This window comes from Cuculus canorus, chromosome 3 (assembly GCF_017976375.1).
Source record: "Cuculus canorus isolate bCucCan1 chromosome 3, bCucCan1.pri, whole genome shotgun sequence".
NCBI lineage: Eukaryota > Metazoa > Chordata > Aves > Cuculiformes > Cuculidae > Cuculus > Cuculus canorus.
In genome coordinates, this window is record NC_071403.1 from 45617949 (window position 1) to 45762127 (window position 144179).

A 144179-nucleotide genomic window follows, 5' to 3' on the forward strand; every position below is an offset into this window, starting at 1 on the left:
GCCACTGTGCTGCTGAAGACCATAACTCATTGGTTATTTTAGCCTTAGGTGATCTAGGGCAAAGACCAGATCTGATCCTGGGAGTGAATTCAGGGCAGGACTGAGGCTTTCCCTGCTTCCCAATTTTGGTCTTAGACTCTGGCTTTGGGCTGTGGTGGATGTCATTTCTCTGGCCAGCTCTGGCCTCTTGAGTACTTTAGGACGAAAATGTCACCTCTAATGAGAAGTTAAATGAAACCTTTGCTATTTCTCTGATCTTTGGAAATAGGAGGAAAATGAAAACAGAGACAAGAGTCAATCAGCCAGTGATTACATTAAAGAAAATGGTTCTCTGTGGAAAGCATGAAAGAGAAAATGGACTGGGTGCTGGGACTGAAGAAAGGAAAACAAGACTAGTGGGATTTTGAGGTATTTTTCTTTATTTTGATCCTTTCATAGTGTATTTTAAATTCATAAATAACAGAATAAAACAGACCTCAACAAAACTCAGCTAAATGATCTTAAGCCCTCAAGCCTCAATCAAAAAATAAACACTGTAATACTTTTAAAAGGAATTAGTAATGCACAGTTATAGTATTCTATGTTTAAAAATAAAACTGTTGAATAAATGAACAATACCTTGGCTGAAAAGTGTTTCAGCTGAAGAGTGAAATCCCTGCAGAGAGTGATCTGTGAGATTCTGCAGGAAATCTGCATTACAATACACCATTTCCATTTCCAGGGAGGGACTCACAGAAGGACACATGGAGGAGAAAAAAGAAATGAAAAAGCCCCAGTCCTTTATGCCTAGGTTGTAGGGGGCCTTGGCCCATCATTCTCATGCTAAACAGTTACTTTTTCTACAGGTACCCAACTGAAATGGGAATATTTTTCGAAGGAAAAGTGAATGTGAAAAAGGCTAACAAAACTGGTTCTTCAGTTAAAGAATACTGTCTCTGTAGCTCGCCTACATACAGCAGACATAGGTTTACCTCCCTGCCTTGCTGCAAATGAAGTAAGGAATGTGTATGAATATGGTAAGCATTGGGCTACTGTGCTGCTCTTTGTCTTCTGCTCTTCTGTTCCAGCTGCTCCACCTCTTGTTACTAATTAAATAACTTTTCAGTGGAGCAAAAGTTTCTCACTAGATCATTAGCCCACTAGTCAACCAACTCATGCGAGATGTGGGAGGCCAGGGTCCTAAGGCTGGTCCAGTGACAATCTGGCGTTGTTGCTCTCCAATCCAGGAACCTGCAATCAGCCTGACCTAGTCTCAAGTCTTCTGGCCGTAATTTAGCAGCTGGGGCGATGGCCATCCAGGGACTTGGATACGTAAAGTATTATGTTCTGGCTGACTGCCCTTATCTGAAGGATAGTATGCAATGGGCCAGCCTTGCCTGTGTGTGGAAAAACTTACACAGGGCTGGTTTCCTTTTGCTGTAGAGTGGGAAAATTTGTGAAATCCCAGTTAAATTTGTGGGATAGGAAAAAGGGAAAGCCAGCAAGTGGAATAAAAAGAAATAAAATTCCTGGCTTCTAGTGCCCAGCTTATTAAGCAAGCCATGGCAGAACGTGACTGGGTCACTGGCATTAGAGTGGTCATGTGGTTATATCAGTGAAGAGTAAAGCTAAACATGTAGTGCTATCTGCACCATGCACAGCATGTGTAGAAAATGTTTTGGCCAGTGGAAGGAAAGGACCCATCAGCTGTATAAATCTCTTTGTGGCATTCTCTACTATAAGTAATAAAATGGGCTGCTCCCCTATTGTAATAGATGAAGACAGTCCAAGTAGATGCTATGTTTCTGCTTCCTTAGCATATCATTACATAGAGAGTGTCTTGTGTTTGGGCATATATTTAAGAAAACCACAAAGCAATCAGCGTCTGGTTATTTCTAATCAGAGGTTTGTAGCAATTCCAAATCGACACAAAAAAAGCACTGCAGGTCAGTAACAAGCATTTCCTGTGTTTTCTCTCAGAGTGACATCTTTTGCTTATAACTCAAAGTGGCCCTGCATAACACCAAAATGTGATCTAATTAGGGATATAAAAATTTGGAATTTATGCATTCACACAAATATCTGCCTTCATACATGGATTTATTCATCTATACCCTTGTAGCTCGTGGCAAGTTCTTCTGTATGTATGCATGCCTATGATTTGTGTATTTATGTTTGTGTGACTGTACGTATGAAGGCAAACATTTCTAATGTATCTGTATGTGAGCAAGCAGATTTAAAAGCATACCTTATGTGGTATAAAATATACTGCTACATAAATCACAGAAAGAATTCCATCTCTAAATTAAAGTACACTCCAGAAAGAGCAATTATTGCCTTTAAAATGTTTCTGTTAAATTCATGAGATACCATACAATTTTATTCATGCTATCATCTATGGTTGCTTGGAAGTGTAAAAAAAATCTTACCACTAGCAGAGAAATGTGCAAAACACTATCAAAGGAGTGGCAAAGGTCACTTCTGTTGCCTGCCTTTTATGAGTTTCATTTTTGTCTTTTTTTTTTTTTTAATATTGCAGTTTGTTTGTGTATGTTGCTAAACTTTAATGGAAGGAAATATGAGAGGGTAAAATAAATATAAAGAAACAGACTGCTGTTCAACAGTGCTGAGCTGGTATTTCCATGAATGATGTTAGACTCATGTTTAGAATAAGAATTTGGAAAATCCACAAACAGAAGGTTGTAGCAGTGGTTTTCTCCTTTTCTCTCTCTCTCTCTTTTACACTAGATACATTTTAAAATTAACACCTATTTCTGTGTAGTTAGATAATGCATTATCATTAAGCACAGCAGTACTGATATTGTGAGGCACAGAATGGAGAGGCCATGAAAGAGCTGGACTGTACATTTTCTTTGGTGCCGTAGATGGCCTATTGCTCTGTGCATGGGAGTTTGTTTATGCAAGTTCAAATTCCAAACTTACTGGCTTAACCCCTGTAATAATAGTAACTGATTAGGATTTGACACAGCAAATAACAACACTCCCATATGCAGGTGCCTAACATCAGGGCATGGAAGTCCCAGTAGAGATTTCTAAGAAAAAGGTATCATTTTCCAGAGGTAGCAGCAAGCATTTGCAGTTCTTGTTGAATTCAGGCGTACCAGCATGTCCTTCATATCGCTGAGGAGAAGCCCTTAAATCTAGTTAATCAATTGAAATATTATCTTGATCTCAGTAAAGTGCCTTAAATTCAGATGAGATTTTCTTGCTCAGTACCAGGCTCAGCAAAGTGTATAAATAAATGCTTAGGTAAAAGGCAAGACTGAAGATAATCAGATACTTAAGTGCTTTGCTGTATAAGGGCACATCTTAAGTATTTCCTTGAGTCAGTCCCTAATTGTCTGTTATGCCTGCCTTGAAATGAGATTTACAGATGTTTTGGCAATATTGAAAGTCTGTGTAGTTTTATAACCATTTCTGTAGCCATTTCTTTACTTTTTGCTGTATGTTTGCTTTCTAACTCCCTATTACAGTACTCTTTCAAGAAGAAAACTACGCATGATGTATGATCCCAGACCCAAAAGCGACAGTTTATTCTTTGAGATAAGAAAAAACATTATAAGTAAAATGTGATGGATAAGTTGACCTCTGTAAAAAAAGTGTTCCTGTTTCTACACAAAATACTATTCAGTAGGTGATGGTCCTTTTTTGGTCCCCACATGAGCATGCAGAATTGCAAGACTACCAAGTGAAAAATGGTGGAGAAACAGTGACAATACAGTTAGTGGCTGCAACTCCTGTGCAGATGCATAAAAGATATGAAGGAAAGCTGGTGCAAAAACTGGGCAAGTCTTCCCCATCTGTAGACATGTCACTGCTGATGAGAGTACTGTCAGAGGTCACTGTAAAAGAGGGAATTGGTAGCTGAAACAAAGATGTCCACGTGTCTGGGCAGTCTCTGTGTGCCAGCCAGCTGTACTGCCGGGACTATAGCAAAGGCAGATAAACAAGGTGTCGTGTGCAAATATTTCCAATGAGAAACTAGAAATTCCTGAAATCTCCTTATGTTGAACAGCCTTAGGAAAGTTCCAGCATAGTTTTTTCAGATCAAAAAGTTTAAACTTCCAGAGTTTTCAGATGTTTAGACTAACTGGACTGACTTTAGGATCTCTAGGCTCATGTTAAAACAAGAATAAAATACTGAAAACTCCAATCTAGCAATGTAAATCACATGTCTATTAGCAATAGCATATTTCAAAACATTTTCATATTTATTCAGCCTCTAGAAAAGGTTAGAACTGGGTAAAGAACATTTTCCCAGCCCTATGAAACTGTTTATGGTTGCAACTGTTTTTCCCGTTGGAATGAACCCAACATGCTTTTAAAGTTTTTCACAGAGAGAAAGCACACCACTGACTGTTTAAGAGCCTGATGATAGTGAGTTAAAACAGGGATGTTTCACATCTCAGAGTATGACTATTTCTGCTGGAATTCATGTATTTGAATTCTGGACAATCCATGCATGAACCTGTGGAACTAATGTTTTCTGTCACCAGAGCTTTTATAATTAGAAAGTCAGTGAGACAACTATATCTCAATGAAAATCACAGTTTGCAAATAATGCTTCAAAATGAGTTGAATCCCTGTAGCAGAGACTCCCATGTATTTCTTAAACTGTTCTGAGTCTACCCAGACTTCTGGCTTTACTGCCCACCTCTCTGGTCAGTAAATAGTGACGCATTTTGTCACTGACCTAAAATAATGGTACGAGAGAAGCCATGTTTGGTTTCACCTGGTCCTGGACTGAGTTTGGCTCTGGTTTCTGGCATGAACTGAGCCCCAAATTCCTTAAATTAGGATTAGACTCAGACACTCATCTTCTCCCTTACCCACAGACACTAGCTTAGGCCAGCCAACTCCTCTTCCTACCGATATATCTATAAGCATGCTTCTAAAAAATTTAATAATTTCTCTCTTTGCCCCCAAGTGAAATAGTTTTGTTAGTCTACATTTCTCAGGCCTTTTTGAAAGGGACTTTCCTTTGTGACTTGTGCAAGCAACTACATGCATAATTTGTGTTTGATAAACAGTAAAAATAATGCTAAAATTAAAACATTCTTTTTGTCAACATATGTATCTGGAATGCTGAAAGCTGTTCTGCTGGTAGGGAGAGATCTTGCACACATTTATTTATCCGGTTAAACTTTGTGGCTCATCTTTAAAGCCAGCAACTTCTCAACCCCAAGCAGCAGAGCACAAGTAAAGGCAGATGGTTGAATGAAGCAGAAAGACTGGCTATAAAAAGCTCAGCCTTCCAATAATGCTGCTGCCTCCCAACTTTTTATACAAATCTCTTCGTTTTGCCTTCCAGAGATTCACAATTAAAATTCTATTCTGCCTGTCTAATCAAGACAGCAAATCTATTGAATTGCATAATGCTGGGGATAATCAAGGAAGGATGTGACATGAATCCATTTTTCTTTACAGGTAGAAAATGAGATACTTTCTCTCCTCCCTGAAAACACATGGGTGACTGAGGATTTGTATTTGGTCAATCTTCTCCTTCTTGTTCCTTTCTTCCCGTGGCACTGGCCATGCACTGTTGTGTAGATCTGCTCTCTAGGCATAAGTGGCATCAGGACAAACAAATAATGATGTTTCACTGGTGACAGTGTCTTGCACGTGTGGGAAGCACTGCATGTAGCTCTGGATGCAAGTGGATATAATGGGTGGTGTTAACCTCCTCACTGCCCACCCCTTTACCAAAGGTTATTTTTCTGGTAGCCAGGAGGACTGAATACAATGTGTATCTGCTCTCTAGCTGCCATAGCTAAGCCCTGTTTATGTACTCTGTACTCTGAAATCCCCTCTGCATCTCCTCTAATTCATGTTTATGTCCTTCAGGGTGGGGCTGGGCTCGCCTGTTGAGAAGACAACAGAGGTCTTCAGGATCTGATCCTGCAGTATGTGGGTTCTTGTAAAGCACATCCAACTGTGGGGCCAAATTCGACCCTGGAGCAAGGGGCACATTCAGCTGTTTGAAGAGGAGCTGTGGGGGTTTACACCATGATTGGAATTAGCACATAGCTTCCTGTTCAGCAGTAAATCCCTGTGGCAGCAAGATGAACAGGCAGGCTACTTTTTGCGTAAGGTCAGAGAGAATCAACTCAACTGAGCTGAATTGTTTTGTAACCCAATCATGCTTAATTCGGTTACAGGAAAAACAAGGCCAGTGGAGTTTCAACCTTGTTCCTGTGCAACATCAGGGATCTGATTTGTGCCGATCTCATAATCGGGTGCAGACAACAAGGAAAACAAGTCCTTGCAGTGGTTTCTTTACTGAGCCTAACCAACCACATCTGATAAGCCATATAATTTGCTGCAGCAATTTGTGCCAAAAATAAAAGGCACAGTCCTACAGTGCAGCACGTTTCTGAGAAAAACAGATCTCCACCCCTTCCCTTTGTAGCATCTTTTTTTCTCTTGCTTTTGCTTTCTCAGTGAGACTGAGCCAATGTCTTCCATCCCAGCTGACTGGATCTGTGCTGCTGTTGGGGTACGTACACACACACATACACACACATGCGCGCACATGCGCTCCCCTCTTCCCTACAGCTCCAGAGGATGAGCTAAGATGATGGCACTGGCAGGGTTAGAAAATGATGACAGTAACTGGATGACTTACACAGCAAAGACTCTTTCTTGGCTGAGTGGCCCTGACTGGAGGGGAGGAAGCTGAAGATCTAAATAATCAAATAATAAGTTGCACAACTTTTTCTAAAAAACATGGGGTTTCTTCTTGTTGTCGATCTGGCAGAGTTATTCTAAACCTATAAGAAGTGTGTCTCTTTTCAGTTCAGTGACCAGAAAAGGAACTAGTACTTCATGTGTATTTTACATATCAGGCCCCCAATGGAGAAAAAATTCCTATGCTTTTTAGGGTTGTTGTTTTTGGTTTTTTTATGTACTGCTGCTTACAGAGAGCAAGGGGAAGAAAAAAAAGCAAACAACACAAAGTTCTGAAGAATGCAGGCAGTCAGCTATGCTGTGAAAGAACTCGGAGGTTAAATGTGAATCGCTGCAGTATGTTTTCTAGTCTGGATTTTGCCAAGGTTACCTTAAAAACCTTAATGTTTTTTGCAGTGTTTACAGCAAAAACTGCAGATGTGCTTCTTGGTTATTAAAGGGAAAGCGTATGAGAGGCAGGTGGGCTAAGAGTAAAGGAGAATGAAAGGTCAATGATTTTAATTCTACCTCACTGAATTCCAAAGTTTGAAGGAATATATTTGCTTGAAAGGTCATGCTATGGAAGGTACGCACCCTGAAAGCAGCACGTTCGGAGTTTTACAGTGAAATAAACAAAAAGGTAACTTGCCAGGATGTTTGTGTGCCAAAGGTGACAAAAAAACTGCCTTTCTTTTCAAAGTCTCTCACCCTCTGCAAACTCACTGTGATCAGGGCTGGAGTTTAAAGGCAACAGACTGGCTTTTGCTTTAACTCCTTAGATAAAAGTCCAGTTCAGAAGCCAACGAGATTTCATGTCTTACTGAAAGCCACTGAAGGAGGGAGCAGCAGTAGGCTTCATATCAGAGGAGCACTCAAAAACTTTCAGTGCTTGTGCTTGAGTTCATACTGTGTTCCCTTGAATAAAAAAACTGTAGGAAAATAAGTGTTGGGCATGAAGTTCTGCAACCCTGCTTCAATTTATACAGGATTATGAAAATCCTGTTGATAATTTCGAGGCCAAATGTATTAATCTTTAGTCCTTTGCTTGCACAGCACCTAGCACAATGGGTCCCTAATTTATGACTGGTGCCTCCGAGCACTGCTACAATATCACAGTGAGTACTGGTAATGTTAGTTGTTCTTCAGTTCACGTTGCCTGGAAGGAAACGAGACCTATCATGTTATCAAGAAAGTCTTCCTTCGACACCCATCCCTCCTCACTGCCCACCCCTCACCCACCTCCTCTCTGCTGGCCCATTCATTTTTGCTTTGTGTATTAATGCATTTTAACTATAAAGCACTACTAAAGGGAAGGAAAGTTCTTGTAGGGGAGGACAACAGGCACACAGCAGAATAACTGACTTACACAAGGTCACGCAGGAAACTTGATGCTGTGCCAAGAACAGAGAGTAAGTTCCTTGAGATCTAGTCAAGCACTTTGTCCGTTTACCCATCCTCCCGCCTGCTTGCTTGAGCCAAATAAACAATGGCAGCCACGCACATATGCACACACGTATGTACATATAAGCACACACATTGCAAACTCAGATGTTTGGAAGCAGCAGGCAAAGCGTGCTTATGCACCTTCAGGCTGCGCTGCTGTATCTATACAGATGCAGAAGCATTTTGATGCATGGTGCCTAACCAAAGTTAAGAGTTTAAAACTGCATTCCACCGAGCATATAAAAAACTCAATCTTGAAAAGGATTTTCATCTGACAACATTTTGGTTCATCCCAGAAATAAAGCACACTGGATTTGAGAGTTCCTTCCCGCAAGTGCATGGGCACAAGGGCTTTCAAAGGAATTGCCATTAGACTATTTTAACATGAAAAACAGCCAATTCAGCCCTCATCTCAGTGTCAGAAATCTTGACTCGAGCCTGGAAAGTGGCATAAGCATTGTTAGCCTGAACCGTTAGAGTCTGGCAGACAGAAGCAATGGTAAACAGGATTGTATAATGGTGTCAGTAGCTTTAGGAGTAGCCGGTGCTACCCAGCCTGCATTTAGTCCTACAATGAGTTTGACTCTGTGATTAGGCTCTACTCCCATATCCCTGCAAACAGTTGAAATTTTGTCTCTGCCTTAAATGAGAGCAGGGTCAGGCCTTAAAGAAAAGGGCTCTTATTTTTTGCAAAGCTATACTCAATGAGCATGTTTTGGAAATATATCAGCATGACCTTTCAGCAATGTGCCAAAAAATGGAAAAAAAAGGAAAGACTTTGGAACTGCCAACCAGGAAACATTGTTTTGTTTGTTTAAAAAAGAAAACCAGAAACCCATCCAAGAATTTTTGTGTAAGTTAGAGGCTAAGTCACTCTCCTTTATAATCACTCTTCTTTTTCTGGATACTGTATTTTCAGTGAGGGTAGATAAAATCTGGCAACATGCTCATTGGCTCTGTGTTTGGATTCGGTCCCCTTGACACTCGTTTACCTCCATAAACTTTCATCTCCTAAACCCTAAGCAAGTTCACCCAGGAAAGAAAAAAGAAAGAGGGAAGGGGGATGGGGATAAGGCTGGCAAACTGCACAATAAAAATCCAAATTGCAGCTTCTGCCATTTCTCAATGAAGAAAATATTAGCAATGGCCAAGAAGTGCAATAAAATGCCATAAATCACCCAGCTTTTATTTCCTATATGGGAACACTACATACAGATGAAGTTCTGGCAATTTCTAGATACACATAGGGTTTGCAAGCGTGATTATTTCATCAGGTTCTGTTGCTCTGAGTGCTTTCATAACACTTGCAGAAAGTAAATTGAATAGAGACCGAAAGGTGAAAAGCTGTGTATACTACTTCACGCTCTCCCTGCTCCCTTCCCCCCTCGCCCGCGGTTTTGCAGTGTCAGCCCTCCATGCATCATCAGCTCCCTACAAGCTATGGAATCCCCCTCCCGAGAAGTAAGAGGCCTTGTGCAAAGCCATAAGACTTGTCTATCCCAAATGCACTCCTGATGCATTTCTTATTCTCCTGCTTCCCCCCGTTCGCATTCCATCTCATTTCTCATTTTCCATGGGAAAGAGATACTAGCAGGTAACAAGGGGCCTTTTAAATTTACCCTAATTCCCGTTTGCTAATGTGGCCCTGAAACATATTGCATTTTAGAGAGGTTCTCAACACAATTTGCTTTTAATGGCAACATAACTCTTTTATCAAAGTTTTATGTTAAAGTGGGGAAAAAAAAGTTCAAAGTAAATTATAAATTATTTTATTGCTAATTGCTAATGCAAAGTGGAATAGATGCCATTTTGTTAAACACAAGTCAGTCTGACAAACCCAGTCTTCCAATTTTATTTAGAGTTTGGTAATTTTTCTTCTGCAACTGCTCAAAGGGATACTGTAATTTGATTTAGACCCCAATTATTATTAGACCCCCAAGCCTATTATAATTTCATAGGGAGTTATAGATACCTTATTTTATTTTAAATGTACCTGACCTCACAAAGTAATAAAAAAATCCCCAACAGCCAATGTTTATATAGGACGTATTAAAACACTCCCCAACATTTTATGCCCCCTCTAGCTTTACAGCTGCAATCGATTAACAAGCACCAAGCCAAATTCTGCCTCAGTGACACATATGTAGTGTCCCTAACTTTAATGAGAGCTCCGTGCCTACATCTAAGTGCAGAATTTGACCCATTTTTTCCCAGGATGGTGAGAGGCTCACATGCATTTTTTTTCTCCTATTTTGCTTTGCTGACGGATGAGTGCAGTGCACCAGCACAAACAATCGCGGTATAGATCCTAAACATAAATGCAATGTTAATTTCAAGGTCTATTAGCAATACCATGAAAAAAAAAAAATATTTGACAGTACAAAATCTGCAGGGGAAAAGGAAACATTATTCTCAAGCTTCAGGGAGGTTATTATTACAAACAATGGAGAATCAATAAATTGTATTTAACACTATTAAAGGTAGTTGACAGTGTTCCTTTGAGTGAGCACACCGAGGTCCCGAACACTGTGTGACTGCAGCCTGCGCACCCGGCGCTTGCAAACGCGCCATCGGGTCACGTTGAGAACAATCCGCACAGCATTCGTGGAAGAGCTGCTGGCAAGCGCTCTGTGCCAAACACACACACACACACACACACACACATTAATAAATGAAACACAGCCTTTTATTCCACCCCCCCGCAGCCCCCCCGAGCTTGTTATGCTTAATTTCTGAGTTGGTGAAGTAGGCTGGTACACACTCTTCGATTTTTTTTCCCTTTCATTTGAAAGCGAGTGGAAAGACAAAAGCAAACAGGGTTTTGGCTACGAAAGGATGACCTTCCTTGTAAAGAATTTAAGTCTTTTAACTTCAGAGGGGAATGAGGCAGGAATGCTGTTTGTATCAAAAAACTAATGTGGGGAAGGGAGAGGGGGAGGGAAGCAGCATCTTCTTCCTATCACTTTGGTGCTTTCAGAGATCCCGGTTTCCCAGAACTACCTCTGTAGCAGGATAATATAATTATTAGCAGCTGTTAAAACAAACAACAAACAAAACCAAAACACACACACACACACCAGGGCTGGCATGTCTGCACATGACTGAATGCTCTGACCGTTAGGCTGAAAACTTAAAAAGAGGCCCCCTTTCCTCACACCGCCACTGGGATTCAGGCCTGCTAGAGACAGTGTGGTGTGGCAGGACGAAAACAGCAGCCAGAGGCATCTATTTTCGTCCATTCATGTTATGAATGCTGAACACTCCTCCATTTGATGAGCAGAGCATTGATTCTTCTGCTTCTCAAACACACTTTCCCATAAACAAAGGGCAGAAGAGTGACTTATTTCAGATTTAGAGAAACACGGGGGGGGGGGGGGGAACGACAAATGAAAAAAACAGAAGGAACAAATGCAAAAACTTCCATGCTGTGGTGAGAGAGGGAGAAAGAGGTTAAACAATTGCCTACTCCCGTGGCTTTAAAAACCTGACAAGTGGTACAGTTTCTGATACGTGTCTTTTGTTGTCATATGGCTCCATTCCTGGGATTGCATGGGATGTAGATCTTTCTCTCTTTCCCTTAGTTTTTAATGGGAGCCTTCAGGGCCTTATATTCTGGCTAAAAGTTTATAAACATGATCCTGGGAATCTGTAAAATCTGTAAGCAAATAAAAAGAATCCCGGGTGAATTGTTTATTAAAATCACATGATTTTTAAGTAGCTCTCATGATTCCTTGGGCCAGTTTCATGATTCCGGATGCCAAAGGCTGGCAGTATAATTTCTACCTGCTCCCTGGGACTACTTTTTTCTGATTAGCTGGCTCTAGGCAGCTCCTTGCTCTTCAAATTCCTGTTCAGAAACCTCCCTTCATTTATTAACAAGGCAGACGAGCACAGGTAGATGTCAGCCCCATGAATATGAATACCTGCTTGACTGATCCGAGTGGCAGGCACCAAAGCAGGGATTTACAGCAATTTGAAACGTGACTGCCTCCAGCAGCTCACACCCTCCCTTCCCTGCTTAGAGGTTTCCATGCCTGGAACAGCAATCCGGTGTATTAGTGCAGAGCTACCTTTATCAGTCCTCTAAGCTGTGGACTGTGAATTTCAGTGGCTGAGGCATATGTTTGCATTTTGTTGCCGGTGCTCTATGGGCAGGCAACATCTGCCACAGGGGCAGGGTGGGCAGGAGGGTTTTAAACCAAATGCAGTGGCTCTCACTCCCTCGCAGACTGCAGCTAAAATCAAATGCAAAACGGCACATATCGCATGCCTGTCTCCTTTGTCTGGAAGGGAGAGATTTCACTCTTTAAAGGGGCAGTACCCAAAAGGAGCAAGATTTCTGACGCTACTAAGCATGCTAGTATCTTTCCAGGCTGGATAGTAATTGGCAAATGTTGAAGTATTAAACGATATTTAACGGTGATTAGAAATGTGACTAAACCTTGATGGTTGGTGGTAAATCCAGGCTAATCCCTTTAATATACTGGGCCAAATCTGCTCTATTTCTGAAACTTTGCAGTTTGGACCCTTCTCCACTGATAATGATGGTCAGTCTTGTCATTATGGACCTCTTCCTTTGTCCTTTCCCTGCCTGCTAGGCAAAGAAGCTATGCTGCATACATTTTCTTCTTGACCCTCCTTGTCCTTTTCTCAAGTACCTCTTATGTTGGTTAGATAAAAGGCAGCAGTGTTCTAAAACGCTGCCTCTGTAGTTTTGCTATGTAAAATGGCATTCATTCTGAAGAGTGGTAAGAAAATAATGATCTCATTAGAAGAGAGTTTAGCTGTGTAGTGGTTCCTCTCTGTAGTGGAGATTAAATAGCAGCTAACTACAAACAATAGTCATTTAAACAAAGAGCTGGCATCAAAGTTATTATCTCTTTTTCTGCCCTTCAAGAACATCATCAGAAATTGATCTTTTCACTATTGCACATTTTCATCAAATGTCCTGAATTTTAGGCTTGAAACACTAATTGTGATGTGATGTGTATATGTCTATATGTGTGTTCCTAAACTGGTTCCTTGGGTTGGTGTTTTTAACTAATTATTGGTGACATTTCACTTTTCTTCATAATGAACTTCCTCAATTGTTTCTTTTTTCCTCCTTAGAAAGAAAGAAAACAACTCCTGACTCAAAATGAGAGGTGAAGTGGCAGAAATAATTAAAGGAAATAATAGTGTAAACAGCTTTCTCTGTTCTACGCCTGAGGAATGCTAGGGGTTCATGGCCACTGCACATTTGGGAAATGGAATAAAAGTGATGGTTTAGAGTTGCAAATGCTGCCCAGGCTGTACTAAGGATAAGAGAAGAAGGATGGGAGTGGTGAACCTGGGATCTCCAGTTTCACACCCCATCTAGAAGAACATTAAAGCGGGTTTGCAAGACAAGCAGCAAGGAAATCTTGAAAAGCAAAGCCACTCTTCTCCTACCTAACCCGACTCGACCCACCTCCTTGGGTGACAGTACATCTTTTGTTTCCTTTCTGAAACGAGAACTTGCTTTCCTTGGCAGATGTCTGTTCACAGCAGATCTTCCTTTTTTTTTTACCTTCGTCTAGCTTATGAGCTGTGGATGGGGAGAGGTATGGAAAGCAAAACATGCAGGAAGATGTTGATTAAAACTGGAGGTCTCTTTCTTGTTGTTGCTTATGCCATTGTAATTGCTGCCATGCAACACCAAAGAGGGGCCTGTGTTTCAGGGATGGCATCAATCAAGGGCGTGGGGTATAATGATGATTGTCATGCTGATGCACGCATGCAGCAAATCCTGAGTTGTCTGATTGGTGGTTGACTCAAGATAGGGTATATATTCTACGTCATTCAGGAAGGAACAGCTTGTGAGAACCTTGCACTCACTGTAGTCCGTGAAAATGCTTCATGATTCTAAACATCTTTGTTCAATGTGCAGACTCATATTGATGAGAAACCAAAATACAGATCTATCACAGTTTTTAATTGGCAGATGTATTTATGCAGTCACATATGTTCATTATGACCTCAAAATACCAGTTAAATCCCTAGTAAATTTGAAAGATAAGTGTCAGACTTCTTGTTAGAGATTTCCTCTGAAAAATGAAAACTGAAGCAATAGTTTGGTTAAAGCCTCAGCCTAGTTTGGGTTGGTCTGATCCGAATTGATTTCTTGCTGACACAATCCACTTTGCCATGGAAAACATTGTAACAATATTCGCTTTTTTTTTCCCCTTAAAAGTACATTTTTCTTGAAAGGGATGTTTTTATCTTTTAGATGAAAAACATTTTAACTTACTCAGCTATGGACATAAAAGTGCCTTAGTAATATCAGGGCTAAATTCCTGACCCCTGATCTAGAGAAGTTACTGACTGCATAATGTTGAAGAATATCAAAGAGGGAACAAAGTGTAATAAAAGATAATAACAGTGACTTCTACTACCCATAGGCAGCCAAGAAATAAGTTATCTAAGGACATTGTAACACTCACAGAAGCAGCCATAAAGAAAGCAGGAGAAAAGAGAAAACAACTGACGATTGAATGCTGAAATCCAAGATGCTATTTGAGGCAAGCAAGATCCCTGGAAAATGGAGAGACTGCAGGAGTGAAGCCAATAGAAAAGAGTGCAAGCTATGATAAGGAAAAAGAAGATGGAAATTCTGAAGAATAGCAATTACTTGATAATTTGAGTTTATTTAAGTATGTGAGATACTGGAAGCCTGTCCATCCAATGGATTTCAGGGGTGTAAAGAAAGCAATTAAGGGGAACAGGGTTCTTACAGAGAGTTTTGACAACTTCTTTCATTGCCAGCAGGGCAGATGATACAGAGGTATTCAGAGAATTCGAGGAAGAGTCAAATTATTTTCACGTTGGTCCTGTGCAATAGTGCAAAAAAGCATTGCCTTGTGCAGCAATATCAGGCCCTCTGTGCAAGTTATCTGGAGTTGTGACTGGAAGCATCTCTGCCAGGTCTAGTAACAACCTGCAAGGTAGGGACTCATGTGGATGGACTGAGTCCATGGGAGCTGCCTCTATTATTTCTGAAGATTTTTTTTCATGCTGTCAGGAGCCTCTGGGAGTTCAGCTCTGCTGCTTGTCCTGCCTCTCTGGGGAGTAAGGCAGTCAGGACAACACCAGCTAACAAAAGGTGCAAAACAGCAGGAGGTCTTCCACCCTGGTTTGTTCATCGTGGGCCTAGGTTTTACTTAGCAAAATTCACTCACAATAGAAGTTTAATGCTGTCTCCGATAGAGTGTATGGCTACTGTACCTTGACTTTCAATTACATTAAATCCTATTATAATCACTTTCTTTATAACAAATCCTCTTTAACACCTGAAAAGCTCAGTTCCCATGGGTGCAGTGCTGTGTTCTTGAAATCAAAAACAGAGGAATTCTAATGGAAATGCATTAACTGGGAGAATACTTTGAAATTGTGCCTGGCATGAAAGGCCTTCAACACAGAGCTTACATTCAAATAGCAGCAGAGGGAAAAAATTTCCAAAGCCGAGCACTTGTACACCAGCTGCCTTAAGACAGAGTGTCTGAATCACTGTGTTATCACAGTAAAACATCTTGTATGGAAAATCATCACTATCCAAAGACAGGTCAAGTACAGGTTATCTAAGTACTATTATTATAGAACTGAATGTTTTCCATCCAAACAGGAGCAAGAATTTGAAGAGATTTACAGTGGTGGCCAAAAAGCTCAGTGGTATAGTGAATAAACCATGAAGCTTCTTTGCAATTTTTTTTTTTGTTGTTTTCTTTCCGTGGCTGGCAAGAAGGTACTAAAAGTAGTATGCCATATTTTGTTACAATTCTTTTCATGCTTCTGCTCTTCCTGGAAAAATAAGAGATTTTGTGCATGATTCACTTGATGTTTGCTATTTCTTATATAAAAAGTTACCTTGTTGATGTCTATTGAAATGAGAAATAATGACTCTATTGCACTTTGTTGACAGGGAGAGAGGGAGAACATTTCTTATACAGATGCTAATCTGGTACCTCCATCCAAACAACCAGGACTTTCTCAATGAACTTAGTTTAAATAAGAAATGCTCACTCAGGAGTCGTAGGAGATAGCAAGTAAAATGAATGACATAAATCATGTCTTTATTGTACCATCCTCATCTTCTGTTTCCCACGTGGAGTTTGCTGTGGGAACCTGAAAGCCTGAGCTACATCTGTTTGGTTAGGAGTTAGTTGTAGAGTCCTCTCACACACTGGTCAAACACTAGAGAGTAGATAGCACCTTTGTGTACAGTTCTTATCTGTAGAAAAGTACTCAATCTTATCCTACCTGAGTACTGGTTCATCTCAGTGCTTTCAGTACAAGATGTAAGTGGAAAAGACATTGCAGAGACACTGTAGCAAATGTTGCATAAATCTTCCTTGTGAAATAATTAAACACATCCACTGCAACTTACACAACCCTTCTGGTACATATGTATAAGGATACCTTCTTGAAACACCACAAAATTTGGTGGCGTTTCAAGAAGTACCTCTCTTCTGATTTCTAGCAGCGATGCTAGTAAACACTTTGCTGATCTGGGATAACTTCCCACAAGGTCCTTCTAGACCACATCAACCACAAAAAATGAAATAATGACTATGGTTTTCCAATGTAGGCAACTGCCTTGTGGTCTACAGCTCTGGGTACAAGTAACACGTCTATGACTTTTCTGGAGCTACTCCATCTTGTTCAAACAAGGACAAGAAAAGACGACCCTGGGAACTAGTGACCTGTCAGCCTCACACTGTGCCTGAGAAGATCATGGAACAGATCCTTCTATAAGCTATGCTAAAACACATGGAGGATGGGGAGGTGATTAGAGACAGCCAGCATGTTTTCACCAAGGGCAGGTCCTGCCTGACCAACCTAGTGGCTTCCTATAATAGAGTAAACACATCAGTGGACACAAGAAAAGCTGTCCAGATGTAACCTATCTGGACTTCTGTAAAGCCTTTCACACTGTCTCCCACAACATTCCTCTCTCTAAATTGGAGAGATATGGATTTTATGGGTGGACCGTTCAGTGGATAAGGAATTGGTTGGATGGTCACATTCAGAAAGTAGTGGTCAACGGTTCGATATCCAGAAGGAGATCCATGACGAGTGGTGTCTCTCAGGGATCTGTATTGGGACCAGTGCTGTTTAATATCTTCATCAATGATACAGACAGTGAGATCGAGTGCACACTCAGCACGTTTGCAGATGACACCAAGCTGAATGGTGCAGTTGCCACACTGGAAGGACAAGACGTCATCCAGATGGACTTAGACAAGCTGGAGAAGTGGGCCTCTGTGAATCTCATGAGGTTCAGCAAGGCCAAGTGCAAGGTCCTACATCTGGGCTGGGGTAATCCACAGTTTCAATACAGGCTGGGGGACAGAGTGATTGAGACCAGCCCTGCGGAGAAGGACTCGGGGGTGCTGATTGATGAGAAGATCTACATGAGCTGGCAATGTGCCCTTGCAGCTCGGAAGGCCAACTGTATTCTGGGCTGCATCAAAAGAAGGATGGCCAGCAGGTCGAGGGAGATAATTCCGCCCCTCTGCTCTGCTCTTGTGAGACCCTGCCTGGAGTATTGTGTCCTTTTCTGGAATCGCCAACATAAGAAGGATATGAAACTGTTGGAATGGGTCCAGAGGAGGGCTATGAAGATGATCAGAGGGTCGAAGAACCTCTGCTGTGAGGACAGACTGAGAGAGTTGGGGTTGTTCAGCCTGGAGAAGAGAAGGCTCCAAGAACACCTTATAGCAACCTTCCAGTTTCTGAAGGGGGCCTGCAGGAAAGCTGAGGAGGGACTTTTTACAAGGGCATGTAGTGATAGGATGAGAGGGAATGGCTTTAAATTGAAGAGGAGAAGATTTAGATTGGACATTTGGAAGATATTCTTCATAATGGGGGTGCTGAGACACTGGCACAAGTTGCCCAGGGAAGCTGTGGATGCCCCCTCCCTGGAAGTGTTCAAGGCCAGGTTGGATGGGGCCTTAAGCAGCCTGATCTAGTGGGACGTGTCCCTGCCCATTTCAGGGAGGTTGGAACTAGATGATTTTTAAGGTCCCTTCCAATCCAAACCATGCTATGATTCTATGATTCCACATTCTCTTCAAGTTCCAACCCTTTTGAGATGCTGAGTTGCAGTGTGTTTTCACTTGGACAGATCATATGGTATTAAGCAGAGTGAATGGCTCATTGAACCCTCAGGGCATGATTATACCCAATTTCTTGGTGACTTATGCAGCTCTCCACCACCATGCTAGCTTTCCTTGTTAGTTTTCACCCTCTTTAGTCATCTTATGCTCCTACCATCTTCTCAGCTATAAATGAGTCTTGCAGAAACTCCAAGAATTTTCAGCTAGACCTGATTTATCTGCCCATAGGGCTGCACATGTAGCACTGCTGGCATAAAGAAGTTGTGGGAACGTGGGCCCAGAGGAAGCGTCATAAGGCCTGTTTTGGTCACAGCGTGGCTCTAGATCAGCTTATGATGAATGTGAACCCGAACCCTAAGGGGCTGAGGTCTGTCGTTAAGTATGTGCACACACTTCTCCTTAATTTTCAAAATAGAGAGACAGGAGTATATGCTGGCATATTCTGCAGATATTGTTAGAAATAGGGCAAACCATGATGGCTTTGTTGAATGGTAAATGTGTACTGCACCATAATGCAATACTCTCTTCCAAAGGAAGAAAACCTTATTTTCTTCTGTATAGAAATCTTTTTATAGATTATTGTATGAAAAATTCTCAAGAAGTAGAATGTTTCTTTTTGCAAAGTGGAACTAAAAAAAAATCGTCTCAATTTTGTGGAAAGGTTATGTAACTGTACTCTTTCTTTAAATAGTACTTTTTATTCAAACTGCTTGCTTTCTCATTGGCAGGAAAAAAAAAAAAAGGAAAAAAAAATGCATATTTTCCTAGCACAAAAGGTAATTTCCAAAGGGCTGTAATTAGTTCATGAAAACTCTGCCTTTTGTCATATCTCCTCAGCTGAAATGGAAAAAAAGGATGGACCCTTTTCATTATTAAAACAAAAACACAGCATATGAAGTAAGGAAGCCTAAAGGAATCACATGACAAGTTGTCTTAAGTTTACAGAAAATGATAGTGCAGCAGTACAGTGGATTCATGACTTCTCACTTTGATTGTCAACTTTTGGAAAACCTGGAACTGGCAACTATCATCTATTTCTTTGCTCATCTCTCCTGAGAGAGAGAGCATGGAGACTTATAGGAAAGAGGTATAGTTCAGGTGCTAATGGGGAGATAACAAGAAAGTTATAAAAGCCCTGATCCTGCAAGGTGACTCTGGCAAAGTCACATATACTTTTGCTGAGGATTGGCTGAGTTCACCACTGTTTTTTGTTCCTAAACAGGAGGAAGGGGTACTAACATAAGGGAAAAGAAAGGCAGAAATTTGGGTGAAAGGAAAGAGATGAGTAAGGAAGAAAAAAGAAAAGAGATAAATTGAAGGTAGTGAAGAATGATGCCTGCTGAGAAAGAATAGTCTGGCAGAAAAAAATAATTGTGATAATTTAATTTTGGATGATGGTTTTGAACACTGTATGAAAAGATCCTGATTTGTAGCAATAACCTCAAGTCTTTTATCCAGCTTGGGAAACGTGCATTGAGGGCATGGACTACTTTGCAAATAAACTTAATTCAGAACCTCATATAATAAATTTATCTCAAACAAAGAAAATAAAGAAATCATGGGAATAGGAGAGAGTAACTAAAATCTTTTCACACTCTTGTGCTTGTCTTTCTTGTATGTTCTTATAGTGAAACACTGCAAATAAGCAATTTATTTATAGTAATAGCAAATGATGCAACCATTTCTGCTGCATCCCTTAAATTATGATCATGGATGAAGGAGGAAGAAATAGCCTCTGAACAAAAGTTCCTCTTCACATAAAGATATAGATAATCCTAAAAAATAATACTGTAAATAAATATGGGGGCTATAAATAGAACTTAATTTTAAAAGGCTTACTTAAATAAGCCCAAGCCACAAAATAGAAGTTTATTGAAACAGAGTTTTAAATAGAAGTTTGTTTGAGTAGGCACAAACCACTACTTTCAAATCCAGATTTAGAACCCCCCAAATTTTAGGAGTGTTTGGAGCTATGATTTTGTTTCATCCTACTATAATACTAGAGGTTACTTGTCATTCAGGTTAGGCTTCGTATTTCATATGAGTCCAAAATCTGGAGTTTGATTATGTGCTTTGGTTAAAAGCTGTAACTAGTGAATGCACAAGAACCTCTTTATTTTTTTGCCAGTTGCATTTTAATTAAATATGACAATTTTCTGTAGTAGTTCTGTTGTTGTTCTATACTTAAAAACCATTTTTAACCTGAGGTTTTCCAATAACTGTAAAGACATTGACCATTAAAGTAATGAAATTAGTGAAGGTAGGAAAACTATAAAAACATTACAAGGTGTTACTAAACATGCATCTAAGGAGATTGAGAATATTGTATGGTTTATTACTTCAGAAGCAACGTGGGATATTGTAACTAAAATCTGTTTCATAATCCATGTACACAGGAGGGTAGACTCATGGTTGCAAATGGTGTAACTCAGCATAAATTTAATGGCACTATGCCAGTTTATAACAGGAGGCTCTCTGCATCTCAGAGAGGATGACTTTGGCTTCTGAAAAAAATTATCAACACAGTGACAGTCTCTCCCACTGCAGCTGGCACTGAAGAGCTCAGTGGTAAAAAGCTGATGCCGCCTTTCACGCGATCTGGCTCTGAGAGCAAGCAATGGCTATACTTTGCCTAAATGGTGGTCTCGGAATAGTGAGGACATATGCTTTGTTATTCTCTGAAGTACGAAAGGCAAGAAAGGTGCTACTAAAGAAGCATATTGCCAAAGCTGGAGCAGCCTCAATGTTGGTCTGTCCATTTTCTCTGCTGGGAAGATGGGCGTGGGTAAAATGGAAGAAATATTGATATAAAGAGAGCACAGCAAACACAGCACTTAAAGATGAGACTATATGTGGTTAGAGCTTTCTGGTAGAATGCTCGCTAAATCTGGTGAATCATTATGCTTTGGGGAAGCAGAACTTGTCATGTGAAATGCAGGATCATGTTCATTGAGAACAGTGTCTTTCCTGCTGCACCACAGGCTGCTACTGTGTCAGGTAAAAAGATGGCTATTAAGAAACAATGCTAGCTTGCTCTTTCGGCTCAATTTCTGTTTTGCAACAGCGAAGTATGCTTCAACATCCTTGAGGAAACCTGACCCTGGTGAAGCCTGTGAATTTTTTTTGTTATGAACTGAATTGGAGCAGAGATTTTACTCTTAGGTCACATCTGCTCTGAAAAAATGCTGTAAAAGACAGCCTAGGTCCTCTGAGTGTGGAAGCACCTAAAATTACATTACTGAGATTGTGCAGTTCTGCCCATTGAATACTTTGCTTACACCTTTCTAGGTGGCCTGACTACGCGTGAGAGCTGGAAATTCAAGTGGAGGGGAAAGACAGTATTAGCAGGTATTTGTTGATTATCAAAAAAATAAACTAAGGGAAATACAGAGGAATTTCTTATTTTTTCCTGAAACTACATGTCTCTCCTTGCCGGACTTCTCGTAGACTCCTTGTTGTTTTACTTGTGATTCAGTATTTAGCCTATCTGCTTCAAATCAAGGAGAATAAAAATGTCTTTTACTCACCATTTCATTAATTTCTCTTTTAGACCTGCTCAAAAGCCTGACTCTTCAGACTGTAGCATGCTCAGAGTATCTGTAGTATAAATACTAGCTAATACACTAGAAATAATTCAGTATCTCTATGGAAGCAGAATTAAACACTTGATTTTGATTGCCTGTATAGTGAGACTATTAGGAAAAAAAGGAGGGGAAAAAAGGATTGCAGAACTGTGATACAGTGTTTTTATTTACTTTTTTTTGTGTTGTTTCAACAGGCTGTGAGAGTCCTAAAGGTAACTCAGCTCAATTAATCCAAGGCAGCAGAATCTTTTCAAATAGCACACAGCCTTCGTGTTTCAGGAACATATCTTATGATACTGGCAAAGGTTGATGAGTCATATATATTCCTTGTGTGTTCAACATGAGGATCAAGCTAAAATTAACCCCACTCTGAGGCAGAAGGTAGCCAACTTGACACTGTGATCCATTATGCTAAAGAGAAATGTTTCTGTCTAAACCCAGAGGTAAACTGCACAGACAAGAAGTCATTGAAATGAATTATGTGGCCAATCTTTTTAGGCCTAGGTCAGAAGCAGAGATATCTCTCCATTTCTGTTCCTCTAACTCCTAAGTACATTTAGCCTTTACACTATTAGACTTTCCTGGGCCTTTTTTAAAAAATGTCACCTGCTCTACAAATTCTAGTATTTTGTATTTTTAGATGCTGGGGTCAGGATGAGTGCAAAAATAATGACATTTCTGCCCTTACAAGTAATTCCTTCATTTTATTGCTTGTGGGAATGAGCCATAATATGGAGTGAAGGAAAACTGCTTAACCAATTTAACCTCACACAGTCTGAGAAAGAAATTACAAAGAAAATGAGGCTCTTCCTAAACTGATAACCCTCCTTGTACATACCACCTTCATATAAAAACCCCTTCCTGGTGTGCTTTTGAAGCTACTTGCATAGTGGACTATAGAGGAGTGTATTGTTAGGTATTATGTTAATCTAACCTTTCTGGAAAGCAGCTTCACCAGACAACCAGACGGTATGATACTTTTATTTCACCAACAGGATTTTTTTAAAAATTTCATTTAGTACCTACTATTTTTTTTTTCCTTCAGAGCAAGGTCAAATGCTTGTTCTAGTCCTCTCTTTCTGTCTTTGAATTAAGATCCTTCTCTGCCCCTCTGCCCCCCTTAATGTGGAAGGCTATGCCACTACTCCTGAACAAGGAGGGGAAGCAGTTTTATGTGGAATCAATTATTACTGGCAGATCTCAACATGCAATTTGTGAATGGGAAGATGTGGTTTAAAATTTTTATCTTCTAAGAGGTGCTGCTGAGTTGACAGTAATTTCCATTTTAAGTGTGGGGATATTTTCTGAAATTAGCATAAACTTTGAAAACATAAATAAAAAAACCTTAAAAACACATTTTGCATTTTTAACTAGAAGGTGTATTATATTTCAGACCTGGCTGTAAGTGCAGATAATAGCTTCTCAGTGTCATTGCCGTATTTCAATGTTTGGTTCAGTGAAGTACTGCCTCTTACATACTTTAAGGAAAAATATTCATTTTCCCTTCTGTTAAGTGGGAAGAATAATTTTACATGTTCAGAGATAGAAAACAAAGATACTGAATACAACATACACATGCTCCTGCTCTTTAATTTCTAAGTAATTTTGGTCTTTGGTTCTTTGTTGTCTCAAAATGGTGTTTTCTGTTCCTGCCATTCACCAGCTGAGGTTGCTTCCCAATATGAAGACCAAGACTATCAAAGAGAAAAGATGCTTTCAGAGAGGTATTCTCAGAAACAGTGTGTTAAACTGAATCTTCTGGGAATGCATTTTTAAAAATGGATCCGATTTACCATAAGGCTGCCTTGCAGTGGTTAACCTGGTGTAGTTTTCCACAGCGGAATACATCCAAGTGTGGTGGTAGAGTAAGGAAAAGCATGTGTTTTTTATTAAGAACTTTTAGCCCTTTACCATTTCTGTAAGGAAACACCACCACAGATGATAACTTAGCAAAGGAAAGATCATATTTTAAGTGAATTCCTGTGCAATCAGTGATGATTTTTCATGCCTTTTCAACACTTTTATTAGTATTTTAAAGAGCAATAAAGAATACATAGCTATTAAAACTATGAAACCCTCCACAAACCCTTCAACGCAAAAAAAGAAAAAAACTCCAATCTAAAGCACTCATTATCATTTCAACATTTGTCAAAAATATGATTTAAAAATAGAAAGGAAGGAGGAATTACATGTAGATCTGTATTTAGTGTAATCAGGCTTTTGAATGAAGTTTTGAGGCCCATGTTTTCATAATTGTGTGTGTGCAACTGATTGGAATTTTATGGCAGGCGAGCTTTCCTTGAGAGAGGGAGATAGATTACTGAGTCAATATTTGAGGGCTCTTTTGTTTTGCTTTGTTTTAATGTTATTTAAAAGTTTGGGTGGCAGCCATGATAGGTGCTTTATAGCTCACAGATTAGAAAAAAAAAAAGGAATAATTAGGCATAGTCAACAGTCAATTGGTTGCATATGGTCAGTAGTGGGGAGTAGCAGTTTAAAATATTTGTCTCATACTTTACATCCATGGAAATACCGTATGAAGTCATACTACTGGTCAGGATAATTTACTTGAGAAGAGACTTCTGGATTAAGTTAGTGTGTTTCTCAGGATTTTGGATCTCCTTTGAATGCTACCTGTGAGGCATTTAGTGAAATAAAAGGGCAGCAAAAGGAGGGTGTCATGCTTTCTGCTGCATAAACAACAAAGCAGAAAGCTTTCCTTAATGCTTAAATATTTTAAAGTATGCTTCTCCTGTGCTCTAAGAAATCCCTAATGTCTCAACAGCTTTGTGTTAGTCTCAAAATCTATTGCAAAAAGAAAGAAAAGAGCGCATCTATGTACAGGGCTACCTACTTCTATCCATATATAGGTAAGGTTATTCCAGCAGGATGCAGCTGACCCTTAGACCACTACTGCCTACATTCAATATTTTAGGAATTCTGGGAAACACATTAAGAAGTTAAACTTCTGGAAACAATACTCCTCTGTCAGATCTTGTAAAGCAATACAAACCAGAGAGATTCCATAAACTCTGCAAGTTTCATACAGCCATGTTTCTCGAAAAAGGCAACTCCCCTGTTGCCCTTGGCTCAGTAAAATTTTTGACTTCTCTTTTGCCATGCACTTGGAATAAAATTAATCCCCCAGCTTAATGAGATATTGTCAATTAAAATGGCTGAGAGACCAGATTTTATTTTTCATTCCTTCTAAATGCTTTAAAGAACCAAATATTAATTAAAGTATGCATGCATATCCATGCCCACACATACACACATGCACACGACCAAATGTATTTGTAAGTGGAGCAGCATTTGATCTCCTAAATTGTCAAATAAAGAAATTTTCTTTTAATATAAAATGTAACCACCTATTATTTGAAAAACTTGTCTTGAAACGTTTGGTTTAATTTTTCAGTATTTCCAAGCCTCTGTGTTAGCAAAAGTGGAGTTGTGTGTTCCGTCTGAAGAAAACATGAAAAAAGACATCTAACCTGAACGTCATAAATCTAAGGTACTTCAATTCAATGGCTGTTTTAAGAAAAGGTGCCTTAATACTGTATTATTTCTCTGTCCTGTCATACACACCAATTTTGTGCTAGATTGAACACTGGAGAATTTGTTTAAAAAAAAGGTGTATAGTGCAGGCAAAGTATTTGTAATCTTCTCACTCTTCCAGTCATCTCCCACATGCAGCTCCAAGAGTTGAAGAGGGGAAAGCAAGCTTCTCTGCTACAAGGGAAAAAGCTTTCCTGATGCCAAAATTCCAGTTCCACCTCCCTCCAAAACAAAGCTGACCACAAAGAGGTCATGTCATATCTGCTCTACTCAGCAGGTGTGTGGCAAAGAAGACCACATAGGTCTTCAGAAGATGTAACAGTCACAGAGTTTTTTACTTTTTTTTTTTTTAATTCATGTCAGCATTTTAATGCTGAGTTGTTATTATCTCCAAAAGTCTGGTTTAATGGTAATAGTTACTGTCACAGCCTAATTCTCAAGTGATTTGTCTCCTGTCTCATTGAGGTTCAAATGATGTCCACGTGTATATTCTGAGTTCTTCATTCATGTGAGCCCTTTACCATGAGATGCAGTGCAACCAGTAAGAAATAGATCCACATGAAACATTCTGGTATTTGGGGGAAAAAAACTCAGTCAGCCACATCAGGCATATAAGCTGTTGTGAATATCACCAGGTGTCACAACCATTGCTCATGGCCATTCACATGACTCTTTCTAAGTGGCCTCCAAAACTAAGGGTGTCTTGGCACGTTGTTTTTAGGACACCACAGTTTCATGGTTATGATATCTCCAAGCATTCAACCTTAGGACTATTTTCAATTTTTCGTTATTAGACGGTGCCTGAGGTGATTTTTTTTAAAAGGAACATTTTTGAAATTTTTTTTCAGTTTTATGAGGAATGGAAGAATGAAGAATCTAGTCTCATTGTTAAAAAAAATGAGTTAACACAGCTCCTGTAAAAATGTCTGATTCCAAGATGTGAAATTTAGCATGGATGTCTTGTGCTTAGTTTCAGGGTGAAAAATAGATTGAGTGATAATAAACAAGAGAAAAGTTATTCTTGTGCATGTCTGGTAGACAAGTAGCCTTGAGGAACAGTGTTTGTGATATCATCCCATGATGAGGAAGAATGGTTTTCTGCCACTGGCCTCATGAATGACTCTGAGAAAATAATATTTCTCTAGTGTCACATTTTTTTTTTTTAAGATCTCTCAGATCCTTCAATTAAGGATCCAGAAGAGAGCTAGATAGTGTTATTATTAACCTAGGCTAACTTGTGAATAAAACAGAAATGATGAGTCTACAATCTCTTTTAAAATAAATTCTCCAGTGTTCAGTCTGGCACAAAATTATTATGTAAGACAGGACAGAGAAAAAATATGTTTTACTTGTTTTTATTCCAAAGGAAATTCAGGTTTAGTGGTGTCATCATCTGGCCTCTTGATGACTTTGCAGTCAGCTGACTTCTCACATTAGGATAAAATTCACTGCTCTTACAGCCCTATCCTGCCATGGAGTTGCATGCAATGGTGCCATTGACTTCAATGGGAATTCCATATATGAAACAATGACTGGAAATGCCTGTGGTATTGCACATAGTGACACTATAGCCCATGAAAGCAGTACAGAACAATAGCCAAAGGTCTCACTAGGCAATAAAATTATGTCTTGTTTCCTTACTTTTTTTTTTTTTCTCTTGGGAAGCTTCCATGGCACAAGGTGCAAATTTTGGGGCTCCTGATTTCTGACAGTGCTTTTTGATGACTTAACCATTCTACTGATGAAGTATCCAGTGAAGAAGCTTTTAATACATAAATGGACACAATTGACATTTGGTCTCATAAAATTTCTTCTTCTAGAAAAGGAAATCCAACAGTTTTCTTTTACTAAAATTAAACAATGAGCCCTATCAACAGGAATGATACTGGGCTTGATTCAAAACACACACTGAAGTCTGCATTGACTCCAGTGCACTTTGGGTCAGGCCAATTTGGAATTAAAGAACAAGCATGAGCTTTGTTACAAAACTGTACTTGTCCTCATTTTCTTGGTATCGCACACTCGCTGTTCATGTAGTGCACATTTTTTTACCCATTTAATCTTTTTCAGGTGTTACACAATTAGAATGAAAAAACTACCTCAAAACTCCAGATATACATGTGTAGCATAAGCGTGTGACTATGGTTGTCTATGTGTAAGTGCATGCGTACAGAATTTATGAAAAAAAAAAAGCCTTTCCAAAATACTGATAGGTGGAATATTATCCTGGAGAACAAAGAACAGCAATTTTAATCCTTCTTTAAAGCTTTCTTTGCTATATAAAGCTATTTTTTCTTGCTCTGAATAGGGGATTTTTCCCTCCCAAATTACCTTGATGGGGATTTCCCTTTCAGAGATCTTGTTTGGTAAAGAAGAGTCCTTCTTCATCTGCCCTCATTTTTTCGCACACATACTCTTAAACTCAAGCCCTTATTTGAGGAAGCAGGGTTTGCTTAGTCATTTAAGCTACCCACCACAAACAGCATTCATGAGAGTAATATATTGCTCACAAATGTGTCAGCAAAGTGCTCATTTACACATACCAGAATTTGTTCATTAACAAGCCCACTTATTTAGGAGAGGTTTTCAAAATATTTGCCCCCTTTACAATGACTATGGTACTCTGAGATGACAGTTTCTTCCACGTAAGTTGAGGACAAATTACCCCACCCAGATAAACCAATAGCAAATATGACTCAAACAGCCAAAAAAGGTTTTCCTCTCTACAGGGCAAAAGCATCCATATTTGAAGTTTGCTTTGCATCCTATCAGATAATGTTAGACCTTATCATCTAACACAGTACTTACAGTACCCATAAATCACTCAATCTGACATAAATGCAAAGAATATTCATTCTTTCCTTTGAGCAGAATGCAATCATGCCTTAATACTGCCTTAAAACCAGTGAGGAGTCATATCCAATAACTCTCCCAATTATCTCTCAGCACAATGTTTTCCACCTGCAAGAAATGATTACGTGTCAGTAACAATGATAAAGTACTTAAAGAGATGTTGATGCCTCATGGAAAAATTTGAAAGACATATTGTTTGGAGAGATTTCTGCTTATAGACTGCATCATATATGTCTGAGGTATTTCTTTTCCCTATTTTTTATTACTAAGGACATATGCATGAAGAGATATTGTGTCTCAGGGAGATAATCATTATATAGCTAAAGTAAAAATTGTCAATCATGTGTGCTTTCTTCTTGTTTTGGCAGAAGCTTCAGAAATTACCTTGAGGGAAGTTCTGTAACTGCTCTGTGTCCTGCTCCAACATAAAGTGGAGACCATACTTGCAGGAGGCTGAGTATTGATTTGTGGTAAGTTGTTTCATACCGTTGCATGGAATATGCCATGAAACAGATTAGAGTATATTCTTGCTATTTATATCAGAAGTCATATTTCTCTTCCTGTTGATCCTAAATACAGAAATGAATATCAGTCAATTAATGTGTTAGGGGCTGTAATAAAAGATGTATTGAAAAAATTGCAATCTAATTAGTAAAAATCAAGAAAAAAAGGGACAGACAGTGATATCAAGAGGTGACAACCTTTTATCAATGTTTTCATAAGTTTTGGTATCAAAATACAGGAAAAGGGTCTGAATTTTATGTCTTGGTTGTTTTGTCTATATGGGCAAATGGAACAGAGCTGTCCTAATGCCACTTGGGCTCTAATATGCCAGAGCTCTTAGATCAGTGTATTAGTTGGAGCCTGGTGCTATACAAATGTGTATGGCTCGCTTCAAGACAAAGAGCTGTTGGAGAAGATTTGGTCTGTCTGTGCCCTGTGAGAACAACTCCAAGTCTCACAGCATAAAATGTTTGCTAGATCACATTCCATCTTACTGCTGGCAGTGGTGAATGTGCTTGTGTGGCAGAATTCAGCTCTGATTTGCAGATCTCACCAACATTTGGTCAAAATTTGCCTTCCTTGCAGCATCATTTTGAGTGTGTTTTAATGAGCTGTTTGACATGCATAACAAGGAAAGCTCCAGAAATATGCTGCTTAGTTCCCTCCCTCCTTTCCTCACTCTCTTTTTTCCCTCTCTCTTCTGCAAATCTTTGAAAAGATTCTCATCTTGTTATTGAATGGATTTCCAAACCATAGACTCCAGATTTCAGGGTTATCTTCACCTGTTTCTATCCTTAAAGCATCATAAGCCTCTTTATACCACATATCAGATATTTTCACCAAGACCAAATGCTGGTATCGACAGACAAAATTTTCAGAAGTCAAACTCTTACAGACTTGATGCTTTCACAAATGTTTTAACCACCCAGAGTTCCTAGTTACTAAAGCAGGATTAGCAGTGACTGCTATTTCTGTACAGAAAATCACCTCAGTGCAGAGGTCTGTGTTTGAGCTTGGAGGACTTGCCATAGCCATGTGGGAGAATTATGGTCCTTTGCAGGGTCTCTTCAGCTTGTTACCGTGAGACTGGTAGTCTGACAATTGAACCAAAAAGGTTTTCATAATCACTTGAACTTTTAATTACATCTCTGCATTGAATTAGCCCATCATTTTTTAGTTTATCTATCCCTTGTTCTAATTGTCTGTGCTCCTTGATCTGTCATCATACAAAATGTATTGTTAAATGGTTTTATAACTTCCTGCATGTGCAGCAAGTAGCATCTAGCATATGTTAAGGGACACGTGTCAATCATAATTGATTTACTCTTAAATTCATTGCTTTTTTGGGTTTAAATCAGATTCTTAATGCTACTTGAAATCTTCTTTTGTGGTTACATGTTAATGCTTTTTTTGCTAAACCTTCCAGAACAATGTCCTTTCCTGGCAGCTGATGCATCAAAACCACAAGTGCCAGAGGGGAAAAAAACCTGCCATTAAAATGCGTGAAGATATGAATGACAGACTGTTCACTTAGCTTGTACATTCAGAAATATCTACTTTGTCCTTCCCAGAGTGAAATGACTGCTTTGACATAATTGTGGTCTCTTGTATGGTGTTAATCTATAGTGTTGGAGTCATTATGATTCTGGTTCAGATATGCATATTTTAAAAAAGAATTCCTTGAAAAAGTCATTTTATATACTCAACCACTAACATTTTTATGTTAATATGTTGGGTTTAATTTCTAAAAAAAAAAAAAAAAGAAATATTGCTCTACAGGGAACTATTTGATTTAGTAAATCTGCTGGCTACAAAATTCCTTTTTAAAGAAGTAAACTTCTTTTTAATTCAACTCTAGCAGCTATTTATTTTCTGGAGTATGTTAGCATTCATGAAATGTATTTGATTTACAATTCTAGAACATCTGTTTACTCAAAAAAGGCATTAGTGTAAGCAATAAAAATGCCTTCAAAATTCTCTTCTAGTATTTTGACCTCGGTTTGCAGCAATTATCTAGTTTCAATTTGTGCTTCATGTCCACTATCTGCTTAAATTCTCAGAAGACATTAATTGTTCTTTTCATTATTGGTGGTGTTTATACCTGTTCATTAGGAGTTACAGGGAGTCACAATTAAACTAATGTTGTTCATTCATCCTTTTAAAGCAACTAAGAGCAGCAATCTGGTTTCATCCACAGCCAAGATGTTTCCTACCTATTAACCCATATTTCATTATCAATCTCTTTTCACAGTACTATGTGTTTATGCTCAGAGGTTAGTTAGCACTACAATTAAACATAAATATCTAACATAAACTTTCAAGTAATTTAAAAATATTAGGAGGAATTTCTGAAGAAATTGATTCTCAGTCTCTTCTAATGACCATCTCTCTCATATTATAGTGCCTAATATATTTTCTCCTCTTAGAAAATATTGGAAATATGTAGTTCACTACAAATGTTATCACCAAGAAAACCAGAAATCTACACACTTTAACAGAAGAAGCACAAATCAACACTTCATATTTGCTGAGGGTATCCTGGTAATGATAAAGTTCTATAAAGGTTTTGAGCTGAGTAGACTCTTAGGGTTGCTCCAACTTCAATGAGCATTGAAATTGTAAGTATCTTTCCAACGTATGTTGAAATAATGCCAGAGGAAGGAGGTTACACATCAAGCTGGGAAAGAATTGAAAAGTTTATCTTCAGGACATCAAAACACTTGGCCTAAGTATTTTCCATAGAAATTATGTGATAAAGTTTACATTTCTCCAAAATTATTATTGAAGGATAGCAGACAAACTATTAAACCTTAACAATGGCAAAACTGTGAGGGAAGTACAGTCTAGTTTTATATTATCTTGGTCAGACTGAAAGATGCTTAGTCATATGTTTGAATCTGCCTCAGAGATGGGGTGAAAAAGTTGCCAATATAAGTTGCCAATATACCCCAATATAATGGGGTGTTAAAGTTGCCAGTATATGTATTGATCTATGCCATAGGAGTTGCAGGTCCAAGTCAGATGCCCTAGGCAGTGCAACGTTTAAATAAAAACAAGGACAATGGGCTTATCCGGAAAGATGAGGTGAAAGAAGACATGAAAGGAATGATACTTTATTGCTGTGAATTATAGTTTCAACATATCTGCAAATTAACTCCTTAAAGTCTTTTTGTTGGATGAAGAAATCTAGGCCAAACTGTTATGCGAGAAGACTTTCTGAGTGTTTATGAAGACTCCTTCCAAACTTAAGGCCAACCTTGGGTGAAGCGTTCAAAGCAAAGGGTGGCAAAGATGAGCCTTGAGAAGTGGAAAGAAATCCCTTGTATTTGCAGCAGCAGAGAAGCAACTGCTTAAAGGATATAAAAAAATAAGATAGTAATTGGCTGAATCAGTTGATTATGAGGATGGTCCATGTGTACAGACAAGAGATGATATGTATAGATAAGAGATATTAGAAATGCTACACAGGACGTATGGAACACAGTATCAGGATATCTATAGAAAGATGCATTACATGAATCTTACTTATAGTGCACTAGAATAAAAAACTATGATATTTGGGATTAGAAAGAAGACTATATATTGAAGTTGATATAAAGCTAATAAGGAACATATTAAAAGATAGAAAAAGGAGGCTGCTCTGGCTTGAGTCAAGCAGACTGCTGTGCTGGGCGGCTTTGCTCTCTGCTTTTACCCTCAGGAGTGATACACTGTTCTGTTCTTGCATATGAGATAGGAGCCTGGCTACACTTCAGGTCAGTCTTTCCTTTCAGGTCAGTTCTTAGCTTCCTTTTTGATAAACATTTTGCTAGCAACCGGCCAAGTTGGATCTGAGGATGTGCATATGTAAGGTTAATACCTGTTTTGATATTTCTACTGTAGCAAAAAGTAAAAAAAAACCACCAAACTTCACCAGTCTGACTGGTAATAATTTTAACTCTAAAATACCTTTATATTGTGGCTTTAGGCAAAATGCTGAAATTTAGATTCTTCAATGTTTAGATTCTTCTAATATTAATATATTAGAATCACAAAACCACCATAGAACAATGAATAGGTTTCACTGCCTTAGAAATAAACTGACTGACAGGATATAATCCAAATACAAATTTGACTCTGTGTGCTATAATTGCTACTGTATACTTATGCCATTAATGGATTAAGAACACTATGCACTGTATTTCCCATGCTACATATGCAATCATATAACTTAAGTGTGAGATTGTCATGTGTCCTCTGAAATCAAAGAAGGAATTGTGAACTAATCATATATTTTACCCTGAACTGAAGCTGCACCCTTCAATATGTTGGGAAAACTGTGTTATGACTTAGAACTGACTCCGATTCTTATTTTTTTGAAATAAAGCAAGAACACTAATCCCTCTTGAAAGCTGGCAATCAACTGTGTTGTAGAAAAAATGTCTGAAAGACTAAGATGTTTCTGTCTGCTCAGAATTTGTACCTATACTTCCTTTATGCTACTACACCAAAACTAGGATTTATGATATGTTGAAATGAAAACAAATTCCTGGTGTGTGAAAGTGCAGCTGTGACCTGGGATCTCAGACTAAATCCAGTCCTTTGCAAGTCTTAACTTCCAAATGTGGAACATAGTTTAGATTTAGACTCCGTAGAAATTTCTGGAAATTCAGATCTTAAAGCGTAGTTCCACCTGTTCTATTTACTAGTTGTGTAGGCTTTGTCAATCTTCTGGAGACCATTGGTTATTATAGGGGACACAATATAGGGCCATTGGTTCATTGAAATACAAGTGCTATGTCCTTGAAGGATATAGATATGTTTTTTTGCCTTGATTGTTCTTTTACCTGCAACATTTATAGTTCAGAAGAAGTGGATTTTTTTTAGATAATAAAATTATTCAGTCAGCGCATTTGTATGAGCAGCATGTTTTCCAATCAATTAATTAGCAGTTAATCAGATGTAAGGAAAGATATCAAGGAAAGAGAAATGATCAAAGGGAGGAAGGAGGCCAGTATGGCCAAATGGAGCCAGTATGGAAGAATTTCAAGCTGCAAACTATCATCACTACGACTGTGAGTCCCTGGTTGTTTTATTTGTTCATTGACCACTTCCTTTATCAAATTATCCAATGGCTTCATCAGATTGAAGAGTTATTGAAGAATTATGGCTGTCACGCCTGCCTTAGGTCTAGCTTACATCCGTGAGCTCTTCCTGGTCTATGAAGACTGAGTTAAATTACCTTTTTAATTGTATTTCAATGAGAACTTTTTTTTTCAAGTCAGTGCTCAACAGTGATTGATGGAAGGATGCAGGGAAACATTGGCTTTTCTCAGGATATACTGTAGATGACCTTATGTCCTATGTCCTTGTTTCATTTGAAAAGAATAATTACTAATCAATAGTGAAGGGTTAGGTGACACAGTAGGTTAATTTACTAGCCTTTTGCCTCTGGAGAGCTGGATTCTGGCTCAGGTCACATGCAAAATGGGTTTGGTGGTTTCAGCCTTGTCCCTCATGGATGTCTGGCCATATCACAGAAAACAAGCTTGAATTTGATGTATGTTAGATGGCTGGCAGTTTCTGCTTAGGGAAATCTCAGGGTTTGAACTGTGGTGATCCAAGCGTGGGTAGGATGGGAACACACTGATATCTGCAAGAGGAGATGCAACACAGCGTTGCAGTTTACCTGACCAAAGGGGACCAGATGCTCAAGCAATGTTAGGAGCATGACTCCCACTGGAGTCAGATGCTTACATATCTTTAAAGACTTTGTGCATCTTTTTTCCCCGCATATCTGTTGAAGGGACTGCCTTTCAGGGCTTGCCTTTATAAGATCATGCTTTCAGTTACCTTCTTGTCAAAATTAACCATCCATACAGCTGCTTTCGGTGTCTGCTTCACAGACGTTTATCATGAGTGTCTTATGAGAAAAAATATCTTATCTGTCTATAAATTGGGAAAATAATATAGTTTCAGCCATTTTGTATAAAATCTTACATCTCTTGCTCAACAGGCCCAGACCCTCTGTGCTTTGGATAAGACTTGATACTTTGCAGCAGGCTACCCTGTGGCTGAGGTCACTTATAATACGATTATTAGTATCAAAACTGGTTTAACCTTGATAGCCTGCTGAAACCTTATTTTGTGTTTAAGGTGTAACTTTGATCCCAGTCGTTAGCATAATTTGGATTTTAATATTCATGCTTAGTCTCTCTGACCTCATCACTGAGGGTGCGGAAGAGGAGCTGAGAGTAAGATTCTGTGTTCTTGAATGTCCTTGAAGTGCTTCCCTTCTCTTAGTGGTCAGTCCCATTTATGGCAAAAGGTAGAAATAGAGGAGCGAATGAGGTTGGGAACTGCAGGCAGAGAAGAGGCCTCTTGCTCAGCATTCGCAGTTGATTATGGAGTTCAGTGGAAATATAATTTGAGCATATAAAGTACTGTAAAATACATGATTTATTGATGTTTCGTGTTGGGGGCAGAAAACTAATGGAAAATCTTGACAAATTTGGCCTTGCTCTCTCCTTTCCTTTGCTATAAGATAGACTCTTAATACTTGGTCTGCCCTTCAGGACACTGTAAAGATCAGTGCCTGAGAAGCACTTATACATGACAATGTGAGTAACCTAATAAGAAGTTGGAAGGGATGAATAATTTTATAATCACTGCAGGTTTTGATAGGCATTGAATAAGTTCAAATAACCAATAAGGAAGATGAAATGAAACTTTGGATAATCATCCACTTAGAGTGTGCCGGAGGAAGTCCCATGGGGGAAAGTATGTGAACATGTGAGTAAAGACAATCATAATACATATACAGAAGAGGAGAATAAAAGTTGCATAGGCAGTCTTAAATCTGGCATTTCCTAATCCCTGAAAGAATAAACGTGGAGCCTTAATAATATCCTTTTATGTAGCTTTTTTGTGTGTAATAATGTAGGTGTGATGTATAGTAATTCTGACATGGCTGGTAATGTGCCGTTGCGCTTGTGTATCTAGGCTGCATTGCCAATTGTCATCTGAATTTTCCTGTTGCCTCCTCACAGAAACAGGCTGACTGTAGCACATCATGATGCTACCCTTGCCTATGTCTGCCCCGATGGGCACTGCTAGTGGGAGCTGCTTGAGTAGGCACAATGAACTACTGGAAACAATACACTGAATTAGTCTTTCCACAGGAATAAGGAGGCAACATGGGAAATAATTTCTTAAAGAGCTAAGTGCCTCAGGCTTCGTGAAGATGTTTCAAAGGAATTTCCACACTGACACCATTTTTATTTGACCACAAGGTTCATTTTTCAAGCTATTGATGTTTTTAAAAATAATTTTCTAGCACATATTTCTAATTTGTAATATATATATATTAGGCTTGCCATGTCATGCATTTTAATTGTGAGTTCTAACTGACTGGTTTAATGATACTTTGCAAAGTAAACTCAACGTGTAGGTCATAAGTTCAGAATGAATGAATCCCTGGATGTTTACCAAACACCAAAATTAAATTACATTCTTAATTGTTTTGCAAATACTTTGGCCTAACTAATTAAATAGGAATGACTTTCTGTGCTGCTATAGCGCAAGGAATATTAAAGTCTTTAGGACTCATTTTAAAGCAGCAAACTATACTGCTTTCATTGTAGACTACGCGGTCAACTAACACTTCAAAAAAAGCAACCTCTGTACCCTTCCAAAACACAAAACCCAAATAACTAATAACATGTTACAAATTAAGTACTAAGAAATATGTCTTGAGGACAATTATTAGACTTAGCATGTTCAGTGCTACTAAATTTCCACCTACCTGCCTTGAATTTCTTAGAGAGTGTTCTAGAGTGTCCTAATAAATTTGACTAGGAAGAATATGTATGAATAAAGTTTTTCTCTTTGTCTTTTTCTGTGATTCATTACAAAATCAGAGGGACATGAGCCTTGGTATACACAACTGGAAAGCTAATTTAAAAAGCAAGTTTTGCTGTTTGCACTGAAAAAGTTGAAGTTTTATTATATCTTGATCTCTTTCAGATGTGAACTTCAGCTTCACATACAGGTTCCCTGTCTTCAAGAAGAGTGTTTCTCTCAATGTTAACGGTTTCTTTGCTTGGGGATAATAAAGGCAGGGCTATAAACAGACATAGCCACGTAGGATGGGCTGAACCATTCCGTGAAGGTCTGTGAAACCTTGGATTTGACTGTTTTCAGCAGGGAGTGAGAGCAGGAAAAGCTGTATGTTCTCTGTGGTCTGTAATGATGAACAACTGGACTGCTTCTTCTGAACTGCATTTGCTTTTAGGTAGATGATGAGTCTTTCACGTTGCTGTGTCATGTTACAAAGGTTTACAATAAGCCAAGAAATCATGACAGTTTGAGTTCTACAGCCAGCTGTAGATAGAAGGAAAGTTTTAAACAGAGTAAGTTTTGGATCTCTTAACTTTATGTATATCTTTATACTTGCCATAAACCCACGTGTATCCAATGTATTTTTCTCACAAAAGATTGATGTAGAGATGTGAAGAATTATAGGGGTCCTTCTTTCTCTTCAAAAGAGCCATTTGCCCCTCCAGGAGATTATGTTCATCCATTTGCTGTTTTCATCCAAGTCCCTGTAGTCAAGGTTATTAGTGAGTAATAAGACTTGTCAGCCATGCAATGCACTGGCAAATTCAACCTTTTTCTGAAATTGGGAGAGAAAACTGTAAGTAAGATTTTTCACATATACTCTGCTACTAGGATAAACACAGCCTCGATAATATCCTTGAGCCCTGCCTGGGTCATTTTCAGACTGGTTCTGCAGAGCAAATTAAAAATGCAGAAGATGAATTGAAGGGAAAAAAATCTTGTGTTTTGTATTGCTCTCAAAGATAGCAATTATTAAAATATTAGTCTTGAACAACCATTGAACTATGCTGGGGAAAATATTGTGACCCATTTCACCTCTCTGCTAGATTCCAGGAGAAGCAGTTGTGTGTAAAGTAGCTGATGATATCAACCGTTAAAGTAGAAAATGATTTTTCTGCAGCTGTTTGAATCAGAGAAAAAATAGGTCTGCTAGATCTCAGAAGTTTAAAGGGACTCCACACTACTTAGTTAGCTGATATTCTGGTGTGTGGCAGAGATGTTGAGCCAGGAAGCTGGACCAATGTGTAGTGTTTCCTAGTTCATTTCTGTCATGGAATCATAGAATTATAGAATAGTTAGGGCTGGAAGGGACCTTAAAGATCATCTAGTTCCAACCCCTCTGCCATGGGTAGGGACATCCCACTGGATCAGGCTGCCCAAGGCCCCATCCAACCTGGCCTTGAACACCTCCAAGGATGGGGCAGCCACAGTTTTCCTGGGCAACCTGTGCCAGTGCTAAATTGGGATGGGCTGATGAAAATTTAAACTAAAAAAAAAAAATTTTGAAATTGTGTGTAAAATAATGAATTTTGCTGTTGTGAAATCTCTTAAAGATCAGTGAAACTAATCTCTCAGAAGAGGGACATTGCAAAGAAAACAACAAAAAAATATATACATATATATGTATATACATACAGAGCCCTTTTCAGAGAACTGCTGCCTCTCAATTGATTTTACTTAGAGAATGAGGAAGGATTTATTTGTGTGGTAGATTTCTGCTAATCATAGGGAACGTATTTTCAGGTTTGCATTGGTGATTTTGAATATTCTCTTCCTGTTTCTACTAGCAGCTCTCAAACAAAGAGATTTCTGAAGTGATAGCTGAATAAATCTCACATTCAGTCTTGCTGAGAATCTTCATTATGAACAAAAGTTTGTAGTTTATTGTTGTCTGTTGAGAAGGAGCCTCATTGCTCAATGTGTTGTTCGTTGTGTTTCTTTCTTTTATCGCAGATTTTACTTTTATTGTGCAACTATAAGTGAAAGCAAATTACTAGATGGGCTGCTGAGGGGTTACATTTTATTTATGTGAAGCAACACTTTCAGTTCTTTGTATTATAGTTGTATTTAGTGGCAAAGCCTCACCTTGTTTTTCACTCACTACAGTACAGCATGAACTTTTCAGTACAAAGGTCCTTTGTAGAGAGGCCAGGATCAAACATCTTAAAAAGTATCTGTTGCTTTAAGTAAATGCACTTTTATAAGAAAAATACATCTGATTTACGTCACATATATTTTTGAACAGATTTTGCCAGCATTTTCAGGCTGTGCTCACTCTGTTTCTGTGCAGAATTAAACTTGATGTGAGCCTGAAGAGAGTTCATATTTAAAAGTTTATAACAGAGAGATCTAACGTTCTTAATAAAGGCTAAAAGTATGACAGAATACCTCAAAGAGATACAAGAGGACAAATGATTTCAAAATCCAGTCATATTAAATGCAAGAAAGAGTGAAATGAAGTTCTGATTTGGGTCTGTCTGCTTGTAATGTGCAACACCACAGCAGACTGATAACACTGAGGACTGGAATCACATTTGCAAATTACAACCTTTTTCCCCTAGGTACTGTTTATCTCTAAATTTCCCTTTATTGACAAGGTAAACATTACAGTACTTAGAAGTGAGCAATATGCAGTACTTAGAAATAAAGCTTCGATTTCATTGAATTACTTTAGAGTGCCAATGCTCATAACAGAAGAAACTCAGAGGAATAATATTTTTAGTGATTCTTTTCTTCCAAGGGCAGGATATTCCATGGGGCATACAAAGACAGGAATTACTATGCACAGCTTTTTGAGAAGGGTAGTGATTTAAAATACTAAAATGGCTAACCATTTTTAATAGTGTATTCTAATTGCAATAGCCTCTTTCTCTGTAGCAGGCTCTACTAAGAGATAATTGACCTCTGTGTCTGTTAAGCACTCTCACATTTGGCTTGGGAAGCATAATTCACATCACAGCCAATTACCTTGTGATATAACCTACAAAAAAACCCTCAACTATTGGCCTTTTCTTTCCCTTTCTGTCTTCCTTACTTCTTTCCTTCTTGGCTATAATATTTGAGCTGTCATATTTGTCAGATGGCCTCTTTGTTCTCTTTCATCAATCCTTTACTGTAGAAATCCAAACAGCAGAAAATAACTGAATCAAAACCACTCCACTGTTTCAGTGCATGAAGCTAAACAATGATTTACAGTGACATAGAAAATAACTCTCTGTTAAATATTGTTTTTAGTTAGTCTTGTGTATAAAGCCTTTCAAACTAGATGCTGAACTGTATATGATAAGCACGTCTGATAAAAAGGATTCTGTGTTGCTTACTGCTATAGAATTGTCTGTTATTGTGTCAGGTGCTTTTTTTATCATGATTTAAGCAAAGCCGTTCAATTACTCATGGTTCCTTAATTGGTTCTTTCAGATTTGCTATACTGCCCGTCATGTTGGCACCTGGGCAGCTTACATAAATTAAAACAGTATATTAAGAAAATATGACTCCTTTGGGAATTACAGTCTCAATAAGTAGGCTTCTGCCTCTTTTATTAAAAATGGCCTAGAGGTCAAGTGAAAATCAGGGTGATTAATAGATCTAGTAGAGTCTTGCAGGCTGCCAGAGCCTCTTTCCCTACTGAAAACCCTGAACTGTTGGACCAGAGTGACCATAAGCCAAGGAATGCCAGCAAGTCCCATCCTTGATCTGACTAGTAAATGGGTCTCGGTCTTACTCCAATAACTCATAGGCAAAACATTCAGCTATCTTCACAGGCAGAAAAGTTGTATGTTCATGGCCATTACAAGACATATTTACAACACACTAGTTGGACACCTGCTGATAATATCTTATCTAGGCTGACTTTAGTTGGTCCTGTCCTCACCGTTGTGCTTGTCTCAAACTGGGAAAGAACAGAAATACCTAAACTAGGTAATTCTGAGCATTGAATTTTCTGGATGTTGAAAGACGTATGACTCATGACTTTATTAAATAAACACGGGTTGCCAAAACCATTTTGATGCAGACAATCTGACTTGCAAAGATGTACCTGGCACTGAAGAACTAGTACTGCATACCAGGGACCACACAGCAATGCCATTCAAAACCTCTAAATGTGAAATACCTGTCTTATTTCTGGAAAATAGTATCTTTCTATGAGCCAGATTTTTCTGTGACTTAACACCTCCTTGAAACTAGGAGCTTAATGAATAACTTGGAGAAGATGATAGGTTTGTGAAGCAGTCTCTTATACTCTGCTGTGTTGGGTTGAAAGCATATGATAGAGTGTGATTTTGTAGAGCAGAATTTCAGTGTTCATGCTTCTGAAATTCTTTCCAGGAATGCACTGATAATATTCTGTGACTGAATACACTTGCTAAGTCTTTAATTTGCTTAATATCTGTGGCAAGATAGTTAATAGAGGCTCAAATTTAAAAGGTGGTGTAATATATATTGTACATACTGTATTTATATTGTACTAATCTCATGCTTCAGGGCTTCCAATGATTACTTTTGGGGGCTAGAAAGAATATTTCCTTCTTTGATCCATAATATGAGTTCTTTTTTTCACCTTTCTCTGGGCAATGGAGTTATCTAGGCAGAGATATATATGCAGTATTTTGAGTGGCATTAAATTCACACATGTGATTGGTATATATTGCTCACATACTCAGGATTAAAGCAGCGATCACATTTAGGATCAGGAAATTATTTTCCTATGGCTGAGATTGGCCACCTAATTGGTATTTTTCAACCTTTCCCTGAACATCACTTGCATCTTGTAGAAATTTGACTTGAAAAATCCCTTACTGACAGATATTGGCAAGATCTCTCTCCTTGTGGTACATTACATTTATGTGTCTTACCTTTTTATGAAAGGACTCAAGTCTCTTGCAGGGTGTTTGCAGGAAAGTTTTCCTAGCTGGCTTATACGTACTTTGTCTAAGCTATAGATATTCTGTGGGGCCCTCTAGATGACAGACAAAAAGACATTTGTAATACAATGGCCCATGACTGCAGTTCTGGACACATTGGTGTCCATAGCCCCTTCAGTTCCTCTTTTCTTGTGTTTCGAACAATCACATCAGTGATGGACTAGAACCGAACTTGATATCTGTCACCAGATTCCCAGCCCCAATCTTTCCTTTAGTTTTGTAGAGAGAAAATCAGGCAAAGAATGGGAAGATGAGGGTAATGGGGATGGAAATCCAGTGGCTGGCTGCCTGTGTGCAGCAGTGTTTGGAACAAACCCTGAGTGAGGTCTGTTGTATGGAAAGCAAATTGGCGGGCGAGATATGGAAGGTTTTGTTTGTTTCCAGTTCTATTTCACATTTCAAAAATTGGTCATAGTTGCTTCTAGGTTACACAGAGTGCTTGCAGTCCCAAGCCTGATGCCTCATCTGTTTTTTCCTTTCTTCACCTAAAGCTAATAGTAGTGTAAGTGTGGGAAATTGTAGATATGTTTCTGATTTAAATAGAGAGTACAATGTGAACCTATTAGATTAATAGTTATAATGAAACCTGCATGCATTTTTCTTGGCAGTCATTTCAATCACTTCATTGTAAGCAATCCAGCTTTCCTGTGTTTCCTCAGTGAAGCATATTTCCAGAGTATTCAGTCTTTCCAAGTGCATTGTCAAGTGCTGATAAATTTTTATGAGCTTCAGCTAGTGGGTGACAGCCACCATGGATATCAGAAATTATAGGAGAGCACTTAATGTGTGCTGCTCCTCCTTTGGAGTACATCTGCTTCAAATGTCAAATCATGACTGATATAATCTTCACTTTTTTTGCTCTGCTGTTAGAGTAGTAACTAAAACTCTCCTCAGAAAACCCAAACGAAGTTTGATTAAAATAGTAGATAATTCATCAAGTTCATGCGAATATTATGAGTTCCAGAAAAGCTGGGGTGGTCTGGGGTGCTAGAATGTTGCATCTTTTCTTACCCATTCCTTGCTAAGGACATAAGGCAGTTAAACTAATTAGAAGGAGATTTTAGCTGTCCTAAACCATTCATAAGGGACTGTCTCTTGTGCTGAGCTGGGACATGTTACAAAGATTACACCAGTCACAGTAGCACTGGCCTATGCATTGAGGCCAAAATTAATTTTGCTTCCCTTTAGACAATGGAGATTCTTAATCTGGAAAAAGAGAGTCTGTGTTATATGTAGTCAAGGAAAAACGGGTCTTTCACTCCTAGGATATCAACATTTACGTTTATATGCTTTTAAGAGAGGAGAAAAAAAAAATCTACATATTTCTAAGCTAATATAAGCTTTGAAAACAAGGACATGAGAAAAGCAGAACTCAATGACAACCACTGTTTTAGTTATTCTGTAAAGTACTTAGTTATAAACTGGTAAGCAACCCAAAAGAACCTAGTAACTTATAGTGTTTTTAATCCAGAGAACTCAGTCTTTTGTCAAAATGGTGAAATTAAAGCATAAAAATGATAAAATGACTTCCTAAATATCATACAGTAGAGAGACAAATGTCCTGGCTTCCAATGTAGTGGATCATCTAATAGAGTGTATGTTAGAAGTCCCCAAAATACATTAGTAACTTTTGGAACAGTACCTAGAGATAACCGGAGCACTAATGAGCTAACACAGATGACAGGAAAAGGAGGAGAGGAGCAGGAATGCCTAGATTCCCTAGGATGGATCTTGCACAGCAGCTGCTGTGGAGCTCAGTCAATGGCCATCCTTGCACTCACCAAACAAAAGAAGGAAACTCTTTCAACAAAGTCTAAAAAACAGCTACTGAGCTAGAGAGAAAGAAAAGACTTTAGTGAAGATGTAGAATAGCAGTGATAAAGCAGGGATGGTGAACTGGACTGTATAACAAAGAACTGGGATAGGGGAAACTGATGGTTACCTAATAGTGGCAGAAGTGGTTTCTGCATATGGCTTATTTCTACGGTATAATTCACAGTACAATTAAAATATCCACCAACACACTTAAGTATTTGGACTTCCATGAAGTTAATTCTATGCCAACTAAAGGTTTTGTCATGTCACTTGATATAGTTGTTGCATATCTGAGCACTGTTCACTTATTTTTTTGACATATTTAATTAGAATATAATGAGCATGTATAGAAAATAAAACATCATTATATGTAACATAGATGTACCAGATTTTATTTTTACATTCCTCTGAGTTATAACACTTATACTACAGTACCATCTGCATTCCTTGGAAGAGCTAAGGCATTTTACAGATATACAAGAAATGACAGGTAACCTATGATAAACAGCTTAGTGCTTAGCACAATGAGCAAGCTGATGAAAGAAAGAAGGTAGACTACATGAGCAAACAGGCTGAGTGAGTTAGTGAGGGAAGTAACAAAAAATAGAAAATTAAATTTGCATGGACATGTAAGTCATCTAGGAACATAACTCAGAAGTAGATTTTGAAAGAGCATCGTGCATCGTAGCTTCCCAGCAGACCTTAGTTTATTGAACACCACACTATTTTCAAAATGAGATTTTGGCTGTTATACAGATCCTCACTTTGTCATCTGTGGGGCAAACCAAAGGAGGTACAAAAGGTTCTGGGGAAACAGAGGAAGACATGAGGAAGAACAAGTTCAGCTTTGTATCCATACATTGCTTACACCAGTGTGTAGCAAAATCCACTGCCTGCTAAGACAGCAGGTTGTTTTATTATACCTTCAGTGACTCAAAATATTTTAATAAAGCATTAATAAAGTTAAATATTAAGTTGCTGAAGTAACATAGGCTACTGGTTTGAATTAATCAAAATGGACAATCTCATGTTCTTACTAGGGTGCTTATGTCTTCTGAACTTTCATTTACATTGCAAAGAAAAGTCCGGGACATGGTTTGCCTGAAAAAAGACTCATAATGCTTCTTCATAACATTGATAGTAGAGCCCACAATAGTGTGGAAACAATTAATGGGATGCATAACACTACAGTGAAGGCACTAAGAGATGCAAGATCTTTGTATCTTGTGATTTTATAAGAAAGAGAAGCATTTCTCTGGGAGTACCACAGTGCAAGAAGCTACATTGAATATTTTCTTTTTCAGGAGGCAACACTAAATACCTTTTTCTCGTTTTAAGAGGACCTCCACTTGGCTTTGATTATGTGAATTCATTATTGTCCATGTACTGAAAGACATTTATTGATGATATAAGCTTGATGCATGACACGTGCTATCAAGCAACATCAATGAATCACCATGAGATAACAAGAAATAAAGACCATGAACATAGAAAAGCCACCAATCAAATGAACATATCTATGCCATCAAGAATTAATCTTTCTTGCCTAACTATGTTTGTACCAGTATCTAGACATCCCTGAGGGGATTACTGAGTCTACCTTAAAATTTTTCTTCAAAATATTTAAAAGCAAGGAATTACTTGGCTGGGTTTGTATACACTCAAATAGAATAACCATTTCTAGAAGTGTAGGCATTTACTGCTGATGGAGAACCTTGAGGACTGATGTATTTTTTGGCATTTTTCTCATTGTGACAAATTGTCCTTTATTCAATGATTTATTATTCCAGGTGATGAACCCTTGTCAAAATTTTCAAGCTCAAATAACTAAAACTAGATACACACAGAAAAGGTTCCTAAATTGTTTGCATATAGTTCGTATTCCTGACAACAAATGAGGTAAATTAAGGAGTATTTCACATAAAGCAGCTTTGAAAAGAACTTTATTAGTTCGTTTAGATGACGGAATGTGGTTCTTAAAGTCTAAAAATAATACCTGTAGATTTCACTTGAAGAAGCAAAGTTCATAAATGATAAATACTGGGAAGACAAGTGAATATTTAAAGGTTTGAATAGGCTGGAGAGCAATACGGCTAGGAAAAAAATGTAAGTGGTAAATGATTTATCATTTTCTAGGTAGCACATTTTTTTATGGTTCATTTCCTCCCCAACGTGGAATCTATATAAAGAATCTTCAAGGAAGTTGTACGGGAGTGTGGGGTTTCATTAACATATTACAATTGCCCTGTGGCTACTCCTTGCTGTTAATCACCACATCACAACTTCTAAAAATAAGAAAACACAGAAGGGTAACTGTTATGAACAGATTATTTTTTTCCTTTCTTCACACGAAAACTAGGAGTTTGAGAAAACAACCCAGACTGTTCATCATAAGTAGGCTTTAATTTGTATCTACACTGTGTTCTTCTCACTTCATTAGCCTCAGAATTTGTGACTGAACAGCACTGTTTGGGCAGCCTATTGCTTAGTTGGAGATGTCAGAAGCAATTATTTTCACAGATTTAAGATATTATCAAACAAACACTCTTTTTAGTTTTCCCAGTGGACAGCACAAGTGAGGCCATTTGTTAAGCATTTCATCTTATCTTATCAATTGCCCCTGGAGTTTGCATCTCACCACAGATTATATCTCACTTTGCATGTGAACAACAAGTGAAGGAGAACCTTGACTAAATGAAGTTGCCTTTGCTTGGCCTGTGGGTGGCTTCCTTGAATCTTGGCTGCTTGCCTGAGGCAGGGAAGGCAAGGAGACAGGAGAAGGGATTCCCAATGTTGAACAGCATTCAAAACCTTCAGAGTTCGCACATAGCTCCTTACATGGGAAAGCCTTCAGACTTGTACTTGAGGAATCTTATAGCCAGTTTTTCATGTGAGGAACAGCAATCAGATTTGTTTCATACGTAGATGATGGAGAATACTGTTTTCAGGTGTTTAGGTAATAGATTTGGGAGAAAGCTGACAAAGAAGAACTGGTCTCAACCATGTTTTCAACAGAAGTGTTATTAAGATTTTGATTCAGATGCAAAGATTACTAAAAGGATTACTAAAAATCTAGGAAAACTTTACTCATGCTGTCTTATTCAATGTCACTTATTCATCCCATTCCTCTTTCTAGAAAGGCTGCTTGGACTATTTCAGTTAGACTGGTGGCACTGATACTAGTCCACCAACATCTTCTTTTCTGTCTTTAATCCTCCACATTCATTTCAAAAGGAATACCTAATAATTTATTAGAGCTAACAAGATAGTCATGTGTGAACTAGTAGATCAAAGTCAATGTTTTCCTTATAAACCACAATGTTGTTTTGTAAGATGATTTTCAGTAATAATTCTTAACAGTGCTTCATACTATTATTATAGGAAGAATCTTTTTTTGCCATGAAATAATTTTGTGCTACAGGAATGGTACACACATTAATATCTTTGAACAACAGGATGGACAATGTAGCTTATTAAGATTTCTTCCTGCTAATGTGTTCAAAATTTCTATTTCTAGAAATAAGAACATTGCTTTTCTTATTTACCTGTAGGTCTGGAAAATTCTCATTCATTAAAATCTTAAAGAATCTGGTTAGCACCCTATTTTTAGTATATATATTTTCCTCCAATTAGAGTACTAATTGTATGTTTTTGTCTGACAGTAATATCACACATTTAGATATATTCATAAGGGCTCTTGTTCACACATTGTCCATGAACAGATATTTTTTAATATATTTTTCTTTGCTAAAGTGCTTTATGTGAATGAATTATGTGAATTCACATCTTAGACTGAAAGGAAAGATTTGCTACTTTGATATTCTTTGAATAGTATTTATTAAGAGTTGATATCTGAGCCTCTGATTTTTCTTGTTCTTGCTATTTTATTTTATGGCTGAGGGCCTAATCTTCATATTCCTGATTCAAACTGTAATAAGTTTTGTTTAAGTACGGCTAACAAATGGGTGATTAATTATTAACTAACAATCCCATTGCCTGAAAGCCTGGTACTTGGCACTGCAAGTAGTGTTTTTTTATAATTTTATTCTTATCTGATTAATCTGACCCAATGTCATCATACTTAAGAAAGCACTGAAAGACCCGAAGATAAAAGTGAGCCTGTACTTGGACGAAAACATACTTATACTGAAGCCGTTTGTTTAAAAAACATTTAAACTTATGAGTTTAATCATAATAAACTGGTGTCCTTCAGAAAGTCATTGAAGTTCTCCATGGTTACACAAACAATGTAGATTCTATTTCTGCAATCGGATATATTACTGCTTAAAGGAACATTGACTTTAAGCAGTTTTCACAGAGTGTCAGAGGTCTTTTCACATACTTGCCAGTGGTTCTATCATCCTTCTCCTCCAAATGAGAATAGTGATATAATGTTAAAAAATGCATGTGATTTCACCACTTGATAGTGCACCCAGAATTTCTTCTATCCCTCCTCAAAACTTCTTTGTCCACCTCACTTGAAAAGTGAAAACATTGATCTCATCACCTCAAATCTTGCTACCTCTTTCCTACAGAAATCCCTTCTTTCTCTGTGGATTTGAATATACTTTTTTTTCCCAGACTACCCCTAATTTAGAACTGATGCAGGTGAAGCATGGGTAGACAGCCTCTATCCAGACAAAAGGTGAAGATGCCTCCTGTCCCAGCAACATATACAGCCCAACAGATGATCAGTTATCCCTTTCCCCTAGACATATTATGAACTAACTTCAGGCAATTGCTCTGTTTGTTTGAGTTAGCAAAAGTACTAGGAGTAAGAGTTAACATGGAAAAGGAAGAAAAGAAACGGCTGGGTATTGCTGCAGGGAGTGGGTGAGGCTGCCACTCAAGATGGGATAGCAGGGTAGAGACTCACAGTCTCTGCATAGTGCAGAGTGGCCCATGGCCAGAGGGAAAATGCTACTGCTTAGCTAGGTACTATCCACATAACCCCTTTCTGTAAAGGTCCCTTACAAAGACCCACATTACTTCAGTTTGCCTGGTCCGTATTAGATTTGAGGGATTTCTTTGTTGATTTTTAGCTTATTGTGTTATGTTTAGTTTGTTGTTTCCCTTGAAGCGACTCTAACTATAAATGGGTAGAAGGAAAGGTTATACTCAGCACTATATTTAAAAAGAAAAAATATTAGCAAAACAGAGAGCGAAGATTTCCACGTGTGTTCAAATGTATTTGGTAGCCAAAAGCACAAACAGGATTCCTGACCTAAGTTGTCACACTAAATCCAGCGTTTGCTTTTTCTGATGATTTCCTGTCATACCTAACAGAAACCAGAAGGAACCATGGGTAGTTCACTGAGGATTCTCTAAATGTGGAAATTATTCATCATCAACCACCCTAAAGAATTAAAGTCATTCTTTTCTATTCCTCCTATTAAATTTGTGTATGCTGCAGAGCTAACCAACTTTGAGTGCAAAGAATAATAATAATAAATAATTCCATTTCCTTCAGCAAAACAACTTAATTTAATTTGACCAGCTACAGGAGAAAAAAAAAAAAATCAAACCCCCCAAAGAAATAATCCCTTCAAGCAAAACATCACTCTTTTGCCAAACTGCATTTCCTGAAGTGTCACAGACTGAAAGCCAAAGTCAACACTGCTTTCTCAGCCATATAATGGCCAAGCAGGGAATCCAGGTTGCAATCAGGTCATCCAGAGTAAGGAACAGCTTCTCATCTCACCAGACCACATTGCTGCACAGCAAACATATTTAAATGTCAAATGCAGTATTTAAATGGCAAACCAGATAAGACATTCCTCTTGTTATAATTACATTTTCACTTCTTCTGAGTTACATGATATTAGAGTAATTGTATAATTGGTTTCATTTCTTCTGTGCTCTCAATTGAAAGAACCCAACCCTCAGCAATCTTCACCCTCTTCTAAAACCTCCCAAAAGCTCAGGTTTAGAAGTCCCCTTGAAGGCAAAAGCTATTTCAAACCACTCACCTTACAACTTTATCTTCTCTCACTTTCAAGTGGTTCATGCCCTTATTTGATATAACACACTTTCCTCCGTTATGACAAGTTTATATTACTTACATTGCCTTTTTCTGAGTGCTATGAATACAGCATGCAACACTTATGAAATATTTGAAATGTTTAGATCACTAAACCTTTTAAAATGCTTCCTGATTAGGAGGTAACATACTTCAGACTAACTTTCTGATTTTACAGCTGTTCCATTTCCTTCAGTATCTTTCAGCTGCATTTTTTGACAAGTTATAATATAACGACTACCCATATGTAGCATGACTTGAAGCCGTGGCTAATCAAGTTGTGTGTAACAAAACACGAAGGTTTTTTTGTGTTTCCTGTAAGAGTATTCGCTTTGAATGCTATACCTTTAATATTTGTCCTGTAGATTTAGCCATGGTTCTGTGATGATTATTTCAGACATTTAGTTAGCCATTTGAGAGACAGGCTGTCACCAACAGGAATATTTTTAAGGACACTTCTAAAGCAAATAACCATCAGGACTTCTTAGGTGCTTTGATGTCCTTTGTTTTTCAAACATTTGCACTGACATATTTTCCTATATAATTATCACAATCACAAACAAGATCTGATCAAAGCATCCTACTGCTTACGAAGGTTGAAACTTTTAACTTTTTGTTTTTGGTTTTAGAGACTTCATGCTTATGGGTTTAAAAGCACTGGGGGATGCCCTATTTGGCAGGTGTATATAGTTTGATTGTCTCTGATACGATCATCTTTTTGTGTTTTCTGTGCAGAACAGGCACTGGGTTTACCTTCCAAGTTAATGTTATTATGCTGTGCATAAATACCGAAAAACCAAAGCACTACTATCATTTTTAATCATAGTATTATGTTAAATCAGTGAGAAGGAAAGCTGTATTACAGCTGAAGACAATGATAATTCCTTCTGCATTATTCCACACTAAAAGTAAATCTCATAATTGATTGACATCAATCTACTGGCATGTAGATGTAAGAAAACACAATGTATAGAAGTGGTGTGCAGCCCTGTGGCCAGATAGCCCGTGTACTTTCTTCCTTTACTGTGGAAGGCTGCACACTGCAGTTCGTGACACACTTCCCAAGCTTGCATAGAGTCAACACTGCACACATGCAGTGCTCCTTCCAGAATATTGCTCCTGGTCAGTCCCAGAAACGAGAGTAGTGGAAGCCTAGGGTAGTTGTCAGAATACTTCATGCCTGCTTTTGGTACTCCTCTCTTTGCTAGATGTTTCTTGTTCTTGCTCCAAGCTATGGGGTGGATGGTTGCTTTCCTGAGGCACTGGCTCTGGGTCCATGTCTTTCTCAGAGGCATGCTTCCTTCCCAGGCCCACCTCACAGTCCTGAGGCTAGATGGGGGTTCCTAACATGGTGAAAGAACTGCAGGGTCCCCCCTCAGCACTGGAGGAGGCTGCAGCTGCCGGAGTAATTCCCTTGGCTATTGTGATGTGCAGCAGCCTGGATGCGGGTATGAAGGAGGATGGACTGATGAACTACCTTGATAGGCTTCAGGTGCCTCACAGGCCATGAGTGGGACATGTCTTCACAAGAATTCAGGAAGTAATGTCTTCCTGTCAGCTTGCTCATAGCTCTCACTCATCAGCTGGTTAACTGCATTATCTGCTTCCAGAACTATCACAATCTGTGAAACCAGCCCTGCAACTACATGGATGTGAACACAGACCCTTTGCTTAGGCTGTGCTCCAGTGGTTCTAACAGGATGATGCTCTCATCAAGTGGAATATCCATGTCAAACAATTTGTGTAATTGGCATTGCTACCACTCTTCCTGTTATCACAACTCTTTCACTACTTTCTCCACTCTTCGTGTAGTTGCCCTTTGTTGATATTCATCTAAGCTTCCCAGCTTTCTTTGCTTCCAACCTTGCTTTTAATGTCTTTGACAATCAACACAGAAGGAGGAAAAAACCTGTCATTTATTTTTGTGCCCATGTATATTATTACCCTCCCATCCTATTAAGTGCATTCTTGGTATGAAATCTAATTTAGCTGCTGCAGCTGTACTAATTCATATTGCTTAAAATAAATATATTAAGAGGTAGGGAAAATGGTTGGGTATTGGAGGAAAGTGCTTGCACCCATCCTTGTTGCTTGCACTTGCAGTGCTCTTTAAGAGATCTGGGCTGCTGTAATATCTTTCTGCAGTATAAGATGACCTAAGAGACTATTTTAGTCTCTAATTTCTGCAATTAAATGAACATCTCTGCTAACACTGAGGTGGAACTTCCAAGTTCCCATTGCATTTTCTGAAAAGAATAGAAGATAACCTGAGCGTCTTAAGCAATGTCACAGCATCAGGACTGGAGACAAGCCAGCACTAGGGTTTGCGTGGCAGCTGCCACTACCCAAGCAAGTTAACTTAACACTCTAGTGGGCTGTTATGTAAGAGAATAAGTTTAAGAGAACAACTTTAATGGACTATTGAGACCATGCAAATTTCATAGAACTATTGAGATGCTCTAAGTAAAGCATATATCCAAAAGTTTAGAAGGTTTCATGTTGAATCTTAGTGGCATGATTATGGCTTACAGCAACATTGCTATGGACCTGATATTTGGGATATAGCACCTTTATTAATTATGTATTTGCACAGTTAAAACCAAAGTTCTTTGGTATCATCAAAAAACCAATAATTAAGAGGCAACATATTTTGATTTTTTTCCTACAAAATTGTTGCATGATACTGAACTTATTAAGTGCATTCTTCAGAACAACACTTGAAGAGTAAAGAGACTTTAGGTGAACAGGATATAGAGTCCTTTCAATACCTGTTGAACAAAAAGCTTCATGAACAAATATACCATAGATGTAAATTTCATATGCTTTTTTTTATTGGAGTTCCACCATGTATACTCTGATTGGCTTTCTGCTATCTATTCCTACTTCTTTCCACTTGTAAGCTTTGCTCTTACTCCTGTGCAAATTGCTACCATTTCTAGGTCTAATGATAATAAAAAAGATCTGGGACATGAGTGAACTGCTGTTTCCTATGGCTTTCAGTGATCTGCCTGATGACACGGGATCAGTGCAAGAAAACCGCCAAATAACATTGCAATTGTGTGGGTCTCTCTGTTTCTGTCTTGAACATAGAGCATAGGATGTAAACCAGTTTTTTCTCTATTTTTATCTTTATGTACCCCTTGAATTGTGCTGGGAATTTGGCTCCACGGCGTGTTTTCTTGCTTTGGGGATGTAGCATCCTGCATATTGCAACAGCTAAAATAAGTTATTGTTTTTCAATGCTGGGGGAAGAAAGCAGGTATAAAAATGTGGGGGAAAGAGTAGCGATATTTGAAGCTTAGGGTGTCAAAGTAGAGAAAGACACTTCACAGTGCCCTGTTGTATGTGGGGCAGTGTAATCCATCGACTGCTTTGATAAACTTTACCAATTTTTGGAGACTGCCATGTGATGATCTCATCAGCTGAATCAATTTAGGCATTCCAAACAAATGTCCTCTAAAACGCCCCTATGATGCATTTGAAGAAATTATTGTTATGCTTGTGTCTAGACATCAATGCATTTTTCTTCATTTGTATTATGCTGTGACACTACTGCAGCTTCTGGAGTTGAATTTCAGTAGGACTTGCTGTTGGTTTATTTTTAATTTGATCTTAATGAGCTCTGTGTTCCTATCCCCTTTTTGTCATTTTATTTACTTAAGTATCAGCACAGTTTCTCAATAAGAGGCTTGGAAAGAGAAAGCTCACATTGTCTGGCTTCAGTAACCATCAGCTGTATTATCACATGCACATCTATCAAGATTAGCTACTTTTCCAGTACATAAAATCCATTTATGTAACAACAAAATCAAATAAACACCACTGTGTTTTCTTAAAATCTCTAGTGTCCATGCCTGTCTTTGGCCACATAAAAATGATTTCTGGGAATATAATAGCATAAAAGTTTAGCTGTTATGGTAAAGTCTCAGGTGAACTGAATAAAAAAAATAGACCTGTCAATATCCTACCTGAAAAGGGAAAATCAATGAGGTTGCACTTCATTTGAACAATGTGAATTTTGGTAAATGCTTTGTTATTTCAATATCATTTTACATCTGATGCATAGATTCTTGGCTGGCTCTCTTACCAATAAAAACACATTAGCCTCCTCTGATTGTCCTGGAGCAGTCTCTTGTTGGGGTCACAGGCACCACTCGTTTGCAGGTTCCTCCAAAGGGCACTGTCTGTCCAAGAGACTCCCAATTGGCAAGTCAGTGATACATCAGAGTCCAAATCCATGAATTTAGCAAAAAATATGGCGAAATTCAGAATGAAGGGCAAACTCGGCTGCAGGGAATCTGGGAGCTGTGTCAGAGCTGTGGCTGGCCACGCAGTTCACCTGCTGGTAATGGACATGGCGTTGAGCCTTCACCTTGGGGAGAACTGCGGGGCTGAGTTGAGGTGAGTACAGAGGGGTCAGGGCCACAGCTGAGACTGCACGCATCTCTGCAGAGGAGGTAACATAACGGGGACTTCTTTCCAACAATAAGTTTTGTCTGGAGTGTCCTGCATGCATATTCCTTCTCTGAGACCTTGTACTGAGTAGGGTAACTGCAGGGTGAGGTGCTACAGATGCAGCTGAGGGGGGCAATGTGTTTCTTCCTTGGGCCCTTAAAACCTGGCAGATACTGATAGAAGGGCTGCAAGTCTAAGATCTCACTAGTTACCACTATAAGGGGCAACCTCCTTTTCTCCACCCCAATTTATCTTCCTTTGGCTCTCCATTAAACTCTCCTGTGCACAGGATCCTGCCTGTTTTTGCTTCCAGTGAGATGGGTTATCAGGTTCATCTATGGCAGTGGGAATTTTTCTGTTCCTCTCAAGTTTTCAGAGAGGGGAAGACCTAGGGAAGGTTGCAGCACCTCCCCCAGAAGTAAGAGAAGAGTGTTGCTGCTTCTTATGTTTTGTTTGCTTTCTGCATATTCATACTGTACATGAGAAAAGTTCCTAGTAAAGTATGAAGATAGACATTTCAGAGAGGAAATTTAGTGCTAAGACAGGTTAAAGAATACTGTGCAGGATTTATTTTAGGTTGGTTTCTGGTTAACTGTTCATCACTGTTGTGTCTGGATCGAGGCATTGGCAGTTTTCTGTAGTTAGCTGTTTGGATAGCATCATCCAAAGGTAAAAGAAAGGAGGGAAAAAGGACTGAAGAATTCATTTTTTAAACTCCTTTGCTCTGGCTGATTACATTCCTTTATTGGACATAGATCCTTTCCAAAATCAGCAAGGGTTTCTGAGTGTATTTCGTGTTAGTGATAACTGAAATGGCTAAAGTTTTTAACTATTTCTTAAGATTTATGGCTATCTGTATCTTAAGGAAAAAGAAGTGTGAATACATGGAATTTTTTGTGCTGGTCTTTTCATGTCATGGTCCATAAATAAATAACATCAAATTCTTTAGTCCTCATTTCCCAACCCACCAGTATCCTTAATTTTCTTTTCCCAATGGAAGTAAATGACATTCCCTCCTTTTTGGGGTGGTATTTCTACATGGGAACGAGTATATGTGAGAGTGTGTGAGGAGGGGAATGGCAGTCACCAAAACTGGAAAATGCTTCTGAAGCCCATAGAGCAGACATGGGTTATGTCAACATCATGCCATGGGTCACGGTTTCAGGCATTTCCCAGAAAGCAGTCTGACATTATTCTATTCAGGTCAGCCCCAGTGCTAGGGAAGGCATGAGAGAGGATTTTTTATTATTTTCAGGGCAAGGTCTCTACACGTTCCCTAACATGTACTTCATTTTCTGAATCTCTTCCTTGAGAAAACAAATTAACAAATATACATGCCTGTGAAAGGTGATCTATGGGGCGCATCTTAATTCAGAAGGTGTATTTAGAGAAAGGTATTTTCTTCTTCACTGAGCATTCACCGAGTGCAAGCAAGGCATGAATGTCTTGTGAGAACTGCTTTCATGATTCTTCTGTTAATAACGTTGATTTGAAGAGGACAAAGGAGATAGGGTGTTTCAAGTTGGAGCTGAAGAATGCTATGCTGTCTTTTGTGAATGTAAATTTCTTCAATGTACTGTGTTCAGCTCTACTTAGGATTGTAAATCCTTCATTTTCATGAGCACTAAATTCACCTACAAATTTTAAAACAGTCCCTTTCATTTTTTTTCTGAGTGTTGTGTCACAGAGGAAATTTGAACACTTGACAAACGCTTGGGATAAATGCCTCCTTTGGAGCAGTGGATTTAGGTGAAATGCCTAAGGAATGTTAATCCTTTTAGTTCTAGTGATGTTTACAACCAGCTGTTTTAAAGTGGTGTACGTAAAAAATTCAGATATCACTAAATGTGTTGTACCTGTGGAGAATGCAGAATGATTTGTCAATTTTTTACCTAGCATCCTCTTAAGCTCTCATCATTGCTTGATTTTGCCAGGCTTGCAATATTTCACAAATGCAGTAAGTCTCTTCAGAAAGCCTTGCAAACCACTGATCACAGGTAGTGTAATCTGACACGGTCCTTGTAGGGTTTTGTTTACTCTGCACATCCACTAGTAAATCCTCAGCAAGCTCTTGTTTACAGTTTGAGGAAAGCTGGTTTGTGAAGATAGCAGGACCACACAATCTATGGTACTGCTGTCTGTTTTAACTGCAGTCTGGAGCAATCCATGTCAAATCTCCGTGAAAGACGGTGGACTGCAAAATGCAGCAGTAATATGATGATACTTGGACTTTTAAGAAGTCAAGGATTTAAAGAAGCGACCTAAGTCCATCAAACCTTGATCTGATGGGTCTGAAAACAGACACAGAGAAGCTTCAGGCACTTTGACTTGTAAAGGTACATTGTTTAGAGTAGGTGAGGATTTTATGTTTGGCAGGTGGAAAGCTTTTTTGTTTGTAGAAAGCAATGTCTTCTGTGTTTCATTGTTTGTGGCTTCCCTTTGTATTGCTGCCTGGAAGGAGATACATGCTCCACACAAAATGTGGATGAGTAATCTCTTTCTTCATTTAGGGACCTGCACTGACATGGGAAGCCTAATGGCTGGAGTAAGGCCATTACTTCAAGTAATTTCTCCAATTTCACTAGTGTATTACAACAATGCCAGAATTTCTTAGAATCCTTTGGCTCTAGAAAGAAAAAAAATAAAAATCAAGCTCAAATCCAAGCCTTTATAACTTTCTGGCTTTATCCATGCTGAAAAATCCCTTCTTGGGGTGTCTGATACTTTTGATCTTAGCACTGTTGCAAAATGGAAAATTCAGGATCACCAGTAAAAACTGTTAGAACTTGAACTTCAGTTTGTCTGAATTTTGTGTAAAAAGCTTCGGTAGGGTTGTGTTCAATCCCAAACACTTTCATCCTACTTTGCTGAAGTTATAATCCATGTATGAACTTAATGTGTGATGCTGCCTAGTTTAGGTGGTCTCCTGAAGAAGCCACATAAATTGGGCTGGTATTGAAATATTGATGACACTGTAATTCTTCCTGTCTGTTTATATGGATTATTTCCCACTGTGTCTTAGATTGTCTATCTTGATTTAATTTTTAAGTTAAACCACTAGGCAGAGGCTTGTAATACGTAGATACACGTTTTTTCTTGAAGGTATATATTTTTTTAACTAAAAATGAAATCCAGTGAGAAGCATTTATCACACCTAGACTTTTGCAGTGTAGACACCCCAACTGTCTTGAAATCTATGGAGAGAAACAGATATTCCCAGAAGACAATTCACTTGGTGTGTGTGCATGCTTCCCTTGGGAGGTGATTCATACATTAAAAGTTCCTATTTTTTTTCAATGGATTGTAGAAGACTGTATATAACTAATTTAAACCAGTACTTTGTACTTCTAAGTCGTACATGTCTGAAGTCCTATCAGTCCTATCTTGCTTAAAGATCCTCTGTGTGCCTGGAAAACAGTAAAGGGCTGGAATGAAGATTGGAATTGAGGGGTTTGTTAGTTCCAGTATTATTTTGCTGAATTTCATTAAATTTTTCCGTGTGTGTATTAAGGATGATATAATAATATTTAAGCAAGAGCATTTTGTGTCAGGTCATCTGCAGGTACAAAGGATGTAGCTCTTAGTAATAGAAATTTTCTTTCACAAAATTGTAGAAGAAACCTAAATGCAATTGTACATAACATGTCTACTGAAATCACATATATAAAAAAAAGCGAGAAGAGGTTAAAAACTCACATACATGCAGGTGTATCCAAGACTAAACCATAAGAGCAGTAGTTTGAAAACTGAAAAGTCTATAGTGGAAGCAAAAATTTCTTCAGCGCTGATATGTTTGTAGTTATTTTTGTAATTATGTTGTTAAAAGGAAGCTTGATTCAGGTCTGAGGTCCTCCTTCAGATATTTCTGAAATAATGAACATTTTTTTTGCAGAAGTTCAGTCCACCATTTCCTGTGCATTCCAAATCTGCAAAATTTCAGATGTCACTGAGAGATGAAGTAACTTTATAAATTGCAGTCTGGTACTTTATATTTCCAGACTGACTTTACTGGCATAACTGAAAAAATCACACAAATTCCCCTTGCTTACTTATAAAACATTAGCGAGAGACGATGACTGATATTTTGCCAGTATAATTGCAACTATTCACTTAGTATTTAATATATCAATAAGAATTATCAGGCAGGATACCCTCATGTTCATTGGGAACCTTTCTTCTAAGCTATTCTTCAAAAGGATAAATGTGTGCAGTCTGCCTTTCAACTACTCCAAAATCACATTTATTATGTGTCAAGGAGGAGAGGTTTGGCACTTAATTTGCAAAAACCATTTTGTCTAGATTATGTCATGTTTATTGCAACAGTATTATAACAATCTTATTTAGTTTTGCAGGGCAGATTCACAGCATAATTTGATGGTGGTATTTCTGGCAGCGCTTGTGTTCAGTGTTTCTCCTCTTCTTTTCCTGGTGTTTCTCACACCCCGGAAAGTTGATCTGTGGGGCACGCCTTTGTTTATGAGGGAAATGGGATGGCTTCTTCACTGCATACTCTATAATTACCAAAGTATGCATAGAACGTGACTGTGCGTTGGGCTTAGTGGCATGTTAGCAATGTGAATTGATGTGTGAGATTGGACAGTATGAATCGAACTGATTGCATAATTGGAACAGGAGTGAATTTTTCACATTACCTGTGTTTGGCATTTGTAAATTTGCACTGGCTATTTTGGATGGATAATTTTCAAGCTATGTAATATATATAGACTGTCAGATTTAACTACTCACTTTTCAGGGCTTGCAGATTAATCATGATGTTTAGTTGTTGTTTTTTAATTGGATGACTGAAGGCTTTTAAGAAACGAATATTTTTTTTCCTGGATAATGAACTTTGAGTATGATGTTTTTAAGATTTGGGTACTTTAAAAATGAATTTTTTTTTCAATATTCTTGCATAATGCATATTATAAGTACAAATCCAGTGTATAGAATTCAAGCTGTGTGCAAGATAAAACATTTTGTGGATCTTTTCCCATCATTCAGCTTTTAATTAATATACCTACATCTTGATAACAATTGTGCATGTCAAAAATCCGTTGGAGTTAAAGATGATCTACCATGCAAGAAATAGGTTTGTGAAGCTCTTCTTTTAGTGTTACAGAGTATGTGGAAAATGCATACTAAGCCCTTAAATACTGAAGTGTGGTAACCATCTTAATATGGCCCTAGAAAACATGTCAGATAGAACAAGTAATTAGTAAGTAGCATGAACAAAGAGAAATCACTCCTAGTTAAGTAGACTATTGTAAATAATGGATTTTATTCAAACAAGCAAGGATCTGAATTACTATATAGTAAATATCAATTATTCATTTAGTTTAATATTTTATTGCATCCCTCATAAACATTTACATTAGAACAGCAGTGAGTGTACCCCAGAGATTCAGACTAAGCAAACAAGCTCCCCTCCTGCTTGCTAGGCTTACAGGCTGACTGTCCATCACCATGAAAGCTCGGGATGAAATGAGTTGAAAATTGTATCACTCGCTGAAACTCCCAGCATGCAGGGAGCCAAAGGAGCATCTGAAACTAGAATGCCCTGCTTAGAGCAAGCTGCCCCGTATAACAGTGTCGTTTAGGCGGCATGTTTCTCTAGAGGTGAAACATCAGAAACCGAGTCACATAATCATCTGTATATGATAGGTTTGAAGGATCAGACTAAAAGACTACTTACTTACAACAGTTTTGCTGTAAGAGAAAAATGCCCGACTGACAGTGTAGGACACTGACATGTTCTCTTTTTGGGCAAAAGGATCTAGAGTTAGATGAAGACCTTGCACAGGGGTTCTGTGTATAGGTAAAATGTCCCTGGAAATCTGACAGGAAGGAAAGCTCCACCAACTTTCACACTTACTTTCCTACCATTGCCTAAGCTCTAGTTTGAGGGGATTGATTCTGAGGATATGCAGTTAGTTCGCTTTTTGTGGTTTTATGTTGTCAGAATTTTCATTACTATGTCTACACTGCAGGTTGCATCTCAGACTAGAAATACCCAAGAAACCGTAGTATAACCTCACTTAGAACTGGAAGGCACATGGCTATGACAGGACGGACTTCCACACACCTGATTTCCTGATTTATTCTGCTTCTTATTTAAAGACAGTTAGAGTATTTCTAAGCAGTAATTTGATCAGCTGGCTAATTTGATCAGATATACTGCCAAGTAGGGTATTAAGTCACGGCTATTGTCATAGCCATGCTGTGCAATGCTTAGATATATGCTGTAAGAAATGGACTTAGGCAATATGTTTGTATCTCACGGGTCATTAAACAGGAATCACATATCAACAAGGTTCCATCAGTATCAAATAGTACTAAAATGCTCAATTTTACTTAAACTCTTTATTCTTTAATTTGGAGCACGTTTTTGGGGATGTAATTTCTTGTGTTAATACTGCTTCATTCAGCATTTTTTTAAGTTTTCAGACCTCTAATTTCTGATTTGTTACAAGTGGTACAGTGCAAAATAAAAAGAAATGGAATCAGAGGAGCAGCTGTTTTAAGTGAAATCCTGGACCAAATATCCTGAGACTGAGGGAATGCAAGTGCATTCTGGCAGTCTTACAGAATGTTGTTATCATAAAGTGCTTATTCCAGAAGAAGTAGCTAAGGTGTCTGGACAAGGTACTTGATGCCTCAGTGTTTGACTTCTGTGAAGGCCAGAGTTTCACATTGTTTGGGGGCCTGAAGTTGCAGGAAGGTTTTGCAACGTGTATTTTCAAGCACCTAACTCTCATAGAAAACTTCAATCTCGAGATTCTTGAAAATGCTAACGGTGGCTTTGTAAGGTCTTCATGCCATCTCTTAGCAGCATACTCACAGAGATATTTAATTTTCCATCAGTATTATTGATGCATATGGGAACGCAGTAAGCTTTTAAAAAACTTGCCCTGAGGACAAGTTACACTGTTCAATGGAGCTCTAAACTGATGCCAGCCAGATAGCAAGTGATCTGGGATGTGCACCTCACTCACTTATTGCTTCTCTGGGTGAGCGTGTGGAAGTCAACTAAGCCAACTCTGCGGCTTAGATGCTGAATGATTTTGGGTGCCTTCTCTTCCAGTCTTTTGGATTTATCTGGTTAACTTATTCCATCTAACTCTGAAGATTTTGAAATATGAATTTTTCAGATCGTAAGCTCCATGGCATGTGTAATGATGATGGCTACATGTTTAACTATCATTACCTGACAACAGTTTATAGTCATAAGAAAAGTGAGTCTATTCTGAGGAACCAGCTCTTTCAATTAATTCACAAGAGATCAGATGTCGACTGGACATACAAAAATGAAATTCACTGTAAAGTTCTTCTCTGAGATGTATTTTTCCTCCGGGATTAGTTTTGTAATTATTCTGTTTGAAAGAGACAAAATGTCCTTTGTGTAACACTTCATAATTCAGTTGTTTTAAAAGGTTTTTGTGGAACATTGCAGTGCCAGTATTTTATTGGAATAATGATATTTGAACAGCTGAAAATGTTGAAGCTTTCATGGAAGTAAAAATGACATTGAAATTTTGAGTTTTTGAAAACTGGAACAGGCTGCCCAGGGAGGTGGTTGAGTCACCTTCCCTGGAGGTGTTTAAGGGACGGGTGGATGAGGTGCTGAGAGGCATGGTTCAGGGATTGTTAGGAATGGTTGGACTTGATGATCCAGTGGGTCCTTTCCAACCTAGTGATTCTATGATTCTAAGTGGACACTGGCAGTTCCCTGTGCGTGCCTGAGGATGCAGAGATACACTTCCCAGGGGTGTTTACTGTATTAAATCCTACCAAGTGCTGAATAAAGAATAATATACTGTTTCTCTTTTCAAGACAACACCAGGGTCACCAGAATGCCATGTAGTAATCTGCATCAGACAGCCAGGTGTAAGGAAGTCTTTTTCATTGGAAATCTCACTTGTAGTTATTTTACTATCATCTCCTGTAAACTTCCTCTGAAGCTAAAATCTACCCAAAAAGCAAATGTCTTACCTCACAGAAGGTGTACTCACAGGTATGTTACTATACCTTAAACACGCGAGGTGTGTTTTCTGCCCTAGAAGAAATGTTCCCTGGGTGCAGCACAATGTTGTACTTGAAAAGGAGGAATGAAAGATTCAGACTATCTGGCTGTGATAGGGAGGAAGACATAGAAAAGAAAGGCACCTCACTTCAAAATGGGAGGTGGCAGGAAGATGGATGAACTGAGGAAGATGAATTTAGGAAGGGAAATGAGTCCTTTCAAGATGAGTGACCATGCTTTCCCTTTCATCTTGCTCACTGACTTCCTCAGGCTCACACTTCCCAAGATCAAGTGACAGATGAAACAGCCCATGCAGGCACTCTTGGCTGGATGGGCAAGGTGGAGCATTCTTCAGGGGGAAAGCTGGCAGGCAGCACCTTCATGTCCTTGCAAAGGTGAAGTCTCACTTTCACCAAAACTGGCTCACATCAGCCCTTGATTGGTAGTGGTTCTGATGTAGGTGCTAATGGCATGTATGAGTGTGTATGTGTAGGTGCTATTGGTGTGTATGATCATAGTTGGTCTACAGCACCCACGGCTCCTTTTATGCAGGAAGTAGATCTGCCAAGAGTGTACTGAGCTAGACAGGCAGAAGTGAGAGCACGGACATGATGATCAGGACCTCACTTTAGTAAGATGCTGAGGCATGTATCTGAATCCAAGCATTCAGCAATATGACAGTAGCGAAACCATCACTGAAGTATCCCTGAGAGTTGGATCTGCCCTCCCAATTCAGTTTCTTCTTGGGAGAAAGTGAGAAAACAACCTACTATTTTTTATGAAATTCACTGAATATATGCTTCAGATAGGGACTGTTTTATTTCCTTTGTCAGGTTATTCAGTAAGTTTAGTTGTTTGTAAGGCAAGCTGAAATTCTTCCATGGTGTGCCAACTATTAATGTTTTGAAAAAATAAACTGTATTTTACATAAAACAAGTCTCTTGTGCATAATTGTATTAATTTTGGCACTATAAGTTCAAGGACAAGCATACCAACTCAGTATTCCTGGAATAATAAAAATGAAATACATGAATTCTTAAGATTTTGGTTTTGTTATATGTTTTGAGGGCCCCATTTTAAGCTAACAAGATGATGTAACCTGTTTTTGTCTCTTCCTGAGCAGATGTGCCTCAGGGCAAAGCTGGTGTTCAAACAATGATTTTATTTTTTTAAAACAAAGTTGACTGCAACATGAACTGCCCAGTCCTAAGAAGCTTTAAGAGGATGTTTGGTAAATGTCAAAAACATTAACTTACAACCAATGTCTGTGATATCCCAAAGTGACTCAGTCAAGAGTACATCCTTAGTAGCTTTACAAGCCCTAGATTTGCTTAACTTAAATTAATTTTAAGCTCAATTGAAGTTTAAAGTTACTGAAGCTGGCTAATGCTGTTCTCTCTGAAGACTATGTGCCACTGGCATTACGCTTTTAATGCTGAAGCTCATTTTACCTGGAGCGTAAGCACATAAGAATCAGAAAAGCCCCTTCTGAGCAAAAGAAATGATTACCAGTCTTTCACTTCTACAAATAATTTTTTAATTTTTTCTAGTTGAACTGTGAGGGAGTGATCAGAATGTTATCCTTAATGCTGATCTTAGAAAATAACTAGCAGCAATGAACAACATCATCAGGTGTAATGGTGGAACTGTCACTAGTTTTGTGTGTTCTGTTCTCAATTTATGGCTAAAGGGTTTGATCAGTGCTGTCAGGCATCTTGGCCCATTCTGATATTTGCACACTGTAGTTCTACTAGCCCCAATTATTTTTTTTTTGTTCTCTGAAGTCCTTAGATTCTACAGGATTTACAGAGATGTTATTTTTTTTTTCTCACAGAATAAAAAAACAAGTGAAAGAAACTGTTCTATAATTTCAGAATGTCAGAGATTTTTCTGATTTTTTTTTTCGGTAAACCCTTTTAGGGGGGTGTGTGTGTGTACATGTGTGTGTGTGTTTGTGTGTACGTATATATGTACGTATCTATCTACCTATCTATCTATCTAGAGAAAGAGAGAAAGAAAGTACAGTCAAAGATGGCACAGTAATCAGGTTTTATCAGGAGTTTTTAGAACGACTCATGCCACTCACTTAGCAGAAGCAGATTGATATCCCATTGCAACCCTATATTATCTCTTTTAAACCCCTGAATCTACTCAATCAGTGCACACATGCTCACGCCCCCTCCACTGATGGAGATGCACTGAGAAAGTTTAGCAAACAGCAATTCTTCCTGCACTTACACCTATGAATCTGGTAATTTGCTAAATCTTATGAGAGCGGCTCAGAAGGTTTAGTGCTTCTTTTCCCTTTTACAATAGTGGAGTGCTACAAGTGATCATGTGTTCATAACATCAGCGTAAAATATTCTATCTCTTTTCTAACATCTTAACAGCTCCGCTTTCCCTAAGATTAGGAGGTGAAAGTGGCAGCAATAATGCAACTGACATTTATAATAATGCCACACACTGTCACTAAGAATTAGATGTACTGTAGGATTAGTAGCAAATGTTGTAAAAATGCCAGGAACTTCCAGTGTGTTGGGCCTGACTATTTTCTTATGCCAGTGTTAATTCATTGACTTCATCTATATGCCCAGCATGCAGGGATTTGCAAAAGTCCCAAGGCAGTCTTAGGCAAGTATAGCTTATGTCACTGCCCACTGGTTCTTGTCAGAAGTGTGTCACTTTGGTGACAAGCTCTGGTATCTCTTCAGGGTAATTTTTTGGGTCTGCTTTTTGTTTTTTCCTTTGTTGCTTGAAAACTGATTAAATCAGTTCTGAGTACTTGCAGGCTTTCTGCCATCCACGTGTCTACCAGAAAATAAAGATATTCAGATGTTCAGTCTCTTCAGCTGGAACTTCACATAGAAAGGCATTTATAAGCTCTCATGATAAAGCCTAAGCCTGAAAAAAATTCTCAGTGCTGTGAAGGATGTTATCTGAAGGTTATCAGATTTTTCTTCTCGTTCTCCCTCTTTCTTTATATATCTGTGTATAACAAGTATGGTCAGAGTTTTGAAAGACACTAGGCATTAAGCTCTGACTCTGCAGAAATCTTCTGTCACTCTAAAGAACTGGGACTGAACGTGGAGTAATCACACTTAGCAATGATGCAATCAATCCCTATTCTCTTTCTGATTTGGCTAAGTAAAAGCAACTTCTGCCTTGTGTTTTCCAGCAGCCCTTCAGGCTTTGCAGATTAGGTAGGATGCAGCAGTAGGGAAAACAGCACTTTTTTCACTAGGGACAACACAATCATAAGGCATAATAGGTAGCTGTTTAAATTCCAGGCTGGGGGTAAAAAGTGATCTGGAAAACAGCAGCCTTTTATTTAACAATCGTTGTCCTTTGGTGTGATATAAAGGAGAGAAGGAACTAATCTATTTCTTATTGTGCATTGTCAACACTGTTTAATATGTTCTGATCAACTGCATCAATAGTAAGACACTAAAATTTGTGTTACACATGGTAGAAGAAACTATAATTTGAAGCCACTGGGGCCGCATAGCTATAAATCAGGAGTTACTTTGGTCTGCAGCTCTCTTTGTTGAGGAAGCTCAGTGAAACGAAGGAAGTTAAACTTCACTCTCAGAATCCAGTTTGGATTTGGAAAGCTTTGCAAATTGATGGAAAGGCCATAATTAGACTGAATGCATTTGATATGGAATTGGGAAGATGATAAAAAACTGTTTTAGAAAGCAGAACTGCAATTTAATAATTGAGAGTATGCTGTAAAGGACCAGGATTTTTGGTCATAGTGGGGAAAGTAATTGACTGCAGATGGGGAGATCTGGGCAATATACATATGTTGGCAGTAGCAGCTTTTAGATTCAAGGATACAGTATCTGGGGCTGTGCAGTGTGGTTATTCAAGTTTATAAGCACATTTTTATTAGCATGTAAATTTGAATGCCAAAGGCATAAGCCACACTGTTTTTAACCAAACCAAACAAAACTTTATTTGCCAAAAAGATTTGAAAGAGACTTTAAAAACATTCCCCACTGTAGCATGTGCTTGTCTTATTTTCTTGAAATATATATTTTTTTAAGAAAATAAAGCTTCCTTCTCTTTTATTTTACAGGCTTCTGTTTGTGCACTGGGGTGGCTTAGTTCAAGTCCTTTGGTCTCAACTGCTGGTATTTCTTGCAACGCCTTATAGGTAAATTGGTGTTGGTTAGCTAAAATACCTCTTCCCCTCTTCTCCTCCCCTGTTCCCTTACTTCTCCCTCACATTTAGAATGCTATCTAAAGGGAGAAACAAAGTGATTTCAGGCAGAATGTGTCTTTGAATTGGAAACTCCTTAACAGGTATTTCGTGTGTGTTTACTTTTTATTTGGAAATAACAAGAGCTTGATCTATCTCATTGCTAGTGATGATGACAAAAGCATTAGAAATGAAAACAGGAATGAGAAAATGTCATCTTTGTAAAGAGGAATGGAAGACAACTGGGTGTAATTATACTCAGAGTCTTGCTGGCAATACTTAATAAATAGTTTCATGAGTTATTCTCACATAAACTGGCTATCTTTTCTTCCCGCATTTTTCAGCTGAAAACATTTTACTTATTTCGCTGTACTAATGGAATAGTACAGCACAAAGAGAGAGACAGTTTTTGGCTGATGCCTGGTGTTGAATGAATAGAAAGCAAAAAATAAAAATATTTCTCTCAACATCTGGATTAGCCTCAGCAGAGTTGAAAGGAGTCCAAAATATTTCCAATCTTGTGTGCTGAATAAAAATGACATGGAAGTCATCTTGGAAGTGAATGCTCTAAGGGGAAAGCATTTTTTGGCATTCATATACCTTTATTTCTTCAGCAGAATGTTACTTTGAAGTGTGGGAGATAAGAAATTTTTAGAATTTTCCCTCATCTTATTCTGAACGCTTAATATTTTTAAGCATCATTATAGGAGGGAAATAAAATGCTGAAGAGTATTAAAGAACTCTTAAAATAAATTATTGAAGAGACTTGCCATGAATTATCCATTGATACAAACATAAATAAATAGCTATATATCAGTTATGTAAGCCATCTTAAACAGCTGGAAGAGCTACAGAACGAGAGATTTGTTGTTCAGGTACCTAATCTGACATGAAGTGTATTGTTTTCCCTAACTCCAGTTATGTACATGTCTTATTGTGCTGCCTTCATTCTCTGCTGTTGTGTCAGCATTTATTATGACATCATGGTGCAAAACAGTATGTCAAATAAGCGATGCAAGTATCTCATGGCAGGTGTTTTGTCTGTAAGATATTGGCCAAATCAAAGTTACTGATGGAACAATGGACATATTTTTCAACATGCATATTTTTTCATCAGTAGAGGAATAATTTGTGGGATCTAAGTGCTGACATCTGGAATTTGAGATCCATAAAGCTTGGGAGGCCTCTTGAAAGAGGAGACTGTTAAGAAGAATCTGTGCAAAGGCAACTGCTCCTACCTAGGTTGGAATCTGGTCCTGATTGATTAACAACTCAAAAATCAATAGTTTTCTTTAACTGAGGTTCTCTAGGGGTCTGAAAGTATGAAGGACTGGTAACTTACTAAACTGTTTGTCTGACCACCACTAGCAATGGCAGCAACTGAACACAACCCACAGCCAGCGGTTAATACCATTTTTTCTCCTTGTTTGGGTGCCCATGAGTTAAAATTTGGTTAAATGTGTATATCTTGAGAAAGAAGTATATAAATCATGTTGTTATGACTCTTTTCCCACATTTGCCAGCAGTAGCAATTACAAGCTTCAGTGCTATTTCGGATTTCTGCGTGGAACAGACGTTGTATTCGTATAAAACTTCACAGCTCCTAAGTTTCTGGACCATTGTACTCCGTGTTTGCCCTGACTCAGAAGTACTTCACTGTCCCAGGGAATATGGTAATCTCTTTTCTGGGAGTAGGGGAAAGAGGAAAATGAGATTGACTGAGGTTGAATAAAATGCTCAGGCAACATATGAAACCACAAATTCAGATATTTATTGGGTGATTTATGGAGAATCTGGAGATCATAATCGACACATACCCAATCTCACTAAATCAGCTAGATTTGGCACCGAAACTTAGCAAAGTTGAGAATTTGACTGTCCTTCTGGTCTGCTGCAATTACTGATGCCTCAGGTCTTGCTTGTTTTTCCCATGGCCAGGACAGGTCATCCTCTGACCCCTAAGAGACAGTGCCTCTGTAGGCACCTAGTTATTGACCTGGCTTCAGATGTGGTTCACAGAAGGCATCTTTGTACAAAGCAGAGCTTACTCTCTCCATGGCTTCTATAGCAGTTATTTACTACCATTGTGCAGCCTGATGAGAAGGGACATTCACGGAGGATGTGCTCCATGTTGATTTCAGATGAGTCTCCTGCAAATCTAGTTTATCCAGTAGTACCCATGCAAAGTCTCATTATTGATTTCATTCTCTCTTATGGTTCTCACAAGCAGCCATTATCTTGGTAGTTTGCAAAGCGCTAGTATAGTGAGGGTTAAAAAATATTATATCTATTTCACTGTTTGCTTTTTAGGTTTTGAGGAACAATTTTCATTTTATTTCTCTGGCCACAGTCCAATTATTATAATCTGATTTCATTTGAATTTAGATACTGAAAAAAATAGGCTGAAGTTAAGACGGTATGATTGGAAGAAGGCAAATGGTAGTAAAAATAAACTGTTTATTCTTTCAAATTTTTGTTCTTTAAAAACATTTTTGGTGGAAATGGTCTGAAGGAGGGAAGAATATGTATTTCCATATTTATAGTAGCAGAGTTAACTCTTAAATTTTTTTATGTACATGTGCCTATGTGTGTGGGTATATAAATATATTTATATACCCACATTTACTACATACTGACTCGTGAACTTTTTAACAGTATTGGTTCAGGCTACATTGAAGCGTGTGTGGGTATGTGAATATGTGCCCATACTAGGACATATTGAGGAACTGAGAATGCGTTAGCTATTCTACTTGCCTGAAGCATGACTTGCAGCACTGTTGCTTTTCTCACTGGTAGCAAGGTCAGTGGGCTACATGACCAAATTAACTATACTTTGTGGGAACTGCAGCAGTTCACTTTGCAGTGAGTTGTGGGCAGAGTAGGGTTTGACCAAAATATCCAGGGCCAGAATATCCTCCTTTGTCATCACGTGCTGCTGTCTCTGTCCTCCTCTTCTTCAGCCCTGAAAAAGAAAAATACTAAACAGTAACTGTTCATTTACACTGCCTTTCACTGTCTTTCTGTGTATTAAGTAATAAATCGGCTAACTATGACACAAGGCTGCAGAGCTTGGCTCCCACTAGAATTGCCTATTAGAGCATGCACCATGCTATAACATTAAATGGGAACATCTTCAGCAGTGGTAAAGCTACTGCACCTGCACTATATACATACGTGTGTGTACATAGATACACACACATAGCTCAGTGCCTGGTGTTATCAGGTGTCTTCTCTTGCCCATTCACAAGCCTCCTTGGATAAATAAAGTACTGAAACATCCACTGATTCTGATATGATGTACTCAGTGACTTTTAGTAGAGATCAGGTTTTAATTACAGGCATTGAGGACAGATGAAGGAGCTTTTGGAGCTATGTCTGAAACCTGCAAACTGTCTTGGGAAAAGAGCTAATTCAATAAGGGCCCAATGCAAACCTTCCTGAATTCAATGGAAAAGATCCCAGAGTTCAGTATGCTTTGGATCTCTGCCTAGTTGCAGTGTTTCTTAAATAGCTCCAAGCTTACTACAGGGACTATTTACAATTCACAAATACTGTGATTAAGTTAGTTATCTAAGGCAGCTGGCAAAATTTTGAAGGGTGACCATACATATGGTTCTATTTATAATAAGAAGTGATTTATTGACCTATATTAATTTTTTCCATAAAAATATCTACTTTATAAAACTGAAAGGAAAAATGTCAAGATCAGTTGTCTTTTTGACTAAATGAACAGCAGAGAGGTTACTTACATCAGATTTTCACAGCCTTCTGAAGCTTTTTAAAAACAGTTTTTTTGAATTTGCGAAGAGCACCTGAGAATTTAATGTTACAAACAATGACTCTTATTTCCCTCTGCTGCACATACATGTTGGACATTCATTTTCTAAAACACCCTTTCATAAAGAAGCTCTGATTGTGATAACTTCAAAACCAGGCTAAAACTAGAAGTCTTAGATCGGTATTTAAACGACAAACAAAGTGAAAGCATTATGAATGTTTTCTTTTCTATCCTGGAAACAGATTTTCAACAAAGATGTTTTCAGTGACAGGCATAGGGTGGTCTGCTAAATTAGAAAATTTTGGGTCAAATATCTGGATAAAGATTGCTGAAATCTCTTCTTGTGTGGACTTCTCTTCTCAATTTAGTGGCGGCTGTCCCTCTTCCAGTTCTTTTGTGTGTTCAAAGCCTTGACAAGAGCTCAGTCATTTGCTTTCCAGAAGCCACTTCTCTGAATTTCCTCATCATGAGATCATTCAGCTAACAGCATCAATGATCACCATCAATCATTTCAGACACCTTCATCTGAAAGAATTGTCCATTGGTGTTGCTTGCATGAATTGATTTTCTTCTTCCTTTGGGCTTCTCCTTGTTAGGAAAGTTGTGGAGCTTAACATGGACATGTGAAATGCAAGATTAATGAGTTAAGACAATTCTTTATAATATCATAGACATAAAGTGTTCTTTCAACTAAACATTCGGTCATCATGCTCCAGAAGTCTCTAGACCACTGTATATCAAGCAAATGAAGTGAATATACCAGGCAAGTGTCTTGGGACAATCAGGTCTGCTTTTACACAGATTAGTATTTTTACACAATTTATTTAAAACTTGGAAACCTTAACCAATCAAACTTACAAAGATTTCACGAATTAATTGCAAATATTTTATTTTGGCATACTTTGATATGACAGGTATAATAGCCTCATCTTAGTTTGGGTTGCAGGAGAATGTATTTTGAAACCAATTAGTAATAGGTAGCACTGTGCAAGTTCTGCAAAGCATAGAGCCTGCTGAGTAAGCTGTCAAATATTTGCCATGACACACAGAGCCGTAGCCTAGTCAAATGAAAAGGAAATACAGGCAGGCCCATAAAACTAAACGGGAACTCAATGAATCACCACATAAAATCTTGGTCTCCACTGGTATGATGAAATTTGGGTTAGATTTTTTTTTTTCCAAATTAAGCTTGTGCATGAACGAAAGTGAAACTCCATGCAGGTCGTGTACACATCCCTTGCACATGCAAATCGTCACTTGGAAATATGTCAGTTTGGTTAAATCAGCAACATGGTCAGTTGCTGAGCAAAAATCTCGGAGATGACACAAATTGGCATGGAAGTGTGGGGAAAGTTTCCACAGCTTCTCTACCACTCTTTTAAATGGGGAACACTGGTTTTGTGCACTTCTACTTTGGCGCCTTTGACTAGCTCTGCTTGCACACAGAAATGCTCAATTAAAATAAGCTTATTGGGTGGGATTTACAAAGCTTGGTCTCAGCAACCCTTGAGTGGCAATGTCTAACACATTATGAATAGTGCAGTTTTCAAATAATAACCAATTTGCCTGCCTGGTTATTTGCTATCAGAAAATATGGAGGGCCAAAAATACACATAAAAGCCTTGTTAAAAAAATAAAAGAGGTTCCATGAAAATGTGGTTACCATGGTTATGAAAACAAACTGGGTTTTTGCAGGTGCTAAGAGTCTATTAGAGATCTAACTGATCATTTGTTCATGCAGCTATTTCCACACAAATCTGTGGCAATTGCATGGAAAAAATTATGTCCAATCTGGTGCCCACATCTTGGTGATTCTGATCTTGAGGCGTCAAGAGAAACCAAAACTTCAGTAGGTTTCAGAAAAGCCTTAGCCATTGTTACTGATAATGAGTTTATTCACAGTGACATTAAGAAAAATGAAAATGCCTTTTTACAATGTCTATATGAGTCCTCCTGCCTACAGGCAAAACTGTATCACTGGGATGGTGAAGGAAAATTCTTTTTGTTAGCAAGGTATCCCATGGCTGATCAGTCAGCAAGGCACACGGCAGCGGCAATGATAAGTGCTGGGATTGAGTACTAGGTTGAGGCAGACAGGGGTTCCCAGACCCAAGGAAGCCCATAGAAGAGCAGAGGGACCTGTCAGGCCTCAGTAACTCTCATGAGAGAAGCCAGTGTGATTTGGGTGTTGCCAGGAGTAAACACAGGTGAATTGAACTTTCAGTGGTACCCAGTGACAGAACAAGGGGAAATGGGCACAAACTGGAACACAGAAAGTTCCACCTTAACATCAGGAAAAACTTCTATGAGGGTGACACAGCACTGCGCAGGCTTCCCGAAGAGGTTGTGGAGTTTCCTTCTTTGGAGATATTCAAGACCCACCTGAACATATTCCTGTGCAATCTGCTGTAGGCAAACTTACTTTAGCAGGGGGGTTGGATTAGATGATCTCCAGAGGTCCCTTCCAACCCTTACGATTCAGTGTTTCATAAAGGTTTATCTAGACCAACCTTGGTCCATTCTTCAAGAAGGAAATACACACTAAATTGTGCCAGGACCCAAGAATCAGGTGTTGCATGTCTTGAGAGGAATTATTATGATTTGTGTCTAATTAAGTTGATGATGGTATTGTTTGATCTTTCAAACACACATTTTCTTTTTCTCCCTTTTTTTTTGGGGGGGGGGAGGGGCAGGTATAGATGTTTATGATATTGTTTTTAGACAACCATGTTTATGTGTGCTTGCAACACAGAAAACCAACCATACCTGAGCTGCATCAAAAGAAGCATAACCAACAGGTCAAGGGAGATGATTCTGCCCCACTTCTCTGCTCTCACGAGTCCTCACCTGGAGTACTGTGTTCAGCTCTGGAGTCCTTGGCACAGGATTGACATTGATCTGTTAGAGAGAGTCCAGAAGAGGGCCATGAAGATGATCAGAGGGCTGGAGCACCTCTGCTACGTGGACTGGCTGAGAGAGTTGGGGTTGTTCAGCCTGGAGAGAACGGGAGACTGAAGAGACCTTATAGCAGCCTTCCAATATTTAAAGGGGACCTATAGGAAAGATGGGGAGGGGCTCTTTATCAGGGAGTGCAGTAATAAGATGAGGGGTAGTGGTTTTAAGCTGAAAGAGGGGAGATATAGATGAGATATAAAAAGAATTTTTTTACTCTGAGGTTGGTGAGGCATTAGAACAAGTTACCCAGAGAAGTTGTGGATGTCCCATCCCTGGACGTGTTCAAGACCAGGCTGGATGTGGCTTTCAACAAACTGATCTAGCGGAAGTTGTCCCTGCCCATGGCAGGGGGGTTGGAATGAGATGATCTTTAAGGTTCTTTCCAACCCAAACTACTCTATGATTCTTTGAAACATCTTTCAGTGAATGTATGTTGTTTAGCAGATATATTTTAATTTTTTTGATGGCAAATCATCAACGTATGAAGTTGAAATAAAGGAACTACTCCAATGTTATCAGTTGTACAATCTTGAATTCAAGTTGTAGTTCTCAATTAAAGAGAATTAACCAAGTAAATACTGTTTTTATAAATGATGCATATGATGTTTCCAGTTAACTGTCTAAATGTGGAAAGACTGGATTTCTCAAATTTTGATGAATAAGTTTGAGTTTTAACTTAGGCACTTAGGCCAAATCCTACTCTGTTGTGTGCCTGCCTAGTCCTTGATACATGTCTGTGGTAGTTTAGGGCTTCACAGTCCTGATGATGTTGGCAGTAAATAGCAACAAAAAGTTCACTAAAACCAGTGGAAACTTTACTGTTAACTCTGCCTGACTTAGTTCAGATCTCTGTCTGTGTGGATTTCTTGTGCACAACTGATGGCAATCTGTCAGTCTCTGGTGTTCTCTCCAGAAAGACACAGATACTTTCCAGAATGAAAAAGTCCCAGGTATTAACATCTAGTTAGGAATAATCAGCTGCACATATGCAAAGTGGGAATAACTGGTTGGATGGCAGTTTCCTAGAAAAGGCTGACAGAAGTATGGAGAATCATATCTGAATATGAGCCTACATGACATATTGTTACCAAACAAGGCAACCATTACACTGTTTTTATTAAGCAAGTATATGGTGTACAGCAGGTATGAAATGATCCTCCTTGGCATTGGTGAGACCTCAAATAGAGCACAGTTTCCCCTGCTGCACTTTAAGAAAGGCAATAATTAGCCAAAGACCCTTGAGGAGAGCAAACAGAATGATCGCAGTGCTAAGAAACATGACTGTGAGGAAAGTCTGACTAAATTGTCTTTTCAGCCTAAGAAGAAATTTTCAAGGACTGAGGAGGGATATCATATAGTGACACGCAAATAAATGAAAGATAGCAGTGATGTGGAAGACAACTCTGCTTTCTGTTCCTGATGGATAAGACAGAAGAAATAGGCAAAGCAGCTATGAATATCTTGTAATGATAAGGACAGCAAAGAGATGAAATGGGTTATTCACAGAGGTTGCAGTTGGTGTACATATTAGACAGACCTTTGTGAGAAATAAGACAGATACCACTGGTTTTGTTTGAGGTGCCTCAGATGGAACAGGTGATTGCTCAATGCTCATTTCCACTTCTGTAGTTCTAGGATTCACCAGTGCGTTGGCATGTATTGCTCTGTCACCTTAAGGCAATGCTGATTCGGAAGATGGATTTAATTATACTTTTGATAAGAATGTTAATTAGACATATGTCTTGTGGTCATGCTCCTCCTCTTAGAAAAATGAATGACAAGTTGAGGTGAATTTAAAAGACATCAAATGTGTTTAGTTGCATTTTATTCTTTTTATTCCCACCGTAAAGTCAACATCACAGAAATCAATCAGTCTTGGAGATTTCTCCTTCTGTCTGAGCCCCTCATCTTCATCTGTCAACACCCAGCCCATTCATCACTAAGTCTGACAGAGCTGAAGGAGGAAGGATGGTGCACATGGAAGAATCTGGACAGGATGTCTCCAAGCTCACCTTCAGGAATGTCAGTTGTATTGTATTCACAGCATTTGGGGCTTTCTCAGAGGTCAGCAGCATTTCCAGCAGTGAGAAAATGCAGCCTGAATAAAAATCAGAAAATCGAAGACGAAGGCTTCTCTATTTCTGCTACTGCTCCAGATGGACCCCCTTTAGTGTTTTGCCATAGCAAGGCATGAAGCTGCCTTCTACTCTACGTATGTCCTTTTGTCTTGTTGACTGGAAGAAGCTGTAGGGAAACTGGAATTTTGGACTATCTTCTATGCTCAGTGGTGATGACACTGGTTTCAATCTGCCACTTAGGAGGTGAGTAGGTTTTGCTTCATATAAAACATTTCCAACAACTGGAAATCCCTGATCACTGATTTTCCTTGACATGTATAGGTGAACTTTCCAGAGAGGATAACAGTACATAATTTTCTCTTACTCATGGAGGATGATCAAGCAGAGGAGTGAGTGATCCTTTTGAGTGATCCTTTCTAAACAGGAATGATGGCATGTACTGAAAAACAACAGGGACTATAATAATTAACATAACATTTGCAAATGCATCATTTCACTCTATTAGCTCCTGCAACAGGCCAACAGAATTCAGTGCTAGTGTCTTCCTGCTTCATGTGCTGAAAGCCTGCTCTGTGACAAGTCAATTCCTTCTGGGGCAAATGAGTCAGATGGTCATTTTTCTCCAAAGAGACAGCCTTGGCCGATCTTACCTGGTACTTCAAGACAGAAAGCTAGAAGAAGAATCTTAGCATTATGAATGTACACAGTGGTATTGTTTTTAGCAAAAGCTGCTCCCTGATGCCTTACAATTTTAGAGAAAGGGTCTTTATCCGAGATTTTTTAGTTTTAGTATACCTGTGTTCTCAGAAGATTATTTTTAAACACAAACAACTAACACTAATTCCACATATAATTTGTGTCTTTGGTAGATGTCTAGAGCTCTCTCTAATTGGTCTTAGTGCTCTGACAGGGAGAGCACACAGGTCTGCCTTTGATTTGATTTGGAAGTGAACACTTGTATTGGTGAAAACATTTGACAAGTACAGGTGTCCTTTTTGGGATTAGGAAATTGTTATGTGACAATAGTAAAAAAAAAATAATTCAGAGAGTCACATTTTTTTCTGCCAGTGTATGACTATACTTCACAGAAGAATAAAACCAATATCTTGAACCTTAAAGTTACTCTATCCGCAATGACAAGAGGCATTCTGCCTACCTGCCAAATAAAAATCAAACAGACCATGTAGGACTTGCTTATTATTTCCTTGGATCACACAGTTTTCTTGCTGGCAGGTTTAATTTTGCGGTAGCAAATCTTAAACAAAAGCCATAAGAAATTGGAGGAATCATGAGTTCAAAAGCTGTTCTGATATCTCTTGAAACATTTTGACATTTCAGAAATGATTTGTTTTCAAGTATTAACAGTAGAAGCACAGGTAATTAAGGGCTAAATTTGTAAAGGAGCAAGGCATGATGCCTGCCTATCTAGAGACCAATGGTTAAGTCACATCTAAACTGAATTGCCTCTTTATGGTAAAATAAACAGTGTCATTGCCATTTCTCTGTACCTGTATCTAGTTGGCATGGTCTGTCTGTACTCATATGATTAAATTTTGCAGGTTTCCAAAGCAGGGAAGGGTTTGGATATGTCCAACTTCAAACCTGGAATAGATTCTGAGTTGACTTCTGAATCATTCCTGGGAATGGACCTGGAGAGTTTTGCATGATCTGGGCAAAAAGTATGTCAGAGACAGTCTCACCATTTAGTAGCATACGGAATGAACTCTGACACTGTGACTCTGAACCTTGCAATGTATTTCTTGCTATACGATCAGCCTAAGACTTGGAATGAAAGGAAACAGACTGAAGAGAGGTTTTAGCCATCTAAATGAACATCACTCCAGCCTACTGCAAGGCTCTTAACATTCTAGTTATTCTCACTGCAGCACCCAGCTAATTGTGGATTCTCCTGGGTTTCACTTTCCCTTACAGAATCAAGTGTCCCGTGTGGTTACTTGCTAGACTATGCTACAGTGCAATGAGCGTGCTGAGGTAGCAATGGATTCCATAGTGCAGCAGTTGTGCTGTGAAGAGCTCTAACTGAGACTAGGTTGCAAGGACAGTCAGGAATTAGGTCCTCTCTCATCTCACGTTATTTGAACTCACAATGTTTACACTATCTTTGGGCATATAAGGAGGTATTCACAGAGATAAACAGGACAGTTTTTCCTTTCCAAGCTATTTCTAATTTTGGAAGTGCAGCCAGTCCTTCATGAACCATGATTCAGGCTGAAATTAAGATTAACTTCATGACTGAGGCTAACTCAGCAAGCACAACAGACTAAAGACCACGATGAAGTCTTCGATACTGGAGAATGAGCAGGTGTCCATGATATTACATACCCTCACTAATACAATGCACTCGGTCTCTGTTTTCCTCCATCCTGAAGCAGGTTCGCCTCCACTCCAGCATGTTCCCAGCTGATGTGTAACTGTCTCTGCCACAAGTTTCCTGTGTGACACTGAGCTGGTCACAGAAGGTACTTCTGCAGTCGTCCTGACTTGGGTGCAGTGTAATGGTGATGCAGTAGTATCATTCCTGAGGTGAATTACTCTCTCTACTGAGAGCTGTGCTTTCTGGACAAACTAGCTGATTTGGAATTAGTCTGGAATTTTTATTGTACATTATACTTTACAATATTAACATATCCTTGATTGCTGAGTCTCATTTGCCTATTTTAAAATAGGACTAATAACACTTCATTTCTTTTATTCATTGATTTTATTCTCTGTTTGGATATTAAGCTTTTCAGGACAGTCTGGCTTTCTTCTTATGTGTAAGAATGCAGTGTCTCACACCACATAAACCAATAACGTAATATGAATAATAATACCATTACAATGACTCTGACTTGTATTAAGAGCTGGTGGGTCATTATTAAGAAGCTGTGAATTGCTTTGGATAGGTAAATAATTTTACAGTAGAATTTTACTCCCTGCAAATACTAGGTTATGCTGTTTTGTTCTTAGGTAAAAGTTCCAGTTTTTACTTACTGTCCCTCAACTCCCTCCTTCCATCCTTCCTTCCTTCCTTCCTTCCTTCCTTCCTTCCTTCCTTCCTTCCTTCCTGACTTGTGGATGTCCAAAATCTCCAGGGAGGTAAGCACTCCTGAGGACATTTCTTCTATATAAGTTGCAGTATAGGATATGTAAAAATATACTGCTTGGGCAGCACCTATGGATCTCTTCAGAGTACGCTATTGATCCTTCCATGGGTCAAAAGTTGAAAAACATTCACAAAGGCAATTACCATAAACTTTGGTGATTATAATCTTTTGGTGAAAGCACCTCTCAAACTTCGTGAAGATTTCTGCTTTATATGCGTGTATGTATGTATAAATGTATTTCTGAGAGTTGTGAGCTTTATGACTCACACCTGTCCTTCATGAAAATGTCCTTCCTTTATGGTATTGTTGGAGCACTTTATTTCTTCAGGTATTAACTGGATAATAAATAAGAACTTTCAAGTTCTTATACAAGAACTCCTCATGGCTAAGATTTTTAACTCCAGTCCCTGGATTCAGAACATAATTACCCTCGTCATAAGACAGGTGATAGCAACCTATGAAAATTTTTGTGATGGATGACGGAAGACAGGAATAAAAACTCTTTTCTTACTAGCACTTCTGGCATCCCACAATGTCATCTTTATGTATCCAGCCTTTAGGTGGGAGGGATGGGATGAGATTTGACTGAGTGGCAGTGCCAACCTCATTATCTTCCCACATTATGCCATGTTTTTCTGGTCACTTATCAAATACATCGACTGGTGCAGAAAAGTATTTAAATCCCATTGGAAAAATATCTGGAACAATTCTGGCAGACTGGTATTTTCTTCTCATCTGTTCAGTTAGCACAAATATAACGGAACTACAGTGCATTGTTAAGATCTCCATTTGAAGAAATCAAATGTACTGACATAAATTACCTCTGTGGAGTTTTTTGTTGACTGGCTGTGTAGTTGTTAAACTTTTCTTTTCTAACCTGAACAAGAAGCATTGTTTAATGTATTTAATTTCTCTCTCTTTTGTTAGCACAGCAGAGTCTGCTTTGTCTGACCTCCCCTCCATGGGAATAGTAACTATAATGGGTTTAATTAACTATGTGGTATTGACGTAATTAGTTATCCCAGTGATTGTACTTCTTTAATAAAAGCACTTCATTTGGCATGCATTTCTCTTCTGCATGTGCAAAGACCTACACCTATATTTCATAACTGTCTAGACACTAGAAATGTGTGCATATTTCAATGTGGGCCCTTGAGAGGGAGGTTATCTTGCTTGGCTTAAGATAATTGGGAAGTAATGATTTTGCCCCCTGGTTTCAGACTCACTCACCTACTGAGAGTAAAGGAGGTGGCTGCGGGGACAGTAGCTCAGTTTGGAGAAACCAAAACGGGGAGGGTGGATGTGCTAGCTGGGGAAACAGCATGCTCAGGCACTGCCTTTTTCTAGCTTTTGAAGCCCAGAGACAGTAACACCAGAAGGAACTGAGGAAGTTTAACCTGTGGGTAAGGTAGATGCTGATCTGGTTCATTGATATGTATTTATGTACACAGAACTATTACTGTAGGTGTTTATGACATAAGCCTACATCCATTGTGTTATATTTATATACATCAAGCCTCAGTAATTCTGTTACTGTTATCACACAGCTAAACTAACAGTAAGGAATGAATTTTAGTTTTCAATTTGGTTGTCCTTTTTGTTGGCTTTTTGTTTTCCTGGAAAGGCACTGTTCTTTGTGTTTCATCCCTCTGGCTAATCTCGAAGAGCAACACTACAAGGAGGAGAGATTAATGTATGAAAATGTCATTTTATATCATACGAATAACTCAAGGAAAAAAAAGCAGAAAAGGTAAAAGGTCTAAGGGAGGAGACTAACTTGTTGTTCATGGATCAATCTGCCACAACACAATATGAGTGAACTCCTTTAGCTTACCTCTCAGTTCATAGCTGTTGGGAGGCAATCCTATCTGATAAAATATACTAGGAGATTAATGCATTAATGCATGAGATTACTTCATAGGTAGGAGGTGTTATTCCTGTTCCTGTTGTTGTGTTTTATGTAGCATTTTTAAAGTTGTTTTTTTTCTTCCTCCCTATCTGCTCTTCTTCATCTCTCTAGTTCACAGAACTGTGCTGCAATCCCTTTAGTCTTTCTTTCTTTCCCTGTTGAGAGAGACAGACTGAAATCACTGCAGGCATTTGAATGCTTCATGCAGCACAGGAGTGAACTCTGTGGGTCATCATAACAGCCAAATACATAAACAAGTTCCCTAGAAATGGGGAAAGCCAAGTAAATGGGGAAGAACTGGTTGTGAGACCTGAAAACACAGCTTGTTCTCTAACCACAGGGATGCTCCACTGAAACTTCCATCCCTCATTAAATCAATAAAATCATGTGTCCTTTATTTTAATCCTGTATTCCAAAAGCTAGGATAGAGACTGAGGCTTTTCATTTCATTGTTTCTAACAAATCACTGACATGATATTGACAAAGGTTGATTCCTCCACCTTAGTGTTTCAGAAAATGTCAGTATGGAGGCAGGTGCTGGGCATTCAGCCACTTCTTTTTTTTTTTCCCCAAAGCAAAAAAGGAGATCTGTGACAGCCTTGCTGCAAATACTGTAGTTTTCTGAGACATTTGTTTGGTTTGATGCTGTGCTGCAATGATGAGAGAGGAAGGATCTGTTATGTACAGCTGCATGAATCTCTGGATTGAAGTTTTTACAGCCTTAGATCCTCTTTTATACAGTAAAGAGGAGATGAAAGCAAATAACTCACATGCCATGAAACAGAGGTACAATGGGATTCTGAAGGGCTTGGCATTCCTGCTAAGTATTTGATTGAAATTCAGACAAGGGAACTTTGCGCTGTCATTTTGTGGAGTGACAAACATGTTAAAAATACGTCCAAAATCTTCCTCTTATTTTGTCAGCTCCAGCTTGATCGAATTAGCAAAGAATGAGTCACAGTTAAAAAAAGAGCCATTCTCCCCTGAAATTTATTAACGTTTGAGTGGTAAAGAAGCACATGTTTATTTCCTAAATGAAATGCAGGCTGAATATGTATCTGGCCATGTAAAGAGTAGTGCTACTTTCCTATGCAAGGCATGTCCAATAATTATCTTTTACTGAGATCATAAAATGGCTCCAAATCTCAGTGTAAATGGGGTTTATGTTCTCTACAGTTATTTATCCCTTGTCAGACCCTGTGTATCTTCCATGAAAAAATTCTTGGGTGAAAATGGTGAATAGTGTAAATGCATGCTGTTTGTTTAGCAAAGATTGTTCATTTTCAGGGACAGTTCTTTGGTTCCAAGAAATATTCCATGTATATTTCTTCTAAAAGGTGCCACTAACACTATATCTCTGGTCAGTTTGCACAGGAACAAACCAATGTATGTGTTAGTCACAAAACTGATACAGTGTGTAGTTACTTGTGGCAATTTTGAAAGCATGGCTACTGAACTAGTCTGTGGTTTACTTAATTTTCAAGAATTTTACATGGTAATAGACTGAAAAAGCAAAAAAAAAAATCCCTTCACCGAATGAATCTACTGATTCTTGGATAATACTGGCTGATAGTAATGATAGCAACAATAAAAGTGATAGGAGCAAAAGAAGAGCCCTTCACAATGATGTGGATCATTCTCACTTTCAAATAACATATGCCACCACACAGCTTTTCACTTGATAGATGAGTAATTGTAGTTTGGAGTGGAATACATTAGTTAAGTTAGAACTTGGCTCATGCAGTCAAAAATTAACTAGTTGTTGTAGCACTAATGTGTAAAACACAAGTCCAGTTGTTCTACCAGCTGCAGGTATGTTCTATGGCTCTGTCTACACTACAGTTGAGTCGTGAGAAGGAGGAAAAAATGGTGTGGTTTAGAAGGAGCTAGATTACTGGGATTACAGAGCTCTACATGGGGACATAGACAAATTACCCCAGATCTGCGTACAATTGTGGCTCAGTAGCCAGAGCTGGGTTTGGGACTTATTTATCAACTGTACTCAGATCTCCCATATTGTGGCATGTTTTCACTTAACGACATCTAAATTAGCTTTTTGAGGTAGTCATATTTTTTTACAGGAGGTCCTGCTTCTTACCTGTCACAACAGATGCTTCCTCTGCCAGCAGCATCCTGGGCTACTTAGGAGAAGTATTGCTAGCAGGTGGGCAGAGGTGATCCTTCCCTTCTGCACAGCACTGGTGAGAGGTATCTGGAGCGTTCTGCCCGGTTCAGGGCTCCCCAGTACAAGAAAGATATAGACATACCGGAAAGAGCCCAGTGAAAGGACACAAAGATGACTGAGGGACTGGAGCATCTGTCATATGAGGAGAGACTGAGAGCTGTGACTGCTCAGCCTCTTCTCTCAGGAGAAAAGAAGGCTGAAGGAGATCCTAACAATGTGTATAAATACTTGATGGGAAGGAAAGAAGAGGAAGGAACAGGGTCAGTGATGCTCAGTTACAGGAAAAGAGGCAATGAGCAAAAATTGAAACACGTTGAATTTCAACAAAACACTTTTTTTACTGTGGAAAGGCTCAAACAGAGGAACAGGTTGCCCAGAGAGATTGTGGAGTCTCCATCTGTGGAGATATTAAAAATCCAGCTGGATGTAGTTCTGCGCAACCTGTTCCAAGTGACCCTGCTTGAGAAGCGGAGTTGGACTAGACAGTGTCAGGAGGTCCTCACCAACATTCCTATATGATTCTGTGATTCTATATAGACATTGCATGGGAATAAAGCATAGTCAGCAGCTAACAATATTTTATTGGTAGCACTGAATGATTATAGCCTGGAGTTTTCATCCAGAATAGAGGTAAACTAATCTGCAGAAGAGTCAAAATAGCGTGGTTGTCAAAATACATTTTGTTGTTATACATGGATATATGTGACTGAAACACTTGAGAGGGACATCCACACAAATTCAGAGAGAAATCATGTGCTGTCCATGGTTTTCTGCACTCCTAGTAGATTGAAATTGTAACCAGGGCACCCGTAGAAAGCTCAGAAAATGTGCCAGGTTAACAATTTTGCCCAAACTAACTTCGTGCAAGTAAATCAGGTCTTTAGTTTCCTACCCCTTAAATGAGAGTAGCTACTAATAATGTTTCCTTTTCTACCTTGTTTATAGGTCTAGGTGTAATAAACCAGACCTACTCTCATTGTACAAATGTTGCACAGCTGAACTGCACATGAACACAGAGTGAAGAAAGAGATAACGGTGATGGCAACAAATTATAACCCCATCCACTGGGAGGGATAGCATGTTTGTAGCATGTTTACCTATTGGCTTATCAGAGCAGAACTTCAAGTGCTATGTACAAATTTTAAAAAGTATTATTGAATGCTAGCAGCTGCTATGCAATCCTCTTAGGCACACTAGACCAAAATGATACCATCAGGGAATATCTGTCTCTACGTTGCAGAAGCTAACAGATTACAAAATGACCCTTCAATCAGTCTCTAAATCAATATAATATGGTATTAAGGAATATTTGTTTCTGTTTGTGTTAAAGCCTTTTAATACAATATGCGTCACGATAAGTCACTAACCATCTTCCTGTTCTATTGGCTTCTTTCTGTGTATATTAACTAAGGCTGTCTGGAAGACCTCTTGCTGAATAATACTCTGTCAGAGAATGCAATTTTGTATAAATTGAAACATTTCACACAACTCAATCTTGTTTGCTGAAATTCCATTCTGAAGAAAAAGGGAAATGTAAAGTTGTAAGAGATTCAAGCTACCTTGGTTTTGGTAGTGTTGAGATGGAGACTGTAATTTCTTCACTTTGAAATCCTTTATTTTAACCTGTACACTATATATGCTATTGAAACAAAGTGAAACTGTCAAATTCAATTATTATCTTTTAAAATTTCAGGAATTTATGTTCAGATTTGTCTGAAATGTAAAGAATATTTATCTAAACCTGGTGAATACATTTTTCGTTTTACGTCTTCATTCAAAAAAATTCAAAATCCTTTAAGGATTGGAAACTCCCATCTCTAGAGCGCTCACAGAATACTTCTTATATGCACGAATCAAATGCTCTGTCAAATCAGTTTATTAATGCTTTATTTTTTTTTCTGATGCTGAGCTACACTTTGGCTGTGGAAGATACAGAGGACTCACGCATTTCAGATTGTACAAGGTGTGAATATGAATAGTGTGAAAATGCCACATAACAGGAAGGATGACACAAGTAACAAAAGACTGTGGGTACTGTTATGCAATCCAGTTCTAAAGCATAGCTGAAATAGATATCTACTGTGCCAGGCTCCACCTATTGATAGTCATAGTTGTAATATGAGTTAACTATAATCTATATTGCATTAAAGATTATGAGAGCAAAATATTAGAAAAGATAACGCTGCTTAAATGGTGTAATTACAGGCTTCATTCATGCAGCCCCTTTACTAGCATCACTATCAGTGATGTGAAAGTGAGCACTGCAGAAGGATGGAGGTGGCAAATCATATTATTAGCACCCTCATCACTTCTGTATTTTTGGTTAAGAATCATGGGAACGCATTCCATTCTGAAGACTCTTAAGAGCTGTTTTACAATTCAAATGGCATTTTCTTGTTCAACCCCTTTGAGCCTTGAATTTAGTCCATCATATTTAACCATATTAGTGGTATTGAAATAAATCTGTATTTCTATTTCTGCTCTTTAATGCTGCAGAGCCAATGCAACTATTACTGAGGGATTTGAACATTTCTGGTTAAGCCTATGAACAGAGTAGCTAACATTTGTTTTGGCTTTTGGCTCTGCCAAGAAAGGCATTAGTCTTGTGCAGAAGTAGCATGCAAAATTTGACTGCAAACTCTCACAATATACTACAAGGCAAGAGTCCTGAAAGACACACCTGACAGCTGGAACCAAAGCTATTTAAAAATATGACTTCTCAAGAGATAGTGAATGTGACTTGGAAGTTCAGAGGCTTTGATGACACAGTACCAGGTAACATAAATGTCAAGCTAGAATGATGTTTACAGATTTGAGTAATATACATAATTTTGGGAAAATGAATTAGAATAATCTGAAATATGGCAAAAATGACTGATCTTGTAGTGTGCAGCTGTGACAAGGAGTGCTGGAAACTTCAGCAGAAACTCTCGTTTTCTAAGTTTTCCAAACCAGTACTGGTAATTCAGTTAATTTTTAAATTTTTTTTTATTTGCATTGTAGATAAGAATCGATAACAGGAATTTTTTGATGTGCAGTATTCCAATTATGCATTTTAATAAAGGTAGTAAAGTAATACCTAAACCAATGTTTTACAAGTCAAATACTGTTTGGTGAGCTTTGTAGAGTTTGTCAAATATTGTCAGGAATGATTTGTCAAATAATTTAAAGCCCAAAAACATATAAATAATCAAATAAATCATAGGAATATTATCCACGCGCTCTGCCTTAATGAATTAGTGTCATACTGTTATGTGTCAAAACAGCCAAGCTTCATGGACTGTTGAAAGAAAGATGAAGTGAGATGAGTTTGGTGGGAACACCACCAAAGCAGTGCTGATCTGCTTAGTCTAAGGATGCATCTAGATAGAACACACTTCTAACAGATGGGCAAGGAACTTATAACTAAGATAACTCGGGTCAAATGCAATACAAAACCGTCAGGAGCCACCAAAATACTTCAAATGAAAAAAAAAAAATCCAAAGTAGCCTGGGAAATGATGTTACACATTCAGAGAGGAAGGGAAAATAAATTAACTTTAGAGACCTTTCTCTGTATCATGCATGAACTTTAACTGCATGAATCTCTTCCAATTCCCTTCAACAAGCTCTCAGTGTTAAGTTTCACTGAGGAGCATTAGGAATGTAAAGTAGTGGAGTTGTATCCATTAATTCATATATGTTATATCAAGCAGAAAATACATATCAACAAATATTTAGAGAACTCATAGATTTACAGAACTAAAGGACTAAGGAGATAATAGAAGTGTTTAGTCATACCATAGGCCTCTGAAATGTGCCTGTTTCTCCCTGTAATAAGTTCATAAAACTCAATGTTATCTTTCTCTGATTAGCAGTTACCCAGAAATCCAGATACTGTTGAGTTGTTTAAGTCAGTAGGAAAGAGAAATTGATGCTAAAATCCTATTTATTTTTAAAAAAAATGTACAAAGGTTTCTTTTCTTCGGTGCAACAAATATCAAATGGAGAGAGATGCTATCTTTCCTTGAAGCTCTGAGCTTTTTTCTAATCAGCGCTTATCCCAGCAGCTCTCTTTTGGCTTGGCCGTGAGCTGTGTTCCCAGTTTGTGTTCTGGCTTTGTCTGCTGCTTTCTTAGTCTGTTTTTTTTTTCTACCTCCATTTCAAAGACACGTACAAATTCACAGGTGACATTCAGCCACAGTCACACCAAAAGGTTAGCTAATTTGTTTTAATAACTTTTGTTTTTGAACTTGTATCTTCTAGATAGGTAGCAACATATTCTAGAAAGGTATCATGACTGGAAGACATTAAAAGATGGAGCCCTTTTCCTTGCTTGGCTGGTGTTCATATGGTCAATCACATGCGTTACCAAATCTCTGTGCTTGATTCCTCACTTGAATCTTCTTGAGAACTGTTTTCAGCTTCTGATGGCCTTTTCTTCCCTTATTACATTTAATGGCCTTCAGTACCAGGTGATTCTTCCTTATGGAAGTACCTGTACACTGTGATTAATTAATCTCTTGGTATGTTTTCTGATGAACCAAATAGAATGAGGTTCTCTCATTCTATTCCTCTCACTGTGAAGTATTTCCTTTAGTCCTTGAGTAATTTCTGTGACTCTTGTGCATCAACACTGTAAAATGTGAGCGCTAGAAGTGAAAAATTAGGATTATTCCTAGCAATATTCTATATTGAGCTTAACAAATCATCTTTGCTCTGCTTTTCTGCATTACTCTTCTAGTTATACATAAAGCAGCTGAATTAACTGCTTTGCTGGTGCATTGGGATTCACGTAGAGCTGCTCATCCAATGTAGCCTCAACAGAATTTTGGAAGATCTCTGCTTTCAGAGTTGTGGTCCTGCTTCTGGAGAAATGAAGTTCCAAAGCTTGTAAGGGTTGTAAGAAAAAAACTCCAGTCTGTTGGATTGTTTAGATTAGGACTGGTAACTGATGTTGCAAATGAGAAAGTACATAACTTTGTATTTGAGTTTATCAATACCTACTTGCAATGAGTTGATGTGCATTCAAACAGCCGTGATATGTGTTGCATGTAAAATGGGAAAGCTTATATTTCCTACAGAAGGACTTCACACAAATACCCAATATTTTGAATAGTGGTCTGAGCAAAATCTTATTCCATTGCAAAGGCTTTAAAGAAACTGTGGTGAGTAGTCAACCTGCTCATTCATCAACTAAAGCAATTTCTTCACTGCAGGGTCATGACCTAATTTGCATTATTATTTGCAGTTAATTGAAGAGAAAATGGAACACATCTTTCAGAACCACCAATGAAAATCTATAGCACTACACAAAGAAGTGGCCAAAGGATAATTTAAACCAGAAAACCAGAGGATTACTTCCTAGGGACCTCCTTTTCTGTGGATTGTTCAGCAGAAAAAGTTGGTTTATTTCTTTGGAATATATATCAAGCAAAGTCACGTGCAAGGTGTGACCTAAATGTAAGTTGAACAGTGAGCACGGAAGGTGTGGTCCCATAGTTTGGATCACAAACTCTGTTCTACTAAATGGGAGTACTAAGTTCTCTATTTTCACCTATATAGGTAGGGAATATAAGCCTACCAATTTGAATAATATCCTTTCCACTGAATTATTTCTCTTACTTATCTAGATGAGCTCTTTGTCAATTTTCTTGATGTGTCTGGACTATCTTGTATGAAGTAGGGTTCGATTAAAAAAAGAAATTACACAAGGATTTGATGTCAAAACGGGATCCTTTGGTTAATTTCTATTTTGCCTCATTCTTCAATATGCAATTCAGGATGTGCCTTTCAATAGAACTTCAGCCAGACTCTGGTGTATTAATTTGAATAGGAAATCTTCATAAGGATCAAGTACTGTTCATCTACACTTGTATTTTAACAGAAATAATATTTCTGTCATTGATTGTGTGATGAAATATGTGAAGGACTGTTTTTTTTCACAGGAAGAGATAGGAGCTACACATAAACCTAAGTGAAGGTAAAGCTATAAACAAAGCTAAATATCTGGCCCTTTGTCTGAAAACACCGTTGTACACATCCTCAATCCCCATTCTATTTCTGCCAAAGTCTCTCTGAAATCCACAGCTTTGGCAGATTCTGAAGGGACCAGTTTGGGCTCAGTTTGAGGTTTGTATTTGGCCAGAATTCTTTTTAAAAAAGAGTTGGTCCTTTAGTGCTACCTTTTTGTAAAATGTACATTGGAAAACAAAAAGTTTTGCAACAAATTGAAGTGGAGGTTTGTGAGATTTACAGACTGCATACACTGATTAGTATTTGAGCTTATTTAAAAAGGATTCCATGGGCTTTGCCAGGATCATATATTTTGAAAAATCCATATCAAAGTACTGTTATTAATACCTTAGATTTTTTAAAAAGTACATTAAAACTTAGAATTAAATTTAGAATTGGTGTAAATTTCCATTCTGGTATTCCAACAGTCAACTTTATTTTGTCCCCAGCAATTTCAGAATGAGGAATGGAAAGGATAGGATACATCAGGTTAGTTTCAAACATGGAATAGATAAAAAGCCTCCCTGCATATAGTTACTATAGATAAGTGAAAATTTTTTGTTCTGTAATATGGATAATGATGACATATTTTCACACATTTTGGTGAATTTGTAAAGTTACTTCAACTGAAATGAAGTATAAAAAGAAAAATGCATTAAAAGTCGAGAATTTTTACTTTTGAAACACTGGGTGACTGTGGTTGCCCTCAAAGGGCCCGATCCTCACTTTTACCTCATGTCCATGTCCCAGCTCACACTGGCCTGTCCCTGGGGAGATGCCTGGTGCCAGGAGCTGAGGTTTCCCTGGTGCCCCTCAGTTATCCTACTCCTGGTTAGGGTGGTGGGACAGGATCTGACTGTCAGGCCCTGCCCTGTGCCCACTCTCAGGGTTGGGTAACAAAGGTGGCAGAATGCTTTTATGGAGGAACAATTTGCTCCTGATTAAATTAAACTATAGAAATGCAGCATACCAGAGGCAGAAGCAGGGGCAGGTGACCCAGGAGAGATATAGAGACACTGTCCAAACATACATAGATAGGGTTAGGAAAGCTAGAGCCCACCTGGAGCTGAATATGGCAAGCAATGTGAAGGGCAACAAGAAGGGCTGCTCCAGATACATTGGCAGCAAAACCAAGAGTATGGGAAACGTTGGCCTATTTCTGAATGGCACAGGAGACTTTGTGATAAAGAATAGGGAGAAAGCTGAGGTAGTCAATGCTTTCTTCTCCTTGGTTTTTACTGGCAAGACTTGCCTTCAGCAGTTTCAAGTCCCTGAGAGCATTGGAAAGTCTGGAGCAAAGAGACTTACTCAGGGGAAGAGGATCAGGTTAGGGAACCCTCAAACTGGACATTCACAAGTCCTCAGAATCTGATTTCCTTCTTGAAGAGCACCCAGCCCACTTGGGCTTCTTTGCCCTTTTGGACTGCCTCCCAAGGAACATCAACCAGCCTTCTGAACAGTCCAGTTCCACACAGCACAGAAGTGCTCAGTCCCCAGACGTAGGAAATCAGACAGGGAAGGGAAGAGACCAGAGTGGCTGAGTTGAGACCTGTTGATCAGAACAAAAGGCAACTGCACAGGCAGTGCAGGCAGGGACAGGGAACCTGGGAAGAACAGAGAGATGCTGCCCGATTGTGTGGGGATGAAATCAGGAAGGCCAAGTCTTAGCTGGGGACGAACTTGGCAAGGGAAGCAAAGAGTGACAAGAAGCACTTCTATAGGTACGTCAAACAGAAATGGAGGGTTAAAGAAAGTGTATCCCATTCAATAAATGAAAATGTTGACCTTGTATCAGCAGACAAGGAGAAGACTGGGGTACTTTGCAATATTTTTGCCTCAGTCTTCACTGACAACCACTTGCCTCATTCCTCCTGGGTCAATGGACAAGAAGGGGGCCACAGGGGTAAAGCTCTGCCCACTGTAAGGGAAGATCAGGTTCGTGACCACCTGAGGAACCCGAACATATATGTCTACGGGACCTAATGAGATGCATCCCAGAATCCTGAAGGAATTGGCTAATGTGGTTGCCAAGCCACTTTCCATGATATTTGAAAAGTCTTGTCAGTCGGGGAAGCCCCTGGAGACTGGAAGAAGGGTAACATTGTCTCCATTTGTAAAAAGGGTAGAAAGGGTGACCTTGGGAACTACTGACCTGTCAGCCTCACCTCTGTGATCATGGAACAGATCTTCCTAGAAGCTATGCTAAAGGACATGGAGGACAGGGAAGTGATTAGAGACAGCCAGCATGGCTCCACCAAGAGCAAGTCCTGCCTGACCAACCCATCGGCTTTCTGTGATGTGGTGACCACATAAATGGACATGTGAAAAATAATGGATGTAACCTGTCTGTACCTCTGTAGAGCTTTTGACATAGTCCATCACAACATTCTTCTTTCTAAATTAGAGAGCTATGGATTAGATGGGTAGCCTGTTCAGTGGATAAGGAATTGGTTGAATGGTTGCATTCAGAGAGTAGTGGTCATCCGTAATAAGTGTTGTACCTCAGGAGTCCATACTGGGACTAGCGTTATTTAATATTTTCATTGATGATATAGACAGTGAGATTGAGTGTACTCTCAGCAGGTTTGCAGATGACACCAAGCTGCGTGGTGCAGTTGTTGCACCGGGAGTACGGGATGTTATCCAGAGGGACCTGAACAGATTGGAGAAGCGGACCTGCATGAATCAAGGTTCAACATGATTCAGCATGAGGTTTAACAAGGCTAAGCGCAAGGTCCTACAGCTGCTTGAGACAATCCATGATTTCCATATAGTCTGGGGGACAATGCAATTGAGACCAGCCTTGTGGAGAAGGACTTGGGTGTATTGGTTAGTGAGAAGTTCGATACAAGCTGGCAATGTGTTCAGGCAGCCCACAAGGCCAACCATACCCTGGACTGCATCAAAAGAAGCATGGCTGGCAGATCGAGGGAGGTGATTCTCACCCTCTACTGCTCTTGTGAGAACTCACCTGGAGTATTGTGTCCAGTTCTGGAATCCCCAACATAAGAAGGATATGGAACTGTTGAAATGGGTCCAGAGGAGGGCCATGAAGATGATCAGAGGGCTGGAGCACCTCTACTATGAGGACAGGCTGGGAGAGTTGGGGTTGTTCAGCTTGCAGAATAGAAGGCTCCAGGGAGACCTTATAGCAGTCTTCAATACCCGAAGGGGGACTACAAGAAAGATGGGGAGGAATTTTTTACAAGGACATGTAGTGATAGGATGAGGGGGAATGGCTTGGAGTTGAAAAGGAGAAGATTTAGATTAGACATTAGGTAGAAATTCTTCACAATGAGGGTGATGAGGCACTGGAAGAGGTTGCCCAGGGAATATGTGGATGCCCTATCCCTGTAAGTGTTCAGTGTTCAAGTCCAGGTTGGATGGGGCCTTTAGCAGCCTGATCTAGTGGAAGGTGTCCTTGCCCATGGCAGGGGGATTGGCTTTAGACGACCTTTAAGATCCCTTCCAACCCAAATCTTTCTATGGTTCTATGATTCTATAATCTCTCCCAGATATTTGCTTATTAGAACACATCTAGCAAAAGATCTGTCACATCGGCAAAACTGAAATTTTACGTGCTCCTCAATTTAATTCATTGACAGGAACTACAATGGGGAGTGTACCTCATATCTGTTTACATTTCGGTAAGCTGAAGCAATGGTCTGCTGAAGCTAAAATCACATTGGTCCTAGAACATGAAAACGGACCCCGTTTCCTCTAACAGAACAGCAGCTTGTGTTTTTGTCCAGGGTTTTTCAGTAAAGTAATTGTTCTGGCTGAGTACATGATTTCATTAAACATCATTTTAATAGATAGTTTTACAAGGAGAGCTACTTTTTTTTTTTTTTAAACTGAAAAAATGTAATAGAAAAAGTACAGGAATGCTTTTTATGACTTACCTTTAAAATATAAAATGGCTTGGGAGACAGGTAAAACAGAATCTAATGCATCTTCCAGATTACTGTAAAACAAAATTAGTCCTGGTTGGCAGACATTCAAATAGAAATATTTGAAACGATTTCCAGACTGCTAAAATCATGCTATTCCCTAGAATGATATGGTATACATAGGCAACTTGTAGGCAAGAGGCTATCAAAGTTCAGGGATCAAGGATATATTATTCCAAATTGCTGAGAACATTCAAGGCATGGAAGCTCTAGTGAGATATTTGTTGTGGAGATGCCTCTCTAAGTTGATGTGCAAAAGGATAATCCTCACACAAAATAACAAATGTCTGAAAGGTGTACGTAGAACAGGAAAATCTTATGGAAACAATGTTGCTGTTGAGAAGTATCCCACCTGCCAGCATTATTTTTTTCTGCAAGTTCTTTAGCTTCTGATTTTGGATGAGTGATTCTTGCAGAATATTATTTTTTATATCTGGATAGTGAGTTGAAACCTATCAAAATATACTAATATCTATCTAGTCTAGAGTTACTACACTGGTTGTCATGAGATAGGCCCGTCAATAGAAAACATTTTTATGTTTCTAATAATAACAAATTAATTTTTAACTTGGAAAAAATGTTAGTATTTTTCATAGACATGATGTAAAGTCTTGTTTAAGTTTATGGTGTGCATGTTCAAGTTATTTTTATTTGAAGAACTGTCTTTCTGTGGCTCCCAGATTAACCAAGGCTCATGCCTTCCTTCATTGCAACATATGCTATGCATTCGTTTCTTGGAAAGTATCAGTGACATTATCTGTTACTCCTCAACATACGTTCATTCCAAGAAAGTGGGCTTTTATAAGTGAATGCTTAGCTTGTGCCATGCTGTAAGGTCAAATGTTTCCTCATGTTTGCATGGAACTACAGGAGTGTGAGAAATATTGCTTGGGATCATGTGTGTTTGTGAAAAGAGTAATGCTGCATTGGAATAGACAGATACAGGGGTTCTCATTCTCTATTCATATAATAACCCTTTCTTCAGGAGCAGTACCAGTCGCCTTGCAGTGTTTAAAACCCAAAAGGAAGTCTTGCTGCAAAGACCATACAGTATAAATAAATGAAAGCAAATTGCTAGAGACAAATAGAAGAATCTAAAGGAGCAATAAGGCAGGTCTATACAACAGAAAGTGGCTCCATTACATCTGTACCTAAACCATTGTCAACTCTTTCTGCACAATGATTGGCAAAAGAGGTTACTAAGAAAGAATTTAAGGTAGTTTAATGAAATGTTCTTGTTAGCTAGAAACTTGTTAACACCCCAAACAGGAAGGAAAACATTAGAGAAAACATGATGATATTTATTTGAAATTTTAATGAGTGAATCAGAGCAGTGTTGGGATGGTATGTGAAGGAACGAAAGACAGGAATACAGCAATACTGTCTTTAGACAGCGTTATACTGTCTAAATTCCTATATTGCTTTCAGTGTAGGAATACTGTCAGACAATCTCATGTACTTGCTTTACCTTTGTAAGCAGATGTCTGCAGTGTAAATCTTGCCCTGGAGATGCTATGCAGCTAGAATCTGAAAATTTACATGTACCCTGCAAATGAAGACCTAAGGAGCTGTCTGAGTGGTAGATAACACTCTGAAGTGTAAATATCTTATATAGGCAAAATGGTGGCCCAGTATGCATGAAGGAAACTGTGCTTGAGTGAACAGAGATTCAACTTAGGATTTCTGTTTGATCTAAAGAAGATAGAAATATAGCAAAACACCAGCTATGTGAGTTGCCTCTTCAGAGATAGCATGAATGAATGTTTACTTAAATGATTACTCAGGCTAGAGGTGGTAGGTGAGTTAATGTCTGCAGACAAGATTATCCAGAAATATGGTAGGTGTGCTAGCATGGCCATTTTTCAATTTAACATTTTACTTTTGGAAAATGATACTTTGTAAAGAGTGTGAAGTTTTTTAGAGGAAATTAATCTTCAGTGTCAAGATTTTGTCTCTGGTAAAGATGAAAGGATTTTTGATTTATGGAAACAGAATTTAAGTTGACTCACCAGGATTTTGTTTGGAGAATCTATCTTGCAAGAAATGTATTTCTTCTTCATTCTACTTCTGAGTGGAGAAAAAAAAGATGAAGATATTAGTGAAGCAGAAATCCTAGCTCTTTCTAGACTGGACTCTGTGGATCCTGTGGCAACAAGAAGTTGTTTCCTGTGTTAAAAATGGCAGTCCACATAAGGAAAATAATGGAGAAATGGTGGTTGTTGGACCAGGAAGAGATATTGTTACAGATTGTACTGAGAGTGATTTTCACTGAGTAGATTCTGTGTCAGGTGGCAGTGCTAGGAAGAGATGAGTGGATTGAAGACGGGGTGACCTCTCTTGGACAAAAATCGATAAGACTCTGCGAGACCATATAATGACTCTGCTCTTTTCTCTTTGAGAACTGCTTCCAGCTCTCCCTTAAAAAACTACATACAGCCCGTTGGAACCATAGCTGAATGGGTGACTTCATGTCTGTGAAGGCTGGAGGAAACCTCTATCAACCTCTATTTAGTCTCAGCTGGCAAAGACAGTAATAGTGTTTGGATATAAAGAAGGCAAGACACTTTCATACTGTATTCTGCCTGATCTTTCCTAACCAGGGCATATGTAGGAGGTTTTGTTAACCCAGGCAGGTCACTGGTTGTTCAGCTGAACTTCAGAGCAGAGCTGGAACTGTGTGTCACTGAGTCTTCCCTGTTCATTTCTGTGCACAGAATTAGGAATGGAATAAATATGGTTTATACACAGAAGTACCATGGCTTTTTAAAATTTACAATTTTCTGCCATTGTTGGCTTTTTCCATTCTACTTGAATATGATTTCATTTTAGCTTATTTTTTGTATTTTCATTATTTTATAAAATTGTATAATAGATGTGTTGGGAAAAGACATCTCAAATCATATGCTCAGTAAATACTGGAGGAATCTTCTGTGATCTCTGTTTTGTGTTCACCATAAGCACGTGAATTTGTCCTAACTCAGCTCTTGCTAGCAATCTTCCTCACAGGAAATTATAATCATATGAGCTGCTCATGATAAAATCATGGGAAAATCCTTTGTGTGTGAACCAGCTGAGTGTGCTAACAAGAGGAAGAATTCAGCTCAGCAATGCTGTGCATTTAATAGCTTTATCCATTCAGCTTTATAGCTTGCCATTGGGTGCAGATGTTTTATGACTTGTAACAGTTTAATGTGTCCTGATGGATTACCCTCCAAGTTTCTCTTCATCGAAGCACTTGCTCCAGGTAACTGGAATGTCAGATTTAAATGAAGTGCAATGTGAGAATGGGGATTGTCAGATTTTAAAAGAAGTACGCAGTGGTTCTAAGTAAAGTTTTGAACATGGTATGACATTTCCATGGTCCATCTCACAGGATCTCTACACCTCTCCTTCCTTGCAAATTACTGTAGTGGAAGATAAAACAGTCATACACTGTATTCCACTACAGCTCACAGCCAAACTAAATAATAAAACTGAAAAGAGAAAGATAAAGTTTCACTTGAATTCAAACAAATTATATAACAGACAAGGCAGCACCATTTCATTCCTCAAAGGTGAGCAGAGGACACTGTTCTCTAGCAGAGTTGTGTGCCTTTTCCTCTCTCCTTCTTTCCTCCTCCTCCTGTTATTGAAGTGTCCCTTAGGGTTATTAATATCCCCAGCCCTGCTTCCTATCTCTTTTCAGAGGTTTCTTGCATCTTGCTGCTCCAAACACAAATCCTCTTCCCTCCCATCTGCCCCCCCGCTCCCCTCCACTGCCCATTCCAGTTGCTCTGGCTTAGCACTGGTGAAACAGTTGACCCCCCTGGAATGCTTTTGTTGCAATGCAGGGCTGAGTGGCCAGTGGATCTATGATGGTAGTCCCCAGGGTCTTCAAGTACCTTCTTTTTCTCCTGTTGCAGAAATTTACTGAAGCAATAAATTTAGAGCAACGGTGGAGAAAAACTAAGGCACAGGGTCTCTGGAGAGAAAGAGAAGAAAAAAAGAACAGTAACAGTCCAATAGTTGTTGTACTACTTTTGCCTGCCTCCTGTCTTACTGGAGTGTTTTTCTGTAAAGCTTATCTACTACAAGACACAGGGGGGAAGAATCCTTTTTGACAGCAGGTGCATTGCCATGAAGGTCTCTCATGGCAGTGAAGTCCAAATTTCTCAGCTTCTGGAGAGCCAATATTAAGTAGGTTATCTGATACCTAAAAAGTCACAAATGTGGCATTGTAAATAGTATCTTTTCCTGAGGCAGACAATGAGGCAAAGATAATCACAGTGCCAAAAAAGACAATGCACATCACACTCAAACAGAAAGAGTACAAACCTCCAAGATCTCAGAGTGTCTTGGAGAAGAGACCTTCACCTTTTGTTGACAGGTTTTGCATGTTTGACTATTATTAACTCAACAAAGGGTTGCACATGGTTATTACTGAGGTTGAACCTCCTCTGGTTCATGTTTTTTTGTTTGTTCTAGGAGCAGTGCAAAAGAGTCACTTGTTTCCTGTCTTTGCACATTTAGGCTGTGATGGCTGGAAAAAAGGTTTTCAGATTAAAAGGAAAGATGATGAACCAGAAAACATTCATTGACTTGAAAGGAAAGAAAGTGCTTTTATTTTATAAAAGGATGTGGCTTTGGAGGTCCTTAAATCATTGCTCTAAAAATACCACAGAGCAAATAATTTGTACTGATAATATACTTTGGTTTTGTAGACAAAATTTTCCATCTGTCTGGCTACCTATTGCTGTTGTTTGTATTTTTTAGATGGTGATGGAATCTTGTGAACTCAACTAACATTATTGTCCTGCTGGGCGAAGTACTTTTTTGGGCCAGTGGGTCTACTGGCCTGAAACAACTCAAGATGATCACATTTAAAAGTCTGTGTATTGTTTTATTTGGGTCTCCCAAATGTTATTCTTGATATATATGGTATTGTTTCTGTGTTCTAGGTTGGATGAAGATAACTCATGGTGGCATTGTTTCTGTAACTGTAGCAGGCAGAAAAACTGAGATCTGAAGGAATTTCAATGAGTAACCTCAACTTCTGCTTCATAGAATCATAGAATCATAGAATCACTAGGTTGGAAGAGACCCACTGGGTCATCGAGTCCAACCATTAGTATTTCATGTATGTTACACTGAAAGTGAAGAAGGAAGGACAGGGTGAATGTGACTTTATGTAAATCTGTTGAAAATGTGGCTTGAGTATTCACAGAAAATATTTTTATGCATTATTCATTCCTTTGTGGTTAAATTTATGATGTTCACTCACTACGGCTGGTAAATGTGCACCTGCAGAAAGGAAAGTGGTGAGGATATGATAAAAGTCTTGCTTGGCTGAAGCACAAATTACCACAAGACTTGGGTGCAGAAGTTAATCTCGAGATAGCGATGGTTCACTTGGGGGGAATAGGCTGGCTTTGTAACACAACTTATAGCAATTTGTATTTATTGAATAAACACAAATATTTATGTTCACAGTGTGTTTATGTTCATGATAATTTTTTCCAATAGGAAAAAGCAGTGGCAGAGGAAAGATTTTTCTCTCTTGACTTACGTAGATAACTGTTGTCCAAGACACTCAGTACACTCCATGGAGAGATACAGACACTTTCAGGAGGTGATTCATTACGGTTTTAGATGTCTAAAACAAGGCAGACAGAAGAGCCTACTTCTCTCCGTAGAAGGACTTTCAGACTGAATCATATTGTAACAAGTAGACCCAGTAGGTAACAGAGTACGACCACCTGCAAACAAACAGTTCACGCCTTGGCACCCTGGCACCAGTATAGTAAAAAACAAATTGAGAGTGCCTGACTGTATAACAAATTCTCTTTCAGCTGCAGCAGAAGTGGTTCATCTGATGAATCAGCCATAATTGTGCTTAGCTGTTTAGTCCAACTTACATGACAAGGAACATAGTATTTCATTCTGTTAAGGAATCAACCCCCATCAAGCAAAAACCATTTTGGTGTGCATCTGTAAAGCTGATGTTAAGAACATCATTGTGGATGTAAATTCAGATTTTAAAGTTTCATTTTTTCACTGTTGAGATTCAGGATTTTGACTTTGCAAAGATGAAGAGTATTTTCTGGACACTCAGTGCCCCAAGAGAAGGACACTGTGCCTTGTGAGATCAGGGCCTCGGACCATGTAGAAAGTTTATCTGAACTACTAAGTTCCTTAGGTGAGTAAAATTTTGAAATACCTCATAAAAACTATCACCCGCCACTACTGCTTCCAGCTGCCAGACAGCAAAGAGTCAGGTGTCTAATCTTGGCTCATCTGCCAGGCTCCATCTATAATTGATGGAGACAAGCACTTCTGAGGGAAGATTCATCTTGTCTATGGAGACTGTGAATCACAAGTTTCCCGTCTCTTGCTCCTGGCTGTTTGTTGGTACCCCTGCCTCACTTTGTGGCACCTTTCGGCTGCACTGATACGGTTGTTTGTAGCTGCAGAATTAATCAAGTAACTTAAATTCTTTGGGTTAAAAACAAATACTAGAAGAGTTACCCCTCCTCCTCCTCCACCTTCCCCCCCACCTCGTTTAAAAAGGAGGTCTATTCCCTGCCTGTGCTATTTGAGTGTGCGTTTAGAACTTCCACAAAATCAAGTATTTTTAAAACAGCAATTCCAATCCATCCAGGGAACTATTTCAAATAAAAAATGCGCTTTTGCTGTGTTTTGTGTTCTTTAGTCCAGGCATTAAAGAATAAAATAAAGTAAAAAAGATATGTTAAACAAAACTGCCTGCTTTGTAGTTCTTTTTCTTAACTGCCAAGTCCTTCCCCTGCCTAGTTCAGTCCTTCTCAAGCCCTGCAGATCCTGGGGGAGGGAGCATGTACTAAATTCCTTTCAGCCTTGGTAAACACACTTTGCACAATCTGAAACACGGTAGTGTTACATTGATTTGTTGGACCCTTTGGAGTCCTACAACTAAAAAAAAAAGCATATTTGACATCTGCTTTTTACTGAAATAGCTACAAGCAGTGTTTGTAGTGGAAAAGTGGGATGATGCTCAGGATTTTGAACTCAAAGGAACTTGCCTGAATTTCTGGGCCTCTTCTCTCCCCTCCCTCCTTGCCCTAAGGGCTGCTAAACCTACAGTGGTTCCCACTGGAGGAGAGGGGTCAGCTCTTTTCCCCAGCCCAGCCCTGCTCCTGATGCTTCGTGGCAGGCAGGCTACATAAGGGAAGTTTTACCGCAGATGGGAGACAATGTTTATTTCATATTCTTTATGCAATCCTCTTGCACAAGGGTTCAGCCTTTTGCATTTTAGTAGTACATAGGCCATTTTGTTGCTGGTCCTAATTTCACAGCCTCTCCTTTCTCTGCTAAGTCAGTGCTGTTTCACAGAGTTTCTTAGATCTGCAATAGCAGTAGTAGGTATAATGAAAACCTTCATGTTTAAGTAAATACTAGATTTATTATGAGGATGGTGGATGATGCTTGTGACTGCACACGTCTGTGAGCATCTGAGTCCGTGTAATTGTAATCTGGCTTTGTTTTACACATGCTTTAGAGGAAATGGTATCTCCAACTAATGTTAAATGCTTTTTGAGACACTCCTTGGGCCTTCTGGTCACTGACACAAGGAATTTAGTTTTTACTTTGTTCCCAGGATGTGTGAAAGTAGACCTACTTTTTTTTTTCTCTCCCAGAAACATTAATTGTTGGAATTACCTGCCACAGTCTCCTCTCTCATACGTTCTCACAAGCAGTTCACTGCAAGACTTAGATATTTGGGACCCAAGCTGCTGGTGACTGGCTATAGTAGTGGTTCTGTCTGTATTCCCTAAATAGCCAAATATAAGTAATAAACAGGAGAAGGGCTTTGAGAGTCCACTGAAGATTTGCTTTTCCCTGAGAGGTAGCAGATAAACAGAATTAGAGTATTTACACAGTCTTGAAATCTGGGTCAACTAGGTCTTGCCCAAGGCATCCTTCTTATTTAGCTGCAAGATTTGATTACTGAGTGCAGTGTCAACATTTAGCTTTCTTTCTTCACCATACACAAGCGAATCATCTGAATGGGTGGCTCCAAATGCAAAAGGTGTTGCCAGGCTTTTCACCTGGTTTGCTAATTGGCTCAGTCCCAAGGCTGTGCTGGATGATTTGGGAAATGCTGTCTTTGTACTACATCAAGCAGTATCAAACAGTATCCTGGCTCTCCTGAAGTTCAAGTTTTAGTTTTGATTGATCTTGTTTTAATATAGGCAGGAATTGAATTTGGTGGTAGATTTCCCTGTGTAAAAGGTCTCATAAGGGCTCAGCTTGCCTGAGAAGTGAAATGGTGGTATTGGACTTCAAGGGTGGTGCCTGCAGCTGAATTTGTGTGTGTGAAACCGCATGTTGGGGCTGTGGTTGCTCAGGAAGCCTTCAGCAGTGACAGCTCTTCCTCGTACCATGTCCCCAGCGCCCTGCTCACCTTCCTTCCCCCTGTCAGCAGGTGCACCTTTCACAGGCATGGCCACACACTTAACCAGATCTCCCAGATAATATACTTAAAAACCAAAACCACTACCTTCTTTCAAGGAGAAAAAACTAAACACCTTTAAAAAAACAACCTTTCAAGGAAGGTCCTTTCTCAGGTGCAGCTTAGAGTACAACCACACAAAGAGTTAAGATGGCATAAATGGCGGGGTTGTAGCTGTTTGTGGAAGGAAGCACACTGGGTAGCATGACAATGTCTTACATAGCATATGAAAGTCACATGGAAATGTAGCCTAATACTGTGATTTGATGACAAAAAATATCATAGAATCACTAGGTTGGAAGGCACCCACTGGGTCATCGAGTCCAACCATTCCTAACACTCCCTAAACCATGCCCGTCAGCACCTTGTCCACCCATCCCTTAAAACCTCCAGGGAAGGTGACTCAACCCCCTTCCTGGGCAGCCTATTCCAGTGCCCAATGACCTTTTCCATGAAAAATTTTTTCCTGACATCCAGCCTGAACCTCCCCTGGCGGAGCCTGAGGCCATTCTCCCTTGTCCTGTCCCCTGTCACTTGGGAGAAAAGGCCAGCTCCCTCCTCTCCACAACCTCCTTTCAGGTAGTTTTAGAGAGCAATAAAGTCTCCATATGTGGCAGTTTTGGCCTCAGCAGTTGATTTTGTTGGGTTTTGTCTCCTTGCTCCCATCTCTGTTGTTTTAATGTTTGTTTTTTGGTTTGGGTTTAAAGTTGTTTTTTTTTAATTGGATCAGTTTCCTTATTTGGTTCATGATGCAACTCTGCAAATGGTTGTGCTCACGGAAACAGGAGCAAGAACCCGGGAGCAGGGGGGAGGGACAGTTTGAGCCAGTGCTGTCTTTTGGGTATTAGATGTTATTGACCACAGCCTCAGTGTTTCCCTGGATAAAATGTAGAACGATATCTTCTCATCTAGCGACATTTCTCAGGTCATCTTAATTCTAGTTAGATACACTTGTCTCTATACTTATTTCATTCTCTATTGAAACTATGCTATAGGCAAGTCAAAATAAAGATATCAGACTCAATTGTTTCATGTTATTATGATCAGATCAAGCAGAACACAGACTTATTTAGCTTTTCTGGGCAATTTCTTTGAACTAATATCCAGAAAACTAGAAGTGGGCTGCAAGGAAGCAAGCAAGACACTTAGCTTTGAATGACCTATGTGGACTCCTCACTTGGGAACAACAATGAAAAAAATAAACTAGAGTCTATCACAAAAGATCTTTGCCTTACTACAGCAGTAAAAGTGATATAGCAAAAACATATCAATTCTCTGGGTGACTGGTAAAGCTACAGCAGTGAAAGGATTTCTGGCAGTAAATCTGAGTTTAATTTTTCCATCCAAATGCCTTGAATAATGTAAATTTCATCTCTTGATCACCTATCTGCAGCACTGTAAGATGATGATAGCGCTGTTTATCCAGGATAGGATCCCAAATTGTCCTGCATCATCACAATTCCCAGTGGCTTCCTCATGAGAGGAATGTTGTATCACATGTAGAATGATTATCTGACAACTTACCCATTGCAAAACAGTAGAAAGGCTCTTTATTGTTTCTTCTTCTTTGCTGTTATTCTTAGTCCAATGGAAATATTGCTGAATATTCTATAAACCAACACACTTGCATGTGCATGTGAAATGCACGCATGCGCTTTAGGCTGTCTGGCAATCAAACTCAAACACTGTACGTTCATTATGTTTTCCTTGTGGCAGACTCCTCCCAACCAAGACAACTATGAAATACATTGCACGGAAAGATTTCTTTTGCATGAGTACGTGTTCATATGTGCGCGTGTGTAAGGATACGTGCATGTATGAGGATTTGTGCACAGGTAGAAGGGAAAGCATTAGGTACTCTGAAAAGCTGTCTCCATGTATCTCTGCTTGAATGGTATCATATCCCAGAGCCCTGCCTCCCCCCTCTTCTGTGCGGGATAATAGTGTGGTGGAAACCGTGTGTCTGTTGGGGGAAGGGTTTAAAAGCATCATACTGAGGCTGGGCACTCTGCCAGGGGGAAGGGACAGAAGTGAAGTGCTCCTGGAGGTTTTCTTTTTTTAGACAGTGATTACTGAAGGGGAAAGAAGGCCAGTCATCAGAGGAGTACAAAATGACCAAAAAAGAGTATTTACTGTGGGCTATTGGCAAATACTTAAATCTTACTTTAAGGAAGAACTCCACATAGGAGGAAAAAAAAATTAAGGTACAAAATCTTTGGGCTTGAAGAAAACAATTCAGTCTCACTAACTGTTTCAAAATGAATGATTAAAGTTAATAATAGCTGTATCATTTCCCTTTTTCTTTTTCAAACATGCACACATATATTTACACTCATAAAATGTGTGTCCTGAAGGTCATAAGGAACTTGCAGTAAAGTAAGGTGCAGAAAGGATGTCTTTGAAAGTGAGTGATTTATTTTTCCTTAAAACCTGAAAATTCAGTGTTTGCAAGTCCCCCTTGAGAGATAAAATAACAGAATTATAGAAGTAGCAGGTCAGTAACTCTCATTTGCCCTGAGCTCTCTACAGAGTCATTCCATTTCTTATTGCACTGAAATGTGGAATAATTGTACAACTCAGAACCACTGGCATCAGAGACAAAACCCTCGTGTTTTGTTGGCAAGGCAGGGTTGAAAAAAACCTCTGATATCTGTTTTTTGGGGGTAAAAATTCCCTACCAGCCACGCGAAGCCTGTCATTGTATTAGCACTTGCAGACAAGGCTATCTAGAAGATTGCACAGTCTTTTCTGCACCTAAAGAAAAACATAATTATAAGCTTTGAATTCACATTCCTTGTTAGATGACAGCATGTTTAGGAAGCTTATGTCCCTGTTAAGTTTCTGACTTTTGAAATTAAATTAGGCATGGCAGAGGGAGGGCTTGGGGGATGAGGGAATATTTTTTTGGCGAGTGAATGCAAAACTGAAAAGCCAGATTTGCCAAGGGTTTTTCCAGGGATGTGTGCATGATTTGCATGTCCCCACTCAGCCTTGTATGATATCCTCGGTGTGAAACTGATAGGGAGTGGTAGGGAAATGACAGCAGTGGCTGAAAAATTAAGGGCGACATGAAAAATATTTGATTTTCCTCCACACAAATTAATCAATGTTGGTGAATCAGTAGATTTGTTCCTACCTTTCCCTTCCCCTGAGGAAAGTTTTCTGTGCTATTCTTTTTTAATAAATGCCTAAAACTGAAACTGGTCATTGCATTACCACTGGTCTGTGAACCTCAGACGAAGGTATGAAAAACTTTTGAAGCTAGTCCAAAAGCACAACAAAGACTTTTATTTTAGAATTCAGGCTAAAAATCGTTCAAGATCAAATTCCCTTGTGAGATTTCCACTTTAACATGTGCAGAAAGTATCATGAGACTGTTCTTGCATATCGCATCATTGCAGTAATTCTCACTGCAGGAATTACAGTTATGTGTGAATGTTAAATTAAATAAATAGCCAAGGTAAAATGTTTTGAGTTCAGTTCAGGTTATAAACAATGGCTCTCTACTGCTGATGCACTTTCTGAACTGCTTCCTTTGTCCTTAGGCTGTGATTTTGCAAAACACTTTAAAATCTACTCAAATGTAAGCATCTGGATTTCCTCATCAAAGTCACTACTCTATTCACATGTTTAAAACCAAGCAGGTGTTACAGAATTTTTTTAGGTAGATGATGCAAAGGAAGGTTTTCGAAACAGAGACCAAGTTGTCTGCAGAGGAAGCAGGAGGCTTTGCCTCAGGCTCCCTCTGTTTACTGAGCTTTAGAAAGTCCTGCTTACTGGTCTGCCTGAAAAATTCAGCATGCCCAGTGAGGGAGAAGCCAAATTTCTAGCAAGAAGATTTTGTGAAAGTTCAGCCTTAAATAGTAAGTTGCCCTTATATGGCCGTGACCTGCAGGATATAGGGCAATGAGTATCAAATCCAACACTTGGGAAGCAAGTCAACACATCAGTGAAGCTCAAAAATCTCATAAATTATTACAGTGGAGTGAAATATTTTTAATACTTTGGTAACATGGGAAGCAGTTGTAAATTTGGCTGTTGGAGAAGAAGTCGAACTTGTCATAACCTCTTGTTGAAAAGCAGAATTCTTTTGTAGTGTTGAGCTTTATTCAGACAGCCTGTACAACTGAATGAGGGCATACATAGAATCACGCGTTTTTTTTCTGGAAGCCTCACAATGTCAGTGAAAATGCAGATAAATCAAAGAAAACAAAGTCATGAGGAGACAAGAATAATTGGTTTATGACAGAAGATTAAGAAATAAATAAGTGAATAAACACTCTAAGAGTGAACAGCAAAGACAGACATGTTATTTAGGGTTTTTCAGATAATTATCTGGGAATATCAAGATGAAAGTAAGCAGGAGAAGATACTGTCTAGGTGTTAGTAAAAGTGCTCTATAATGATATGGAAGAACATGTTCACAAAAGAAAAAGTAGCTCAAATAGTTAGAAGTGGATTGGGAAAAAAAATTGGAAAATCTCTATTTTAATACTTCGTTCATAACTGATGATATCCATTTAGAGAAGAAAATTTCCCTTATACATAAATGTGTCCATCTTTTTATTTTTCACTAACTCTTGCTTAGATTTTGTTTGCTGCCTCTACTGTCTCTTTCCTACTGAGAAAAGTGTATTGGTCTGGTGCCTAAGGTTTGGTTCATAATCAGTGATGTTATTTTTTCCTCCTTTAGTACAAAGAGTTCTGAGGTGTCTATAGTAAGTGGCTTTTGTCACTTTTATTCTGCTTCATCCTATCTGGTGTATCTAATAACTATGCTCAGGACTGACGATGAGACTATGCTATCAGTTAATAACATTACAAAATGTTCCTGAAGCCATAGAGGTTGGGGATCGATAGGGTCCATGTAAACACCTGTTCTGGCTGCTGCCATTGATTAATTCTGTTTCAGATCCTCACTCTGAAGATTTACATACTTTAGTCCTAACTTCATCAGATAAGCCTGTAATTTAAATATGTTTCATTGACAGACAATGCTCTTTCCTTCCACTGGTCTTCTGTTCATCTAACCTACTTTCTATTCTACCCCATGTCCTCAAATTAAAGAAATTTCATTTTTTTCTCCTCTAATCTTCCTTCCTTATTCTTCTTTTAACCAAACTACATACACTCCATCTCTGCAGCTGAAATGATCCCCTTTAGCAAGGTATTTTGAGACTTTGCTGAAGTCTTTGTTAAAGTTTTGAGAGAGATTTTTGTAGCTCTCAAAAAGTCCATCCTCACCAATATGTCAGTATGATATTGGTATTAATGATGAATAGATCTTATTGGTAATAAATAATATATAGATCTGAACACAGTGACTTGGAGCTGGGTCCAAGAATGCATGTGTTTTTAAACAGGTGAGTTGTTGCCTTGTTAAACTAGAGATTTAGGCTAATAGTATAAACTGCATAGTTCTTCATCATTCTCAGATATAACCTGGAAAAAAGGCATGACTGAAAGGCTGCACAGTGTGAGTACAAAATTAATTCCAGAAGTTATGTTCACTAGGTAGCCACCTACTTACAAATGGATATCTACTGCCTTCAGTAGATATCTTCTCTGAGTTTTGCAGTTGCTGAGGTACTGTGGAAATGGGGCAGTCTGTCAAGTTAGGGGAGGCAAGCCCTGGGTGTCAGTTTAGCTCTCACCCAAAGATGCACTCAGATTAGCAATGCAGTTGGCAGCTTGGATATTCCTAGCATGTTAAAGGCTTAGATATAACTACTGAAATGTTAATAATCTTCTCAGCCTTTCACTACTGCATAGGAAGCCTGCACGCATTAAAATTCAAGTACATTACAACCTCTCTTTCTTTCTGCTATGATTTTGTTGCGATTTTTTTCACAAATGTTGCAATTCTGCCCATGCCCAGTTGTTGAAAGCCTAATTTCAGGATTGTGGCAAAAATCTATCCTTCAGAACGCTCCGTTACTTAAAGATCATACCTCCACTGCTATTTCTGCATGTAAGAATGCCATCTTTCTTCATAGGAGAGGAATAAAGACAGAAAATGCTATGATCATTTGGTTCAGTCTCCTTCTCCCCAGCCCTAGAACTGCGCCTGAGTTGCTTTTCTCTGGTCTCGTAAGACTCCACCAGTATTCATCTTTCAGAGTCAAGCGGCTCAAGCAGTTGTTTTTGCTGTTCTGATCACTGCTGAAAACAAAACAAAGTTCCTCACTGAATTGGTCCTAAAAATACCCAGTCTGAGGTGCTAGTAGAAGCCATCAACATATGTGTGGAATTTAAATTTTTTTGCACCAGCACATTCTACTTCTATTGAACTTGATCCTCCATTATGTCAAATTTCTTAATCTTATCTGTTCCTTTTTAGCTTTTAGCCCATCATTTTTTTCTCAAGTAAGAAGAAATTTCTCTATGAAATGCAAAATAAATGCATTTTAGCTTTGTCCCAATTTCAGTATACTTTTACAGGTACCTATTTATTAGTGCAGCGATTCCATTTCTCTAGATAAAAGGACCTTGCAGAAGCATCTGTTCCGTTGCCCCAACTGTCTTACATACTACAACGGAGACATCCAAAACAGCAGGGCTTCAGGGAGGGCAGCCAAACTTCAGTGATGATCCTGGCAGCCACAGGCAAATACTGAATTGACTGCATGTGCAGTGCGAAAGAGTTGAACATGTTGGTTAAATGAATTAGCTTTGTGTGCTCTTTTGTTTGTGTATTCAGAGGGGTTGCACAGAGAACATAAATGACTGTTCTTGTGAGTGGCAAGGGTACGTGGGACTATTGTTGGAAGATCACCCATGGATCATCTCGTAATGGTGGCAATGTGATTCCTGTAACATACCTGTGGTTTCTTTGTAGCACATGGAGCCATTACATGGTGTACAAGTTTGACTAAAATACCATTGTTTCCCCCCAGGGTCTTTAAGCTTAATCAAATTAAGCAATTTTGTGTCCTCAGTACATTTGGCATATGCAGTCATCTTCCCAGACCTCCAGTGGATCGAATCCTCATGTCTTTACTTCTTTCCCTATCCTTCCTTAAGAGGTATGTTTGGCAGATCCTGTGACAAAACTGAGCTGCATAGAGCCCTGCAGGATCCAGCTGGACAGAGAAGTATCGTGACACCACACCCACTGCAAAACTGTAGATATTTACAGCAGTCTTGTCCATACAAGGCTGAAAAATCAATAATTCTCGTGGTATGTTTAATGTAAATATTTGCCATGTATCGCTACTTACAACTGTGGAAAAGGCAAAGGTTCAAACATTTTGTATGGTAGCTGATACTTGAGGTCACCAATAGTGCATATTCACTAAGAACAGGTTGGGAGATGAAGTTTTAAACAAGAAGGTCAGGAACATCCTGGCCATTGTTAAACACAAAATTAAGACTTCTTCCTCTCTCTGCTATTATGGGTTGAGGTTTGGTTTATTACTGAGACAACTCTTATTCAGGAAATTGAAGACTACAACAGATAAAACACAAGTCTGCCTTTGCTTTTTCAGGAAACTACCTTTGCTTTTTTCTGAGTATATGTGGCAAGCAAATGCATATGATTATTTTTGCTGGTATCTGAAATGTGGAAATAACAGCCTTTACGGAGGAAATCTTTTTTTCATTATGTAGTGTCGGGCTGGCCAATGACTATCTGCAGCTCATTGTGCTTTATCCTGAAGCCAGGAACAGATCTCGTATGGTAAAAGACTGTAGCTGGTTTAGTTATTTGTTATAACACATTTGAAACAAATGGTTTAACTAAAATTTATCCAAGTCTATAATTATTCAGATTGCTCAAGGGGCTCTGTAGGTTCCATCTCAGCTGGAATTCTTCTTCCTACTTTTTTTTTTCTTTTTTTTACATAAGGAAAAACTTAACATGGAAAGTGTTAACAAAATACATATTATTTTTAATTTCAGAACAATCTCATACCATCCCCATTAGTCTTTCAGTGCTGTATTACTGGAAGCATCCTTTACTAGAAATGGATGGGTTTTTTTGACTTTATGTTTCTCTCTCTGTTTTTTCTTTTATCTCTACTCTTTTCTCCTTTCCTCTCTCCCCACCTCCTCCCCATCCATTTCCATTCAATAACTGACCTACGGCAATCCACTCAAAGGTGAAACTTGAGAAACTCATGTGAATTTGGAAAGTTAATTGCATTTCTGTAAGTGTTAATGGTTTAATGTTTATAGTTTTCCTCTTATTCTTGAGATTTTGACTTGGAATTCAGAAAAGAAATAAATACCTGGTCATAAAATTAAAAAATCCTAAACCAGAAGTTGGTTATTTGAAAGGGCAGTATGATAAGGTATTTGTCTTGGAGGCTTATGTGTTGCTTGCACTCTTGTTATTTGTTAAATAGTGTTCCTATATCTGTTGGAAGATTTGTATGCCAACTGCTTTGGAAAGCTTAAAACCATTGATTCATGACGGGAATAGGATCCTCTGCATCTCCTGGAATAATTACTTGTTTTTCTGTCCTTCCTAATCAGAGTATGTTTCTTGAGGTGCAAAGTAACAAAGAGTGACATGCAATAAGGGTCAGCTATTACGTAACTCCGAAGAAAATACTGACTAGTTCAGAATTCTTGACAGAAGAGAAGTATCATAGCCTCCTTGGTGTAGGGATTTTGTATTTGACTTTTATATTTAATTAGCGGCCATCTTTAGTGTTATATTTTGTAAATCACCAGAAATACAAACTAGCACTGTGATCTGTGAGAAAGCCTGGGAAGTTACTTAATGTGCGGCATTGCTTGGCCCACTGCTAGTGTTTCATCAGGTATCTAATCAGGAATAGTACCACCACAGCTGTCATTTTGCCATTTGCATTCACATTCACTTAATTCTAGTCTCTTTCAGTCGCTGTTATTAGTGGGAGATATCAGGGCTAGAATCAGGATTACATGGTACTTGGACTTAAGCTTGTTGTTTCAGAAGTCGAACTGTACAAAGTGTTCATATACGACTGGCTTTCCTGTAAGAATATGGCCTGCAAACCCCATGATGTTGTGCAAGTGAATGTAGAAAAAATTATTGGTTCAGTCTCATTTTGGCCCTCAGGAATCATCTAACATGTCAAATCAAAATTAAAATGAAGTTTGACTTTTTTGTCCACTTGGAAGGAGGATGTAACAGCTGTCAAACTAATCCAGCTTGAGGTGCCTCTGTCCTATTGTCCATTTTCTGACAAAACCCCATAGGTGGAAGTATGCAGACAGGTTTATTTATGGGAAAACAGATTTCTGAAGTGATTAGAGGTATAGCTGCCAACCTGATACTTGAATGTTCTTCACCTTGCTTTCACGTGGTAGTATGAAATGAGCCCCCTCAGTCCAACAGTCTTATTTACAAACAAATCTAGGAAAATTATTTTGTTTTCATAGTTTTTGGAAAATATAAGGTCTTAGGAATGGTAAAGTTAGAATCACCTGTCCATTCTGGTTTTTAATTCTGTCTGAAATAATATAGCTTTCAAAGCTAAGATTCAGTCAAAGCTGAAGCTTGATGTAGTCTGGTAGCTTAACTAACACATTACATTTGTTGTTTGCAGTGGACTGGGAACACACTCTTTGTCAGTCATCATGTCCCTGTTATGAGGTGTGGAGCTGAGCAGCTCCCACTTTTGATGGAAAGGCATTATAATAGAATCATCTATGATCAGTGAAGTGTAGCCTTTGGCTGTGTCTACACTATGTAGAGTTCCTGGAATAGTTACATTTGTAAAGAAGGTAAAAATACATATGGGGATATGTGGCAAACTTAAACTAGACACTTTCTCCTCACCCAGGTAGACACAATTCCTTTTGTCTCCTGTTTCTGCATAATTATGACTGTTAAAATATCTGCTGCTTTGTCTTCTAAAATAGTATCAGAAATGATTTTATGACATTATTTTCAAACTCAGGCTTGCACATCCTTCAAGTCGCCGAAGATTCAAAACTTTTGTGTGGGCCTTGAGGCCAGATAAAGTATAAAACTAAAAACAATCCATAAATGGTTCCTTGGATATAGTCACAGTAGCTTAGCTGTGAGTGGAATCTTAAAAATTCCTGTTATTAATTTCACAGAGTTGCAGGATTTTTTAAGTTGGAAAAGACCTTTAAGGTCATCAAGTCCAACCATAAACCTAAGCTCATGGAAAGACACAGGGGTTGATTTCATTTAGGTTTTATACGCAGTGAGTTGTATTCAATACAGTTACTTCCATTTATGTTAGTACAAGTAAGAAGAAGGCTGGGACCATTTTTTCCTACCCTGAATATTGTAAATAGTTTAGTAAAACCAACACATCTATATCTCTTATTATCACTTCACTGTGGTAGTGTTTTATAAACAGGAACAAAATTCTCTCAGCAGTGTCTCCGCTGGAAAGAACGTTTCCATTTCACTTCCAGGCAGATGAGGCATGTAGATCAACAACCTAATCCAAAGTCCAATTTTAAGCACTTTTACGAAAGACACTTGAATTATTTCATTGAGAACTGAAGACAGATTTCCTTGCTTCTAAGCTAGAATATACCCTGTAATTTGTCTGCAAGGCAGCTGTGCCCAAGCAAAACACTCAAGGATATGTGTAGAAAAGTCTTATCCATAAATTTCATGCAGAAATTTTTGTGCATGCCTGTGACTCTTAACAGCCTATTCACAGTCTGAGGCACTGAAACCAGTAGCACAGTGGAGGTCAATTTCTTAAAACACAGCTAGGACTAGCACAGAGGTGGGTTTGGGGCTTGGCCATCTGGAGAGAGATGCTGGTGGCTCCCACCTTCTGGCTCGCTCTGAGTTCTGAGAGCAGCGGGAGCTTCTGCTTCGTACAGATGCAATTTAATGATGATAGAAAATGGCAGCATATTGTTTCTGTAAGAGGCAGTCTCTCATGGATCCCACAGTGTTCTTACCAGCATGTTTAACCTCTTATCTGGGAAAGAAAAATACCATCTGGTACACACCATGCTTGAAAGGTTGCTGTCCCCTGCCTTAATATGTACCTGGAGAGCTCATGTAAGTGCTGCACTGAGTTACCCATGTTGAATGAACTTGCCTGGGCCCCACAAGAAGTGAAGCAACATTAGTGTGTTGCGCTGTCTGGGTTAACATAGCTGACTGCAACGCAGCTGGTGAAGGATGCTATGCCTGCCTGGCTATGTTGCTTACAGTAGCAGAGCTGACTTATTTAGAGCTTGCTTAGGTACCTGTGGCCAGAAGCACAATGGTTCATGTTGGCAGACCCATAAACTCTTAATGTTTAATGAAGAATATTTCCTTTTTTTGATTTGATTTATCTCATCAGTGCAAATATCACACTTTCTGTCCCAAGGAACCTGTGCTACCTTGTTTGATTATTTATGCAGTGTTAATGTTATTTTCACTACTAAAGCGAGAAGGACTCTGGCACGAATGAGAACTTGCTGTTAAGCTCTGACAACCCTGACTCACAACACCAGTCAGACTTATCACTTCTGCAGTTTATGCCTTACCTCTGCATTATCTGTGTAGCATAGGTGACAGGAGAGGCTGTGTGTCCACTCTCAATCAAAATCTGCAGTGGACTGGTCTGTTGATTTAAAACACCAACAATTTTGGTACACATTTCTAGTTAAACCAGACTGCTGCCAAGAAACTAAAGTGCCCTGTTTCTGGCCTGAGTGGGTTCACCTCTCCTTGGGAAACCTGAGACCATCAGGCCGATGCCAAACTTGATGTGGAAACATGCCTGGCTGAGTAAACTACAGCCCTGGGCTCGTGGGCACCCACCCACCTCCTGCACCACTGGAATGACAGACATGGTCGACCATAGCCAGCTTTCTCCTTAGAGAGGGTAAAAAGTTGCCAGTGCTGACTGTCTTTCTAGTCACAAAGGGATGACATTGCAACAGTTTTCAGCGAGCAAATTCTATGACTTGAACTGACCTTGCTACTGAAGATAATACCTCTGTGTGAACATAAGCTCGATTTGCTACCTCTGTGAAGGAAATGAGGTGAGACTTACAGCTGTGACCTCATGAGTCACCACTGAGCATGTGAATCAGAGTCTTAAGCCATTGGTGGCATCTGTCCATTGCAATTCTTCCTTATCCTGGTTCTCCAGTTATTAATAATAGAGTGTCCTCTTAGAGACAAAATGAAAATGTGAAATAGACAGAGGTTTTTAAAAGGAAGCCGTGTTACCAGCTTTTGTGTGCATAGAAGTAGAACTAACAGGCTGCTACTTTGATCTGTTTGGAAATCCCTATCACAGAATCACCAGGTTGGAAAAGACCTCTTGGATCATTGAGTCCAACCATTCCTATCTGCCACTAAACCATGCCCCTGAGCATCTTGTCTGCCCATCTTTTAAATACCTCCCGGGATGCAGACTCAACCACCTCCCTGGGACTGTAGGCAGTGTGGTCCCACAAGACGGCAGGTACGTGGCCACCCTGTTTTGGGGAATGAGAGCCTAGATGCATGAGCCATGCCACTCACACCAGCTAGGTGAAGGCCTAAGGCAGCGTCACGTACCAGCAGAGTTGTGGTCTACCTCACTTGGACTCATCAACAAAGTGCCATGGTTCACCCAATTCCCCTCTCCCCTTGCCTATCCTACCAGTGTTTTCATTCCTTCAGCAGGCTGCAGAAGGAACTGTTTTGGTTTAAAAAGATTACTCTTATACATCCTTAAATGTGCTTATTTAATTTTTACAATCTGTAAAGTAGCTTGGAAATAATTGTTCCTGATGTTTAATTAGGTTTGAAAAACACTTTGAAAGTGAAAAATAGAGTAGAAGCGCTAAATAATCTTGCCTAAGGTTGATTAACTATGGACAGTAGATCTTACATAATCTCATGTGATAAATGTGAGCGAGTAGACTGAACAATCTATTAAAGGAAACCCAGGCGTATACATTTGCCCTCTGCATATGGATCAGGGGCTGATAATCTGGAGGTTGGAGAATTTCATCTGCTTTGTAGCTTCTCATGCCCTTTCTCATTCAATGCTATAGAAAACTTAAGCAAAGAATTCAGAATCTGTTTTTTCAGAGCTAGCAGAGGGGCAATCCAGGGCATGGGAACCTGCTGGGTTTTTTCAGAAGTTTCTGCTTTCAACTTCCCAGGAAGTTGTTAGACAGTGAGGCTACATCTATATTAGTAAATCGAACATGTCCAACTCTCCACTGCTGAAGTCACCTGACACTGAACTGCCTGTATCCACACGATTAAACACTTTTACCTTGTGAGAACAAGGTGGTTGCAGCCAGACACTCTGATGGGCAGAATCCCTGGCCTGTGCTAGCTCCGGAAGTCTTCCTGGAGATTGCTTGGGTAAGTGTAAGTTGGCCGGGGTCAAAGCCATTCTAGAAATTTAGCAGTGGAGATGCCTAAGCCTGCCCAACTCAGTTTATTTTACTGGTAGAGAAGTAGCCTGAAGGGCTGTAGCCTCTGCCTAGAGTACTTACCTGTGCTGTCTTGAGAGCACCTTCCACTGATGGAGCAGCACAAAGCTGCTTTCATACAGGCCAGATCATGTCATATGAAATATGCATCCTGCCAACGTCTCTGAGCGGTGACTGTTTTGGGGCAGCAATAGTGATATCTGGTCTTAAAGGGCTGAGGAAACTAATCACCCAGCTTCACTTGCACCATCGAATGGATGATAGATTGCAGGACCACTTGTTGCCTTTGACAGGTTTTAAGTGGGGCTAATGATAATAAGCAAATGTCCTTATCACACCTAGACCAAATACACGAGAGGTCTGTGCTAGTTCTTGCAAATAGGATAAGTGCCTTGAATAAACAGACAATCGCTTATCTCAGATAAAAAGTCTGGAGAATCCTGCAGAAAGAAAGCAGAAAAGGAAGGAGGAGATGAGTCCAGGAAAACTGCATGAGTTTCTGTGGAAAATACGGAGAACATCTGTGCCCTGTATTTTTTTTTATATATGTGATAGTTTGCTTATACGCTGTAGTACTGTGCTCTTCTAAGACTGGAGAAATAAGTTTTCTCCTTGGAACAGGGAGGTCAGATTAGTTGTTGACATTGAAATGTTGGAGTTAGCATGAAGGACTGATCTGAAATTTTTGCTTTAAGAAGGCATTACTTTGAGACGTAACAAAACCAATGACTAGTCATTAATGTTGCTGACTTACAAAAAAAAGGGGCAGCATATATGCAGGCCTGGCAATAAGAACTCTGCTGCAGAATATAGTAGGAGAGTTGGAATTATGGCATTTTAGTCCAAAACTAAAATACAGAAGTCTTGCTTTTTCAATCCAGGTGATAGATCCTAAAATATTAAATTCCAATCTGTTTGGAAAAGGTTGTCATCTGTCTCTGAAAATGATTCCTAACTACAGAGCTTTGAAGAGATGAAGTCTTTAGCAAAAGCTCTGGTTCTTTTAGCTTCAACAAACAGGCTACAGTAAGAAAAGGTACTGACAGTCAGATCAAGGCATAAGAAATTTGAGGCAAAAAAAAGCAGGGACTTACACATAGCATTTGCCACACCCCAGAATTTCTCTTTCTTGGCATCTGTACTCCAGACCCAGGGCAGACAGAGCTCTAAGAGGGGTTTGTGAACCTGAGTGTGGTATCTGGTCTCCAAATACAGGAGGAAGACTTACATCATTAAGAAGTGGCTGGAAACAGGGATCTGTTAGATTGGCTCAGATGTCCTGCTGAAAAGGTGTGTGCTGGCTTCTTTTTCTTGCTTTCCTTCTATGGAAGTGAACCTGGAGGTGCTGGTCAACAGCAGGCTGGACATGACCCAGAAGTGTGCTCAGGTAGCTGAGAAGGCAAATACCATCCTGGCCTGGATCAGAAATAGTGTAGCCAGCAGGATAAGAGAGTAAGAGTAGGGAAGTGATCGTGTCCCTGTACTCAACACAGGCGAGACCACACGTCAAATACTGTGTTTAGTTTGGGGCCCCTCACTACAAGAAGGACATTGAGTTGCTGGAGCAGGTCCAGGAAGGGCAATGAGGCTGGTGAAGGGTCTGGAGCACAAGTCTTATGAAGAGCAGCTGAGGGAACTGGGGTTGTTTAGTCCGGAGAAAAGGAGGCTGAGGGGAGACCTTATTGCTCTCTACAGCTACCTGCAAGGAGGTTGTAGCAAGGTGGATGCTGGTCTCTTCCCCCAAATTACAAGTGATACCATGAGAGAAAATGGCCTCAAGTTGTGCCAAGGGAGGTTTAGATTGGATGTTAGGAAAAATTTCTTTACCAAAAGAGTGGTCAAGCATTGGAACAGACTGCCCAGGGAAGTAGTGGAATCACCATCCCTGGAGGTGTTAGAAAAATGTGTAGATGTTGCACTTCAAGGCATGATTTAGTAGGCATGGTGGTGCTGGACTGACAATTGGACTGGATGATCTTAGAGGTCTTTTGCAACCTTAATGATTATATAATTCTATGATTCTTCTCTTATACTTGTCCTCTTAGATCACTTTCCACAACAAAAGATTCCTGTTAATGCTTAGGCAGCAACATGATGCTTTTTGATGAGAAAATTGAGTAAGAAGGTTCTACAGAGCTGTTCAAAACATCTCTGAGATTATGGTGAGATGGTTTAGAAGCAGCTGATGAAACAACAAGTCAGCTGGTGAGGAAGAATCTTGAATACATGGTATTCACTGAAAGAAAGCAGTGGAAAAAGATATTCAGGAAAGGGAGGCAAGGACTGGGGAGAGAGAGCACAATGACTTGGACGGCAGGACATTTTTGGTCTTGAAAAAAAATCCATACAATGTGCATCTTCCCTCTTTTTTGAACTCATAGATACTTCTGAAATCTAGTTAGCCGAAGACATGCTGTTTAGCACCCCACTTTTGATTGCTCCTTCTCTCAAGAATGTGTGAATGAGATGCTGAGGTGTAAACAAGAACCATGAGAGATATATCTATGGTTAACTACACATACCCATTCTATTAGCATAATTCACTTGTGTCAGATATTCTATGCAGCATTTCATTTATTTTAGCAAGTTTCTCAGTTGCAAGAGTTTCAAAACACAAAATCTACAGAACTGAAATGTTTTCCTTATGTGATGGTATCTGCTTCAGAGTGTTATGCAACTCAGTCAGAAGCTATCACAAATGACCTATAAACTAGATTTATTTGACACTGAATTCAAGCTGAAAACAACTTTGTAGAACCCTAGAAAAGGCAGTGAAATTCTGAATACTCACTCCAAGGAGACATGCACACACATTCAAATATGCATACTTTTATGTGCAGATACCATCATGCATCATATTCTTACTGACCATCTGTTTGCTTACTGTGAGCTCTGAGATGATTCAGTTGCTACGCCTTCGGGGAAAACACTGGGTAAGACCTGCATGTAGATGTACAAGGACACATTTGGGGATACTCTAACTGCTGTGTGCTGGGACATGACATGCTACGCCTGCTCAATCTATCCCATCAGCCCTCCTGACTGGGTAGTCAAGATGTCTGAGAGATCCATCACCAAAGCTGGAATGGTTGGGCCACGTTGTAGCAAGAAAGGATGTGAAGCAAAACCAATAGGAACTCTGGCTGCATGTCAGTTGTCTGCAGGAGCTGTTTGGGGTTCAGGAACACACAGAAAACAGGTGTCCTTTAGTACCATTTATCTCATACAAAGATAGATGTAATTACTTTATCTTTGTGGGACAATGCAAAGAATAAACCAGAAGCATGCGAACAACAGGAGCTGTAGGCAATTTTACCTAGGTGGGAATCATCAATTCAAAAAATAGAACACCCTTGAAATGTGAGAGAGATACTGAATCCAAATTGCATAATAAATATAAAAGCCTTGCCTTCACATATGTCAGTCTGGTGAAATCTGGGTATTGGAGTTGAAACTTGGTCTAGGGCAGATTTATGTGTGCATGAAGGAAGTTCTTGTAATGAGTGCAGTATGACATTAACAGTGCAACTCCATTTATTTACAGGTAGCACAGTTGTGCATTACAGATAGGTCTGAAAAGAGTCTGCAGCTGTGTCATGAATCTTTTTATTTATGTTCCTCAAGTCCATATTTTATGTAAAATTTTCTCTATCCTTCACAATGCACAATTTAATCTCTGTCAGCATTTATAACTGGAAGTACACCACTGTACCAAATATCCACACTGCTTTTTGTATAATGGATTTTATTTCTGGTCTAATATAGGAACTTTCAGAAACGTTGTTCTGATTCTGGTGAGGAAACCCTCTACTCTTCAGCGATGTTCTGTTAGACTTTTGTTACCAAGAATGTTAAAACTGAGGCTGCTTGTAAGAAAGTTCCCTGCCATTCTCTGCTCTGCAATTGTGTTTAGTCACATGCAGGATAGGGGCCTAGAGTTTCTTTCTGTGAAGTCAGTTCACAGTAGCAGGCAATTGAGATTTGTTATTTTGATTAGGGCTTTTCCTTATTTTTCTCCTTCTGAGTCAGTGATGAAGGAAGTTCTCAGATCCGCCCTTGTATTTTTATCCCAATGAAGTAGAGCTTCCTATGGCATTTTCTTTGCTCCAGAGCTATTCATCACTAGCACTGTGTTGATAATGTGATGACAGTTGTTGCCAAAACTTTCCTGTTCACCCTAAATCTGTTTTTCTTGGTATGAAAATAAAGATACGAAGCTCAGCAGAGAGAGACGGCGCACTCAGTGGTATGAAAGCTCAAGCTGACTTTGATGCTGTAATTACCCAAGGACAAACCTTGGTGCAGGCAGGCAACATTTTCCAGATTCCAGAGGGAAAGGGGAGTAGAAGGGGGTGAGGTTGAAGAGGGTGAGCTGGGTGGGATGTACCGGCTGGGGCCTGAGGAGAGAGACAGTGCTCCTCTTTTAAACGAAAACGAGCAGCCAGTAGAGTCTGGATATGTCTCACCATGGGGTGAGGGTGGAGAACCCACTGACTGCTGAGACAGTCAATAGACAGATTATTCATCACACATTGCTAGGAGATTAACTGAGCAAATGTTCTGACAAAACTGATTAAAGCCTTCGTTCCATACAGGGAAACAAAGAGACACCAAGTTATTACACCCCAGACAAATGCCAGATGACGACAACATGTAGTGGAAACAAAAAGTACAGAGTGGTTCCCTTTGCCCCAAACTGGGATGACTCTCCCTCTCTTTATCGCTAGAGTCACCGTAAATTGCAGTTTGTAAATACAGTTACCTGCTGCATTTTTCAAAATCCGGATTATGGTGATGTAATAGATAAAGGACAACCTCCCTTTTGTTTGCTTCTCTTAAAATGTTATCTCAGAGTGTTATCATGTCTAGAGTTATCTCTCTTCTGAAGTGCATTCTTTCCCAGTATTATCACCACCATTTACAATTGCAGCTACTTAAAAAGAGCAAAATACTTGACTTTGCATTACAAAAAAGTTTGGATGGTGTTCTCTCAGCCACGTGTAAACTCTGAATGTAAATGCTTCCAGTATTGCTGTTTGCTTAGTTGCTAGCATTGGTAAAGGGGAAATGGACACAGTTTTGTACTGTGTTCTCTAATTACCACTGTTTCTAGCCTTGCCACTTCCTAAAACAAGAGAAGTGATATCAGTAAAACTAAATCAATTGCGGAGTTCTGGAGACTGGGGAAGTCATGAAAAAGAGCCTGAGCCGTTAGACAACTCTTATGATTGTTTTCTTTTGACAGTCAAAAATTTAATGGGTGATAGAAATAATCAGAGTAAAGCTGGCAAGTGTCTACTACCTCTAACAAGTGTCTGCTAACAAGCATTTAACCTGAGGCACTGCTGAAGCCTAAGCACTGAATTTTAGCATTGGCATAGATATACCTGTGTGTGCTCACTGTTTCTCAGGCATGAAAAATCTCCCTGTAAGTCATCCTGGTAATGTACAGACACTTCTGGAAAGGAAGGCCATTGTCTGTCAGGACCCTGAGACATAAAATTAGAGAGCGCAGCCCCCTAGGGAGCGAGTAAAAGGAGCCGGGCGAAGCCTCTTGTAGCTTTTCTCTCTCTAAACCCCTGACTCTGAGGGTAAGGACATTACAACTAATTACGTATTTGGACTGTGCTGACATGAATAAACCATTTGAGGTTAACTGTCGTGCTTCTTAATGTCATAAAGCCTCCTTTTCATCGAATTAAAGCCTTATTAGAAAAAATTGTGTCAAATCATTCCATTGTGCTGGGTTATATCCTAGAAAGTGGTCTAAAAAATTTGGGTTTTTGTGAGGAGCTGGGCTCATGCACTATAGTAGTGTCCAAATGTGTTTTTCGCATGTCAGAAAAGTTGATGTAAAATATGCAATGGTTTTCGAAAATGAATGTCTTCCAATGTAATAACGGAAATCCCCTCTGAACATCAGGGAGAACACTGGTGCAGTTAAGAATGCTCTAAGACTGTTAACTAAATTATCATTTGCTACCTCATGGGGGTTTTTGCTTAATGATTTGTATTTGTTAACTTTATCTTAGCTGTGGTTGTCAGTGCCATCTCTTTAATATAAGCAAAGAAGAAGAAGATAGCAAGTGAGAAAAAGATCTATTTAACACTGTGAACCCTAGACATCAGGTTAAGAAATAGCTCACGTATATTAGAAGCAGATCTGATAGAAATATTAATAATAGATCTAGCAAAATACTATGCTCAAGAGCGCACAGTAGTACATGTACTGTAATAATTTATAAATATAGTCAGAACTGTTATGCACAGAAATATTTTATGTTGATGTGTTGAGGTGGAGCAGTAGAAAACTAAGAAATCTCTAGAGAATTGAAGATACATTGCATAATTTATAGTTGATTTCCCCCTAAGTTGCTAAATAGCTCTATCTAGCAACCTGTTGCATGAATGTCAGCATTTCATAGCTAACAAATTTGCAGTAGATCCTGCCAACTGTTTTTTTTTTGTTGTTATTGTTAAATAGGGAGTTTTTCATCACTCAAATGATTCTAACAATTTTGAGACCACCCCAGTCATTAGATGATCTTTGAAAAGGCAAGCATATACATTTGGTTTGCTTTGGCAAGGCAGGGAGGCTTTCAAAATGAAGGAAACAACTTCTCTTTTAGAAGACCTGTTATACCGTTGTAAAAGGCAATAAAACATATATCAAACGTAGATGATACTGACTGCTCTTTATAGTTACTATCAAGATTTATCGTCCCTGATGTTAAATATTGACTTTGGCATCACCTTGGTCAATATTTATCTCTCAGATCAATAAATCTTAATATTGACTGCATCTGAAGTCATTATGCTGCCCAGTGTTACCTCTGAGTGATTTATATCAATGTATTTTCCTCTTCCCTCAATATATCTTTTACTTTCCTGTGTTCCTATTTGATTGGGTTAGAAGATCTTTTTTAATGAGGAAACTTTTTCTCTGCATAGAGCATTGTCCTTCCCATTAGGTTGTTTTATGCCTTTTCTTATTTCTTTATAAGTTTGACTGTAGCTGCATAAACCATCTTAGCCTGAAAAGATTTTTTCCTAGTGCCTAAGTATATGTATAACAGCTGAGAGCATACTAGGCTCTATCACTTTCATTGTGATTTTACATACTGGAAGTTACAATCATTATAATAATCCTAATCAGTATTAATGCCTTCTCTTATTATCCTTGAATTCCTATACTAACATCTACTTTCCTGGCTCCCAATGTTTTCCTTCAAGTAGTAAAATAATAATACAACTGAAAGTTATAGTTTATTTAAAATTTACTTATTTAGTCCCATTTCACAAGTTTTTGTTATTTTTATTTCCCCAGCACAGTTTAGTTCCTGAAGAAGTTAGAGAAACTATCATAACTAGCTTTTCACATATATCATTTTCCTAATATCACTGGAATTTTTGTGTTAGCAGGACCTTTGAGGCAAATGGAACAAATCTCCTTCACCAAGTCCAGTTAAAAGTGAAGTTCCTAGGGAACTGTTCTGAACATGATTTATAGACACTTGCTAAGGCAAAAATGTATTGCTGGCTACTGTCCTTTTATTATCTTATCCTGAATCTTTAAAAAGATCCTGTAGCCCTTTCTTTTCTTTCACAGTGTCTAAAAAAATCCATCTTTATTTTGTTCCTCTGGGTGAATGCTGCCTATGCCCTGAATGTGTTGCGCATACACTGGCCTTGGCGCCTTGCTGCTCTTCAATCCCATCCGAGGAGCTCTGGAACAGAACCAGCCCCAGCACTGTGTGTCATGCTGCAAATCACAGCATCGTCCACCTACTCAGTCTTTGATCTAATGTTGCTCTTTTTCTACTGCATAGCTCCAAGCACAATTATAGCTTAATTAAACAATAGTAGTATAGATGGTCTCTGCATCCATATCAACTCCAATAGTAGGATTCAAATGCATAAGGATCCTGATTTTTTTTTATGGCATCAGTCTTTCAAGTGCTTGAAACTGTAAAATGTCTGTATGAGTTGTACTGACACTTGAAAAAAACAAAATTAGGAGTTTCAATAAATTTTTAAGTTTTATTCCTGTCACTGGGAAAAGCTAGAAGAATGCCAGCATTAAATAATGAAATGAAGACTACTAGGAGGCTACAAAATCATCAGCTAATCCTTTTTTGTTCCCGTTGCATTCCCATGTGAGGGTTGCACCCTACAGAATAAAATAGCTCTCTACTACTGAGAGTGTCATGGAAAATTTGCGAAACAGAAATAAAGTCCCTTCTTCCACTTCCGCCTTCTGACATAAACAGCTGTACAGCTGCCTGCAATATATTATCAGAATGGATAAAAATCTTCCTTTCCTTCTGTTTTATTTAAAATGAGATCAGAGGGCTCAGATGAACACAGCCTCTCTCTCTATCTGAGAAACAGAGTGAAAATGGCTTCTGATGACCTTCTGCATTATTTGAGTAGCTCAGCTAATTAGGGACACAGCAGAGCTCCCTTGTGACTTGCCCTATCATGATCTTTCCCAACTAACACGGTTCAAACTCTGAATGCAGCAGCAAAAAACAGCTTCAGGATGTTCTTTGCAATCAAGAGAAGAAATAAGTTTTCTTTTGCTTGGATGGACGTTGGAGTGGCTGGAGGGGAAAAAATGTAATTCACCACTACATTTGTGAATGGGGAGTGAAACTCTGAGTGAGAGTTTGAAGCTGAAATATGAAGAGTTATGTGTCTCATTCCTTGTCACCTATTAAAGTCGCAAATCACCCTCATTAGCAAACTGAATAATTTTCTGTACTTTCTACCTTAAATCTGGAGTAGCATTGATGTGCACAGCTATGAGTCTGCTGCACTCCAGTCCAAGGGAACCTGCCTTTCCCCGTCTGGTGAGCAGACTATCCTTGCATCTACTATAGTGCCAGTGATCCCAATAAGTGCTCCAGGAATGCTTTAAAATGTCAAGGCCAAGCAAATGACAAATGACAGTTTTTTAGCTTTATTATTATCGCAGTACAAATTAGAAAAATCAAATATATTTAGCTTGGATAAACAACGGCTAATGGGCTAGGAATGCATACAACTGACAAGTTTGGAGAAGGCTGTAAACATCAGCAAAGGCAGTGACATAATTCTGAAGGTCTGAGTAGATTCAGCTAAAGAGTGAGAGCTTGTTTACACCAAGAAATTTACTGTTATAATTATACAGCATAATTATACAATATAATTGTAATTATCCTGGAATTATTCTGAAGGAAGACTGTCCACATGGGGAGTTATGTTGATACAAAGATACTACTAAATTTCCCTGTGTAGGCAAGCCTCAGGAAAAGAAAAGATTGTTTTTGTGTTATGCCTCTGTGTGCCATGTTACTAGTACCATAGTGCAATACAAAACAGAGAACGTAAATTACATTGCTTTTAGTTGATTTATTCTATCTAGTTCAAGTTCTGTCCACAGAGAGAGACCCCCTACTAGCATTGGCTCATGTGATGCGTATTCCTATTTCATATAAAAAGTCTTTGCACTTTTCAGTTCCCTGATTCGCCTGGAACTGTCTTGCTCTTTAGTATAGCTCAACTAAATAGCTTGCATGACAATAGCTCACTCTCTGCCTCAGTGGCATTGGCATCCCAGCTGTAAAGCACTTGTCATGAAGATGATTTATTCTAGCCTGTTGCTGGTGTATCAGTATCTAAATAGAGTTTGTTTTTTTCATACTTTTCATGATATTAGTTAACAAGCTTTAAGCTTCCTCTGGGAAGCTATATTGTATGTCTGGGCCTGTCTATGCAAAATGTTCTGTATTAATGGTACCAGAAGAGCCAAAGTGGTACATTCCCCTCTGATACAGATGCTCATATACAACAACGTTTATAAACCATTTGCTCAAATTTATTCTCTGTGGCCATCTCACTGGACTAGAAAACAATGTTAAATATGTATGCACCCAGGAAATAAAATCCATCACTTCCACGCTTCTACTCAAACAATGGTGCAACTGGTTGAGGAGGGATAATGAGGCTTCAGGAAAATCAGAACATGCTTCTTACATTGTTTTTAGAAGTAGATATATTCCAAAGTTTGTTTAAGATTTCAAACTGAGCTATCCAGAAGAGTTTAAATATTTGGAGGAAGGTTCAGAAAGGAAATAATATGGCAAGGAATAGTTGTGCTAATTAGTTTGAATAATGACATTGTTACTCTTGCCTAGCAAGAGTGATATAAATTTTATCTGCCTGTAAACTCTTCACTACCACAAAACTCATGTCTGAATTGACATCTTCAAAATGGAGGAATGACCCTGGACAGCCTTTTTGTTTCTTAGTTTCTGTTTCCTACTTTCTGACATCATTTTCATTCATTTCTAGGCCACATTCTTCCTCTCCCACTTTGGGGACTTCAGATTAGATTCACAAAATGACTTAGGTATCATCTGGAAAGCAGTGTGATGCCACAGCCCCAGGCTGTGCTTCCGTGCTGTGAACAACCCCTGGAGAGCCGACTATGAATGAAATTCAAAATGGCCATTGGGCTGATCCGTTGAAGGTAGCTCTGGAGAAAAGCTCGGTAGAGTGTTACACTCCCTGCTGCACTCTTGGAGATTTTGGTTCTTATCTCTATCTCATGGAGTTTGCTGAGAATCTGATGTCCAACCAAATGGAATGAAAGACTCGGGAAAGATTTTGTCTATCTCTTGTGCTCCAGTGAGCACAATACTTCCTTAGAAGCCAGGTTCATCTTTGTTTCTTCCTTAAGAAGACCTGAGCCAAGCTCTTTCCTCTCTCAGAAAAGTGTCATCAGCACAAGGTGGTAGTGTTAGGTGAAACCTAGATATTTTAGAACACTTCCTTAAATTAGGCTTTCTAGTATGTAAACATATAAGTGTTGGAAATAATCTCCTATCTGCTGGAACACTGCAGCAATATGGTATGAAAAAAAGATTTTAAATTACTGCTGCCTAACACAACTAGTAATAGATTTTGCTGCAGGGAAGAAGTTGTCGAGCCAAATCTCACGTCCTAATTGGTAATTATTGTTGTCTTTGTCTCAAATAAATTCTGTTATGAGACTAGGCAGCTATATTCATTTAAAATGTTCCAGGAAAATCCAACACCAATCACATTTAAAAATAAATGTTCAGTAGCCCAATGAAGTAATATACTAATATATGGTAGCTCGCCAGCTAAAGGTTTACTCTTCTTAATCTTCAAAATATGTTTATACTTGTATCCTCTGCCTTTTAAAAGAAAATACTGTGTTGATGGAAGCTGCTCATTTGACTGTCCTAAGGAATGAACTTGGTTTCAGTGGGTTAGTAATGCATGCCTTCTGCATGTGAACTAATAATTGTTTATAAAGCCCTGCAAATGCAATCTAGTATTTATTTGGGGAGAAGACATAGTTACAAACTGGTTATAATCCTGACCTTGACAAATTGCAATGTAAGTTTAAGCAGCAATGATCTCCTGCCCTTCTGTAGGGGCTTTACCAGCTCTTCAACAGTTTGAAATCTGCCCTAGTCTGAAATGTTACTCTCAAACCCTAAGCATGCATCTGCTTGATGAAATCATAGCTCCCTACACTACGATTAGTGCAAATCAGCACATGAATTAGCTGTTGTAGCTTACCACCTTGTCAGTCGTCAGTTTAACTATGTTAACTGTTGATAAAATTGAGGCACATGCTTTGAGTCTGCTCAGCTGTGAAGAATAATGATATAGTCTTTAGCTCAACTCTGATGAAAAAGTTTAAGGTAATCATGCATACCATTGCTCAGCTGATGACAAGTAACTTGTTGTGCAGCCATAACTTCATTATATATATATGCCTCAGTTATCAGTTCATATCTTCCATGAGACTTGGAAGTGCTGGTATCAGAGACAAATCTAGTGGCTGGAAGTTATGTAGGCCTTTATAGATTTGTATGGACAGAAAGACTGAAACCACTAAGATTCTTCATTTAGTTCACCCTCAGCTATCAGACAGTAATGCTTTCAATCCTTAATAATCCGAGCTAGACTGTAACCTCCATGGTAGGAACTGTCACTTCACTTGGTTAGTATAGTATAGTAATCAGCCCATTTGGGTAATGACACTTTAAACACATAATTTATGCTTTATTCTAAGCAAATTTGCTCACTGTAATGACACTAATGTCATCAAGCAAGCAGAATCTATCTTTCTTTTATCAGCCCACATCACTAACTATTTGTGCTGTAGATCATGATAGAATATGTTTACATACATGGACCATATGGCAAATTCCACATTTCAAGCACCTTTGTATGAAGAATCTGTCTGAATTGTGCTTAATATCTGTCCTTTTTCCTCCCTCAACATCAGTCCAAAACCACATGACTCCAATTAGTTTCTATCGCAAACAGTTTGTTGGCAGCAATGTGTTCCCAGTATTGCCAAAATACATAAAACTGTTGCAAGTCTCATGATTTTTCATGGTTTTCTTTACAATTCAAAATTCAGATGAATACCTTAACATTACAATGAGATGAAAAGAAGTGAAAATCACCTTTCAACTCAGAAAAACAAAACAAACTAAAGCGCGGATCTAATTAACCTTGGCAAGAAAAGAAATCACTGAGAATTAAAATCTCTCCAACTCAAAGTGGCCAAAACAAAGCCCTCTGAAGTCCTAAAAAACCTCTTGAAATAGAATTTAACTGGTACATCAGTGTTGCTCAGGCTGATGTTGATGCTCTGCGTGGAGATTAATTTTATCCTCCAAAAGAAAGCTTCCTGCCAAGTACATGTAGTCTGCATTATTTACGTCTTTAAGTCCAGAAAATCCTGGAAGTCCTCTGCTTGTTCCCCTGTATCTCAAAGAATTAGGTTAAGGCAAACATTGCAGGGAGTATTTCCTCATGTCTGGGTATTTACTGACATTTTAAGTTACAAAATTTATGTAGGGCAAAGATTATTGTGGCCCTGTATTCATTCTTCAATGCATTGTCACTGCCGTAAAATTCTTAGATTTAAATAAAGTTAGTACAAAGCTGCATGTAAATTATAGTCAGCTTATTCCAAGGAGGCTAATAGGCAAGACAACACAAGCAAGTCTCCAGAGAAGAGTAGATGTCTTTAAATTATATTCCAGAGATGTACCCTGACAGCTTGCATCAGAAGCAAGAATCAGAATTAAGGACAGGATTTTTAACACCCCCTTTAGGTAATCAGAGCATTAGATTTAATCTCTGTTTTAATATAGGTAGAATCTGTTCCATCTGTGAGAAGAACTGCCATTTGTAAGCATTTTACATTCACTTCTTCTGTGACTGAAAGACTTTGGGGAATGAGAGAATAAAACCAAGAGTAAGAAATCATGTGATATTTGAAATAGCATTACTAGCTCCCCATCCTTTGAAAACATATAAACAAAATGCTGTATAGATTGTTTCAGGGTATGTACAAAAGAGGACAGAAGCACTTTCCTGTGGCCCAGACTGTTTGATGAATCAGATCCAATGCTGCAATGACAACTGTGGTATCTGCAGAAAAAATCTGTGTGGAACAACCTTAGTATCAGAAGTGTCAAAACTAGATCTGGACATTGGTTACGACAATTGGTTTTCCCGGCCAGGTAGAGATGTCTCATCTTGTAGAGACTAGATAAATGCATGAGAAATGTGTAGCATTGATTAGGAAGAAGGATTTTTTTTTCAGGCTGAAGTGAAATACAGGAAAGTAGAGGTTAAAAAAGATAGAATTGTCTATTGATTCACAAGGAAAAAGTGGGATGTGTGGTGCTTGAGTTAAAACTGCGTGAGATGAGATGCCCTAAGAACTCATAGCCCACTAAAAAGGTTTTCCTCTTCAATTCATTCACTCCACCTTGCAAATAATTTCTGCTGGAATGGCAGGTCCCACCTCTCCCACTCCCAAGATTCTGACTTGCTTCTATTTTGACTCGGACATGTAGTAGACCCTATTTGAAACAATTCAAATTACTAACATAGAAGAAAACAGTGATCTATCTTTCTGCATATTTTTTTTTGCCATGTTAGTGAGCTGGTTTGCATAAGAGTCCAACAAACACTGGAGCTAGTGCATTGATTTTAAGTGGGAGTGTGAATATATGGGTAATGTGGCAGGACCTTCCCCTTTCAGCCACAAGGGGTTGTTTAGGCTTACTTACTCATCTTTTATAACTTAAATCTTTCTTGCAAGTGAAAGCACTAAGAGAAATTAATGACAGTTGCAATGTCTCATGGATTCAACTAATTTGTACACATTGCATATGGGATGTTTTTAGTGGAACTGACTTTGGAAAGAGGTGCTCTGTTTTATTGTGAAGATTCATTTGGACTTCTGCTACAGTGACTTTCTAGAAAAAATTACCAAATTGAGGAATTCAACACTAGCCTTACATGTTTTACATAATTACCTTTTCATAATTACAATTACATAATTACAAATTTACATTTTATAAAGTGGTCTTTGAGAGGAAAAAAGAACTGTGTGAAAACTGTTCTAGAGTGGAAAATATAAAAAAACTCTTCAAGTCAGCAAGAAATACTTGCAAACTCTTGATGAAGTGTTTTTCTGCTGGGACATCTACAATTTTATATGGTGTAATTTCACAGTTCAAGCTTGGTTTGCCATGTGTGGAGAGCAGACTGATTGCATCAGATGGTAGAGCATTATCAACTCATTGTTAAATCATTGCCATAGAGGACATAAATGGCTTTCCTCACAGCAGTCACTAACAGTGACAGAGTCAACTGGCATGGCCAGGCTGATATTGGTGGAGAGAATGTCCTCCAAACCGAAATGTGAAATGGGTTCTCCAGATTTTTGTAGGAATTACACTCTTTACAGTTTACCGGTGATGACTTTCTCCTGTCCTCTACAGTTGCAAGACAGCATTTGCCACTTTATCACTCTAAATACTGCAATGTTTCTCTTCAAAGTGCTTTTTAAAGTCCTTCTTCACTCTCATCCTAAAGGTCTGTTGGTAGGCCTCTAGTAAGCTTTGACTTTTTTTGCTGCCTACCAGTTCCAGTAATTCTTGTACTTTGAATCTGTTATTGGCAGGAACTTAATTTTATTCTGATTTTGTACAACAACTTGCATCTGTTTTGGTCTCTAAATCTGAGGAACTGGACTAATGCAAATAATAAATATGTATAATGGTAATCCAGCTCTAATGGCCTGAAAGTTTATCTTTGTATTATTCAAATACAGCTATTAACATACAGACCTACTGTAACGAATCATCACAATTTGACAAACTGGATAGAATAAAATATAGAAGCTGAATCTTAGGAGATTAATATAATATTCTGAAGCAAGTTAGTCCACGAACCTTCTACCTGACAGGAATTAATGAAAGGTAGATACCATACAAGATTGTTTGTCAAAATCGATATGGAGGACTAGTTGTTTCTAATGAAACAATTGCCTGGCCAGAAATGCAAAGAGATTGCGTAGCTCTTGCAAACCGCAGAAATCCAACTGTGTTTTGGAAGTGCTCTAATTTGGAAATAATAGTAGGACATAGTAGGACATAACCCATTAAGGTTTTCAACAAACAAGTGGCTACCCATTGCTCTGTTTTTCTGACAGCAAATTACTGATGAGAAAAGATGAAAGCAGAAGAGATGTCAGTATGTGATATAACCCGGAGGAATGCTGAAGGGATCAAGGGATAGCATAACAGTCATAGCAGGTTGGACCAAAGATCCACTTAAAACTGCTATCTGAAAGTGTCCAGAAGTGGAAAACTACTTTTGGATAAGTGATGGACAATCCTACAGTCATAGTTAATGAACTTCCAGCAAAATGCAATTTGTGTATTTCCTTAATCATGGATACTATCTCCATGCTTAATGGCTGGTGATGTCTTGTTCTTCTGTTACTTTACTCACTCATTTTAGGAAACCAATAAGTCTTTTGGCATCCATCATATATTGTGTCAATAAGTGACACAATAACTCTTCTTTTGGAGAAGAATGTCTCATTTCATTAATTTTCAACATGCCACCTCAATTTTTAATTTGATTCTTAAGAGGCATTCTGTTCTCGGCACATCACCTCCTGTTGTATCTTTACTATGTGCTTTTAACTATGCTGTCACTTCATTAACATGATTTCATTGTGAAGGTTTGTCAGAAAAATACTTTTCACAGTATTAGTAGCAAAGGAGACACTGGAGCCTATAGTCCAATATGCAGGAATGCACATTAATTACATCAGACAGTATTAGTAGGACAGCATTCCACTGATGAGCAGAGGAGGACCAGAGCAGATTTCCAAAGGGTCAATTTCAGCTTTCCAAATGGAACCAAAAAGCATGTTTTTATTTTGGTGGTCAGTTTTACCAGAAGATCATGAGAGGTGTGAGATCTGTCAGAAATGTATTGTTTTTCTGTGGACTGGGAGATTGTTTTTTTTCCACTCAATCAGAAACATCATGGAAATAGGAAATGCACACAATTTAGAAGGGGTTCAGTTTGAGTTCTCAGTTATGGCTGAAGGTGGGAATTTGCCTAATTTAATCTGTCCTAAGGACCCAAACAGATCTGATACCATTCCCATAGCTGAACTTACTGCACAGATTGTCAGACAGACAATTGTGTACATTTTAAAAAAAAATACTACTACTGTGGAATATTAAGGCAGGTGGTTGAACTGAGGTTTCTTGGAATTGTTTGTGTTGCTTATATGGCTTTTTTTAATATTAGCAATTGTTCTTGTATTGAGGGAAAAACAAAGTACAATCAGTCCCTATTCACCCTTTTCACACCATTGATTTTATAGGCTTCTGTCACGTCCTCCCTTGGGTATCCTTTTTACAGGCTGAAAAGCCGTAGTTTGCTTTTCTGTTCCTTTTACGAAAACTGTTCTACACATTCGATCTCCATTATTTCCCTTCTTTGAATTTTTCCAGTTCTCATATTTTGGGATGTAGGCCCAACATGATACTGTGCATTCAAGACTTGTATCACCATGTGTTTAAATATAGTAATGGAATAATGATGTCTTATGCTTTATTCTCTCTGCCTTAATAGATCCAATATGAACTTTTACAAGTCCTCCTGATTAACAAATTGTCATTCTTTCTCTGCCATTATGTGACTAACTGTGGATAGGATCTAAGATGTCAGTGATGTATGCTGAACCTCAGACAGAAGTGATCTCACATTTATCCTTACCATGAGCAACCTGAAGGCCTTCAATGGCATATGCAAGTGTGTAAGAGCTTCTGAATAACACCCTGTGTTTAAAGAGAATTGCTTTGTTAGAAGTGTTAACTATATGAAATATGCAACATCTTGTTAGTTCTTCATTCTCCTCATTTATCTTCTCCCATAGAAATAAAACTCAGGCTAATCTTTGATCTTTAAGACGTGTTCTCCTTTTTCAATGTATTGTATCATTATAGATCAGTTTTCATGCTAACTAGAACTAGATTAAAACACCTCTTAATTCTAAGTGAGTCCCCTGAGAAGAATGATTTCAAGTAAAGTTTGCTCTGAGGTTTTGAAATCATTTGGATCTGAAGCTCCCATTGAGACTGAAAAGGGTAAAGTTGAAATAATGTGGACCAAAATAAGAAAATACATGCAGATAACCTCTCCATGGGTGCAACCTTTTGAGTTGCAATGACATTTAGTGACCATGAGGTCAGCTAATTTCAAAGTCCCCAGTCCTTTCCCTGTAGCTTGAAAGTGGCAACTATATTTTCATTCTTACCTTGACTTGGTTTTCATGGTTCATTGTGCAAGAATGAACAATCATTTCATTTGTCAGTCATAAAACTGAGAATTGCTTTACTTATTATTCAGTATAAATTGTTCCTCTGCTAAAGCATAAGATATCAGCGTCTAATTATTTATTCCCAAATTTTACCTCTCACAGTTCTAAAAGATGAGAACAGTACTTGCTGCTGTGGCAGAGAATGAGAGACATGGTAAAAGGGGGGAAAAGTAGGTTTCACCGAAGGAAAAGTACTGTAGTACAAAGCATAGTTCTGGAAATTCATTACTTTAGAAAAGGACTAAGGAAAAAGTCCATTTTCATATTGAATATGATAGCATAAGATTTTCGAGAGTGTTCTGGTGAAATAGAAGGCTACATCCTGTTGAAACAGGTTTCTTTGAGTTGATGCTCCTTATATAGGACTGAAAAATACATGGCTGACATTATACTGACTGAATAGTGCTCATAACATCTGAGTGAGGAACAATCTCTGAGTTACAACAAAGTCTAGTAAGCCAGCTCAAGGAATTTAGAAACACAGTGGTCAAGTTTTCTCTTTAGTTGTTGCATACCAAAGATTAGAACTATCCTTGATCACTTTTGTGGACAAATGAGAAGCTGAGCTGAGCTGAAGAATTTAAGGACACTTAATTATAAGGAGGTGGCCTTTCGCCTCTGAGCAGCCTCTGAGTCTATAATTATCATAAAATAAATGTAGACAACTTAGCATGGCTATGAATCCCCCTAAATCATAGCTGAACCATTTTGTGGTATGACCACAATGAAAGATTAATACTTCTCTGACAGAGAAATCCAGTGGAGCCAAAGCAACTGAACAAGTTAGCTGGGTTGTGATCCAGCATATATATCAATAGAAGTGCTTTTTCAATCAGAGTCATAAGAGATAAAAAAGAGGATACTGGTCCTATTTTAAAATATTGTTTGTCTATTTTGCATTAAAGAGTTACCTGATAGAATTCATAAACTATTCTTGAACAAAGATTTCAAAGCCAGGAGTTTTGGGTTGAAATGTCCTGTTGCTAAGCGGTAAATACTTTCTTGTCAGTATTTTCTCTCCAGCCAATGAGTTTGGAAATGTTTTTCTTGACAGTGAGACAAGTTCAGCAGGAAGAGTGGAAGTGATATTTTTATCCAGTCAAGAGCTCGATAGCCAGGTAATTTAAACTCCTCTGTAGCTGCAGAGAGGACCAACATCAGAGTTTATGAAAAGAACCTGTGGTAAGCAAAGGGGCCCTTACTTCGTTTTGGGTATTGGCCAGCACAGTCCCAGGAGTCAAATAAAAATGATTTTTAGTAACATTTGAGAAAAACTGCTCTACTTTTGAATTATACTTCGAAATTAACTGTGGGGCTATTTTTCAATTCCTTAGCATCATCAAAAATACTTCATGCTTTTGGATGTAACTACTCAGAATAGCACAAACTGGCACTCAGAATTGTTATCATTAGGAAAAAAAATGCTGGAAGACCCTAGATGGATGTTTGGGCTCAGAATTAATACACAGACATGAAAGTTGGAGAAATAATCTACTTGTGAAAATCACTGTTGCAATGAACTCCATGTTGCAATTTTTAGAAATACACACCTGAGGTGTCAGGGAGTGGCAGTGGTGGTTTTGGTCCATGAAGGAAGACAAGCCAGAAACGAAGGACGACCTCCATGTAGGCAGGTTGCTCGTCAGCTAGGTGCTGTTCCACAAGGTCTGAACAGGACCAGATTGGTGATAGTGACAGGCTCCATCAGGGTAAGACCTATGAATGCCCTTGGGGTCCTAACATAAAGATACTATCTTCTGAGAAAAAGCTGTCATGAGTCTAAATCTTACTGGTTTTGCTTTTTAATTATTTACTGTAGTATAGATTCAACTTCAAGCTACAGATCAAATATCTGGAAACTGATGACAATTTGTATTTGGATGCAAACCCCTTATCACTAAAGGCTAGTTATTTGGGAGCAGAAGGGAATTTTGTGCTTTGTTGCATCTCTTCAAAGCAAAATCTACTCTTGTGTCTTCAGGCAGGTTTGCAAATGGATATCACTTGAAGGATTCTTGGTTTCAGCGACAGCTTTTTATGTTATCACAGGATGCCAAAAGTACTTCCCAATCCGTGTTATTTAGATTGCATACTCCACTGCTGGGAATTTCTAAAACAAAACAATGCCCATTACTTCTACAGCTCTTGAACTGAAATTATTTGTCCCATATCTGCTGACTCTGAAATAATAGTTAACTAAGCACCTTATTTCCTGAGAAATTGATAATTTTGACAAAAAAAGGAGAAGGTGGTTTGGTGTGATTAAAGGTGTCTTTTAGCAGAAATATATCATCAGAGTCTTGATTACCTATAATCAGTAAAATTCTAAAATGCCATAGGTGTTTCTGCCCGATTTCACCTGTTAGGAAACACCTCTTTAAGGACATCATATTACTGCATAGGTCCTGTTACATGAACTGAAGATATTAAACTGAAACAGATGTGTTGATTTCAGCTTGGCTCAAAAAACACACAAGAAACCAATGCCAAATGGAAAAGGATAAAAAATCAGTTGATAAAATATTATTTTCATGCATCTGAGGTAATTACAACCAGTGGGCAGTGAAACAAAATTAAAACCTATAAAGTATAAGCTGGCAGCAGCTGATAGTACCTACTACAGAGGGAAGTAAAATCCTTGTCTGTGAACTGAGCCAGCTGGTGAGGGCAACTCTATATGGAAAAACTGCATTTTCTATATACCTGATGACATAACATTTAATAGCCATTTATGATGACTTTCACGTCTACTGAAACTATTAATGGTTATAACATTAGGTATCTTTTTTAAGTGTATCCATAGTATTTCACTTAATGACCTTGAGCAGTATTATGTCTCTCATAAGTAAATACTTCTCTTTCTAATTAGAATTTAGTGCCTTTTAATTGCAACACTGTGCTGTTATATGATAAGTTGAATAAAAGGAGAGATTGATCGGTTTATTGCTATACTGGTAGCAATTTTTTACACTTTCATCAAGTTTCCTGTTACTCTTGTCCTGTCTGGGTTAATCTCTCATACAATATAAAACCCACCTCACCTTTGCCTCTACTCTGGACTTCATCAATCTCTGCTTTATCTTTCTTGAGAGTGAGTCAATCACAACTGGTCTCAGTATTACAAGTGGGAATTGATCATTTTTATATTATGCTATATATTTGCTATACTGTTTCTATACATTTTAAAATATAGTCTTGAAAAGTAATTTTCAAAATCTGGCATTATTCTTTAAGGCAAGAAGTCTTCCTAGGAGTTCCAAAATACAAAAGTACAGGAAAATTGAATTTTTATTTGAGCCTTTCAACAAATTTTTTATAGCAACACTATGTTTTTCTCAAGAGTTGGAAACTAGTGATCGTTGTCAAATTGGACAGCCAAAGCCATAACCACAATTTGCTGTTGATTGTCCAAGGCAGGCAGTTATTGAGTTTATTTAGAAGACAACTCTTAAACAGAATGTCTTTAGGTAGCTAAGATTCGTTAACAGGGAATTACATTTTTCAATTGAGAGGACAGAATTATGTTTTGAGTGATGGTCTAGGTAGAGTAATAAAGTGGGTGTTAATGTTTTTGTTTAGAAGCAGTTATTTTTCTGAATTAGGGTTCTGAGTGTGCTTACTGTGGTATGGGAGGAAGTCAGAAAAATATTTAGATATTTAAATAGGACTCAAAAGCACATGAGATTCTCAAGGAAACCGATAGAAGATAGGATTGGAAATTTTTAACAGGGATCTGTCTGCATCTTAAAATGAATAAAGGTGGACTTCATGCTGTATGTGGATCAACTTTTCTCCAATCTGTCCATCATTTGGAGTATAGTACAAAATGCAGGTCTGTGTGTTAAGCCTAATTCACAGTACATCTTGCACTGATTTAGTGTATAAGTGCATTCCCTGCATGTACTAAGTAAACTTACTACTAGATTCTGCTTTGTTGTGTGGGAACAGAATAATACAAGGGTGCTTTAGGACTCACTACCGCTCAGGAATTCATGACTGAAAACTACTATGTGGTCGATGATTATCCAAAGAGAATTAGTATTATATATATAGACATATTTTTTTAGTCTTCTGGTTCTGAAGGCTGCTGTAGCTACATCTCAGAAGAGTTTGAAGACTTTTGGGGTTTTGTGATGAATGTCATCCAAAAAGAGACAATTATGTGAATGTGAGAATCTATAAAGGAGTGAAGATAGATTTTATACTCAGTTCAACTTGCAGTGTCTTTTTCTGTTTCATTCAGTTTTTGATTTATATTTTAACAATGAACATCTACTAAATAAATCATTTTATTTTGAGTGAAATGTAACTTTATTGTTAGTATTTGCAGTACTATATTTGTCAAGTTCCTTCAGTATCTTCTCTAAACCAGTTTCAATGTAACAAAAGAGTTAAAAACCATAGAATCCTAGAATAGTTTGGGTTGGAAGGGACCTTAAAGATCATCTAGTTCCAACCCCCCTGCCATGGGCAGGGACACCTCCCACTGGATCTGGCTGCCCAACATCCCATCCAACCTGGCCTTGAACCCCTCCAGGGATTGGTCAGCCACAGCTTCCCTGGGCAATCTGTGCCAGTGCCTCACCAACTCTCATGATAAAGAAATTTTTCCTAATATCTACTCTAAATCTGCCCCTCTCCAGTTTATTCCTGTTCCCCCTCTTCCTGTCACCACAAGCCGTTATGAACAGTCCCTCTCCAACTTTCCTCTAGGCCCCTTCAGGTATTCGAAGGTCTCTATGAGATCTCCTCTGAGCCTTCTCTTCTCCAGGCTGAACAAGCCCAACTCTCTCAGCCTGTCCTCATAGGGAAGGGGCTCCAGCCCTCTGATCATCTTTGTAGCCCTCCTCTGGACCCGTTACAATAGCTCCATATCCTTATTACACTGAGGATTCCATAACTGGACAGAGTATTCCAGATGAGGTCTCACAAGAGAGGAATAGAGGGGCAGAATCACTTCCCTCACCCTGCTGGGCACACTTCTTTTGATGCAGCCCAGGATACATTTGGCCTTCTGGGCTGTGAGTGCACACTGCCAGCTCATGTCGAGCTTCTCATCGACCAGCACCCCCAAGTCCTTCTCTGCTCTCAATCACATCATCTCTCATCATGTACTGAAAATAGGGGTTACCCTGACACAGTTTTTTTTAATTTGAATCAGCTGTAGACAAAAATTTGTGCTAAGCAAACTGATACCTTGGTGAGACAATCATTAATTGATGGTAATATAAAGGTTATCATTCTTTATAAAATTTAGTTCTATTTTAATAAAGGCAACTTGTGAGCAGCTGATCTTTCTTTTTATTTTTAAAAATAGAAACATGCCACAATAAGGCATTTATAAGAAGATGAATGGTGCTTAAAAACTATGTTGGAACAGTCATCCCACATATTCTTTTCTGTTATTGGATCTATAATTAATCTTCACATACCAAATGTGTGTGACTCAGTCACACTGACAGAGGGCTGATGACAAAACATGTTATTGCTGATGCTGTAGAATTTGCATGTAAGAGCCTTACAGAGCTTGGAGAACACCCCCTTGTTCAAGCTCTTTAATCAGTAACCAAAAAATCACAGAAAATAATTTTCTTGGTTCACTCTTCAAAGCAACCTCAGTTTTGTTGGATTTTTTTTTTTTTTTTGAGGATTAATAAAGTCCGTGATGAAATTCCAGAAGCACCTCTTTCCCTGTTTGCTGGATTTTTTTCCTGTAATTAGACAATCAGTAAGAGTAACTCGCTTAGGTAATGCGGCTAACAAGCCATGCTTCACAACTCTATTTGCATCTTCGAAAACCTGGAGGACAAAGCCTTTTTAATTGGTGATTCAACCTCAGTAGGAACATGGGTTTTAGGAAATGAGGCCTACACCGTTGTCTTCGCAGTGGGCACAATTGCTCTGGTTGCCATGGCAATATGCTGGAGCATGCTAGCTCCAATGATGTGGAAAACAAGATGGCTTCCTCATTTGTTTAGCCTTAAGGAAAATTACAGATATTAACAAATCATCACAGGACTAACAGATACTCCAACGGCTTGACCTAAATAAACAGCATTGTGTCAGGTTGCTAATAGCTGCTGAAGTTTTACTTCTGTGACTCTCCTGAAAGTCCTTAGTTAATGAAGGTTTTATTAACCTAAATATTTGTTTTTCTCCACCTGCAAGCAAAATCCTGCACTTTTAATGTTAAGGTGGATCTCCTACTCAGTGAGGTGCGTTTACTTTGTCAATCAAATGGAAAGAAACTTAAAAGCTGAATAACAACCAATACTTTTGGCAACACAAAACTGAATTTTTGCATACTTTGCCCAGAAAGTATTTTCTATATTTCACATAGGATTTTCTATATTTCACATAAAGACCTTTCCTGCGGCAGAGCAGCTGACACATAGAGTAGAATCATCGAATCATCGAATCGTTGAATCATCGAATCATAATCATAGAACCATAGAATACTTTGGGTTGGAAGGGACCTTAAAGATCACCCGGATCCAGCCCCCCTGCCATGGGCAGGGTCACCTCCCACTAGATCAGGCTGCCCAGACGATGTGCTCCTCATAGTGAGGGAGCAAGGTTTCAGGCTCCCTGGCCTCTGTAGGGCTGGGGAGGGTGACACGTCTCTGAGAGAGGAAATGTTGCATTTGAAGTTGGTGCTTTGAGGATGGAATAAGAGGAAAATTAAATGCAGGCACGAGAAAAAGTGTACTAACGAATGAATCCATCTGTTAAAAATGTAGGAGGAAGTGGCAGCCAGAATCCGTAACTGCAAATACGATGGTGGTAGGCTCATATGGGGAAACCTCAAGGTCGGTAGAAAAATAGATTATGTCTTTCTAGTTTTCTCAGTCAAATGATCTGTAATTACAAAGCAGCTGGTTATTTGGTGCCGTCCACTTCCTCAGAGCCTGTTCCCTGGGGAATGAAAGATGAAGGTGAGGAATTTCACAAGCTGCTGAAAGAAACATCTTAAAAAAAGACTTGTTTTGGTTAAGTCTTCCGACATATCATGTCTTTACTGGAGGCTTCCAGCATCCTTTGGAATCTGAACGATAGAAGAAACCAATTAACAGAGGAAACACATGGGACAATTTTACTGCTTTCTTGATTGAAACATATCAGTGACAGATATGCATACATAGGCACATGCTCCCCATCTAGGTCTGTGTACGTCCTCTAGTACATAAACGGAGAAACTAAGCCTTTCACTTCCTTCACAGTCTTTGAAAAGCAAGCACTCTGGTTTTTGGTTTTGTCCAGGAATATGGGAGATTCCTGGTGAAAACGCCTGCATTGTATTCAAAGCCGGGTGGCTTTCTAAATTGTAGAAAATGCCAGCACTGAGTGATCCTTTTTAAATGTATACAAGCTGCCCAGGGACTGCAGTATCAAATTAAATCAGATGGCCTCTGCACAAAAATATTAACCACATTCCAATATCATCATATTTACACTGAGAATCTCAATTGCTCGGATCCTTATTGATTATTTGAACTGTGATTCTTTCAACTTCTATGAATTTCCTTGCTCTAAAATTCACCCTTGCAACTGAAATAATGAGATGTTCTTCCATTGTTTTTAAAAGTATTTATTTGAAATTTCAGCAGTCAAAGAATTCAAGAGTCTTTCATGGGAATTCTTCTATATTTGACACTTGCTTCTTGGAAATTCCCAGTCCCTGACTGTAGATATTCTTATTTTGAAACATTTGACTTGTTTCATTAAGCGTTTAAGAGGAAATGCGAACGCATATAACGGAGAAATTACTTCCTGCACAGTTTCAACAGTGAAAGCTGGCTCAGTTAAGCATCACAAAAATCTCTGGGTGAACTGTTCTTTTCATTTGAAAAGATTTGTTTATTACAATACCACTGAGTTCTCAAGTTTTCACTTCTGGAAAGAGGGAATATGGTTTAAACTATCTCTTCAGAACTCCAGCTTGCTAAGGGATGAGAATCGCCGATAGCTGTTGCAGGAAGTAATGTTACATATTTTTAAAAGAAAAAGAAGGAATGAGCGTTTGAGAAATGAATGGGAAAAGAACAATGAACACAAAGATAAAGGTATTAGTAGATGACAATGATGGAAAAAGGAATGTGATGTTTGGAAAAATGTGGAGTTGATCATCCAACTGTTTTCCACAAGGAAAGGTGGTGTTGGGTAGGACTTTGTGCTGTGTTACTTTGTAAACATCTAAGTAATCAATCAGCTCTTCACTCCTGGTGCAGAGAAAATGTAATACATTTTTCCCCTTGAATTATTCCACTTCTTCATTTCTGAATGTATTCCAGAACCTAAAGCTCTGTAGAATGAGGTGCTGTGGAATGGGCTTTGAACTCAGGTGGTTGTAGCTACAATGACTGCTGTGAAGGGACAAAGCCTGGCTATAAGTATCTATGAACCATTCTCTTCTCTTTGAGCCAACTTCTCTCCAACTCTTTAGAGTCCCCACTGCCATTTCTAGATTTATTATTCTTTTTTTTCCTTAGTGGTAGACCTTATGACAAGAAATTATTTTTATATTCTGGAAATGATTTGGATATTCCCTGCAGTTTTGGGCATGCGATGGGTCACTAGAATCAGGAGTTTGTTTAATGTCAGTCACCAAAAGGCACCACCACCACCAAAAAAGAATAAAAAAAAAAAAAGAAAAGGAAAGAAAAAAGCCAAAAGGAAAAAGAAGGAAAACAAAAAGGAAGGGAGAATATTTTATTGTCTGAGCAAGTGATGTTTCGCCTGCAAGGAAGAAAACAAGTAAGGATGAGGTTACCTTATCACATGAGCATCCTCATGGGGGCAAATGGTGGAAGGAACCAATCCGAAACTGCATCTCAGAGGAAGCCCAAGGTCTCTAACTGTAAACTAGTTGGGAACACCTGTCTCGATTTATGTTTGGGCAGAAAAAAAAGAGATTTCCCACCCTGGGGGGTGAGGGGGCAGGTGGTAGCAGAGCTTTCATTTTAACAATCTCCCATGTCAGAGCCAGGCTTTGTTGAAATCAAAGTTAAATTCAGGATGACTTCTCTATTTGTCTTTGTTTTCCTGTGTGTATCAGAAGGTTATTATCTTTTGCCATGTCCAGAAGCAGCTACTACCTCTGCATACAGTTCAGTCTGTACTTAGGAAATCCAAATCTTCTTTATTATCTCAAGCAAAGCATTCAGTAACAATTAGTTAAAATTGTAATTCCTTTTATCATTGCCTCCCTACTATTATAAGATGTTCATAGCTCTCTGAAATGAGTCTTGTCTTGAATTCAACTGGTGTATTTCCAATCCCAGTATGATTTTTTTTTGTTATTATTCAGAAATTAAACACAGAAGATGAGTAATTTCTGAACAAGTCAGAAAAAAGTACATTCCTTTTTGGTCTTTTTGGATTTCATTAAGAAGGAGATTTGAAAGCTGTCGTTTGACATAGAAAGTCCTCACTAAAAGGCAATGAACCTTCAGCTGTTGGAGAAATAAATATTTCCTGTGCTATGTTGTAATTCTGAACTTTAGAATACGACCCAGTCATTAAGAAATGCACTGCAACTTAATAACTCTAACCCCACAGAGAGGGATAAAGTTGAAAGCAGTTGTGGAATTCTGGTGATGGTAGTTCCTTTCTTTTCAAGGAATAGCTGTGCAGACTTAATTTTACATTCGTATCTATTTTTACTTTTCATTCATGTTACTGAGCTTTCTCTCAAACCTTTGCTCTCACCCTTTTAAGAATTTCTTCTCCCCTTCATAATTTACCTAATGCCGTTGTTCATAACAAAAGCGAACCACGGTTTTGTTTCTTCTTTTCCTTCTTTATCTCTCTCCCTCTACAGGTTAAATTCATTCAGTTGCATGCCCATTACAGTAGTGTGTATCACTACTCTTACTGCTAAATGCCAACTATACGTGGACAATGGCCACTCTCCCCTTTCTGACCATGCCTGTTTGTTACAGATGTCTTTGTATTTACTCTTCCTTCTGTCCTTTCTGCACCCAGTAACTGTTTTTAATTCTTTTGTTTTCTGTGCATTCAAACAGATTATTTCAAAATCCCTTGCTTCTCTCTCCAGAGACCAATCTTCATTATATGTTTTTTCATTAAGTATTACCTTCTCTATCTCATTGCCTTGTTTCTAATTATGGTATACATTAGTTGTGTTTTGATAGATGGTTGCCCAAAACACCAGAACGATGTTTAAATTACCATGGTCAGATATCAGCTGCTTATTCTCGAGAGTGCAATTCCTCGCCTTTGTAAAAGTATCCCCTTATTTCTGCTCAGCTTGATGTAAAAGGCAAAGTAACACATACCACATGAGCACAACATATTGACACCTATAAGGAATAATTTTTCAGAAAGCAGATAATGCCACTATGATAGTCCAACCAGGTTTTCGTCAGTGCAGGTGTTTGGAAAGGACAATCTGAATCTGATCAGGAGTCCAGATGAGGAAGACTTCAGTAATGACAGAACAGTGAAGAGATGCTAGTTTTCATTACAGTTATAAGAAATGCTTTACCCTTCTTTTTTCTTTTCATTCCCTCACCTTTTTTTTTTCCTCCCCCCTCTTTTTTTCACCTGCCCAGATTACTCTTGGAGACCAGTGAGAAATGATTGCTGGCACTTGCAGAAAAAAACAGCTGGGGTCTACTTCCAGACATTAAACTGAGTGTAATCTAAATATTTCATCTTAAATCAATCTGTTAAGCCTGGTGTGCATTCCACTACCTTTGCACAGATCTCTACAAAATATGTTAGACTGGCTCTGTGCTTGCCAGTGCGATACTGGGTTAAGACTACAAGAAGGGGACAAAAACCCAATTACACAGAAGCAAGGAAGAAAACTCTCTCTGAGTTGCCGAGGAAACTTTCTGCACTGCCATCAAGCCAGGTCTGGGATCATGGAGATATTATCTGGAAATCGAAATTGTCCTCTGCAAACCCTTGTCTAGATACAAGAATCTCCTCTTCAGCAAGGAATGGCCCAAAGAGGGTGATCAGTGTGGGCTGCGGTTCTGGGAAAGAGAACATGGAAAAGAGTGGTGGGAGAAGGGCAATATTGTTCTTTTAGCCATTGCATTATTTTATGCACTATTTTACCCAGTGCACAAAAATAATGTCTGTCCTTTTTTTTGGCTGACAGCTAGTGTACTTCGGTCTTCATCCCACTCTCTTCAAATTCAAATGTTTTCCCCTATCTATATTCCTCCACTTATAAAATAAGCAAACCAAGAACTTGCCACAGCTTTTTCTAACGGTCTCTGCCACTTCCCCGGTTTCCTTTTCTGTCATGCACTCCCTCAGATCACCTCTGTGCTCTGGCTTGTGAGATTCTGAGATCTGGACTGACAAACACACACTGAGAGTTTGAGTCATGTAGAAAACCTATGGTGTATTCAAGTCATGCAGATAATTGAAAACTGGTTTTTTTTTTTTAGTAGTTGGTAGTCTTTTCCCCAGAAAGGATGCATAATTGTATAATACATTGCTCTTTCTAGCTGTAGAGTTTGCTGCTCTGGCTCCCTTTTGAGCAAATATTTGGAAAATCTGTTATGTGCCTATGTCTTTATTAGATATGCAGTTATAAACTGTGTGTTGGAGGCAGTGATATACTACACTTTATTTAGAACCATGTATTGAGGAAGTTGTGCAAACTAGTGAAATTTTGCACAGCAGGGTCATGAGCTGTGCTTTGGCAATGTCGGCAATACAGTCTTTTGAAAAAGTAATCAGTGAGGATTTACAGGAGTTGCAAACTGAGGCCTGAAACATACTGTTCTTGCGCAGTCTTAAAAGGGAAATAAGCTATGCAGATTTTCAATCTGGCAAAAATTTGGCAATAACATTAGAATGCTTGTCTCTTACAAAGCATTCAGAAATATTTTTAAGTAAACAAAGCCAGTTAGCAACAGACTAAAGTTGATTTATGGTAAAAAGCATAAGCTAACAAATTGTTATTAATTCCTGGTTATCGTTAAATATTTTATTCTGCTAGTACCAACTAATAAAGGGTGTTAAAAATCCATAAACACAATGCTTTATATTTGCATAATACACCTATCTGGATTTGAGTTTTCAAAATCTTTAGGTGATATGATTTTTGGTTTGCCTTATTGATGGTTCCTATATATATACATATGCATGTGTGTATGCATTGTATATGTATATGCATATGTGTATGTGCATGTATATATGTATGCATGTATATATGTGTGCATGTATGTAATCATATTATGGGGAGGAAAAATATTTGAGTAGGAGACTTAAGGTTTTGTTTATCTCAGCCCTGGAGGACCAAATCGAAGAAGTTTGCTTTTTGTTTCTAAAATCTTCATTAGTTTGTTTTAAGTTTTATAAACTCCAAAGCTGATACAGACCAGTGCCAAAGTCATCCAGGGTTTGAGCCGATGAGAGGCTCCTCTTTAGATTCATGTTTACCTTGAGAGTTTTAACAGTAGAATTTTCAGAAGTGTGAAAGTGCCTAAGAAGCAAAAGGGTTATCCAACTCAATGGGATTTATCCATACCTACTAGATGATGAGTCTCTTATACCTGACTGTTTCACAATCTGCTAAAGAGAATGGATAGGATCCTACAGGCTGGCCTAACAAATGGCTGCTTC

General features: G+C 38.7%; 2 long non-coding RNA genes across 3 annotated transcripts in view; both read left to right on the forward strand.

Moving 5' to 3' along the window:
* The window catches only part of LOC128851772 (uncharacterized), an 11848-nt gene extending 9432 nt beyond the window's left edge, over positions 1 to 2416 (forward strand). The window contains exons 2-3 of the long non-coding RNA XR_008449210.1: positions 269 to 408; positions 846 to 2416. This is a non-coding gene — a long non-coding RNA (uncharacterized LOC128851772). The remainder of the gene's footprint in view (positions 1 to 268; positions 409 to 845) is intronic.
* A 3019-nt stretch (positions 2417 to 5435) lies between these two features.
* Positions 5436 to 73273, forward strand: LOC128851773 (uncharacterized). Of its 2 annotated transcripts, XR_008449212.1 has the most exons (5): positions 5436 to 6496; positions 21531 to 21590; positions 28603 to 28704; positions 65926 to 66003; positions 72579 to 73273. It is a non-coding gene; the product is annotated as an uncharacterized LOC128851773 (long non-coding RNA). The 2 variants fall into 2 exon arrangements; XR_008449211.1 differs by lacking the exon at positions 72579 to 73273 and having other exon boundaries at positions 65926 to 66682.
* The last annotated feature ends 70906 nt before the right edge of the window (positions 73274 to 144179 follow it).